At 46.5% G+C, this 144,179-nt stretch overlaps 2 protein-coding genes across 2 annotated transcripts; one reads left to right on the top strand and one right to left on the bottom strand.

Annotated features, from left to right (window-relative positions):
- The first annotated feature begins 33,931 nt into the window (after positions 1-33,931).
- On the top strand, positions 33,932-142,564 carry B9D2 (B9 domain containing 2). The gene is made up of 4 exons (XM_086938627.1): positions 33,932-34,222; positions 75,774-75,865; positions 84,253-84,378; positions 134,563-142,564. Exons 2-4 carry the CDS (start codon positions 75,778-75,780, stop codon positions 134,874-134,876), a joined length of 528 nt encoding a protein of 175 aa, XP_086794753.1. The 5' UTR covers positions 33,932-34,222; positions 75,774-75,777; the 3' UTR covers positions 134,877-142,564.
- On the bottom strand, positions 98,524-122,430 carry LOC147692418 (peptidyl-prolyl cis-trans isomerase FKBP1A-like). The gene is made up of 2 exons (XM_086937517.1): positions 122,383-122,430; positions 98,524-98,791 (listed from the first exon to the last, which is right to left on the bottom strand). The coding sequence occupies exons 1-2, from the start codon at positions 122,428-122,430 to the stop codon at positions 98,528-98,530; spliced, it is 312 nt and encodes a 103-aa protein (XP_086793643.1). The 3' UTR covers positions 98,524-98,527.
- Positions 142,565-144,179: the final 1,615 nt, after the last annotated feature.

Genomic DNA, 144,179 nt, shown 5'->3' with positions numbered 1-144,179 from the left:
CCCCTATGTGTGGGCCATCTCTATGGCATTATGTACTTTCCGTATATTATGGTGAGTGGCCCTATGGGGCATAAAGCCCGATTGGTCCGGGTGCAGTAGGTTTGTCACAAACGTCCAAAGACAGTCAGGCTGGACCTTTCCTAGTAACTTAGGCTCGAAGTTGATGAGAGAAATGGGACAATACGATGAAGGGTCTTCCAGGAGGCGCCCTGGTTTGAGGAACAGAACTATCTCCGCATGTCTCGAATCCTGGGGAAGGATACCCTGTTTGGGTGCATCTTGTATGGCAGCCAGTAGGTGGGCGCCTAGCATAGTCATATTTGGGCTTAAGAACTCCATAGGGAACATGTTGGGTCCAGGGGTCCGCCCTGGACGAAGAGCGTGTAAGGCCCCGGTCAGCTCATCTAGCGTGATAGGGGCAACTAAATGGTCTTGCACGTGGTCGGCGAGTCTACGTGGTGGGATGTCTGTAAGCAATTCAGTTATTTGGGCCTCTAAAACCTGCTTGTGATGATCATACAAGGAGGAGAAGTGCCGGGCAAACTCCTGTACCATCCGGTCTGGCGAGGAGCAAATATCTCCTTCCATATCACGAATGGTGGGACCACTACGGGGGATTTGTCGGCTTGGCATAACCTTTGGAGCATTTTTCTCAACTTGTCTCTCCATTGGAATATTCTGTGTTGCGATGCCACCTATTTTTCCCTGGCTTCCTCCAGTAGATATTGACTTAGTTCTGATGAAGCAGATTTTGCCGAATGGATGGGCTGAGTTGAGTTGTGCCGCCAGAGACGCCTGACACGCCTCATGTGGGCTTTATAGTCTCCCAGAGTATACATTTAGAAGGAGCGGAAGCGACGTTTGTGTTCAGATACTCTGCTATAGCTCTATGTCCCATGTCCTGATAGTCTGGGATCTAAGGTGCCATGGGGATATCCACCATCTAAAGGGGGGTCTACGGGAGGTGTTGTGTAATTTTAAAGATACTGGAGAATGATCTGAGAGCCCTCTAGGAAGGTGCATGGCCTGTGAAACCCTATGTAGATAAGGATGGGGAGTAAAAAATGATCGAGGCGGGATTGGGAGGCGTGCACAGCTGACAAGAATGTGAATCTGAGCTCAGTGGGTGGTAAGTCCACAACACGTCGGCCCAGCCTAAGGTAGAGGCCAAGATATTCAGCTTAGAGGGACTCCCTGGTGAAGGACGGTCCGTGCTACGCTGCCTGTCAGCGGGGCCCATGGTGTCGTTCCAGTCGCCGCATAGAAGGGTGAAGCCCCCCTTCAGATCCCCCATAGTCTGGTGACCCTGTCAACAACTGTGGCTCCTAATGGAGGAGGGGAATAAATACTGCCTAGGGTGATATGTTCCCCGTGGATTGTGCCCGTGATCAGGACAAACCTGCCCCCCGCATCTACCCAGGTGCGTGAGTGTTGGAAGGGGACTCTGCGGTGAATTAGGATGGTTGTGCCTCGTGATCCTCTGGTGACTCCTGCATGGTATACCTGGTGGAACCCGAACCTGGCAAGACAGGGGGTTTTGGTACCTAGGAGGTGAGTCTCCTGGAGGAGTAGAATGTCGTGCCTCAAAGCGTTTTGCCTGAAGTAGGACCGCGCTTCTTTTAATCTTATTGAGAAGTCCCCTGACATTTCACAAAATTACGGTAAGGTCCCCATAAGAGGGACTGTCAGATTGTGCCATCATCCTGTGTCTCTGTAAGCATAGTAAGGATACTGTCTGAGTCTAGAAAAAGGGTCTGCATATTCAACAACTTTATAACTTGGTTCCCCAACATACCCCCTCCCCCACCCTACACCCGAAAACTAGGAGCATCTGTCACTGGCTAGGGTGCACCGGGCCCCCAACAGGGGGGTGCCAGGCCCCTATGCCAACGATACCTAACCCACCCACAAAACATTAACAACGGGGATAGAAGTCTGGGGCACAGCCACTCAATGGCTAGGCGTCCACGCCTGTTCAGAGGATATTCACTTCAAAAGATAGTCTCAGTGAGAAGAGGTTTATAGTTAGCAGGTTTTGCCGCCCTGGAACAACTGAATGGCTTAGGTGATATGTTCTGGGCTTGAGGACCGCCTGTCGGAGCCGGATCTGTGGCGCCGTTTAGATTTGGTTCTTACGGGACCTGGTGTGCTGTGAGCTCTGGGAGGAGTTCGATTCCCTTGGTGGAGGCTTGTGTGGTCGGAGATGTGATTGTTCATCAGTCCATGCAAAGACCTCCTCCGGGGAGTCTAAGAAGAATGATTTAGAGTTGAAGATGACTCGCATCCTGGCAGGATACAGGAGCATGAACTGCAGGTTAAGGGCTCATAACATGCGCTTTGCGGCCACAAAGGACTAGGGTTGCTGTTGCACCAGGCGCGTAGTTTTAGAACTTTTCTTTATGAGACCTGGTGTAATGCCGGATAGCGTCCCGGTCAGCATAATTCAGAAGTTTGGCAATCACTGGTCTGGGGTTCGAGCTCGGGGTGGTTTCTTTGTCAGCGCCCAGTGGGCACCCTCAACAACAAAACAGGTAGATAGCAGGTCTGCTGGCATAAGATCTACCAACCATTGGGAAATGAAGCTGGACATAGAGGGTCCCTTGCACCCCTCCGGCAAGCCAACAAAGCACAGGTTATTGAGTCTTTCCCGCCCTTAAGCATCTTCCACCCTGGAGGCTAGTTCTCGGGAGACCACTGTCAGTTTGTTGACCTTTTCCTGGAGGGTTAATACCGAATCCTCCACCGTCGATACTCAGGCCTCCGCTTCAGTGATGTGTTCTACAGTTTGTCGCAGATCCTGGCGTAGGAACGAAACCTCCGACCCCACTGCACTTATTTTAGCATCCAGTTGGTCTCTGGCGTCATTGATCGCTGCTAGGAGGGCAGCATTGTCAGGCACCGCGCCCCCTCCGACACCACCAGTGGCTCCCTAGGCGGGGTTAGTGTACTGGTCCAGGGTGCCTCACTTGGGGCCAAAGCCGCCGGGTTTGTCTCTGCCTATTGTAGTTACACAGGTAAGCCGGTGCTGGGGTCTTTTGTAGGGTGGAACACCTGGTCCACGCCTGCACTGTCGCTGGTATGTATTGGTCCGGCCCAAGCGGCGGTGCTGCGCTCGCAGCAGTGGAGCACCGTCAGTGGGTCCTCATGGAATCAGGCAGTCCCTGGGCCACAAGCAGCATCGAGCCAAGCCCGGCCACTTCTGAAGTCCACGACCACCCGCCAATGAGGCCCCGTATGGGGACCAGACTCGCCGGACTGCCCGCCAACAGCAGCCCCTACCAGCCCTCTTGCTTCTGGTATGCGGTAGTGTGGTGGAGCCTCAAGGGGCGCATTCCTCCGTTGACAGTTAAAGGGGGAAAAAGGGGGGGCCCCATCCGTTGAGAGGTGCCATGTTTGGGAGGAACACCCCGCTCCACCCCTCCCACAGGCACGCTGTCAATGGAGGAGGATAGTAAATCAGCTTTAATGACCGTATGTGGAGGGAGGGGCAGGCGACCCCCCAACCAGCTGTGAGCCTCTTATAGACACTGCCCGTGAGGCTCCTCCTGCCGCGAATGCAGGGAAAGTCGTCCGTGTGTGATTCCCCAGGTACTGGGCCTCGGAGCACATATGTTTACAGGTGCTATTCAGGGATGGTAGGCCTCATTGAATCGAAGGCATTGTGGTATGGCGAAATGGCCTCACAACAATTGCGGTGAATGTTAGGGTCGTCCGAAGCACCGCTGCACTCCAGTGGCGGCCGCGACTCGCGGAGTCCCCAAGCCAGTAGGTAAAGTAGATCAGCTGCGGCTGTGTCCCTAGCCACCAGGGCTCTCCAGCACCTGCATGATGTAGGCGTGCCTTGGGTCTGTAGGTAAAAGGACCCGTGTCCCAGGGGAGAGGAGCAGCCCCACCACCGGCAGGCCCCGCTTAGTGTTGGGGAGTGGAGACGGACTGCACATGCCCCCTGCCCTTCGGCCCGCTCACCTCTAGGGCTTCGACTAAGCCCCATCCCTTGGTGCACTTCAGAGCATCTGACCCGTTTTCCGATGGAAGGCGCGCTCCAAGTCCCAGTCTACAATTCCCTTCAGCTCTCAGTCGGCGCAGTGCGTGTTACAAGACTCTGCGACCGCCGAGCTCCGGAAATGATGTGCCTGGCGGGTTCGGGAGTAGGAATCACCCGTTTGCAGGTCCTCTGGACAAGATAATTAGCGGATAATTGTCAGATTATGGCATGGACGTTCTGAGCCCAATCAGGCTGCGTACGCCATGTTTGCTTCCCAAGCCACGCCCCCCAGGGAGACCATTTGAAAAATGGCGGATCTACCAAATGACGGCAAGGGCAACAGGATCCAGGTCTTGAGCTTCTCTCTAACCTGAGGAAGCAACAGAGCCATATTAAGATCCCAGGAGAGGGCAGGGGCCGGCGAGACAAACCTTTCAAGATATTTAAACACCTCCAGTAGCCAAAGTCAATTCTGACGCCCACCCCATATAATCTGGCGAACCCCTTAGCAACAACAGTACAGACTTGGTAATATTCATGTAAAGTACTGAGGTCTCGCTAAATACCTGCACATCATTAGCAAATAAAGCAATTCTGTCTGATAACCCAGTAGACCACTTTAATCTCCTCACCAGGGCATCTACCCTGACCCAGGCATCCAATGGCTCCATAGCTAAGACAAATAATAATTGGGACAATGGGCAGCCTTGCCTATTGCCATGCCCAATAGGAAATGGGGCAGAAACTGTGCCAGCCCAGTGGACTGATGCGGTCAGATCAGTATATAACAATCGTATATATGAAAGAAGTTGAAACCCAAGTTTCAAGTGCCGAAGGAGCATAAAAAGATACTCCCAGCTCAAGGAACTGAAAGCTTTATCTATAACAGCCAGTATTAACGCCGCGGCCCGCCCCAAACGGTCCACCAAAGCCATGGCTTATGAGCCTGTCTAATGTTATCTCCAGTGGCGCATCGGGCATGAAACCAGCCTGGCCTAGGTTAACCAGGTGTGGCAAATATGTATTCAGTCTATTGGCTCGATGTTGAGGAGAGAAAAGGGAAGATTCAAGGAGTGGGCCTCAGGTGGGTGCCCCGGCTTCGAGAACACCACTATTTCTGTATTTCTCCAGTCTCGGATGGCAGCGTGAATCGCACTAAATAGATTTGTCCCCCAGCTGCAGCATTAACACCCACATGCATAAAACAGAATTGCATTTGCAAACGGTGCGAATCGCAAAATTTGGCCGTTTGCGAATGCAATTTCCTTTTTTGAGATGCATCATGTTGAAATACATTTTTCGCAAATTTAGAAATCGCAATTGGATTAGCGATTCCTTAAAAAATCGCAAATTTAAGGAATCGCTATATTTTATCAAAAACAGTGCATGCATCAAAAATCGCAAATTGCGATTCTCTAAAAAATCGCATTTAAGAATTCCTAAATTTAGAAGTACTGAGAGCAGGTGGTAATTTGTTTTTTTTTTGTAAAACATGTGAAACCAATTTGGAAGGTATGTAAGGGGTTCCATAGTTGAACAAGAACTCTTTGAGGATGGCAGCAGTCATTGTCCTGGCACGTAGGTGGAGGTTGAGAGCAGCAGAAAGGAGGAGAAGGATGCTTAATGAAAGAATATTCAGATTGAAATATATGATAAGTATAGGCTTAATGCTGACTCCATTTTAGATCTCATTGCTGAATTAGACCCTATTTTGCATAGACAAACACGTAGGAGCCTAGCCATACCCACCCATGTGCAGGTGTTATGTTCTCTACACCTTCTAGCCTCGGGGTCCCTCCAGGAAGTCGTAGCTGTTGCTGGGGGGGTTTCACAGAGTGCACTATCTAGATTATTTAATGATTTTCTAAATGCAATGCTGCAAAGGATACGGCATCACATTTTTTTCCAAAAACACAGCAGGAATTGCTGGAAACAAAGTTAGACTTCTATAACATGGCTAATTTTCCACATGTCATAGGCTGTGTAGATGGCACACATGTTCCCATTTGTCCCCATCTGTGAATGAGTAAATTTTTCGCAACAGAAAAAGTTATCATTCTTTAAACATCCAAGTAATTTGTAATTCAAAATCAATCATCACAGATTTAGTTGCAAGTTACCCTGAGAGTGCCCACGACTCCTACATTTTCAAACATAGTGCCATCCATGCTCGACTGCTTTCAGGAGAATTTGGAGATGGATATTTGCTTGGTAAATACTGTCATTTTTCCATTAATTTCATTTTGTAGCATGCAGTGGCATGATATGTTAACTGCATGTCTACCATTTTCCCACCCCATAGGTGATAGTGCATATGCTGTGAGGTCATATATACTCACACCATATCTTACTCCAGCAACCCGCAAAGAACCGCACTACAACCATGCCCATATATCCACCCGCAATCTGATAGAGACGACATTTGCTGTCATGAAGTCTAGGTTTCGCATACTGCATAAAACTGGTGGAGCATTGCAATATCGTCCTGAGGTGTGCTGTGAAATAGTTGCAACATGTGCCATGCTGCACAACATAGCCACTAGGAGAGGCTTAGAACTGGATTTTGAGGATATACTACCAAACATTGACAACCAGCCACAACAAACCCATGCAAGACTTCATGGACCAGATGCAGCAGAAGGAAGGAGAAGAAGGGCAGAAATTACTGAACATTACTTTTAAAAGAGGTAAGAAGCATGTAAATTTTGAGCAAATGTTAGTTACATTTATTTTGAAACATACAATGAAGAAAGGAGAAACACAGGTCACATTAATGCATGTCAAGTTTAAATGATAGAAATATTTTGCTTTGACTTTCTCCAGTCTCTGAGCAGTATTTTCATTTTGTCAATCCTTCAGAAGGCAGTCAATTTATTTAAAAAAACTTTATTTTCTTCCTCGCACACCTAAAGCTTTGCTTTGTACATTGCTCACACCCATAGATGAATTTCTTTTCAGTTCAAAATGTCTTGAGCTGCGGCGCTCAACTACTTGAGTAGGTTTTGAATTACAACTGGGTTTAGCACTCTCATCACTATTGCCCCCTTGTACTGACTGAAGCACACTTATGTCTGGTTGCATGACATCCTCAGTACTTTTGAGGGACATCATTCCTTCAGAAAGCTTACTACAACATTTAATTAATTCCTTCTGCATGCACACTGTATGTTTAATTATTTGAGCATTGCTACTGGTCAAACGATTTAATGCTCTGGTGTAAGTGTGCTGCTAGACATTAATTTCAAGTGCCTATTGCAATTGGCAATGTTCTGTGCCTGTATTGCTTCACACATGGTTTCCATGGCTGTTGCCATGCGGTCCAGTTTATTACATGACGCCATATGTGCAGTTTCAATTACCTTTGTCAATTGACTTAGGCTGTTACTCATGGCACTGATGTCTTGACTGATATGATTGAGTTTGCCCTTCATTACCCTTATATCTTTCCCTTGCAGCCTTTGGGCTTTGAGCAGCTTCATTTCTACTACACTGGCATGGCACTCATCTTGTGAGGATGATCTCTGGTTTGCAGAACGTGCCCTTCTTCTATAGAATTGTTGTATTCTAGAACACCGACTTATCTGTGTCTTTTGATTTGCAGTGATTTCAACAGTCTGCTGCTTATGTGCATGTGCATTGAGCTCTTCTTCAGTGTCTGAGTCTTGTAGTTGCTGCACTCTTTTCCTTGGTTTTTTCTTTGCACAGTGGGTGAGGAAGTCATATCATTTTGTGCTGCTGTGTTCTGCAATTCAATATTGATAGTGTTGTCCAGATCAATTGTTTCACCTTCCTTTTCATTTTCCATGAATAAAAAATGTATGTAATGTTTACTTTCCTATTTTTGAAAATGTGGGTCTATTGACAAAATGTACATTTGATTTCAAATAAACATCCATTATGCTTGCAAATGTACACTGACAATTGTGATGTTTAATTTTGCTTTCGGAAATCATATTTCTCAGAATGTACCTTTTCATATGGTGAAAAAACTACATCTCCCATAATGCATTGCTTCATTGCCATACAATGACTATTTGACCACCCTCTTTATGTGTACTTAAGGTTACATGCTGGGGATTGTTTGAATCCTTCCTTTGAGAAAAAATAGGCAGCTACACTTTAACACAAATTTAAAAAAAATTGATGAATATAACACACTTACCTTGTGATGTCCCAGCATGCTCAGAGGTGTCTATGTCAATCACTCCAATGACTGCTTCAGTGACAAGGGTCCCCTCAACCATGTCCTCCAGGGGGGTATTTGGTCTATCCTTTGGGGTGCCACCACCAGTTTTTTTTTGCACTTTTAATCCTGTTAGCAATTTTTTCTTTGGCACGACTGCGTAAATCATACCAGCGTTTCTGGAGATTGGTGATGTCTCGGTGGGCAACCCCCACATTATTAACTTTTGATTGTATTGCCAGCCACAGTCTTCTCTTCACTCCTTCAGGGACCTTAAGGGAATCTTTGCCAAAAAGCTGATCATGCCTCAAAGTGACCTCTTCTATTAAAATCTCCAGCTCCTGGTCACTAAACTTTATTTTCCTTTTTCTGGCATGCAGGTCTTCTACAGCACTTTCAGTAGCCATTTCTACTTCAAGAGCACACCAAAAACACTCCACCTCCTGCTGCAAGCAGAACTCCAACTGCCAAAAGCCACTCCTGCAGTTTGAACTAGGCTTCAGGTGTGTGTAATCAGTCTCCTGGCTTCCTGGGTGTGTCGTCATTGAAATGCATGGAATTGCGAATTCGCAATTTGCGAAATCGCAAATTGCGAATTCACACTTAAAAAATCGCATATTTCTTGCGATTCGGTAAAAATTGCGATTTTTACTGATTCGCTAAAAAATGCGAAAAAGATGATGCATTGCATTTTGTGATTCTTTATTTGCGAGTCGCTATTTTCCGCAAATAAAGAATCGCAAATTCTTACAATAATGCATGTGGGTGTAAGGCCTTAAGGAGTTCGCTAGGAAAACCATCGGATCCCAGAGTCTTTCCGGGCCACAGTTCAGTGAAGGCCATGGTTAATTCCTCCTCTGTGAGTGGCTCATCTAACCGTGCACTGGCAGACATCAACAAGGCCTTAGGGGGTAGTGCATCTATAAAGTCTACTATCTGATCCACATTCAAGACTTCCCTCTCTGTATATAGGTTTCTATAATAATCTGCAAAGCTCTGTGCCATGCCTTTGGGACCCGACAACAATGGGGCTAGTGGACAGCTGACATAGTCAGCTGTCCACTAGCGCCATTGGGGTATTTTACTGAGATGCTTGCCAGGCACTCTTGGCCTCGTCAAGAAGTTCCTGCTGATATTTCTGTTGGGTTAATTTGAGTGTGTGCCACGCTACCTCCCTGGCCATGACCACGTGTCTCAAGGTCCAATATCTGCACCTCTAGTTGGGACAACATTTGGTCCCTGCACCAATGCTCGCCTGCACAGTAGCTAATATCAACACCCTTAAGTGTGGGCTTCATGGCCTCAAATAATATTATTTTGGAGGAAGAGGTCTAGACATGAAGGGAGAAATAATCTGTCAAAGCGCGATATAGATGCGCCCTGTAAGACAGATTTTTCAAGTGCCAAGGCGAGAGCCGCCACCTAAATGGGTGACACCTCGGACCAACATAAAGCCATAGCGCCACCAGGGAGTGATCAGTCAGCCCTCTAGGCAGGACGTCAACCCAGATACTTGATGTATATGGCTAGTAGGCACAAACATGTGGGCTAGCCGAGAGAAGGAACTATGGGCTGTGGAGTAGTATGTGTAGCCGGTGATAAGCTCTCCATGTATCCACCAACCCCAGTGCTGCCACCAGAGTCCTCAATCTGGATCCTCGGGCACCACCTCCACCTCTATCTGCATATCACCTGTCTATCTCTGGGGACATTACGTCATTCCAATCACCGCCAACGACAGCCAGACCTTCTGGCAATTCTCCCTGCAAACCAAGGATACGATCAATGAATTATTGGCCAAGAGGAGGGGGCACAGACACTGTGAATGACAAAAGACTCTCTGTACATTGTGGCCACTATGATTCTATAACTGCCCTGACTGTCTACCCAGGTTCTGGTAAGCCCAAAGGGAACCCTGCGATGGACAAGGACAGCATTGCCATGTGATGCTCATGCAAACACAGAATTAAATATTTCTGAGTACCTAAATCAGGCCTGACATGGCACCCTGGACTCCAGTAGATGGGTGTCCTGCAGAAGGAGGATGTCAGCGTGCAGCCTTTTAGCCTGTGTAAGTACTGCACCAAGTTGATCTTATCGAAGACACCATGGACATTCCATGTTACAATACAAAGTTGCCCAATTGAGCCATCTGGATAATCTTCAGCCACCTGAGTTGGGGGCAGAGATTACAGGGACAGCATTGTAGGGATGAGGCTCAGGTTTGACCCTCAATGGAGGCCAGAGACTGGGCCCATCCAATGGATTCCCATATCCCTTTTACAACTAAGAGTCTGCTCTGCAGAACCTTAGTCCTCAGCAATCCAGAGGAGTGTGCCTGCAACATAATCGCTCAGGGCGTGGTATAGTTTGATCTGTGAGACTGTTCTCCCCCCCAATATGGGGGGGGGGGGAGAATAGCCTCAAAGATCAGTGGGGAGCATGCCTGAATGGTCATATCAAGGGAAATCTTTCAGTGTTCATCCTCCCGATTTTTAGTCCACCAGGACTAGCAGGACCGGATCCGACACCTCCCTGTCAGTTTAGTATGTTGTAAGTGCAAGTCACTAGAAGATGAGTTTGCGTCCAGGCGCGGTCTGGTGTGAGTTTTCATGAATACAGTCTCATCTGCCCCCGCAAATATCTCCTCCGGGGTGTCATAAAACAGGGTGCGAGAGATCAAAAACACACACATGTGAGCGGGAAAAAGGAGCATATATAATATTTTGAGATCATGCAGCCGTTGCTTTGCCACGACAAAGGACTGGTGTTGTTGCAGGACCCATTTTTGTATAGTCTGTAAATATCATAATATGGTGGGACCCAAAAAGAAGTGTATCTTGACTGCACTCCAATTGCAGGATAGCGCCTCTATCATGGAATTGAGGATTTTGACAATGACTGGAAGGGGCCAATCACCTGGGGGAGGTTTCTTTATGACAGCTCTGTGGGCCTGTTCTATTACAAAACAAAATGAAAGGTACTCCAGGTGAACAAGTGCATGGATCTATTGGGTGAGAAATTTGCCCATCCCCTCACCTTCACATTCCTCCGGAAATCCCACAAATCGTCAATCCGCACCGCCAACTCCTTGGTAATAGCTGTGAGTGTGGTGACTTTTTGCTGAAGAGATGTCAAGGCATACGTGATGCTGCACACCCTGGTCTCCCCCTCTGTGACCCTATCAACCACCTTTCGCAGGTCCTTATGCAGCAGATTCACATCCAAGCCAAATGCACCTATCTTGGCATTCAACATCTCTCGACTGGGTAATGGCTGCCAGGAGGGTGGCGTTGTCTGGTCCAGACCTGGAAGACCCCCCCAGAGTCCGCCATCGTGGCCACGACCTTAATAAAATGTATCTATGGTGCTCTGTTTAGCCGTGGAGCCAGGTAGCTTATCCTTGGTCATGAAAGAGCTGTCTCAGGTGCCCTGTGCTGGTGTGTGTGTGGCCCCAGCATCGTACCAGCCTCTGACCCCCCAGGTCCCCAGGGCACAGTCTTTCGGGAGTGGCACGAGCAGTTAAATGAAGGAAATGGGTCAAAATAAAGTCTCCAAACTTATAGGCTAATGGCGAGGTGTAGGAAAGCCCACCAGGGTGGCAGGACAGCACGCAGAGCCTCAGGAGCCATGGAGCCCCTAGCCACAAGCCGCACCAAGGCCTGGCTCAGCCGCCTCTGGGACCGGCGCCACCCTCAGCGCCAGCTGCTAATGAGGGAACTCACCAGCGGTAGGGTGGATGAGTGTAATATAGGGGTCCAGGACAGTGCTTCCCATGCAGGTAATAATAACATATACTTGCGATGGCCTGAACTACAAGTGGTTTCTTATTGTATGTCACTTCTCCTCTGCTCCGATGCAACCTCAGGTAATGTGAAATGTTGTGTAGTGGCTGGGGAGTTGGAGAAGTACCTGGGTGTCGCACGGCCAGCGAGACCCACCATGACACCCCACCACCTGGTCTAGGGCGCTGATTCTCTCCGGCCTTCCAGAGCGGGCTGCAGTGCCACAACCATCACCACAAGGGGGCCCAGGATGCCCAAAACACCAACCACTGTAGGCACTCGAGGTCCAGCCACAGCCAAAGGCACCCAGCTGTGCAGAGTCCACAGCCACAACACCAAAGCCGGCGGGCCAACTCCAATACCACTGGGGGCCGCCCCTCATCATGAGGTAGCCGCGGACTCCACGACCCAGCTAGAGCGCGGGATTCACTAGCCCCATGTGGCTCCAAGGGAACAATGGGCAGCACAATTACACCTTCAGTCACCACTGCGGCCCGGCCGCCGAGATCCCTGCCGTCAGCTGGCTCCTGACAAAGACCGGACGACCTGCCACCACCGTTCTGGGTGAACAAGTGTTGCCCCAGGGCCCACTTCGCCATGCACCCTACACCCCGGGCTGGCTGCTCCAGCAGTTCTGCTGCCCTTCAATACTAGCAGACTGCTCCATTGAGCACTCCATCACCCCTTGCACCAGTGAGGGGTGAACAGAAATTAAAATGCAGGCAGGATGGTGGAGGATAGTGATCGGCTGCCCTGAGATCGCCTAGTAGGAGTCTGCCATGATGGACCGCTAGGCCACGCCTACTTTGTAATGCTTTTTTAGGACTCTGGACTGAGTAGTGAGTCCTAAGAAGGCTGTCACCAATTCCTGGTTGATGTGGTGGCAGCAATCAGATCTCAGCAAGAGATCTGTTGGATCCGCGGAGGCTCCAATCCCTACATATACAAAGTTTTTTAGCATTAATTGTTCAAAAACTACTGAACACATGTATTCCAGATCACGGAAAGCACTCTTTCAAGACTTAGATCTAGCTTTCTGCTAACTTTGGTGTAAATTTGTTCAGCAGTTTGGGCTGTAGCTGTGTCTAAAGTTCCTATGAAAAAAAGAATGGAGAATAAGCATTTTAGGACACCCCCTTTTTTCTTGGCCCCCACTTAAAAAATCCCTTCGAAAACAATGTGTGCAAACTATTCAAAAATGTGCTCTATTTTATAACGTTTTGTAGAGATTTGTCAAACGACACCAAATTCATTAGCAGCACAACAAATACATTTCCTATGGACACATGATCCTAACTATAACTACCCAGTGGTGACTGATAGTACGTAATATATGCATATGCCTGGCTGATGAGCCCTTATAAGGGCAACAGTGACCCTTGGTTGCTTTTGTTCTGGTTTAGTGAGGACCAGGCTTTGCAGTGCGGGCTGGACTGTTACCATTCGAGCAGAGTCAAGACTGCTTAGCATATAGCTGAGTACAAACTGAGGTGCCATGGTGGGTGAAAAAACGATGGACAGGGATGCGGCCCAAACTCGAAATCTTCATGTCTGCCTCTTTATGGCAAACAAGTTATTCTCCATCGTCAATACACTATGGAAGCCACTCACAGGGATGGACACCGACTTGACCTTATTTTTTCGGTCCCCCAGGTAGTGTACTTGGGAGAAATTTTGCCCATGGATTGGACTGATCATTTCTTACTCAAATTTTATGTTAATAGCAGTGGGGTCCAAACCCAGGCACCAGGTGCTACTACAGAATTTTTGTGTAGGGACTGGAAAGCCCTTGGGCGGCTGGGATCCCCTGACTTGGTATTTAAGGTCGGGGACTGTTTCTCCCTAGATAATCAGGTTGATGAGAATTACGCTTCATTGTGTCTTAGGATCACCACGATGGTAGATTCTCTTGCCCCACCAAAAAAACATAGTTATAAGGGCAGAGCCTCGGCTCCTTGGTTTAATGAATCCTTAAGGGCCTTAAAACTAGCCTGTAAACAGGCTGAGAGGAAATGGAGGGAAGGTTATAAAGATTCTAGCAGACTGCTTTGGAAAGCTAAACTCGCCGAATATAAGACCCTGAATCACAGATCCAGAGCCGACTACTTCTACTCTACGATTTGCAGCGCCGCAAATAGCTCTTGGAGCATTTTTAATATCCTGAACAGTTTAACTAGCCCTGACTGCTCTAAGAAGTTGATTCCTCCCACGCAGGCACTCTGCGATAACTTGGCTTCGTTTTTTAAGGAAAAAATTGATGCCATCATTAACGATCTCAGTACAGCTACTGACTCAACTAGCTCCTTTGGTCTAGGGGATGGAGGCACAGAGGGTGGGGATAAGTGTCCTGGCTGGCAGCCTGCTGATTTACACTTGGAGTTTCCTCCCATTACGGAGGAGGACTTTGGCAGGTTGGCTCGGGGTATTTCATCTGGCTCACCCTTGGACCCAATCCCTCATAAGATCTGGAAAGACTACGGAGAGGAACTATTTCCTACCCCTTGCAGGATTTGTAATCAATCTTTGGCTAGTGGTATAGTTCCTACACACTGGAAACAGGCCTTGGTATCCCCGCTTTTGAAAAAACCATCCCTGGACCCGGAATGTTTAAAGAACTATAGACCAATCTCCCTGCAAAAATTGTTCAACGTTGGGTTAGCTCACTCCTTTCCAAACATCTGGAGCAGCACCAATTTTTGGAAGAAATACAATTTGGCTTTCATCCGCCCCATGGGACCGAGACGGCGCTGATTACCGCCGTGGATGATATTTGAAGGCGTGCAGACAGAGGTCAAGCAGCAGCTTTGATTCTGCTTGACCTGTCTGCAGCATTTGATACAGTAAACCACGAGATCCTCCTGAGAAGATTGAGTGAGGCCGGTTTGAGTGACGGTGCCTTGCGCTGCTTCCGCTCCTTTTTGCAGGATAGAAAGCAGGCGGTGTCCCTCCCCCCTTTTCAATCTGCGTTCTCTCCGGTGTCACAAGGGGTTCCTCAGGGGTCGGCAGTTAGCCCGATCTTGTTCAACCTTTACCTGAAACCCCTGATTGCACTGATCAAGTCCTATAAGATCAATGCAATCAATTACGCAGATGACACCCAACTAATTCTGTCTTGGGGGGGTGAGGAGTCGATCCCGCTGGGGATACTTCATGACTGTTTGCTAGACACTGCCGGTTGGTTACATAATAATTCCTTGCAGTTTAACGCTAGCAAGACTGAGGTGCTTTTCTGCGCTGGGAACCGGATTCCTCGCCCTTTTCCAGATAATTTATGGCCTCCCGAAACATCTATAAAAGTTCAACCGGTTAAAACTGTCCGTAATTTGGGCGTCATGATGGACAGCAAGTTGAGCATGGAGGCTCAGGTAGCGAAAACGGTGTCCTGCTGCTTTGCCCTTATCAGGTCCCTTCGAAAGTTCTTACCGCTACTTCCCTCGCAGGCCTGGGCTTTAGTGGTCAGGTGTACTATCTTGAGTAGACTCGATTACTGTAACGCCCTGTTGCTCGAGTCTCCGAGTCTGCTGATGGAGAGACTCCAAAGAATTCAGTCCGCTGCTGCCTCAGCGGCGATGGCTGAACTCCACTGGCTCCCTCTTAGGCCGAGAGTACAATTTAAATCCCTCTGCCTTGTTTTTAAAGCCCTTCATGGGTTTTGTCCTAGATCACTGCAAGCTATATTTGTCTGGTACACCCCAACCAGAGCACTCCGTTCAGCAATGGCACGTCTGGTGAGAGTACCCAGATTTAAGAAAGCTAGGGCAGGAGGCAGATAATTTGGAGTTGCTGCTGCTAAACTATAGAACAGTCTGCCCTTGGAGATCCGTCAAATTGAGGAACTTCTCCCTTTCAGGAAACGTGTGAAAACCTGGATGTTTCCTAAGGTTTAACCGGGTGGTATCCTGCCACTCCCTCTGCTTGCCACTCTCTGTTGGAGCCTCAGCGCCAGGATGCCTGTAAGGTGATAGTGCGCTTTATACATTTCTTAAATAAATAAATAAATACTATCAAAATAGCTAACTAAGCATTCTTGCACATGTCCTTGACCCTGTTCTTCACTGCCAGTATGTTAACGCAAAATGAATTTAATGAATAGTACACAATCCAAAATGAATAGTGTCTGAGTACTCTCAATAAGGGGGAATACTATTGGCCCAGGATCAAGGATTCAGCTACATGCTTGCTGTTGCTGAATCACTAGACCATCCATCCCACTTACCTCATCTTCATCACATGCTTTTATCTGATGAAGTCAAGAGAACTAACAAAAGCATTCAATAGATGTGTGTAACACAAGCGAATGTTAAAGCCTGCCCACCAATCAGTGTGAGAATGTAAAGTTATTTTTGGTATGTTTAGGACATATAGGGCCTCATTATGATGTTGGTTGGAGTTGCCTCTGACCGACATCTCTGTGGTTGCGGAACCGACCGACCTCCGGTTGGCGGTCCCAAAACCCCAATTAAAATGCAACTGTAAATCTCATTTCTATATGGGAGCTTGTGTGGCGGTCGAAAACCAGCTGCAGCACAAGCTCTCATAGAGAAATGGGGGTTTCTGTAAATCCCTGCACTGTGTGCACCTCACGGTGCCTGCCACATGGTTCAGGGATTTACAGGGGGCACCATAGGTGCCCCCCAGGCCCACAACCGGAGGGGCAGGGGAGAAGGGAACCCCCAAAGTCGCTCTCTGACAGCCTTTCCATGCCAGAAAGGCCGACAAGGAAAGGCTGTCAGAGACCGACATCATAATACCGACGGCAGAAACGCTGTCCTCAAGGGATTACGTGGAAGTTTACAACTGGCCGACGAGATCCTTGAGCCTGTCGGAAGCCAGTCGGATGGACCGGATGGTTTCTTTCTGACCGCCGACATTGTGATTCGGCGGTAAGATTGTAAACCTACCTTGTCTGTTGGTGAGCCTCCGACAAGTGGTCGGATGCTTACCAACCAACATCGTACTAGGCCCCATAATAGTCAAGTGTCCGTCTTCTCTGTAAGCAACAACCATTCGTCAGTCCTGGACTTTTAGACATGAGCACTTTGCATTCTGGGAAACATATTTCTAGGCTTCATGTCTCGTGACTTGCTGGTTAGGAGCTGTTTCACTGGAAGTGTTCACATTTTTTATTACTAGGAGGACATGCATGGTACTAAAGCCAAGTCATGCACTGTGCCATCTGTGCTGCAGCTTTTTCATCCCACTCTCCAAGTGAAGAAATGCAAATCAATGTCAGTTCTACGCAACTCAAGATCTCAGTATGAAGTTGTGCAATGACATCTCTTTCAGCTGCAATCAAATGTAATAGAATACCAAACATGCCATACCTCCCAATTCAGGTGGGAGATTACCAATTTCAAGGCTAGTCTCTCGCCTCCCAATTCCTGTATGGAAAAACCTAATTCCTCTGAGGGCTTCAGACTGCAGGGACCGGTCTTGCGTGACTTGGATTATGCACTGCCAGTAACCTGCTCCTGCTGGAGAGTGCACAGCATTTTGTCATGCTCTCTCTGTCTGCTATAGCAATTTCTCTGTGCTCCTGACAGTAAGGAAAAAACGTATATTTGCATTTCTGATTCCTGCTCCTGCAGCAGCACACTTGCTAGTTCCATACATGCCAACAGACCCGATGAAGGTCGTACAGACATTAATAGGAGAAATACATTCTCCCACTTTCCTCTTCCAAAATACTGGCATGTATGGAATACTGCCATCATGACTTGTATGTGGTTCATTATAGTACCAAAAATATTTCCAGGAGGCTCATAATCAAGGGGAAATAGCATATATGCCAACATTTTAGAAGAAGAAAGTGGGAGATTGGCTCAGCTCTCTCTGAGCTGGTAGCAATATAAACATTCGAAAACTCCTGCATTAGATTCAATTACGACATCACAAGAGTCCGCCGGGCCCCGGGGGAAGCACAGTCGCAGACTAGTCTTCCCCCGGGGTCATTCGCGCAAGATAGGACAGGCAGGGGAAGGGGAGGAGTTAGGGGGTGGGTATATAGGTGCAGGGGAGGAAGGGAACTTCCTCTTCCTGCGCCTGGCACCATCGGGAGGGAGGAAAAGAAAGGGAGTCTTAGGTAGAGCAAGTTTTCAAATAAGTTTAGCGCAGTCAGTGGTTCTGTTTAGTTTCATTCAGCGTCGGGGGCTGTTTGCACGGCGGCCGTTTTTCCTCACACGCCTGAAGCGTGATATTTGGCACGATGTCAGGCGTGACGTCCGAGGAGGTCCGGGCGGCCTTGTTGCTGCTCGCGCGGGCTGGTCGCGAGGATCTACTTCAGCCAGGTGTGTTGGGGCAGGCGTGGGTGGGGGCCACCAGGGGCACGCGCGCTGCCTCCGCCGGGGTTAAGGCTGCGGTTGTGACCTGTCAGGAGGACGAGCCAGACGCTCATGGGCATGGGAGCGATCGGAGGGGGGGGGGGGGCGGAGCGCCCAGGTACCCGGCGAGGGGCGGGAAGCATAAGAGCCTGCCCCCGCGGGCCTTCCCTCCGATCGAGTTTCTGCCTGGGGCCACAGGGGCTGTTGTGAGGGGCGCGGCCCCCACGCCTCAGCTTCTGGGACCTGTTCACGTGCCGGCCGGTGCAGTGGAGGGGGAGGGGCATGGGGACAGCCTTAATCGGCCCGCTTTCATATCGGAGGCAGCTGTGGGTGGGCACATGAACCCAGAGTTAGACGGGCAGTCTGCCCCACCCACCCTTGGGATGGACGTGACTGGGGACACTGTGAGGGTGGATGATGGGCAGAAGGAGGAGGCCCCTATCGACCTGCCCACTAGCTCCAGGGCGGGCACACCTGCCCCGGCGAGGCAGGAGGCGGTGGGGGACCCTGGGGATCGGGATGGGCCGTCCGCCCTGGTTTCCAGGGGAGGGGGGCCTGGGTGGGTACCTGGGATGCCCCAGGTGGGCTTCTTCTCCCCGGGGGCTGAATTTTACGTCTACTGCCCGCCCCCGCCCCCCCCGATTTGGGGCGCCATTTCCTGAGAGGATAGGGCCAGGGAGGAGAGGATCCTGGAACAGATCCAGGAGGTTAGGTGGGCAGAACAGACCAGGGCCAGAGTGGGTGCTGTTTGGGGCCATGAGGTTGAGGGCCCTCCCACCCCGAACTCTGAGGAGGAATGGTAGACGGAGCTGGAGGAAGAGCTGAGGAGAGTCAGGGCCAGAAAGTCTGTGGAGGACCCCCCACCCCAGAGAGTTATGGCGGGAGTAGGGACGGCCAGTACGGCTCTGAGGCCCGATGGTGCTGGGGCCCGCTCAGGCTGGAGCGACCTGAGGAGGGGAGGGGATCCAAGCCTGCGGCTGCCGGCAGAGCCCGGGGGTGCCTGGTGGGGCGCAAGACGGCTCCAAAACGCAGGACAGAAGCAGCAGGGCAGTCTGCGGCGGCTGTCCCTCCACCGAGGGCTCGGGCTCCTGCGGCGCGCGTGGAGGATGGCATGCATACGCATGGGGGCGTGCAGAAAGGTGTGAAGAGAGCTGTGAAAGAGGTGGAGAGCGTGAGGGTGGATCTGGAACCGGTGCTTGAGTTGGACTAGGGATTGGAGAGCGATGAGCTGGAGGACGGGGAGGTGCAGGATGACGCAGAAGGCTTAGGGGGCGCTGCGGACAACGGCGACATTGTTGTTTTGCAGGCCCCGGCGGTGACGAAGAACAAGGCCGGGATGGCGGCGGTCCAGGTGGCGGTGCCCAGAGGACGGCCCAGGGAACAGAATACGGCACTCACAGGTGAGGGTTCCTGGTGGGCAGCCTGGGATGAGGGTCCCTGGGAAAGGGATGGGCGTAAGAGGACTTGCAGGTCGGTGGGGGTTGGGGATGGTTCGGTCCGGGAGTTGGAGAAGTCATCGGGCAGTCCACTTGAGGATGGTGAGAAGGTAAGTCGGTGACGACAGGGGTGCAGACGGACAAAGGGGATGGCAAAGAGGAGAAGGGAGTGAAGGTACAGAAGAAACTGCCGTACATGGGTTTGGCTATGCCACTGGGCTCGCACCTCTCAGAGAAACTCAGGGCACAGATCTGGAGGCATGAATTTGTGGATGTATTTAAACTACTGCATAGAGAGGTGCAAGCTAAGGAGGGTTCCAAAGAGGAAGAGTGGGAGCTAACGAGGCGCCCTAGGGTGCCAGTGACGATGGAGAACTGGACTTCGGCATTTTTGATTTATGCCAGCATTTATTGCGAGAAGTATTTGGACAGGGCAATCGCGCTTTTCAAATACATGGACATCATTCGCAAGGCTCAGATGCAGTTCGGGGGTTTTGCCTGGCTGAGCTATGATGAGGAGTTTAGAGCTAGGGTCAGTGCGAATCCCGAGAAGAGTTGGGGGAAGTTGATCAGGAACTCTGGGTGCAGTGGATGGCGTCCACGCACTCCACTGCGTCCACACACACGGCCAGCGGCTTGCCGGTTCTGTATCGGTCTTTTCCGCCGCGTCCCGCCCAAGGCGGGGGGTGGAACAGTGCCCAACACCATCGTATCGGGTCAACAGTCCAAGCCAGGGGGATATGCCACAGGGGCCTGTTGGAGCTACAATAAGGGGTATTGTTCCAGATATCCCTGTAAGTTCAAGCATGAGTGCTCGAAATGCGGCGGGAAACATGCCCTTACCCAGTGCCTCACCCTCGCTACGCCCTCCGAACAGTGGAGGAACGCCAGAGGTCGGGCCATCCTGGATAGGAGGGCGCCTACACCGGTTAGGGTGGAGGCGATGGCCCCCTGGCTCTCGTGCTACCCGGATCAGGAGGCGGCGGCGCAGCTTTTCTGGGGCTTCACGGAGGATTTTAGAGTGGGCTACCAGGGTCCTAGGGAGTGCCGGTGGGCCAACAACTTGAGATCTGCTAAGAAGTTGCCTAGTGTGGTGGCTGCAAAATTGAAGAAGGAGGTTGAGGAAGGAAGGGTAGCTGGCCCATTTACTGACTGGCCTTTGGCGAACCTCATCATCTCTCCATTGGGGGTGGTGCCAAAGAAAGAGGAGGGTGAGTTCAGGATGATTCACCACCTGTCATGGCCAGAGGGCCAGTCTGTGAACGACTTTATTGCAGAGGAGGATTCTAGAGTGCTCTATTTATCGGTGGACGATGCGATCCGTCTGGTGAGGGTGTGTGGGGCTGGGGCTGAATTGGCGAAATGCGACATCAAGTCAGCCTTCCATTTACTGCCTATTCATCCTGCGGATTTTTCGCTCTTGGGAATGCAGTTTGGGGGGGCCATCTACGTGGACAAAGTTTTGCCCATGGGATGTGCCATCTCCTGCGCTCTTTTCGAACTATTCAGCACTTTCCTGCAGTGGGTCATGGTGCGAGTCAGTGGGTGCCGCGAGGTCACTCATTACTTGGATGATTTCCTCTTCCTGGGGAGGGCGGGTTCCGGGGATTGCGGCAGGGCCCTGTCGCGATTTCAGGAGATGGCCCTTCAGTTTGGTGTGCCTCTGGCACCGGAGAAGACGGCTGGTCCCAGCTGTTGTCTCACGTTCTTGGGGATCGAACTGGACTCGGTGCAGTGGCTGGCGCGCCTCCCTGCGGCCAAGGTGTCGGAGATACTGGCATGTCTGGACTGGATGGTTGGGGAGAAGAGGATTCCTTTGCTGCGGATCAGAAACTTCTGGGTTTCCTTAACTTTGTGTGTCAGGTGGTGCGTGCAGGGCGGACGTTCTGTAGGCGGCTCGGCATGGCCATGTCGGGGGCAGTGCTTCCACATCACAGAGTCAGGATTTCCAAGGGTGTGAGGGCAGATTTGAGGACCTGGATGACATTCTTGCAAGACTTTAACCGTGTGTCCCTGGACTTTGACGAGGAGAGGGCGGTCTGGCAATGCCAAATTTACTCTGACGCGGCTAGGTCAGCGGGGTTTGGTGTTTTCTGGGACGGCAGGTGGTGTGCGGAGAGCTGGCCGGCCTCCTGGCTCAAACAGGGGAGGAGCATTGCTTTCTTGGAATTCTTCCCTTTGCTGGTGGCACTGGAAGTGTGGGGGGAGGAATTTCGGAACAGGTCGGTGCTCTTCCATGTGGACAACAGGACGGTGGTGGACCTGGTGAATCATCAGAGGGCAAGGGACCTGAGAGTGCTGCAGCTGTTGCGGAGGTTCATGTTGGCTTGTCTGCGGTTGAATGTGGTGTTTCGGGCAAAGCATGTCCCTGGAGCGAATAATGACATTGCGGATGCTTTGTCTCGTTCGCAGTGGCAGCGGTTCCGGCACCTGGCACCGGGAGCGGGCACGCGCAAGACCGAGTTGCCGGCCGGCATCTGGGCCTTGGGGGAGTGAGGATGATTGGCCTGGTGGAAGGTTCAATTGCAGAGACCACGAGGAGGACGTATCGTTTGGCATGGTCTGAATTTAGTGCTTTCATGGGATGGAATCTGGATGGTGTAGTGGGTGTTGAGTCTGAAGTGGAACAAGGGCTGAGATGTTTTGTGCTGGATTGTATTGACAGGGGTTTGACTGTGGCTACGATTTCTGGTAAAATGGCAGGGATATCCTTTTACTGTGTTCTGTTTCTCAGTTTTGATCCGACCAAAGATGTGATCGTGAGCAGGATGTTGCAGGATTGGGGCAGGGAACGCGGGAGTGGGGGGGGGGCAGGCTGCGGGAAGCAGTTACTTTTGAGTAATTGGTTTGGCTGGTTGGGGTGTTGCCGGAATGTTGTTACGACCTGGTGGTGGTTGAACTTTTCCGTTTGTGTGTGGTGTGGATGTTTTTCGGGGCATTCAGGGTGTCTGAGTTGTTGGGTACGAGGAGAATGGCTGGTAGGTTGTTTGAGGAGATTCGGGTGGATGGAGGTCGCCTGGGTATTTGGTTGCGGTGCTCGAAGACTGATCAGTTGGGCAGGGGTAAGTGGGTGTGGCTGAATGAGACAGAGGGCGGGGCGGTATGCCCTGTGGTTGAATGGCGAACTTTCCTGGGGACGGCGAGTGTGGCACGTGGGGAGATTTTTTGTCACGCTTCTGGCGCGAGAATGACGGCAGGCCAACTATTGGCGGTATTTCGCAAGGCTTTGCGACGATTGGGCCTGGATGCGTCTGGTTTCAGGAGCCACTCCTTCAGAATTGGGGCGGCGACAGCTGCGGCCAGGTTGGGGTGGTCCTGGGATAGGATTAGGAGGATTGGGCGGTGGAAGTCACGCTGTTGTGAGAGGTATGTGAGGAAATGAGATGGTCCCAGGTAGGCTGTTGCTTGATTCATGGTTTTGCTGTTCTTGTTTCTAACATCTTTTTCTTCGTAGGTTGCGTGGGTAGACCTGGCAGTAAGACGGTGACATGGATTGTTGGGCACTCCTTCGTGCACTGGGCGTCCAAATATGCGGAGCAACAGGTTTACGGCCGTAACCTGGGACTGAAAGGACACTTGCACGAGGTACAATGGTGGGGCAAAGGTGGCATGCGATGGGGGGCACTACTGCCCTGGCTCGCGAAGATGATACCACAGATGCCCTGATTTGTTGATAATACATCTGGGGGAAAATGACCTGGTGCAGCTGTCCGGATTGGCGCTTTTACAGCTCATGCAACGGGACCTGGATGTGTTGAAAGCTAGGCTTGCAGGGACCTGCATTGTCTGGACAGAGTTGGTCCCCAGGAAAGTGTGGAGAGGGGCTATGAAGCATGGGGCGATCGAAAAGGCACGAAGGAAGCTCAACAGGGCAATGAGACTTTACTGTGGTAACAAGGACATCAAAGTGATTGCACATGGGGGGATTCGACTCGAGGAACCTTTAGTTTTTAGGGATGACGGAGTACACTTGTCACAGCTGGGCAATGCTTATTACATGATGGAGATGAGAGATGTGGTGGCCAAGTTATGGAATGAGGCTATCTGGTGTCGCAGGGAGTGAGTGCGAGTGTGCTTGGTGTGGGCTGGCGGACCTGAGAGGGGGGTGGGGCAGGGAACCACCCTACAGGGGGTTCCCTGGTTGGCGGTACTTGGAAGGGACAGGGGGGTCAAGAGCAGGCACACCCATCCCTTGGGGGGAGTTCGAATGGCGGATAGAGGCATGACTGGAAGGACGCAAGGAGTAGGCTGGATGACAAGTGATTGAGGGGCAGGAATAAAGTATGGTATGGAGCTTCTAGGGGTTTGTGATGAGGTGAAACGAGTGAAACGAATGAGAGGGGAGTGTGAGTGGGGGTTTGATGTTATTTACTGTTTTACGTTTCTTGTTATGTACAGATTACGCAGCCTGGTCTAATAAAATGGCCTTTTACGCTGACACTGCGTGGTCTGTTTACTGCGCGATGCCGGGCCCCGAGGGAAGCACAGCCGCAGACTAGTCTTCCCCGGGGTCTTTCGCGTGAGATAGGACAGGCAGGGGAAGGGGAGGAGTTAGGGGGTGGGTATATAGGCGCAGGGGAGGAAGGGAACTTCCTCTTCCTGCGCCTGGCACCATCGGGAGAGAGGAAAAGAAAGGCCACCCACCCACCCGGCAATTGGAGGTGTGGTTTTGGGTCGGTCTATAGCGTTGCCAGTTTAGGCAAGAGCTGCTCTAGGCGGTACTTGGAAGGGACAGGGGGGTCAAGAGCGGGCACATCCATCCCTTGGGGGGGAGTTCGAATGGCGAATAGAGGCATGACTGGAAGGACGCAAGGAGCGGGCTGGATGACAAGTCATTGAGGGGCAGGAATAAAGTATGGTATGGAGCTTCTAGGGGTTTGTGATGAGGTGAAACGAGTGAAACAAATGATAGGGGAGTGTGAGTGGGGGTTTGATGTTATTTACTGTTTTACGTTTCTTGTTATGTACAGATTACGCAGCCTGGTCTAATAAAATGGCCTTTTACGCTGACACTGCGTGGTCTGTTTATTGCGCGAAGTCTCATGATTTTCCAAATGGCTACTGCTGAAACAGCCAGGACAGACCCTGACTGTGTGATACACACATCTATAGGTGTGTCTGGCTGCCTGTGAGACACGTGAGCCGGGCACAGTTTAAGATTGGCAGCGAGTGTAGCCGGGAACCTGCTGCTACAGCTTGCACCATATTATGCTGCACGTCGGGGGCTGGCGGTGGCGTAATGATTCAGACCTGTGACCGACTCGGACCGAGGTGGATGCCGGAGTGGTGGTGCCTCAGCAGCCTGAACGCCTTGCACTGCAGTCCAGTTCAGCCATGAATGCCGCAAGAGTCAAGTCCTGTCCTGGACCGTGGTGCTGCCCCCTGGTGTCATGGCACTCGCTGACGCAGAGTGTCACACATCATCTTCTTCCTAATTTAATTTGCTTGTAGAGGCTCGTCTGTCATCATTCAGCCTGTAAGTAAAAAAATTGAGTCACTCCCCTAGTTATATGTCCACAATCAGTGTAGGCACCAGGCCTAAGAGGGAACAGTTGAGATTGTTCCTTTAGAGATTTGATATCTCCAGCTACTGGGATAGAGTAATCCCAGTAGAACACTTTCCATTTTGAGTATTTTCCGAATCATCGAGTGACAACAACGCACTAGTCTCGCTCCTAAGCATCTCACGTACCCTAAATAAAGCCACGCTAACCTAACACACACAACATAGGTTTCAGCAATGTCTGAGCCTAAAACATTAAGCATAGGAAAAGAAGATATTGAGGAACTACTCCAACGTCCCTCCACCCTCAATCCAGGCAATACTTTCATCAACCCTGGTAAGCAATCAGACCTGGGAAAAATTACTCGCCTTAAGAAAAAACAAATCGGAAGAGCCACCCATGGCGAAGTACTATTAGAACATTTAAGAGCAAGCACAATTCCAGCTGGCCTTCAAGTAAAAAACGTTCCTGTCATATTTATTGATCAACCTGAATATCTGGATGGTTTTAGGCATATAGGCACTAAGTTCGCAAGGGATTGGATGTTCCACTCTATTAAAACTGCAGAACGGTTAAGTCTGAAAGAACTTGAACTTATTAAAGAATTAAAAGATGCACTACTGAGCAATACAGCAGTAGAGAACGCTCAAGCTCTTCTAATCAAATTAGAGAAGGAATATGAGATCTTCATAAAAAACACAGAAAACTCTAAAAGACAAAATTACAGAAGGACATCCTTAGGTTCTCAGAAAGAAAAGACCTACCCGTATTTAGAGAAGGAATACTATAAACAACCACAAAATACAGGTGCACCAAGAACCTACAGAGGAAGAAGTAGGAGACAGTTTCTTACCTTCTCAGGCGCCTCATCCCTGTCAGACAGTTCAAGTGATGCAGAACCCTCGATGAGCAATAGAAGTAACCAACCACGACAATTTTATCAACCGGTGCCTTTTTTGGACAGAGGAACCGGCAAACCCAGGGGCCGCTCACGAGGCAACAGATGGGACAATCCTCAACCCAACCAATTTCAAGGCGAAATAACAACGAGAAGGAATGTTTACTGCTGGTAACGGAAGACAAAGACCCTATATACAACTTGTCAGATTACACTTTTTCTACAAGTGAAATTAGAGTTTTAGAAAAAGCCCTTTCCTTCATACTAACTGTAAAAACCAGACTTGACCCAAACAAAACTTATACAACTATTCAGAAAAATGCATCTAAAAATCTTTTTTCAAGAGCAGATGGATATGACTCCGCAGAACTATTCAGGCTTAAAAAATTCTTCAACATTCTTTCCTGGTACAAACAACTTGCCAATTGAATTACTGACATTTGAAAAGAACGTCCTACGTGATCTAGATATTTTTGACAAAAAGATAATCTTCACTAAATGGAATCTACCAAAGAATGAAAAGCTGGCCCTAGATCAACTTGCCGAAAACAAAAATCTGGTAGTTTAGCCCGCCGGTAAAGGTGGTGGAATAGTGTTACTACCATGCGACAAGTATGAAGCAGAGGTATCAAGACAATTATCAGAAGAAAGATAGTACCGAAAGACAAATGAAGACAGGAATAAGAAGATTAAGTCAAAATCGATGACCTTAACAAGTACCGGAGAACAAGAGAGATGGTTATCAAAGAAAGAAGCATTGCATCTAATAAATGAGAACCCCAGGACACCAATACCAAAGATACATATAGATCTAAGCAACCCCCCGGGAAGACCTATTATATCGGGGGTAAATTCAATACTAGAACGACCAGCTAAATATGTCGATGTTTTCTTGAAACCTCTGTTACGCAATACTGTAAGTTACATAAGAGACACCATGGAAGCAATTACTTTTTTGGAAGGTCAACCATTTGAAGAAGAAAATGAAATTCTGGTGACACTGGATATAGTGAGCTTTTGCTCGAACATACAGCAAGAGGCGGGCCTTCAGGCAATCAAAGTCTTCCTAGAAAAACGCGAAAGACCGCATAATGTACCTACTGAATTTCTGTTACAACTAGAAGAGATATGTCTGAAATATAATTTCTTTACCTTTAACGACACCCAATTTTTACAAGTTATGGGAACAGCGATGGGGGTCCTTTTGCACCGGAAATGGCCATAATGTTTATGGCACTCTTTGAAGACAAGTGGATATATAATAACAATCCATATGATGGACACATCAAAATATGGCGTTGATATATCAACGATGTCTTCATGCTCTGGAGAGGACAGGAGGAACAACTCAATGAATTTGTAATCTGGTTGAACAACAGGAACCCAGACATCCAGTTCACATTAAATACAAGCAAAATAGAAATGAATTTTCCAGACCTCCTCATAAAGCATGAAGAAGGACATCTCTATATCACCCTCTATACGAAAAAGACCGACAGGAATACTTTTTTACACTTCTCCAGTTTTCATCAGCGGAATCTTCGAGAAAATTTACCACTAAGTCAGTTCCTCAGGATAAGGAGAACTTGTACAAAGAAGGAAGATTATTTTGAGAACGCCACTGAACTAATAAAAAAAAACTGCTGGCGAGGAATTATCCAAAAAAGCTCCTCAAACAAGCAATGAAAATGGCGTGGTATACTCCCCGAGACTCACTGCTGACTCCCTGAACAAAGAAAGAAGATATGCCCCTCGTGTGTGTCACTACCTTCCCAGGAATAACCAGCAAGGTACAAAAAATTGTTCGAAAGAACTGGAACACAGAAAAAGGTTTAGCACCCTTTACAAAGACACCAATATTTGCATTAAAAAAGAACAGCAGTATAACCCCATCCATGCTCATGCCGAGCTCAGCTCGTCATTCAACACAGTGCTTATGTGCTTATGACGAGCTGAGCCTGTCATGACCACATCCGTTTCTATTGTGGTCCAGCACAGCAGAAAAAGAACTCAAGCAGCCAAGAGGATAAGAGACAAATTGGTAAGGGCAAACACTACAATTAAAAAACAGGATATCTCCCTTAGAACAATGCTGGCTTTACCACCAATTAAAGGACACAGGAAGTGTGGCAAATGTGTCTCCTGTGAAAGCACACTGGAAGGAACAATTTTCACATATGGTAGGAAATATCTAAAACATGAAGATTTCACGAATTGTAATACCCATAATGTCATCTATTGTGTCATCTGTCCATGCGCTAAAGCGTATGTTGGGAAAATAAGTCAACCCATTAAAAAACGCATCTCACATCACCGCTCTCACATTAAATGTAAGACCCCCAATGCACCAATGGTGGCACATTGTGTAGAAAAAGGACATGGCCCCAGTGAAATGAAATGGACTGTGCTACGACATATAACTGGCAACAACATTGACAGTGTGCTCTTCAAAATAGAGGCAAAAACCATTATATTTCTAGGTACAACTGAAAATGGCCTGAATGAAATGTCAGAATTGACAAACTGCGGATAAAAGAACTATGAAACCACATTTCTACCAGCCAGATCCACCCAGATAATTCTGGAATACAGTATAGAGCTGGAGGATCCCTTAAAAACTCACTGGCATTAACTATAAAGATAGGCGGCGGAAAGGAATACCCCTTTATAGTTAACAATTGCTGGACAAAATACCAGAGCAACAGATGTTAAGAAAATAAAGATCAAGTAATATGCCATAAAGCCTTCCGGGTTCTCATAAAGAAGCGGACACCATCGCTCCCATGACATGTCTAATAAGAAAAGGCCGCTATGAAGCACTTTGGCAATGCACACATACAAGCAAAGGAGGACAGTACGCTCCGAGTTATCAACATCATATTGCGTTCCATTCAAGCAACTGGCAATAAAGTTTCTTTGCCCATAAAACAAAATAAGAAGGGGAAATTGCCGTACCCCAGACATGTCCAATAAGAATAGGCCACATCACCCTGGTATCTATCACCATGACAACGTATAAACAAAGGACGTACCTCGTCGTCCCTGCCGTACGTTGAAACTAAGAAGTGTACCGCTTCACTACTAGAAATCAACATAAAGTTCGATATTTTATTGAACTGCATCGTAGTTGAAGAAAATGAAATAATAAATTTCTGCATGGATGGATAATGTATAACAAAACAGACGAAGCTGTTCCAACAATCACGACCAATTAGAAAAAGACCACGTCAGACCGCTACGTAGCACTATGGCAACAAATAAATACAAGCAATGGAGGGAGGGAAGTATTACGTCATCTCCCCCGCCCGAGGAATCGTTGGTTTGCGAAGACGCTGAGGAACTCAAGCAACATGTAGGAGTGAACGAAAGAGCTTCTAGTCAACGTTGGAGAAAAGGTACGAGCGTTTTTGAACACCCGCATTTACTGCAAGCGGAACTTAGATAGCACGCTTTTCAAAATACACGCATGAAACGTAGTATTCAGACAATCTCCCACGGTGAAGCAAGCACGTACGGGGACTTGCCCATAAGTTATATTTGCGATCACGATCCACACAAACGACACCCTATGAAGAAGACAAACAAGGTTTTGTCAGGAAAACGTCTAAAAGATGAAATACACCACTGTGTAAATAATGTCAGGAAACACAAGTAAAGGAGAAAGTACTGTATGGTCCTCCTAGATGGAAACCAACTAAACAATGTTTACTCTTTCACTAGGAAATATACCTCAGATTTTTAGAAGTACGAGTACCGGAAGGATTTTACCTACATCAACCTACAGCAACCGGGTAGGCTCCTGGACTTTTGACCAGTTACTGAAAATGCCTATATGATATGAGACCAATGGAACTGAGACAATATTTTAATTTTACCCGAAACAGGCTGGAAGCCATTGCACCTGCGCATAGCAGTACTAACCGGGTACGTGAGTACACCATTATGTATAAGCTTGTATAGTTAAATCAATGTAATAACACACACTAAAATAAACCATATTACCACCCCCACAGGTGAAAAAGATGTCCTATCTGAAATAAAGTCCAGCCCTGAAGAAGACCTTAACGTAAACAGAGTATCTGGTCCCACCCACATAAGGTCGAAACGCGTTGGCACTGACCATATAGCGGACAGGAGCGAACTAGGAAAAGGAGAGACTGATCTTTCTGGACAACCTAGTGGAAACCATTTATTGTTTCCCTACACTAGCTTGCGAAAATAGCCTCCGACCCTATACAGAACCTCTAATTCAGGATATTCTGAGGACCAAGATATATTTAGTCCCAGGATAGTATGTTTTCAAGCGTATAGGACAAAAAAAGAGAAAAGGCAATTTAATTTGTGAACCAAAAATTCCCTTCAACTCCAATTGTGGAATTGCTTGTTTGGTGTGAAGTGTTAAATATTGTGTATATATATTTTTTGTCCACTTAATTTTGAGTGTACTTAAAAACAATACAACTGTGTATATGTCTTGTATATAAGTGTTTTTGTATATAAATGTTTTTATGTGCTGATACAAAAATAGGAGATGTGTAAATAGATTCAATGAAGGAAATTCTTAAATGAAAATAGTTTATGAAGTAAAATAACAAATATGAGTTGATGCCCCAAGTCAATAAAAAGGACTTTTGTGGCTAAAAAGAAACAGTGTGATCAATGGTACCAGAGGTATTTTGTTTATGAACTTGTAAGTAAACTTACAGTGCCTGAGTTGAGCTCTGCTTTGCAGTCAGTGTCTGCAGTCTGTACAAAGTTGTTTTCAGCATCAGTGAAGCTGCCCCAGACTCCGCTCTGGGGCCTCTCTCACCATACATGCCAACCCTCCCGTTTCAGATGGGAGACTACCAGTTTTAAACCTAATCTTCCGCTTCCTGATTCTTGCATGAAAAAACCTGATTCCTCAGCGGACTTCTGCCGACAGAATGCATCTTGTGTATGCACACTGTGCCAGTATCCTGCTCCTGCAGGCTATAGTGCACAACATTTTGTCATGCTCTCTCTACCTGCCATATAGCTTTCTCCGTGCTCCTGACAGTTAAGGGGGAAAAAACGGTACATTTGCAATTCTGATATCTGATCCTGCAGCAGTGCACTTCCAAGTCCCATACATGACATTAGACCCAATCGATTCAGGTCAATGGGAGAAAAATATTCTCCTGGATATTTTTTAGGTCTTGCCTGCCAATGCGCTTGCGCATTGCTGGCGAGATTATAGTAAGGGCAAAAGAACAGTCTACCAACGGCAGATTAGACACAGTTCATGTGAGACAGGCGCATGCACGAGCCCAGCCGCGTCACACCCCCATTTGTCTGTGCCTCGCATCAGACTTCAAAGGCTGCCGCTCCCCCCATCACACTTCAAAGGCTGCCGTTCCCCTGCGTGCACATCGCACACAACCACTCTCCTACTTCCCCTCCCACGGCCGCTCTTCCCATTCACGCGCTCTGCAGGTCACCATTTGCCAGCATGCGGCCTCTAGCGCTTTCATCCCTATCACTCCCCCCTCTCTTACTTCCCCTCCCACCTCCCAAACAGCATTGAGCCGCAGACTTGTTTTTAATCTTGCCTCCCCCTGGGATCCTCATGCACCCTTGGATCTTAATGAATGCAATCAGGCGCCGTGCTGCCTATAGCACAGCGCCTGGTTTCATGGTATTTTTTTTTTAATTAATGTGCTCGGGTGCCGTGCTCCCTAGCATGGCGCCAGGTTTTATGTCTTTTTTCGAAATTAATGTGCTCGGGCGCTGCACCTCCTAGCACGGCGCCCGGTTTCATGTTTATTTTTTAATTTAATGTGCTCAGACACCGCACTGCCTAGCACTGTGCCCGGTTTCATAGTTTTTTTAATTCTTTTGCTCTGGCGACACGCTGCCTACCACAGTGCCCGGTTTCATTAAAAAAAATAAAAAATAAACTTTCCTGCCTTTCGAGCCTTTTTGCCAGTTTGCCTTTTCCATCTGACTCAGTAGTTTTTTTCTACCAGCTAATGCTTTGTCAGCCTCTTTATTTTCTAGCCCCTTCAATAACCTGCATGCCTCCCTGATGATCTGCTTCCCCTGCCGACGCATCCTCTTCCTCACTGGTGCCATTGTATCTGCCCGACCTATCCCCCCTTTTAGCATGTTCTCTCCTCTCTTCTCTCTCTCCAGTCCTCTCTTGTCTCCAGCTCTCACCTCAACCCTTAATAACTCTTGTCCTTCCACCCTTAGACACTGTCATCTTTCTCCCAGTTTGCTCCCCCTCTCTACCTCCGCCACCCTTCAGTGTCCTCAATGCTTTTCACACTTGGCGGAGCCCTTTGACTCCCTCAGCGCAGAGTTACTTTTTTGATTGCATCGCTGCCTTTAAAGGTTGCAAATTCCCAGGTTTCACCGCCACTTTCCTTTTCACCATCACATCTCTACAACAGTCCAGTTCACAATCATCACCACATCTCACCAGGGCCTTTCATTGCAAGTACATCAGTCAAATCCCAGGAGGGCTTTCCTTTACAACACCATTCCTAATCTGACCTCAGCATGCCTTGCCTTTTTATTATCACTCATCTATTTTTCGCCCTCGCTCACTCTATCTATCGCCCTCCCTCTATCTATCTATCACCCTCCCTCTATCTATCGCACTCACTCTATCTATCGCATCACCACAGCATCACTCAGGGGCACCACAACATCACTATGCGCTACCACAGCATCATTCTGTGCAACCATTCAACACAACTCGTTCAAATATGTTCTCTCAATGTTTCAAGCTTTATTACAAATGTCACAAAAAGATGTTAATATTTCACTTCTGTTCTTGGATTTTCGTCACAATAAAATACACTGAACATAATCTTCACAAAAGTTATTTACAAAAGTTTAAGCTATTGCCATTATAAATTACAATAACTTTTATTTAAGTATTAATTATTAAAAATAAATAAAAGCCATTGTAATATCAATACATCTAAATCATGTACATACAACACATATTGCATTACAAATGCTATAGGTGTCACATTTGCCAAAGCTAAAACTATTGGCATTGTAAATGACAACGCTATTAATTTAGCTATTTTCAAAACCAACACATAAATACAAAATTTGTCATTTACAATACCAATAGCTCAAACTTTCCTAATGAGAGACCTATTGCATTGCAAATGCTTGTTTTAATCTCCCATTTGCCTCGTCTAAAATGTTGACATATATGTCGATCACTTCCTAGTGCCCTTCCATTTCTTATGTTTTTGCAGAGAAGTTTGAAGATCTTAAGAGTTTCTATAGTTGCTCAAATGGGTGTAATTTCTTATATTTATACGTTTCCTGGGCTTCATTGCTTGATTTTTGCTTGCGAGAAAGAATTTCTCATAGTCCTTGAATGGCACTCATAATTACACTGAAATTATCACACATAAAAAATCTGAAAACTTGGCAGCCTATGAAGAGGGAAGTGGGAGCTTTTAAAAACTATAATCGTGTTAAAAGTATTCTCCCGGCCCCCCGTTAACTTCTATTGACGCAGAGGCAATTTCAGGCGGATAACGGACAAATTACATCCTTTTTGGGGTGATGAAAAAATCGTGAGACTTCTGCCGAAATCGGGTGTATTGGCATGGATGGCAATAACACTGCAGTAACGATGAAATCCGCAGCATATTAAACAGAAAACGCATTGCACGGCGCTTCTTCCACCAACATGGCGCCACAGCGGTCCCACGTAATGCTTAAATGCACGTCACTCTAGTCTTGCTGCTTTAAATGCTCTGTGTGCCGCCTTAAACCAATAGAAAACGCTAAGACGTAGATCGCCTCGCGTTGCTGGGCACCCGATTATTGTAGTCATAAAGCCTAGCCCGCTCGAAAAGGGGTGGGACCTTAGGGTTAGAGTCGCTGAGCGAAGTAAGAAGTCAGACTATTGCGAGGCTTCGGCCTCCGTTGTGTGCACCCTCAACAAAACTGTTGTTCGGCTGGAGTTATCTAAGTAGAACGGGAGCCAAACAAAGGAGGAGGACGGCTGAGGATCTATGGTGTGGTGCATTGGAAAAGCTGCGAGACGTTCTCAGAGAAGTTATATGAGAGACAGCAAAGAGGAGAGAAGCTGCGGGTGGCCTGGGGGAAATCCGTTGGTAAGAGTTTCTAAAGACTGGCAATGTAGTGGGGAGGTATATCTAGGGGTCACTAGAAGATGCCAATACACTCAAGTGATTAATAGGGTCCATGGGAGGGGTACTTTGGTTACTTTTCTGTGACATTGAGATTGCTTACTTGGAACCACCATTTTACGTCTGATACATCTTCGGCAGTCATACCTTTTTGACCAACTGCACTTTATTGGAATTTTTGAAAGAGGTGTAGACAGTCGGTAAACTACACCTACCACAGTGCAACGTTTCACGAATCATAAAGCTGGTAGTTGCTTTAATGTGTCCTACATAACATTGCTCAAAGGATTTAGCTTTTCCCTGTGCGAGTCCAATTTTTTTTCTTTACATTCTAGGATTTATAGACATGTGATTCCAATACAAAATTAGGACTGTTATGTGGGCAAAACCGTGGGTGACTGCAGGCCCGGCTATCGCTAGGGTGGATAGCGCGGGGGCAGATCGCTCGGCAGCAGCAGGACAAGTCTCTCAGCCCAGGCGTAAATGCTAGCCGGAAGTGACGCCTCGAGCGGTCTGCGGATGTAGGAATGCGTGCGTGCGTAAAAACCACTACAATGCAAACATTACATCTCTATCCAACTCAGTTCTTTTGAATGTCTTTTCTGTCCGGACCTCAGTAGCGCCTCCTGGCGTATGGGTCTCACTCGCAGACAAAGTCTCTCAATCTCTGGCTTGGACGAGGGTTTGGCCTCAGATGATCTCGCTGTGAGCCAATGCGCCCATCTTTGGTGGATTGACCCGGGCTCCCTGGGTCAGCCTCTCCAGATGGAGACGGAGAGGGGTCCGGGGTTTCCCTGGATGGGCTGAGGGTCGGCGCTCCGGTATCCTCTTCGACTGGGTCCTCGGGTTGCGACATCGGGCGTGGGACAATAGTCTCCGAGCGGTCGTCTGGCGAGACTTCTTTAAACCACAATGCGTTCCGGGACACCTCCTCCGCTCCTCTGCGATCGGTTATCATTGAGCCACGAGTTGCAGTGACGGTCCAGGTCCCTGGTTCGTACCTCGTCAGGAATTTTCCTCCTTGACGTCGGTTCAGTAGGATGACAGTCGCTCCGGGTATGAGTCTCCGAGGGGTGGCCCGCCGGTTGACCTCTTGATTCTGCCTCCTTCGCCGTTCTTGTGTCCTCTCGGCATTGAGGGGAGAAGGCGTCCACCCCGGCGTGGCAGGGAGGAGGTCCCGCCTTGGTCCTTGCAGCATCAGGGCCCAGGGGCTCCTTTGGGTGGTGCAGTGCGGGGTACTCCAGTATTCCCTCAGGAACTCATATAGTCGGTGCTCAGGATCCGCTTGTTCGACGGTGGAGATTCGGAACACCTTGTTTAAGGTTCGCATGAATCTCTCGGGCCATTGGGGGGTGATGCGTTGATGGGCGATCCCTCGTTGCTGAAGGAACGTTGCCAACTCAGTCCCTTGGAATGGGGGTCCATTGTCGCTGCGGACCTCTTGCGGGAACCCGAACATTGCACACGTTTTCTCAAGGACGGGACCTACGTGGCTGAAGGCTGTTGACGCCATGGGGCCCACTATGGGGTTCTACGAGTAGGCGTCAACGATGACCAGGGTATGCCGACCTCCTGGGAAGCTGGCGAAATCCATGCTGATTTTTGACCACGGAGCGGTGCAGGCTTCTTCGGTGAGGATGGGTAGTGGCTTCTCTGGACCACCCGTCATGTGGCATGGCAGGCATTGCTTGACCCATTCCTCCACCATTTCTTCCAACTCCGGGAACCATACCTTTTCCCTCATGCACGACTTCATCTTGACAACACCTTGATGCCCTCCATGAGCCAGTTGGACTGCTCGTTGCTTGAGGCTTTGCGGGATCACCAGCCAGTGCCCTCTCATGAGGATGCCTTCCTCGGTGGCGCTCAGCTCGTGGCGGACTCGCCACATCTTGGTGAGCAGTTCCCTCTCGCCAGGTGCCCACCTGTTTGCTTCCCGCAGGTAGTCGGTCCAGGAACCCCCTTGTACCTCGTGGGTGGTCTTGCGGTACACAGCGTCGGTGACGGCGGCCTCCTTTACTTCCTCCAGGGACATGCGTTGGGGGCTTCGCAGTCGTCGTCTCCCTCGGGTTGAACTACTGGAGCTGGGTGTCTGGCAGGAAGTCAGCGGGGTTCTTGGATCCAGGGCGGTACAAGACTTCCATCTCATAGGGTTGCAGCTTGACCGCCCACCGCTCGATCCTTGGTGGGGGATGGGGAGCTGTCCCCTTGAAGAGAGGTACTAGCGACTGGTGGTCAGTCACCATGGTGAAGGGTTGTCCGCGGAGATAGAGGTGAAAGTGCTTGCAGGCCCATTTCATGGCGAGCGCCTCTTGTTCTATCTGGGTGTACCTGGCTTTGGTCGGGGTGAGGGCCTTGCTGGCAAAGGCTAGTGCGGCCCACTGGCTGGGCGTCTGCTCTTGGGTGAGCACTGCTCCAAGTCCTAACGGGCTCGCGTCCACCAGTACTTCCGTCGGCTTGGCTGGATCGAAGTATGCAAGGGTGTCCTTCTCCAAGAGGGCGTCTTTTATGCCTTGGAATGCTTCTTCGGTCGGGCCCCATTGCCAGCTGGCATCCGTCTTGGTGAGGGCTCGGAGCGGCTCGCTCCTGGTCGCGAGGCCGGGTATGAATCGCCCGCAGTAGGTGGCCATACCCAGGAAGCTCCTCACCTCCGTCGGCGTGGTCGGGGCCGGGGCGTTCTTGATGGCCTGGGATATCCTTGGGTCGACTTGGATGCCTTCCTGGTTGAACAAATACCCGAAGAATTCCAGCGAGGGCTGAAAGAATTGGCATTTCTCCCGATGAAGGTTCGCTCCGTATGCACTTAGACGCTTCAGGGTCTTGCAGAGATGTTTGTGGTGATCCGCGGCGGTGGCAGAATGGATCAGTATATCATCGCTCACATTGAGCACCCCTGGTAATCCCGACAGTAGCTCCCTGATGGTGTTCTGGAACACTTCTGCCGCGGAGGATATGCCGAAATTTAGTATCCTATATCTCCGGAGGCCCAGGTGGGTGCTGAACGTCGTGATGAACCGGCTCTCTTCCGCCAGGGGTAGTTGATGGTACCCCGCATTTAGGTCGATCTTGGAGAACCATTTGAACCCGTTGACATCAGCAATGATATCGTCCATCGTGGGCGTAATATGGCGTTCTCTCTTTGTCGCCCGGTTGGGCAGCCGCATGTTTATGCAGAGGCGGATAGCCCCGGGTTGTTTGGGCTTCTCCGCGATGACCATCGGTGACACCCACGGGGTAGGTCCGGACACTTTTTCGATGACCCCTTGCTTCTCTGGTTCCAGTTTGACCAGCGACCATAGGTGGAACGGGACTCGTCGATGCCGCAGGGCGACGGGGGTGACCGTTTTGTCTATGTGCAGCTTGACATGCTCGCACTTGATGCAGCCTAGCTCTTGGAACAGCCCCAGAAACGGTGCTAGAAGCTCTTCGACTTGGTACGTTCTGATTCGTCTGGCGAACGCAATCAGTTTCAGGTCTTCGTCCGTGTTGCTACTCAGGAGATTGTCGGCTTCCCTGTCAATGATGTGGACAGTGGCGGTCACTTCCTGGTTGTTCCCTCCTTTATGGGCACCACCATTTTCCCTTTTAGCGGCAGCGGCGTGTCTGACACGTAGGCGAATATTCTGGTCTTGGACGGGACCACTGGCGGCCGAGGGCGTAGCCTTCGGTACTGCTGGAGGCCCATGACGTTGACTGTGGCCCCCGTGTCAATGACGGCTTGCACATCCTTTCCTGCTACCTGGACGACACAGGTTGGCTGAGGTCTTCGTCGTTGTTTGAGTTCTTTGGCAAACAATACCACGTAGGCCTCCGCGTCGTCATCATCTGAGGAGTCTTTTACGGTTGGCAAGTACCTCACCGGTTTCATCGGCGCTTCGCTTGGTGTCTCCTCATCTGTGATCGCTAGCTGTCGGACGGCTCTGGCCGATGGTCTCTGTCCTCTGAAGTTCCTGGTGCTGTTACGCCACCGGCATACTGCCGCAAAGTGGTTCGGGATACCACAGTTTGTGCACGTCTTGCCCTGAGCCGGGCAGTCTTTGGCGGCATGAGGTTCATGGCCGCAGTATCCGCACTTGGTCCGGAGTGCTTCTGTTCTGGGCTTTCGGAACTGGTCGCTCCTTTGTTTCGGCCTCACCGTGTCGGCCCCTTTTGTTTTGATGGTTTCCATTTTTCCTTGGGGCTTGGTCAGCGCCTGATCCATGGCCGTGGCTCGAGCATCCGATAAGACATGTGACCTCGCGAGTATCAGGATGTCTTCAAGAGTGATGCCGGGTTTCCTGAGTATGATTCCGCGTAGCGTCTTGTCACGACACCCTTATATGAGCTGCCTTCGGATGGCTTGTTGCTGGTTGATGTCGGTGCATGTGCTGGCGAGCTCTCGGACGCGGGAATAGAACGTGTCCATGGTCTCGCCTTCTCTCTGGCGTGCTTGGCCTAATTTGAACACCTCGAAATCTGGGTTCAGTTGCGGGTCGAAGTGGTTGATGAGCGCATTGACAGCACCAATGTAGTCATCAACCGTCCCGGTGTTGGGGAGGTGTTAAAATAACTTGAATATTTAGTCTCCGGCATAATGGAGGAGGAGGGACCTCTTGACTGTCGTGTCCTTTTCTCGAGTCGCGCTGAACTAATTATCTAGCCGTTCTATCCAGATCTTCCATCTTGGGGCTGCTGTCGCTGGGTTTTCTAACTCGCTGAAGGGTGGTAGGACCCCAGACGCGGCATGTTGAAAGGGAATGCGAACTGTTGTGGCCTCCTCCTAGTCTACCATGGCTGCCAGCTGAGGTAGGGCCTCTGGCTGTTGTGCTTTCTCTCTGGGCCGGCCACGTGGTGCGGGACGCGGCGTCGGCGTTCGCCCGTTGGGGGGGGTTAAGGTGACCGTTTCTTGCGCCCCCACTCCTTACTGTCTGGTTCTTGCCGTCGCGGTTCGTCCTCTCCTTTTCCTCGCTCTCCTTGTCCTCTTCGCCGGTGAGCAGGGCCTCTGTGGCTACTCTTGCGCCGTCTGTGGAACCGCTAGGCCACTCCAGTGGTGTCAGGCCGGTGTTATCTGCTGAGCAGGGCGGATGGGCACCTCCAGCAGCGTGCCCGACGTCTGCAGGCTGTCTTGTGCGCTTCTGGAGCACAAATTCTGAATCTCGCGCGAGATGCGTGAGGTTCGGAACCCCTTCTTTCTCCGCGCACGCAAGATGCGTGGGGAATGGCACAGCGTCGCACACCGGCCGAGCAGCGTGTGCAGGGAGGCGGGAGGCTGCACCGGGAGAGCAGCAGAGGCAGTGCAGGTGAGGTCTGGGTGGCGGGAGGTGGCAGGCAGGTCCACAGCAGATCCCCACTTAGCTCCAGGCAGGGGTAGCAGGCCACACCACGAGGAGGCACCGGCAGCACGGTGAGGCGGGGCGGAGCCGCGCAAGGGAGAGGAGCGCTCCGGTGGCCATGGTAAGGCACGGGCGAGGGTTGGGCCCCCTCCGCTCGTCGCCAGTGTTATGTGGGCAAAACCGTGGGTGACTGCAGGCCCAGCTATCGCTAGGGTGGATAGCGCGGTGGCAGATCGCTCGGCAGCAGCAGGACAAGTAACTCAGCCCAGGCGTAGATGCTAGCCGGAAGTGACGCCTCGAGCGGTCGTCTTTCCATTTATTGACTCCCCGCAGGCCACGCCTGGCCTGCGGATGTAGGAATGCGTGCGTGCGTGCGTAAAAACAACTACAATGCAAACATTACAAGGACTACAAGCCCCAAAATCCAAATGAAAGCCCAGGACTGAATGCATTGCTCACAGTTGTACCTCGGAAATGTAAGAGCTCCACATTTGGCCACTTTTCAGCCGTGCACAATGGAAGCTCTCTGTTAAAAAATCACAATACACCGATTAAGTCAGACGATTTGTTTGTTTCCTGGGTCCTGCCTCTAACTCCTCTTGCCTCTGGCTCCTGTCGGATGCCTCCACTTGCCAACTTTCTATCGTGCCCTCTCAGAACGGGGCTGAACCATAAGGATAGGAGCAAAGGGGGAACAGAGGAAAAGGTATCAAGGGGAAGAAAGAGTGGAAAGAAATGGGAAAAAAACACCAAGATTATAACGCATCTTCCTTTCCATAGAAATTTACCAAAAAGAACAGATTTAATACAGCTTATTTCATTACATAGCCTTTTGCCATTACAGGAGACCTTATAGCTCTTTTACTCCTCTTACGTTTGGCACACTTCTAGTCTTGTCACTCGTGGCTTGAATAGAAAATGGACCAGTCTGTCCATGCTCCACTTCCTACCATCTGCCATGGTGACTATGTTTCTACCAACATCACTTATCTCTTCAGGATCATAATATTTGTTGTATCTACTTGTGCTGGAGGTAGGCTTCTTGACCAGTGCTCGCTGTCCAACTTTCCACTTGAATGGCTTTGTTCTCCATCTATGATCATACTCCTGTTTGTATCTATTCTGATGGCTGAGGATCCTCTCTTGAGTATTTTTCTTGTCACACATAAAGGTATTGTCTTCAAACAACCAATTAGGCGTAAGTTTGGATCCTGGTTTATGCCCTTTTAAGAAACAAAATGGGGAATAGCTGGTTACACTGTTAGGGGTTATAGCCTGCAACCAAATCATGTATTTGATGTATTGGATAATAGGTTTGTGAGAAGCTATGGCCAGCTGTAAAGCGTCTTTTATCATTCTGTTGCAGCGTTCTACCAACCCATTAGCATGGGGGCAATACAACAGTGTAGATGTGTTTTATTGCTAAGCTGACCAAAAACTCTTTCATCTCTTCTGAAAGAACTGAACCCCATTGTCAGTAATGAGAGTATGTGGTATACCTTCATTGAAAAATATGTTTGATAGGAACATTTTGATGGCCTTGGGTCTACCTTGTTGACAAACTAGATGGAAATCCATTTGGAATAATAATCAACTAACACTAGAATTAATTTTTCTTGCAACCCCATTATTTGTAAAGGCCCTATGATATCTAAACCCAGTTTTCCGAGGCCTTGATGGGAACTTGTACAGGTTCAAGGGGAGTTCTTCTGGTGCATTCAGTCTTATCACTGATTCCACATGCATAACAACCCTTGCCTAAATCTTATAACCATAGCGTAACTTGCTTATCATAAGGCTCCTCACCAAATGGCCTTCATGAGCCAAATCACATATGCGTTTTCTGAGGTTCTTAGGAGGTATTATTTTATCAGATTTAAAAATGTTGGAACCTACAATGGACAATTCCTCTCTAACATTCCATAAGGAAGGTTCCCACACTTAGTGGGCCAACCATTCTGGATTTTTTCTCTTACTGCTGCAAGCGTAGTATCATCTTTATATGATGACTTCCATTCATTCTCCAGAATAGCAGGAATCGAAACCTGAAGAACCTCAAACTCTTCCATGTTGTCATCATTGGGCATGTCAACGGGAAGCCGTGAAAGAAAATCGGCAACCTGATTTTTGTTGCCTGGTACATACTCTATGGTATAATTGTAACTTTGTAGAGAAACCAACCATTTGCCAATTCTAGGTGAAATCTTTTCAATGTCTTTAGAAGTAAACAAAGAAACTAAAGGCTTGTGGTCTGTTTTTAATTTGAATGGTAGTCCCCACAGAAAATATTTGAAGTGATTAGTAGCCCAGACGCACAAAAGAGCTTCTTTCTCAATGGTTGAATAGTTAATCTCTGCCTCTTTTAGAGTTCTAGAGGCAAAGGCTATTACCTTTTCTTTGCCATTACGAAACTGAGAAAGTGTGGCAACAATACCTCTATTACTGGCATCTGTGGTAAGGACCGTGTCTTTGGTGCAGTCAAAATTCCCTGTGCAGGGTGCAGTGGCTATTGCTCTTTTAAGATTAGAAAAGGCTTGATCATGGACTGGTAACCAGACATATTTACTTTCTTTTTTTCAATAAATCTCTAATGGATTGTACCAAATCTGAAGATTTTTAAATAAATTTAGACATGTAATCTGCTAGACCTAGGAATGATTTGATTTCTTCTTTATTTTCTGGTATGGGGCTTTGACCACTGACTCTATCAAGTCCATTTTAGGTTTAATCCCTTCACTGGAGAGAGTATATCCCAGGAAATCTACTGAAGCCACTCCAATCTTGCATTTCCCTCTTTTTATGGTTAGACCTGCTTCTGAGTTTGTCACATACCCTTCTCAAATTGAAATCATGTTCCGTCTCACTGGACCCATAGATAAGAATATTGTCCTGGAAGCAGAAAGACGTTTCCACATATGCCAGGATATGTTGCATTATCCTTTTTAAGGCGGATGCGGCAGAAACCAGTCCAAATGGCATTCTCAGAAATGTATATGTTCCAAACGGTGTGGTAAACGAAGTTAGTGCTTGTGATTCTGGGTGTAAAGGTACCTGATTATAAGCTGATGTAAGATCTAACGCCAAAAAGAACTTGGCTCCATTAATGACGGACAACATCTCATTGATCTTGGGGAGTGGGTACCTGGCAACTCACGTACTTGCATTTAAACTTCTAAGGTCTACACAAACGCGAATGTCTGCACTGGTCTTTTTAGAAGTAATCACAATGGGGGCTACCCATTCAGAGTTTTCCACTGCTTGTATGATTCCCTGATTCACCAATTTCTTAAGTTCTTTTTACTAAGGTTCTCGCAATAGCAATGGTACTGATCTGGTTTTATGCGCTACAGGAACAGCATCTTTTTTCAGCTTTATTTTGTGTTCATATTTTTTAATACTCCTATCTGATCAGAAAAAACTTCTGGAAATTCCTCACATATACCCCCACCAGTTAAGGATCTGTCTACCAATAAAACGTGTTCTTTGTTGTTGGGGTCTAGAGTGATCAAAACAAAGAAGGCCTGTCCCACCAAACACTTCTATTATTTAGTTAGGCTGCAGGTACTCAAAGGGTGTGTTTATAACCTTATCACTACCCCTACCCTTCTAAATCAAGGCTCTTTAGTTCCTGCACAAGTGTCACTTTTTGTCGCAGTACAAACAAGGTAAGGTAAAAAATACCACAATACCATCACCAAAACACAAAAAATTGTGAGGAAAGAGAGTGAGCACCTCACGGTAGAACCACCAATGGGGTTATCTGGCTAGCAGATGCCAGTGTACCCACGTATCATCATCGGTTGCTCACTCTCATAGAAGTGGAAAGGAAAAGACAAAAACGGACACGTGGAGGGAAAGGACACACAACATGTACTAATCCTTTTCTTCCTGAACAGATAAATGAAGCTCGATTCCGTGCCCCAGCGAATAATAGATTGCAATCGCTGTTTCAAGTGTACCTCATCACCATAACCCCTGTGAGACAAAGAAAAAGTGCATCTCACACATTAAAATTGCAGAACTCACTGACCACTCCTGTATTTATTCTGGGTTGTGAGTGCTCCAAATTAAAACGCCCCACATTGAACCAACTTTCATGTGAGACTATATCGCCAACATGTTTCGTTGCTATACTCTAAGCAACTTCAGTGGGCAAAGAGGGGTCTAGCGCTTTTAAAATTCCACTTATATTTAGTTAGACCTGAGGGTTGCATATCAACTGCATACCTGCTACCTTACTCAGATGGATAACCGTGTCACCAAGATCACGTATCTTAGCCGAAACCCGCCACTGGTCAAGGTTTCCCAGCTGGCAACACACACTCCGTCACTCAGCCACAGTTAGTCGGGTTAAGGCCCCATATTTGGCATCCATATGTGGCCACGGCCAAACACTTTGCTTTATAAACCTTAATAATGGCTTCAACTGGTCTACCTCCCAGTTTTTTGGCAAACCCCATAAGGCCCGAAACACTCCTACTAAAAGCCACACTACAGCTTGTGTTTTGAGGGCGCCATGTGCCCTTTTCGTTGAATACTACCCCAAGATAGGGAAACGAGGAGACCCTACATACCACTTCATTATTACAATAAAAGCTTTTTGATTTCTCCTTATTTTTTCCCCTCCCTGCAATTAGCACCTGGGACTTTTTTGCATTTACCTTGAGGTCAAAGTTGCTCATGAAGGTACCAAAGGCATTCAACAGTTTTTGGAGGGCCACCCCGGTACGAGCCATAAGTACAGCGTCATCCGCGTATAGGAGAACTGGTATAACCTGTTCCCCCATACGCGGAATGTCCGGGGAAACCTCTCCCAGCTCAGTCTCAAGGGCGTTTATGTAGAGGGTAAACAACAGGGGTGCCAAAATGCACCCCTGCCTTACCCCTCTTTCAGATCTAAATGGCCTAGTGCATCGCCCCTCAGTATTCACTCTAATTTTTGCGGAGAGATTCGTGTGTAGGTTTGCCAAGAAATGTACTAAGGGGGATCAAGACCCAGGGGTGGGGAATTTATATCGCCCGACGCCCGGAACATGTGGATTTTAGTCAGAGACAAGAAGTTTTAAACTCTATTTTGTCCGATGGGCAAGCAGACATTCTTTCTACACTGCTACGGACTGTCAATTATTTTTAACGAGCAGCCTAAAATTCCTTGTCTGTAACTGTTTTTTTTAACCCGTAAATACGGTAAACAGAACCAGCACTGAGGCGATTCTGAATACAATCTATGAGAAACGTGGAGGCAAATCTCGCCAGTGGAAGGAAATGTTTTACACTCTCTGATTTGCTGGAAACCAGAGTCTGTTCTCGAGGCTGAGATCAGCTGTTGAGTTTAGTAAACGTGTGGACTTTTAGCCCCTCTCTTCGATGGTGTACTCGGTTAGGAACTTATAATATGTTCTTTTTTTCTTTGGCGTGCAGTTGTCCTATTTGGTTTAAAAATGAAAGGGGCCTAGAATTAAACACCACCAAAACGAAATTCATGTTCCTCAATCAGCAGTCCTCTTTTAAGGGTGTAATAAAATACAAAGGAACACCCCTAGAAAGAGTGGACTCTTTTTCATACCTAGGTATCACTCTGCAAGAAAACATGAGCTGGAAGCATCACATAACCACATCCCTACTAAAATTTAGACAGCTAGCAGGTGCCATCTCGCTAAAACACCGAACCTCACTGACAAAGCCTGTGAATTGTGTTATGGAAATTTATTCTATGAAAGTCCTGGGGGCTTGTTTATATGGTTCTGAATTATGGGGCTTCTCAAACTTGAGCGAACTGGGTCGAGCTGAAAATAGGTTCCTAAGAGGAGTCGTAATGGTCCCCCAAAGCACACCAACAATTCCGTTAAAACTAGACCTGGGTAGGAAATCAGTTGTGGATATAGCGAGGCTTCGGCCCCTCCTATATTGGAGGCGAATTATGGTGACCCCAGAACTAGGCCACTATGCAGCAGCATTGATGGATGTCATCAAATTCGATCGTTTCCATACTATCCCATGGTTAAGGGAGTTGCGGGGACTACTCACAAAATTGAAATTGGACTACCTATGGGACAACAAAGACCCAACTTGCTTCCCTTCTAAGGAAAAGCTAAAAGATTTATATTGGGAAATGATATATCTTGCAATGTTTAGTGACAGTATAAGCGCAAATCTAACATCTCGCTTTTTAAATTTAAAAATGTACCCCTCATATGAACCTTTTTGGGACCTAATTGAAAAACCATATGATAGAAAACTTTATTTTCAATTCCGCATTGGCACATTACCTTTAAATGCGTTTAAGAAGCATTGGTCCCAGACATGGGATGAACATTGTCACCATTGTAATGAGGAAATTGAACACATCTCCCATTTCTTGTTTTGTTGTCCACTGTATCTGACCCCCAGACGTAAGTGGTTAAAACCGGTGTGCTTAAAGTTGGGAACCCGAAGCCAATCTGAAGCCCTTAGGATACTTGAATCAGACTGTACAACATTATATGTGGTTGGTGTAGCAAAATATTTGGCGTGGTCGTGGCTAATTCGTACCCGATCACTAATGGCTACTGTATTATAATGAAATTATGTACATCCTTAAATTGTATTCTTGCGACATAGATCATGTTCTTTATTTTTTAACTTATGGTATGTGTCCTTTTAAACTGTAATAATGTGTTGTAATTTTATGAACTTTTATTATGTATTATTCGACATTTAATGTTTAATATGTATTTTTAGAAGTATTTTTATAAGTAGTATTTATTGTATAGGGTTAGGTGAATGCTTTTATGACAAAATGTCGAATAAAGCTTATAAATTTAATTGTTTAAAAATGTTGCTCCATGTTAGTGTCTACGAGCCCAGGGCGCTAAGGGCATACAAGTGCAATGGAGAAATGCATGAACGTTACACAGGACACAGTCGACTCTGCTCAGAATCAAAGCCCCAAACACATCTGATAATTTTGAATTCCCACTGAGCCAGCGTAAAGCAGATCTTTACTTGACTGTGCTGTTAGGAGTCTGCAAGCCTTCTGCAGGTCGTGAAGCACTTTAGGAAGAGCCCAAGAAAGAACTTATTTGAAAAAAATTCAACATTGGAGCGAGAAAAAATGTAAGTACTTTAGGCAGTATGAAAGATTTGTTTATGTAATACGGAGCTGATGGGAACGTAGTGTCAGTCTTCAAGTGCCACCGTCACTACTTAGTCATTAGGTAACCAAGTCTGCCATGGAAAACCCACACGTCTGCCTTGCGATTGTTTGCAGCATTGCAGATCAAGTTTCCATATGGACTACAGCCCCGACCCCCCTCTTGCCTTACACTGTAAACACAGAGGATGCAAGAAGCAATGACTCAACACATCCTCACATGCAGGGTGAATTCTAGATCGACCTGTGGAATCGTAACTAAAAAGGAAGTATTTGTCTTTACAGGTCCATTTAAAAGAGTATGCCAATTCATTTTACAGTTAAATGTGCACACAAAAAAATCTAATGCACGGTTTCCAACTTCTAATCTGCCTCAGAGTGAAGTGTTCTTTCTCAGTGGTTAATCTACATTAATGTGTCATGACTGATGGCGGGGGTTGTGCTATCAGAACATTTTATAGCCGCAACATCTGCCTGCCCTTTACATTTCCAAATGAAGTCAGGATAACAGGACCTGTATTTTGTTAGGAAAAGAAAATTCTGCACCTACAGCTTCATCCACCTTTGTGTTTGAACTGCATCAGCAACTAACATGGACCACTTTTCTTAACACTGTAGTCTGAAAACCATTAAGGACCGTCTGGTATATGTTTATCAAGTCCCAGAAAACAAAGCACAGCCCCCTTAGTTCCCACTTATGCTAGTGCCAAAAAACATAACAATTATTTCTTTTGCATTATCATAGTGGCTATTGCCACTTGAACTGACTATTAAATACATTTGTTTTGTCTGTCTTTCCAGTGCAATAATAGATGGTTGGATGCACAGGTTTTCCCCTCTGACTTCATTTTCATTTAGTGAAGAAGTTTTACCACTAGCAAGCACAGCTCAATTCACATATTGAAAATGGAGTTCTAAGAAGCCTAAGGTCTGTGAGTAGGTGTAAAGTGAGAAGGAGCAGTTGCCACAAAACAAACGGGGATTTCAAGCCAGTGTGCTGGAGAATGAATGGGAACGGGCCTCTGGTAGGATGTGGAAATGAAATGGAGTCTGCAATGACAGGGATTAGGTGAAGTGGAATGGAGATTTTGTTAAAATAGTAGAGGAAAATGAAACATGTAGAGTATGGTAGAAGAGTAGCTGTGCAGACAGAACAGCCTGCATATGGTTAGAAATTTGATGAAAAAAAGGTATGCAGCTTAAGGTGGGTGGCTGATATAGCAAGACTTCTGGAGTCAGCCTGTGGTGAAAGATTGGAAGCAAAAGGGAATGGTGTTGCTGGCAACAGAGTGGATACTATAAGGTAAGCTTGGACCTGTGATGAGAAAATGGCAATGAAAGAAATTGAGGAAATAGTGAAACATAATGGAAGACTGCATTGTGAGAAAATATATGAAAGGGAACACGTAGGCTGTGGTGGGAGAGCACCCCCTGCTCTCCCACCACAACACACTAAGCATGGAAAGTTCAAGAAATAGAGGGTGAAGGGAATTTATGCTATACTCTAAGAGTTGAGAGAAGGAACTCATAACTCTGTGTCGTGTATGGGGATATGCAAGCCTATGGTGTGTGCGAGAATAAAACCCGTAGACCATCAGATCCATTTAGGCAACAGCTAGGACAAGTTGATCTCTTTACAGGACAAGTAGATTTCTGTTTCCTTTAGTCCCCTGGACAAGTAGACTATTTTAAAAATTCCACACCCCTGAAGACCTAACTCAAGGAGTCCCATCCAAAGCTTTGACCTATTAACTAGGTCAAACGCCGAGGATAAGTCCATGAAACCCATGTATAGGTTACCCTCCTTGGCCACCGTATACTTGCTAACTAAAAGATGCAGGTTTAGACATTGGTCAATGGTACCTCTATTTGGCCTAAAACCATATTGCACATTAGACAGGACCCCTTTCTCCCTCAACCATTCACTCAGTCTATGCAGGACCACCCGGCCTAAGACCTTTACAGAAGAGTCAATCAAGGAGATTGGTCTATAGCAAGAGGGATCCTGCCTAGAACCTATTTTATAGTCCGGGATGATGGTTGAGGTTAACCATGATGAAGGAATGCTGTCTTGGCTAATGGAGTTAAAAATGTTTGCTAAGATTTTTGACCACATACCAGGGGCAGCTTTAAACAAATCGGCGGGGACCCCGTCAGGTCCTGGCGCCTTATTTTCCGACATTTCCTCAATGGCTTTTGCAACCTCTGAGGTTTCAAATTTCAATTGTGGCAAAGTGTTTTCGGGTAAGTGGGCCTCAGCGTTTGGGCATTTGGAAGGCAGGCTATAGATCTCTTCGAAGTGTGCAATCCAGACCTTATCTGTAATATTACAATCCAGAGACGCACTGTCTGTATTTGCAAAGAGAGGTTGATTTACTGTAGCCCAAAATTTGCATCTGTCTTTCAAAACTTCGGGTGACAGTAGTTTGCACCAAACTTCGTCCATTAATTCCCGCTTCCTATCAGTTATCGCTAGCTTATATGCCAATCTATGCTTGGTTACTTATCCCTTGTCCCTAAGGGTAACTTTAAGGGCTTTGAGAAGTGCAGCATGCGCATTTGAGCATTTTTTGTCAAACCACCTCTCTCCATGCCCAGTTTTTGGCTTTCCTTCGATGGGTAAATTATCGTTTACATATGAGCAAATAACATTATAAGCATTTACAATGTCGGAACCAATTGCCTCATTATCTAGACATGTAGTTATCTCTGCCCTTGTCGATGCCAACAAGTCCTCTATGAAAGTATCAGGTACCACTTTCGTCCACTTCAATCTTCTGCCTCGATCTTTCTTTTAAGGCAATATCACTTTGTACCCTTAGTTGAGAATTTCTGAAAGACCGAGATCCCCCCGTTACCAAATCCATTAACACAGGGTTGTGGTCACTAAAGGTCGAGACCTCCACACACTATTTTAAAACAGAACATAACAAATAAGATGTGACAAAAACATAATCAATGATTGTACCCCTGTCCTTTCCCTTAAACGTGGGGTTCCTGAGTTCTCCCATCCCACAACATGATTCATAGAGGTTCCAGTTAGCTAGGAATAATTCCAGGTTCTCCCCCTCTTTTGTGTGTTCAAAATGGGATGGCGCAGAGAACTGTGGACCCTCGTGATCCTTGCTCCCACATTGGTTCACACAAGGGTGGATATTTAGGTCCCCCATAAACAAAATCTCAAAATAATATGACTGCCTGCTATAACTATAGACAAATTGGTCTAATAGATCAAGATTGTTTTCTGTTTCCACAGCATTATAAAAGTTTAAAAATAATAACTTGTTTGTGTCAGACATAGAGAGTTCTACCGCTAGGCAGTTCTGACTACCTGTGTCTAGCTGCTTAAGGGATCCTTTGAGCTCCAGAGAGAACAATGACAATAGTCCACCCTTAGCTCTACCTGCAATACTTTGCCTAGCGGGAGTGTAAAAATGACAAAACCCATCCAATGAGAAGGAATTGTGGAGGTCCCAGGTTTCTTGCAGGGATATGATGTCAAATTTAGAGATATATTCCCTCCATATCTGATCCCCCATTTTGGCCCTTAGACCAGCTATATTCCAACTTATCATTTTGCATACGGGATGCAGTGTCACGGGATCAATTATCAGTGGGCACGACTTATTTAGTCAGTTGTTCTCAGAGAGGTTCGAAAGTGGTGCAAAACGATTGGTCAGGGTGCAACCCAGGGGGTTAGATGTCTCCATACTGGAGGTGCCCTCCCCCAGCAGTGTCCTCTCTCTTAGATCCGGCTGGGTATCCATTGGGGTGTGTGCTTTGGGTGCTTTTACCCCACTCACTAGGCGGGCCACAGCTAATTGATGCCTCCTTAATCTGTAGTGAGGGGGTGGGTAGAAATAGCCAAGGAGGAGAGGTCTGATACCCGGGTGTAATAAGTCAGACCCATCCCAAAAAAGCCGATCCACCATACAACGTGTTTTAAAATTAATCACTACACAATCCCCTTTTGTGGTTTTCTCCCTGGGTCCAACCCAGCCCACTCTTCTCGCAGTAATTATGTCTACTGCGATGTCCTCATCCCCGCTTCAATACTACACGGTGTTGTCCCTGTAGCTGTATTGGGAGCTAAAGCGTCTATCTTACTAGCTGCGCTAGGTGTAGATCCATCTTTAGTGGCATTTTTGTCTAGTGGGCGTACCCTTGTGGACTTATCACGTGCTGTCCCTTTTTCCTCCCTTGTGCCTGATGATAGACAGCGATTTTCCCTTGGAGCATCACTGGCGATGGCTACAGTAGAACCCCCCTCCGGCAGAAGTGTCACTGCTAGGTTACTCTTTAAAAGGTCCCGCTGCTGCTGCATAAAGGATTCAATATGATTACATTTCTTTAACAGCCCTGACACACATGTATTAAGGACATCGACGATATCCTTGGCTATATTAGTAAGTATTGGTTCCATGTGAAGATTTATAAGCCCTTCAATTCTGTTGCTGAGTCTTGCTACCAAGTCCTCTTCCATCGACTCAGTTATGTTGGCTAAGTGTTTAGTCTTTTTGGTACACTTTTTTGGTAGTTTGGCCCCATTAGTCTGTTTGGTAGATGGATCGTGTGTTGCTACCTGTACCGATGGAATACCCAGCACACTTCCAGTCATCCCTGTATTAGAAATTTCTCCTGGGTCTCCTTCAGGCAAAGATACAGGGAAATTGTCATGCAATATATCAGGTGGTGTTAAAACATTGTCTTGTGTATCCTCTATTAATACAGGAACATGCAGCTGTGGAGCAGTGGCTGTAAATCCCAGTTGTATTTCCGCTTGGGCAATCTCTTTAGTGATGACCCCTAAGGCTGATGTCAGATATGAAATGATTGTGTCAGCCTTTCGTGAGATCTTTGCCTTCTGAGACTGCAGGGACCCATTGCACACGTTTTTGCGCTTACCCATATCGATGTCTTAGGGGGGATGCCCGTCCCGTCCCCTGTCGTCCCCGGATGGCCACAGATGGCCCCGCCCTTGTCCCGGGCTTCTCCCGGCGCTGCCCGCGCTCGTCCCGCGAGGCGGGAGGCGCTCCTTGCTTTTAATCCGCCTCTGGGCGCATCGGGAGTGTCTGCAGCTGAGCCGGACCCTGGGCAGCTGGGAATTGTAGTTTTTACCGCTCCTACCGGGACCTGTGTGGTGACCCTGCAGCTGTTTCCCTCACGGCGCGAAGAAGGGTGAAGATGCCGTTGCCCTCACGGCAGGAAGCAGGTATGATGAGCCGTTGCCCTCACGGCTTGGAAAGAATCTCTTTCTGTGTTCCCCAATTCAGGAGGAGCAGCTTTGTGATTATGTGGCCTCCTCATTGTAGTTCATTACTGATACTTGTAGTCCTGAACTTTTCAGCTAGAAATAAATGATTTCAGATGTTAGTCAAATTAGTTTAGTAGAAGCAAAAAAAGACTACACCACCCGAATACATCAGTATTGGGGGAGTAAATGATGAAAGTGCACATTTTCTGTTACTTGTTATGAGGTTTATTGAGGAAATGAGTAGCAAAATAGTGGAGCCCACCTACTCACATAAAGTGTCTTCCCAGTCCAGATGAGCAGCTGCCACCCACCACAATCTGGTACGGGAACATACTTACTACAAGTGGAGTTCATGAGGCACCAACCAAACAAGTTTAAGGAAAAGACACCCCTAAATAAAGAAAAATATATACATGGCGAAGGAAGAATATCAATAGCCTTACAATATATCCTGCCCTCTATAGCCATACAAATAATTCAGCCTTTACATAAGAAAGTCTTCCAGGTACCTAGGTTTCTTAGACATACGTCTAGTTCTAGTTGCCACATCAATGTCAACAAAACTTTTTTCGAATCCTTCACACATCCCACAGGAGAATCCACATTCTAGTCACATGAGAATCACTCGAAGTTGAAGCATCATTTTGATCCCTATGAAAATCATTGGTGTTCTGATCCAAATGAGAATCATTGGAATTACCATGAACATTTTAGCCCATCATTCTTTTGAACAAAGTAGTCTCATGATCCCTCTGAGAGTCATTGAAATTAGCACAATTTGACTTCATTTTGTTTCCCTTTACCTTAGGGAAAGTGGAATCAAAATACAAATCTCGGGGGAAAAAAGAAGTGTCCCTTATCGGGTCACCCAGGTCACTTGCAACCACCTTTCTACCTTCCACGAAAGAAGATTTGGGGAGACAGTAGAGAATACAAACCATGTTATTTATTAGTAAATGCGCTGCAGCAGAGTCCAGTCTGACCAGCCTCATGGTATAGCTGCCAAACGACTGACTTTCACAAGCATAAAGGTAACAATTATAGGTTTCAGCATAAGTACAAAACGCATCCATCCCGTAACTTTCCACAGACCGCAACAAAGAACAAAGGGGCACAGTAAGATGAGCTAAAAGTCTGAGACCGGGCACACACTATCTCTCTGGCAAGGTCATTCAGTCTGTGCCTGCAGCTGGATTAGTGGAAGCGAACCTCTATCTGAAGGGAAAGGTATGCGTTAACAAGCGACTTTCTCATACTTCAGTGAGGCCTAACCTTGGAGATGGAAATGCATCCCAGTAGCTTTCTGCTGAAGCAAGCAGCATGAGACAGAAGCTTAGTTTCAATCATAAAGCTAAATGGCGGCTACTAATAAAATGGTGCCATGAATGATAACTTAACACAGTGTAAAGCTTGAGCAAGGAGGCAATGACATTTTCAATTCCAACAGGAACATATAATTTTCTTTCTCTAATTTTTTTCTTTAAACTCCTCCAATGGAATTAAATTCCTCAAAGGTCACCATGAATTGTCCACACGTTTTTCAGAAGTCTTCCCAACTTGGGTCTCGAGTTGGCAGAGGTATGCACCCTGCCCAATTAGGGACCACAATCCTAGTCAAGGTAAGCTGGATACGCACTAAAAGAAAGCTTGTGCTCACCCACTGGTAGCTTGGCACAGAGTAGTCTGGCTTATCCAAAGAGGTAATGTAAGTATTGTGCAAAGCGCACACACATGGTAACACAATGAAAACCCTATTAAAATGCTCCATTCAAGTTTAGAAAAAGAGAATAATTTTATGAGTAAAACATGGCCAAAACAACAAAAATCCAATAAGTAGAATCAGAGTTATGAATTTTTAAAGATTAAATCAGAGAGTAGTGCTTAGAAGTTAATAGAGCTAAGGGGTTACATGAAGTTGCGCTGTACCGGTGCAGATCTAAAGCTCAGGCCGACTGCCATGGAGGGCAGGCCGGCTACAGAGCTCATGCAGGTCCTGCTGAGAGAGTACCTCGGATGGAGCAAAGCGTTGAAGTCTTGATGCACTGTGCCGATCTACGCAGGTGATGACGAACCCCTTTGCAACACACGCACTGTGTCGACTTCAAACACGACCCTAGAAGTGCACAGGTTAAATTTTCATTCCAACCCTGTCTGCCAGGCTATCTGTAGGGGGTTATCAGCCCTTTGTGTGGGACACAGGACCTGCCTATCCAGGTGTGTCAGCTTCAGCTCTCCCCTCCCTCTTCCTACACTGGAAGAGCTATTGGAATGTAGATGAATACAGATGAATTCTCTGTTACACCCACCCTTCCGGTGTTTATGGCTGTCTAGAGGGAATTCACCAAGTGTAGCTGTCACCCATCCCAGACGTGTATTGAAGACAGGCTGCAAGGCACATACAGCAGTAAGAGCAGAGAAATGTCCACTTTCTAAAAGTGACCTTTCTAAAACAGTAATTTGTAGTAAGTAAATGCAAAAGACGAAGAAGGTAAGTGAATAGGATTTATTTATAATCAGTTCCCCAACTGTGACCCCTCCAGTTTATCGGGAGGAAAAAAAAACGAAAATTCTATTGTTCACTCTAGGAACATTCTCAGGAGGAGCCAAGGCGGGTGAAGGGAAGGGGGAGGTAGGAACATACCAAGGAAAGTTAAAAAGGAAGGAAGGAGAGAGGGAGATAAATAACACCAAGATTATAACACCTCTTCCTTTCCATAGAAAACAGCAATAATGTACATTGGTGATAAAAACGTATTTCATGACAGTCTTTCTGCCACTCCGGAGGCTTTACAGTTATGTTACTACGTTTAGTGTCCAACATGTTAGACATTTCCTTTGATACATTGTTCGGCTTGCTGCAAGTGGATTGCACAGAATATGGAACAAATCTGTCCATGCTCCACATCCTGCCATCTGCCATAATGACCACATTTCTACTGACATCACTTATCCTTACAGGACCATAAAATGTGTTGTACCTATTAGAGCTCGTATCAGGTTTCTTGACCAGGACTTGTTGGTCTACATTCCATTCATGTGGCTTGGTTCCCCATCTGTGATCATACTCATGTTTATATTTCTCTTGGCGGCGCAGGATCCTTTCTTGAGTTTTTTTCCTTATCACACAACCAAAGGATTTGTCCTCAAATAACCAATTTGGCGTGAGTTTAGACCCAGTTTTGTGCCCTCATAAGAGACATAAAGGGGAATAACCCGTTACACTGTCAGGGGTTATTGCATATGACCAAATCATGACCTTGATAGACTGGGCAATGGGTGTATGGGCAACTATTGCTAGCTGTAACACGTCTTTTATCATACTGTTGCAGCGATCTACCAACCCATTTGTACGAGGACAGTACAAAGGGGTAGAGATGTGTTTTATGGCCAGGCTGACCAGGAACTCATTCATCTCCTCCGAAACCAACTGAACCGCGTTGTCTGTAATGAGAGTATGCGGTATACCTTCATTAGCAAATGTGTCTGACAAAGATTTTAATAGCCTTGGTATCTACTTTATTGACAAACTTAAGGGTAATCCAATTTGAGAAATAATCGACTAATACAAGAATGAATCTTTCCTGCAACCCAGTTATTTGTAAGGGCCCAATGATGTCTAAGCATAGTTTTTCTTAGGGCTTAATAGGAACCTGTACTGGTTCTAGGGTTAATCTTCTAGTGCATTTAGTTTTGTCACTGATTCCACATGCATGCACCCTTTGACAAGAAGTTCGATATGGGTGTCCATACCTGGAAACCAATAACCTGACCAGTAACTTACTTTTGGTAAGATTTCTTTCCAAATGGCCTTCGTGAGCCAAATCACATACGCGTTTTCTGAGGCTCTCAGGAGGAATTATTTTGACTGACTTATAAATATTGGAACCTACAATAGACAACTCTTCTCTTGCATTCCAATATGGCTGCAACTCATTCAGAAGGTCCCCACACTTCTTCGGCTAACCATTCTTGATTTTTTTTCAGCAACAGCGTTCAATGTGGCATCCTCCATAGATACTTTCTTCTATTCGTCCTCTAGGATGGCAGGGATGGAAACCTGTAGTACATTGAACTCTTCTATGGTTTCCTCACTAGGCTTGTCCATGGGAAGATGAGAAAGAAAATCGGCAACGTGATTCTTGTTGCCTGGAACGTACTCTATTTTAAAAATGAAACTTTGCAAAGAAACAATCCATTTGCCAATCGTAGGTGTGATCTTTTCAATGTCCTTAGATGAAAATGTAGAAACTAGGGGTTTGTGGTCTGTTCTTAATTTGAACTGTATGCCCCACAAAAAGTATTTGAAGTGATTAGTTGCCCAAAATCAAGATAAAGCTTCTTACTCTGTGGTTGAGTAGTTGATTTCTGCCTCTTTAAGTGTTCTGGAGGCAAAATCAATAATCTTTTCCTTGCCGTCTTGGATCTGAGAGAGTGTGGCGCCAATGCCTCTATTGCTGGCATCAGTGGTTTGGAAAGTATCTTTCGTACAATCAAAGTTACCAATGCAGGGTGCCGAAGCAATTGCTCTTTTGAGGTTTATGAATGCACGCTCAAGGTCAGGTAACCAAACATATTTAACATCCTTCTTCGAATGGTCTCTTATGGGTTGTACCAATTCAGAGAATTACTTGATAAATTTTGACATATATTCAGCTAAACCTAGGAACGATTTGATTTTGTCTTTATTCACAGGTATTGGAGCTTTTACCACTGACTCTATAAGGTCCATTTTGGGTTTAATTCCTTCACTGGAGAGTGTGTGACCCAGAAAATCTACTGATGCCACTCCAATCTTGCATTTCCATCTTTTGATAGTGAGGCCTGCTTATCTGAGTTTGGTACACACCTTTCTCAAATTGAAATCATGTTCTTTTTCATTAGGCCATAAATAATAATGTTTTCTTGGAAACATATGGATTTGTCTACCTCCGCCAGAACATGTTGCCATATTCTTTGGAGGGAAAAAGCCAAGCCAAATGGCATCCTCAGAAATGTATATGTGCCAAATGGTGTGGTAAAAGATGTTAACTATTGTGAATCTGGGTGTAGGGGTACCTGATAGTATGCCGATGTAAGATCTAAAACAGAGAAGAACCTTGCACCATTAATCACAGATAACACTTCATTAATCTTGGGGAGCTTTTACCTGTCGACCCATATATTTGCATCCAAACTTCTAAGGCCCACATACACGCGGATGTCTACACTGTTTTTTTTAGTTTTTTTTAGATATGATCACAAGTTTTGTTTTAGATGTGATCACAATGGGGGCCAACCATTCAGAGTTTTCTACAGCTTGTATGATTCCTTGTCGTTCTAATTTCTCAAGTTCTCTTTTCAAAGGTTCATGCATTAGCAAAGGAATGGATTTGGTCTTGTGTGCAACAGGGATGGCATCATTTTTCAATTTTATCTTGTGCTCGTAGTTTTTCAACACGCCCACCTTGTCAGAAAAAACTTCAGGTAATTCCTTGCATACACCTACCCCCGTCAAGGATCTGTCTACCAGTAAAACCTGTTCTTTGTTATTGGGGTCTAGAGTGATGCCTAAATCCTTTTGGGGTTTCCAACCTAGTAGGTTGCTTCCCTTCTCGCTAATATACACCTAGCCGTACGTATGTCTATCCTTGAAAGTGATACGCATTTTCACCATTCCTTTTAAAGGAATGGGTTCTTTATTATATCTCCCAGGGTTTATGTCCGACTTTTCTAGCTTGTATTCATTTTCATGAAACAACCTATTAAACTTTTCTTCATCTACGAGGGTGTATCGAGAACATGAGTCTTTAAATGCATTAACTTTCTTTCCATCTAAATGTATCTCACATACAGGGTAATTAATTTTCTCTTCCAACTCTTGGTCACATACTTGAAATATAAACCTGCTGTCTCTAGACACCGAAACTTGTTCATCATGCACCATATGTGCCTCACTCTTCACCTCTTTGGAATTGCACATCTTGGAGAAATGACCAATTCTACGGCACCTCCTACAACTTACCCCTCTAGCAGGGCACCTGGGTAAATTAGCAAGGTGAGTACTGTTCCCACAACAATAGCACTTAAAGTTCTCTTTCTTAGTTTTAGGTTTTGCTACAGTGTGCGCATCTGTAACCTTTAGAACTTCCTCATCTCCTTTGATCTCATTTACTTGTTTTTCTTCTTGAGAGAATTCTTTGCTAGTTTTCTTCTCTTTAACACAGTATGCTGTGTGTTCTATGCTTTTAGCTATACTTACAGCTTCTTCCAAATCAGGATTTTGGGTTAGTAGTCTCGCTTGCACCTTATGGTCATTGGTGCAACAAAATAATTGATTGCTAATAAGAGGCTCAGTAAGTGCACCACATTCACAAGTAGCTGAAAGTCCTCTCAAGGCGTAAATGTAGGAGGTAGCTTTCTCATTTTTGCCTTGTACCATTTTAAAGAACTGATGTCTTTCTAAGACTACATTGATCTTGTCTTTGAAATGGGAACCCTATGTCCTTAACATAGTGTACACATCATCCCCTTCACCCCCTTCTTCTCCACCATCTGCAAGGTCCTCATAGACTTTTCTCCCTTGAGTAACCAAATTGTGTAAGAGAATATGTTGTTTTCTTACTGAAGAAAACTTCTCACCTCCAATTGCGATAAATTATGAATGCAACATCTTAACCCATCTGTCCCAGGGAATGTCTGGTTCCCCTTCATCATTTAAAAATGGAGGGGGTTGACTCATATTTGCAACTGACATGTTTGAAAAAGATACCTTACCGTGTTGAAAGAACGTATGCCAGGTGATAACAAGAAGAAACCAATTATAAATGCTTCCTTAAAAGAGATACAACCATAGATTCATAAACAATAGAGCATGAGCATGAATATAGTTTTACTGTAGTCAAAATGGCTACAGGCAAAGAGGCTGTGCCTGTCAGCGTGGACGAGGTGCAAAGAAACTATACATTAAAAGCTGTGAGCGTGGAATGCTGTGCCCGTCAGCGTGAATATACGATTAAAAAGCTTACTAAAACCGGAATGACCGATGTTGGACCTTTTTCTCTTTATTCACAAACTGTAAGTGTATGATCAAAAACATTCAACTTGACAGAGTACCCTTGAAAGAGTTTGCTGGAAGCTGCAGGCAAAAGTATGCTGTGCCTGTCAGCGTGAAACATAAGCAGTAAACTTACTAGACACGTCCTAGTCCAAGATTGTGAGATGAGAGTTCCAGGAACAGAAGTGCCCCTTGAGAGGAGAACAAAACTAAACCACTGCCAATACTGCTACATCACTTAAACTCTCATTTATAGGAGAACCTACAGAAGATTCAACAACATGTACCTTAGACTTCTTTTTCTGTCGGGAAATAATCTTTTTTTCTTTTCTTTTCTTTTTCACATAACAAAATTAAAAATTTTCCTACAATACCATCACATTATTAACATTGTACCGCGTAACAAAATCTTATTTCATAAAAACGTATCATCACATTCTGCATTCATACTCTTCATGCTCTTTTTCTTTCATTCAACACACACACACCCTATAAATTTAAATTTCTGAAAACACTTTTTAGTTCTTATTTGAAACACCAGCCATGGTATATGATATAACAACACATGGGTTAACCATTCAAAACAATTAGACTCTGTTTTAAATTCCTAAAGCTGGAAAACAAACTGGTCTACGCATTTCAAACTCATGCTCGATATAGAGTTCTCATCAAGGCCGTTCGAACCTGGCCCCTATTGGGACCAAAATATTTCCCAAAATGTTACTATACGTCTTGAGTGCTATAGTTTCTAAAATTTTGAACTCAAGATCTGTATTCTGATAGACTAAGTAGTGGTTCTTTAGAATTACTTTAAACTTTCCTACAAGTGATCTAGATTTGTTAAAGGAATACAGATTCTGGGACACTGTACTCATCTGGTTCTGGTCCAGCCTTCAGTACCACACTGGTAAAATCAGTGGGGCGAAGAGTGAACTCCTGTACTTACAGTTCCCAAAATAAATAAGTTGTGCCACAGAAGTTATCATTTCCTAAAAACGTACCACCCAAACATCAAGGGTCCCTAACCCCTTGAGGGAATTGGTCCTTCTAATAATCCTGGTGCCTATAATGGTCTGGACATAAAGTTTTATTGGTGACCTTGGGTATGACCATCATGGTTTTTTAGGGGAACAGCATAAGATATCTGAAATCCCAGAAGTAGTTAAGGATCTAACTTGTTGTAATCTCTTTTAGCAAAACTCGTATAGTATATCTCCAGTTCCTGAATGGAGATCCAGTGCTCCACAAATAGAACTATTGGTAGCTGTCTATATTTTCCTTAAGTGTGACCCAGTAGACGAGGGACACCTCATCTTGTCACTAGCTTCACTTCCTGATAGAATTTTGACTTTATGGTGAGGACTTTACTTTCAATTTAAAGAAAAATATTTCCAGAGCTGTATGGAGTAGACAAATGTAAAAGCGCTCTGCAACCACGGAAACCTTTTCCCCCCAAACAGAACTGAGTCCCGTGCATGGGGTGTGGAGCTATGAAGGCGGGCTACCCTGCGGGCTGGGATGCCGGGATTGTCACCTAATAGGCTTAAGGTGGGTCTCTCTTAGGGTAAAGGCTTATCTGCTCTTTAGGTGATGATTGATGCCACAGCTCATTGACCCAATGATTAGCTTATGCTGGCCAACTGTACTGCGGAATATTGTATCTGCTGGGAAGCCTTAGTTAACAAAACCTTCTCATGAAAGATTTCTCAGCCATCTAACCCTTGAGCAGGTCTTCCTGAGGTCTGGCCAGCTTTTACTGGCTGGCGCAAACTACTTCATTGGGCAGTTTCCACTTGATCTCCACAGCGCAGAGCAGCAAAGCTTCACAGAGACTGCAAAGACTTTATCCCAGTCTGGATTGACAGTACTAACCCAGCCGTTATTCTTATACTTCTCAGTTATCGCCATCTTACATACGTGTGCGAACATCCTTGTTGGAAAACCCACAAATAATTTGCAAATGAAATTAGTCCCATTACATTTGCGGTAAAGAACGCCGCTGATAAAGAGCTTGTAGATTTAATGTTGCAATTTGCAAATTGAATACAAATAATGCCTCAAACGAGTTCCATCCAGCAAACCGGAGTAGCACATTTCAGGACTTAGATTGGTTATTTTTTGTCCTTGCGATTGGTAGTCGATGCCTCAAACTCAGGGGATTTTTAAGTCTTGTGTTTCTTTGTTGACTGTTGTAATTCTGCAGTAAAGAAGGTTAAGCATAATCTTGCCTCCATGCCCTTACTAGACTTGCAACTTTATTACCTGTGAACTAGGAAATTTTGCAATTCTGCCTACTTGCCAGAGGTAATTAGAAAGAGGTGGTCCTTGCTCTGCCTGAAAGTCAGCTTCCAGCATTTTGTTTTATAAAAAAAAAATCCACTGGAGAAAATGGGGCAATTTGCCTGTTCCTCCATTCTCATCGGTAGTGTTGGTTTCTGCACATACTATCTCCAGGCCCTAAAAATGGCTGGATGGTAGAAAGATTTAAATATTCGTGTCAACAGTCTGCCCTATTCCAAGAAGCCTAGAGTGGGACACCCAATTGAGACCAGAATGCCAATAGGGAGTTCAGTTCTAGAAGCTATCTTGAAATAGAAATTTCTCCATTACCTGAACACTGACTTGCCACCAAAGCGCTCCAGTCTGCATGGGCCTTGCTAGTCATGATTTGATTATTACTCACTCACTGCAAAGGAAAGACGTCTGTTTGTTCGAAGTGCCACTAGCCTACCTATGACAGTATCTATTACAAGAACACCATGACAGATGCACAAATGGTATCTGGTCCTCCACGGGGCTCAAAGTATCATTCAAATGTTACTAGAAATGCAGGTCCAGTAACTAATAATCTACTCAATCTAACTGTAATGTACTTGACCCGTGAACTGGTCTCAAATTGTGTGATCCTAGGAAAATATTTTGTCTTATGGAGCTGCCTTTTTCTTTATTATCACATAAGAGAGGACCTTCAAATATGGAAGTTCACTATTTCTGCTGTACAAAATAACTATTTTTATTTACTAGACTAAATGTTTGCTCCATATATAACAGGAATTCAGACCATATTTTGGGTACATATGGTTCCTGGTTTGCCTCTTAGTTCGCTAATAGCATTGTCATCTGAGCAGGAGCAGTAATAATTCCCAGTTCCTGTTTAAAAGCTCATTTTTCAAAAATATATTACCAAAGCATGATGTGGTAGTGCATTGTCATTTACAGCATATTTTCCATTGAAATGGCCCAAAACCTTCCCACTAACATGTAGTTTTACTGATAATGGCGCATAAACAATTTTTGGAAATTGGGTTTCTACAAAAATACTTAAAATTTGCAAATGTCCACGTAAACTGTTATTTGTTTTGATCCTATAAAAATATTTTTTCACCTCCGAATTTCAGAAATGGGTCTTCATAACTAGTGAAATTGATTTGAAATGTTTGAACAGTTCACTTAGCTATTTCAGTGTTGTGTTAGAAAAAAGCCTGACATCTTACAGCCTTTAATTTAACATGCTTTGCACAGTTCAGTTGTCACAAAGTTCACTTTACAAAATCCTCTATCTTAAGTCACAGAAAGAAAAATAAATATAATAAGATAAGCTGACTTTTGATGCTGTCTCTGAAAGCCAGCAAATGAGACAAGATAACAAGATTTAATGGCATTTTTATTGCTCTTTCACTTTATGAGCAATAAAGATGCCTTTAAATCTTGTTATCTTGTCACATTTGCTCTGCTTTCAGAGGGATCCCAAAAGTCAGTTAGAATTCCCTGAAGTTGGAGGATTTTCAACTTGCCAGAAAGGGTGAGTAGTCCCTAAAAATAGCTTGTCATTACATGACAATGTGATTTGATTTTTCTAGCCTTACTCCTATTAATAGGTCAAAAAAGGTTCTAAGTACCTCATGGCTAGGGAGGCTTACAAACACTCAAGCTCCATTAAGAGCTCCAGAGAATGCCTACTGTGACTACCTTTCAAAAACTACAGTGAGGACCCCTTTTATGAAGCATACAGCTTTAGTGGGTGAGGGCTATAGTCCTTTTAAGGGAGCACCTCCATAAGGTTTAGTAAGCATAGTAAAAGACCTACTTCCGTACCACGTCTTCTCTCCATTTAATATCCTCAGATTCCATGAATTCTGTATGTCAATCCTGCCAGACTGAGAATAACCACTAACCTTAACTACACTATATTGTTCAGATCTGCCGACCTCTCAGCCACCCAGGCATTCTTCCCATACTGAACTGAAACAAAAAATAGGTAAACTTATTGGAATCATGAAGCCAGATCGCCATTTCCGCTCTCCCTCCTTACAAACTTATTCCAGGACTGTCCCAATACTTGCAGATTATGCCATCAACACTAAAACCAGAATATTCAAACTAAACTTAAGTCCTGACAACTGAATAACTGTAATAGTAGTTCAGAATTGAAGTGCTTTTACCATGACAAGAGACTGAAACCTATCAATACTATTATACAACCATACGTGGGAACCAAATAACTTCAGGTAACCCAAACTGCACACAACCTGACCGAGGAAAAAGATGGAGACCTATCTACTGGAGGGGACGTAGCAATAATTCATCAAAAAATGTTGTTCTAAATCAAATCATTTGCTTTGATAGAATGTGTAAAAATTACTTGGAACTCTTCCTTAACCTAAGCTATTTTCCTGCACATTCTCTTCCACCACCAAGAAAGGAGAAAAAACGTCCTTGACTAATTCACAGAATACCTGAGAGAAGATCAGATGTCAGACAAATCTTGAAGATTTCAGCCTTATATGTTAGCAATCTAACAGAGTTGACTGTTTTCTCATTCCTAAATGTGTGTAATTGATGGTCTGTATTATAGGAAATTTCCGCACATATTCGAGGCAAAATCCTAGATCTATTTTTTTTACAGACCTTGGCAAATTTAAATATTGCAAGGCAAATGGATATCTTTTACCAGATTTCATTAGTCTGTTACAAACTCTCAATCCTATCAATTCAGTATGGTGAAAATCTCCAAAGTATCATTTGAACATGTATTGTGTGATACATTACCACTAATGATAGCTATAGTGACATATCACTATTAAACTGAGAAAAATTGAGTTTGACCATGGAAAGGTCTGTGGTAATAGGAAAGGAACATACAATGAAAAAAATGATAATACAAAGTCCTAAATGTGAAATCTCTTTATGTTCCAGACAAAATTCAGTTCCATCAACAAACTAAAGGAGTTGTTTAAAATAGTGAAAACTGACATGAAACCTCATTCTGTACACTACCCAGTCTAATCCAATTCAAAATGTGACAAATTCTTCAAATTATTTGCCTACGAAACCAATTTATTGATAAATGTCTTTGGGGAAATCCCTGAAATGAAAAATAAAATGCATTCACACTCCTTGAAAGACTGAACTAAATCTGATCTTCTGCAGAATACATGTATAATAAAATTACACATTTAATGCAGGCCTTCTACCACAGTGACAACACTATTCTAGCCGAATACATTAAAAAGATATTCTGTCTTTTTGAAAGTGTGAGGTGCCAACTCAGAAATGTACCCTTAAGGGAATGTATCTTCTCGGGTTTAGTAAACAGGTCAAATCATCCACTTGGAAAAAAATGGACAAAGTCAACAATCTCTTGAGCATCGGGTAAGTCACAAACCTCACTGGAAAGGTTAAGCCACAGAGCAATGCATGGTTGAACCATCACATATCAACAAGAATGATCATTTACAAGACTACCAATGTGGTTTCCATAAGGGCAACAAAAAAATGTTTGTCATCCATGAGATATTAGACCAGGGCAATGCCAGCACTGATTAACTGTGGTCTTTCAAGCCTATAATATTCTGCGGTCTCACTCTTCTATTTTAGAATGCACTTTCTTTGGGAAAGAGTATTTAGTTAGTTCACTTCATTCAACTCCAATCGCAATCAGTGGGTCCAAATGGATAATTCCTCCTCAAATTCAACCCTAATGGCCTAATAAGTTCCACAAGGCACAATGCTTGCCTCTATAATATCCATCTCCTCCGCCTATACCATTTATTCTCCTGCTTTCTATCCCTTGCTTCCATCTTCACCATGTATCCTCACCTCTAATTCCACCCTGGGTAGGAAATATTGTTTACTCTCCCCAGGCTCTGTTTTACATGCCTCCCCGGCACCAACCCAGCTCATTACTGGCCCTCTCTCCTATCCGAGCTGAGCTTTTTGGCTGTAAGTGCAACACTACCAGGGGGACACCAGATTAGTGCTGACCTTGTGGAGCCCAGCTGCTGCCTTCAGATTTGTGACACTGGATATTTGATCTGACAAAATTAAATTTGAGTCGGTGTGTGAGAGAATCTTTTTTGGGATGAAAAGCCAACATGTATTAGATCACAATCACTAATGGGTGACTCCCTGTGTCCCGAGACCCCTTTTAAGTGCAAAGCATGGAACATATTTCATTCCGGTGCTGTCCTATGGGACTGCTTTTCTTTTCTTAATAATTGATTATTCCCACTTCGGATTTGTTTCTATCTTTGTGCCTTTATCTTTTTTTATGTTTTATTTTTTATTTTCTTGATGATTGGCTTTGGCCTTTTTAGAATCAAACAATTTTTATTCAGCAGACATACAGCAGTGAACACAGCTAGGCTGCCTACATCCACCGGCCGGCAGAGCGTGGGAAAACAGCGCAGAAACACAGCCATAAGGTCTACAACCCGGAGGGCGACCCGGCGAGGATGGACTGTCAGCCAAGTGGTGCAACCAAGTCGGGCGTCGATGCTGCTTTTTTATAAAAACAGAGAGAAAAACACCAAAAAGGAAGCAAAAGCCTACCCACCCACCCCACCCCCCCCTTACCCAGGACCCCCCTCCCAATCCCACCCACTCCGCATCAGCCTTACCCGTACTTCTAACTGAGCCCTCACTCCCGGGAACCCTACCACGTCCAAAGGGTGAACCCTGGGCCTTCAGGAGCTCGCCCCTGACAGTTCTAACGTGATAAGCTGTAATACCTGTAGAAATTTGGGGCAGGTAACCTCTCGTAAGTCCCGAGATAGCAAATGTATAAAAGGAGCCCAAAGCTTCGCATACGTGTCCCCTCTACCCTCCACACACAGGGAGAGTCTCTCCATGCCCAACAGCTACCAAAGTCGTCTGATCCAGTCCCTCGGGTCAGGGGCGTCTGGTGAGCGCCACTGTGCAAGGATGACTAGGCGTGCTGCCAGGAGAGCCAGGGCTATTTGTCTACCCCGCGGGGAGCGCAGGGGAAACGCCTTAGGATGAGGTAGACCCAATAGCACATGCTCCGGGGCTCTGGGAAAGGTGATACCAAAAGCATTATCTATGTCATCCAGAACCTCCCTCCAGTAGCGCACTAGCTTGGGACAGTGCCAAAGCAGATGTGTCAAGGTACCTGTCGCACCACATCCCCTCCAACAAAGACTCGAACACTTAGGGTCCCACCCGTGGATCCTCGCCGGCGTGTGATACCAGTATGCCACTATTTTGAAAGCCGCCTCAGCCCCAGCAACATTAGCTGCAGTGTGGTGTGCGCGATAGTGTACCCTGTCCCATTCCTTGCGTGTCAACGGGCGGCCCAACTCCGTCTCCCATCTAACCTGCGCCTTGGTGCGCTGTGTGTGCTGGTGCTTCATGATGAAAGCATAGAGTTCAGAGATAAGTCTGCGGTCATCCTTCTTAAAGACTACCCAGCGCTCCAAGGTTGTCATAGGACGTGACATGTCTGCAATGTTAGTAGGAAGCGTAACCCAGTGTGCAACCTGCGAGTAAGGGAAGGCATCCGAGTCGCTCAGCTCAAAGTATTCCCGGCGGAGAGTGGAGAACGATATCAACCCCTCAGGTTGAAAGAGGTGACCCACTCTCTTACAGCCCAGTTCCCTCCAGCGCTGAAATACCGGCGAGGCGCATCCCCGGGGAAACTCCGGATTGTCTACTATAGGCGTCAGTGGCGACGGAAAGGTGGTCCAGCCACGCTTGTACGCCGGCCGGTCCCACACCGCTAGTGTCGGTGAGGTCACCGGCGACGAATAAAGGCCCCAGGCCCGATGTTTACGCAGGAGCCAGAGTTCGCGCCAGATGTTACGGCCCGCCACCGTCTGGTCCATAAAGAGCCAGTGCTTGCTGGACAAGGGCCTGTTCCACTCAAGGATAAAGCGCAAGCACGACGCTTGGTAGTACGCTTCCACACAAGGGAAATTCAGGCCACCCTCATCTCGGGGCGCTGTTATCCGGGCGAACGCAACCCGGGGGCGTTTATGGTTCCACAGGAATGTGGTAAGCAATCTCTGTACCTTCCTCAGGGCACCCGGAGGGGGGCGCAGGGGCAGCATCTGGAAAAGATAGAGGATACGAGGGAGGATCGTCATCTTTATCGCAGCCAGGCGGCCAAACCAGGCCAATTGCAGCAGAGACCAGTCCGAAACAGACTTGGCAGTTTGGTCCAGAAGGAGCCTGTAGTTGAGGGCAACCGTTTGGGTAATCGTGGCTGCCAACTGGATCCCTAGGTACGGGATGTCTGTGTGGACCCACTGAAATGCGAAGTCCTTCCGAAGATCCTGGACCTCCTCCTCCGGCACCGAGAGATTTAGAATTTGGGATTTCGAGTAGTTGACTTTAAAGCCGGCCACCGCTCCAAACTCCAGCAGCTCCTGGGAGAGATATCTCAAAGAGGAGCGCGGTGGGTGAGGGACAGAATCACGTCATCGGCGTAGAGGCTCACTTTGTGTTCCTCCGCACCAAAGCAAATCCCCTGCACAGCTGCATTGTCCCGAAGACGTTGCGCGAACGGCTCCATGTAGAGCGCGAAAAGCAGGGGCGACAGAGGGCAACCCTGCCGTGTCCCGCGTGTGATAGGAAAGAATTCAGACCTGCAGCCATTCACTCGCACCGTGGCCCGGGGGGGAAGCATAGAGGCAGCGGACCCAGTTGACATAGGTGTCCCCCAGCCCGAATGTCTTCAGGACCGCAAACATGTACGACCAGTCGACCCGGTCGAATGCCTTCTCGGCGTCTATAGAGAGGAAGCAGGCCTGCGTACGGGACCGGTGCACTAAGTCCATCAGGTGGAGGAGCCTCTTGGTGTTCTCACCACCTTGTCACGTCGGCACAAAGCCTACCTGGTCAGGTTCGATGATGCCGTCCTAAACGGGCTGAGGCGGGCGGCTAGGATGCCGGAGAACAATTTCATATTAATGTTAAGGAGCGAGATGGGGCGGTACGAGCCGCATTCCTTCGCGCCCTTACCGGCTTTGGGGATGACTGTGACTACCGCCTCGGCCATGGAGGAATCACATTCCCGGATTCCCTGAAGGAATTAAAGAGACGCGTCAGGAAGGGGGCCAGGACACCGCAGTACTTCTTATAGAAGGAGGCCGAGAAGCCATCCGGTCCCGGTGACTTAGCTACTTTCAAGCGCGATATCGCCGAGATAACCTCCTCGATGCGTATCTCTGGGTCGAGAGACGCTGCCGAGCTCTGGGAGAGGGGCGTAATGCCGCAGGTTGCCAGGTAGGCCTGGACCCGTTCGGGATCAGGGGGGTCGCACGTATAGAGCGTGCGGTAGAAGTGTTGAAAGCTATCTGCGATGCGCGCGTCTGCTGCCTGTTCCACTGCGTGTGCGTCCCTGATAACCGAAACCGTCGCCTGCTGCGTCCGGGCCCTCAAGCGGTGCGCCAGCATTCTGCCCCCTTTATCGCCGCTAAGGTAAAATTTGTGGCGTAAGCGTAAAAGCGCGTATTCGGCCCGGTCAAGGTCCAAATGCTTCAGCATGCGCCTCTTCGTCTCCAGCTCTCTCCAGACCCGCTGTGCCCCAGTCCGCCTGTGGATTGCCTCCAGCCCGCGCACATCGCGCTCAAGCTCCTCGCGCTTTTCCCTGCGCAGCTTCGCTAGTGAGGCCGAGATCGCAATACATTCGCCCCGCACTACCAGTTTAAGCGCTTCCCATACTGAGCTGAAGGACATGCCGTCTACATCATTGGTGGCGAGGTAGTGCGTGATCGTGCCTTGTAAGCGGTCCACTACTGAGGCGGAGTTAAGAAGAGAATCGCGTAAGCGCCAGCCCCTGGGAGCCCGTCCGCCACCACCCCCGGACACCGTCACGGAAATGAGCGCATGGTCAGACAGAGAGCGCGGAGCAATCTCCGCCGAGGAAAGCTGGGGCAGTAGGGAGGTGGAGGCGAGAAAGTGGTCTGAGCGCACGTAGGTCTTGTGGGCCGCAGAATAGTAGGTGTAGTCGCGCTCTAGTGGGTGCAGGGAACGCCACCCATCATGAAGCCCCCCTTCTTGTTGCCACAGCAGGCCCCACTTGGAGATGGCCCCGGTCGGATGGGAGCGCGCCTCAGACCTATCAAGGGCCGGGTCCATCACCATATTCAGGTCACCTCCCACCAGCACCCAGGGATCAGGGGAGGCTAGACCGTCCGCAAGCGCTGAGGTTAGGAAGGGCTCTTGCTGCACATTGGGGGCGTATAGGAAGCCTACAGTGAGGCGGGAGTCGCCCCATTGAATCCTGACAGCGAGGAATCTGCCCTTGACTTCCACCACCTGGGACAGCACTTTACAGTGCGCTTTCGCGCTGATCAGTATCGCCACCCCCTGCTTCTTAGCGTTACAAGAGGACCATAACTGGGTGGGAAAGCGCCTGTCTCTCATCCTTTTAGTATCCTTGGCAAGGAGATGCGTCTCCTGCAATAGACAGATGTCACTTTCCGCCCCCTCCAACAGTGATAGAATCGCTGCACGCTTGACGGGGTTGTTGAGGCCCCGGACATTCAAACTAACAATTTTCAGTTCCTTCCCCATCGCGAGGGTGAGACAGGGACATTGCTAGCGGGATCAAACGGCTGATGCGGAGTGCCCTCTCCCTCCCAAAACCCCCCCCCTCAACCCACCACCCCGACCCCTGCCCACCCGGAACCCCCCCAAAAACAGAACCCACAACAACAGTCTGACAGAGCCCTCCCATGTAAAGGACAACAGGAGGAAACGAGAGTTCGTCAAAAAAGTCCCAAGGGCTGGGGGCATGGACTTAACCCCACCAGCCACCCAGATCCTGATACAGGACAATATACACGGGGAACGTGGCAGTTCCGTTGTCAACGCCGTCTCCTCGTCGTGCTTCAACATCCTGCGCATGCTACGGAAGATCTTCCGGTGGATCCCCACCGAGACCAGGAAGACGGTCACCCAGGCCCTCGTCATCAGCCGACTGGACTACGGCAACGCCCTCTACGCCGGAACCACCGCCAAGCTCCAGAAGAGACTCCAGCGGATCCAGAACACCTCAGCCAGACTCATCCTCGACATCCCACGACACAGCCACATCTCCGGACATCTGAGAGACCTGCATTGGCTCCCCGTCAACAAAAGAATCACCTTCCGTCTCCTCACCCACGCACACAAAGCCCTACACGATCAAGGCCCGAGCTACCTCAACAACCGCATCAACTTCTACGCTCCCAACCGCCACCTCAGATCAGCCAGTCACGCCCTCGCCGCCGTCCCCCGCTTCCGAAGAACGACAACAGGAGGAAGGTCCTTCTCCTACCTGGCCGCCAAGACCTGAAACTCCCTCCCTCCCGACCTGCGCCTGACCCAAGACCACCTCTCCTTCAGGAAGAAGCTCAAGACCTGGCTGTTCGAGCAGTAGCAGCACCCCCCCCCCCCCCCTAGCGCCTTGAGACCCTCCGGGTAAGTAGAGCGCTCTATAAATGTCTTTGATTGATTGCTGGACTCTGATGGGTAATGTATCAATCAATCGGGTCCCTCCGCCGCCAGCAGTAATCTTGCAGAGGGGAAGTGTTCAGGTACAGAGTTCAGGACCCCTCGGCGGGCGTCTCTGTCGCCTTTGCTACAGACGCCACCGCCGCATCCCTCTCCTGCAGACTGACAGACAAATCCGGACCTGAAGGCTTCGATGGCTTACCCACGGTTTGCCAATCTGTGGAGCGTCGGCGACTCCTCAGAGGGGGGGACGAGGACTCAGCACCGGGATCCGCACTCTCCATCCCCAACAGCTCACGGGCCACCTCTACGTATCGCACCTGGACCAGCTTACCCTTCCATCGAAAGACCAGTCTGAATGGGTGCCCCCAGGAGTAGGAGACCCCCTGTTCCCGCAGGAAGGCAGTGACCGGACGGAAGCCTCTCCGTTTGGCCAGGGTGGAGGCCGCCAAATCCTGGTAGAGCACCGGGTGATGGTCACGGAACACTAGGGGGTTGTGCTCACGCGCCTTCTTCAGGATTCTTTCTTTGAGCTGGAAATCGTGGACACATACCAGGATATCCGGCGGGGGTGCATTGGCTCCACGTGGAAGGCCGACCCTGTGGGCTCTGTCCAGCTGAATCTCACGGAGGTCATCGTCCTGCAAGATGTGGCGGAAGAGGCCATCGATGTAGTCTCGCAAGTCCGACCCCTCACCCTTCCACGGGACCGCTCGGATACGAATGTTATTGCGCCGGGATCTGTTCTCCAAGTCCTTCCCGTGGGTCTGCAGGTCGAGATTCTGCTCGGTGAGGCAGAGGACATCTTGTTGGAGCCGGTGTATGTCCCCGGCGGTCTCCAAGTCGTGGTCTTCGAGGGTCGCAACTCTGTCACCAATGGCGTCGACGTCCCTCCTCGCCTCCCTGAGATCCGAGGCCAGCTGCGACCGCAGCTCCTGCATGTCCTCCTTTATGGCCGTGAAGAGCTCCCGCATGAAAGCTTTGGTGGCCGGGGCTTCGTTGTCGTCCGGTGCCGAGGGCTTATCCGTCGCCGCTGTTGCTCGCAACGGCGAGCTTTTCTGCGTGCCCTCCTTCAAGGCCTTCTCCTTCTTCTTCGTCCTGTTGGCCGCCATGATGTTGCTGCTCCCCTCGCACACCAGGGGCAAAGCACTCCTGTCATCGCTAGCACCAAGAGGGCTGCACTCATGGGCTATGTTGCGCGGGGCCCCCACCGCACACCCACCTCGGGGCCCCCGTAAGGCACGGGCCGTGCTGCCCCACTGTCTCCTCCGAATCGAGGGCCTCTCGTTGTAGACCCCCGGGGCGGGTTCCTCCGGGTGGGCTCCTCAGTGTTCAGTAGTGCCCAGACCCGGACCGGGGGGGGGGGGGGGGGAGGCGTAGTGGTGGGCCCGAGCGCAGGCCCAGAGGGAGCGCCGCTGTACCTCCAGTCCGCCTGCGGCTCCCGCGTTCCCCACTGCTCCACGGCAGGCCCGGGTAAGGGGGGAGGGAGGCCCAACTCCGCAGCGTAGTAGGCCGTCAAGATCGTTGCGGGTCCAGGCCGAGGACACTCCCAGCCGGTCCGCCGTCACAATGCCCACTGCCTCCGAGCCTCCCGAAGGCTTCCGCGGCAGACCGTGCGCTGCAGGCCCCGCCAGGCCCGACTCCAGTGCGATCAATCACTGGTGATACAGGGGGCAGCGCGGGAGCCGTCCTCGCTGCCGCAACCGCTCCTCCTGCAGATGGGTGCACCCCAATGCCCAGCCCGGGTCCCCGCACAGCCGAAGCTCTCCTGGGTCTCGCCCGCTGGTTGCGTGGGACGCGTCAGCAATGGCATCCGGCGTGAAGCGCCACGGTGCTAGGCCTCGGCGCCGGGGCCCCCAGTAACCGCCCGCCGGCGGAGAGGTCCAGACGCTCCGGGCTCAGCTCCCGGTCTCGCCGCCGTGAGGCACCACGTCCGGCCCTGTGGACCTATCACCGCCAAACTGCACCAGCACCTTCCAGGCAGTGTCCGGATGGCCCGTAGCTGCCTCCGGGTGCAGGTAGGGACCTCTGCAAAGCTGTAGGGAAAGTGGCGACGGAGGGACCGAAAAAGACATCTCAATCCGCCGCCATCTTGGCCACGTGGCCACGTCCGCTTTGGCCTTTTTAAATTCTTAATTTATTGAAGGTAATTATTGTATACTTACTACTCTGAGGAAGGTCTTGCTGTTTGAGCCACACTATTAAGGGTGCACCTCAGATTATTATCAGAAATTGCTTTACTTTTTTGGGTTAGATTGAGTGGGTCTTTTGCATGCTCAGACGCAGCACTCCTTGAGACTGCCAACACCCATAGCTAGGCTATCCTGTTTTAGGTTTAAAACCATAATGACTGATAAAACCACATCGGAATCAAATGACTCACATCAGTTTAAATATATAAATCCTGACCTGATAACTAACTAACCGTTCTCAATTAGTCTCCCTGCAGCCTTTTGTCTCCAGTGAGAAGCCGCTGAACTGCGGTGTCCCACAGGGCTCCGCACTTAGCCCTCTACTTTTTAATGTTTATCTATCCCCCCTAGCTGAAGTAGTTGAAGCCTGCGGAGCGCGTTGGATCTCCTACGCTGACGACACCCAGTCAGGGACCACTCTGAAGCTAATTTCTCTAATTTTCGTTGCTGCCTGCGCAACATCTCTTCCTGGATAGCCCTCAACACCCTCAAACTTAATTTGGATAGAACAGAGGTGCTATTCTTTAACCAACCTAGCCCTCTCCTTCTTCCCTTTTGGTTGTCTCTAGAACTGTCCCCACCTCTTGAACCTGTGACGTTGGCTAGGAACCTTGGGGTCAGATTCAACAGCGAACTTTCATGTAAAAATCAAATTGACCAAGTATTTGCAGCCTGTTTTGGAAAATCCACATGATCCAAAAAATATTCCCCTTCCTTCCTCAGGACTCACGCCGGACCATTATTCACCCACTTATCACCTCCCATTTAGACTACGCAAATAGCATGTATGCATGGGCTCCTGCCTACCTGATCAGATGCTCACAGGCGGTCCAGACACGGCAGTCAGGTTGTTGTACAATATCGCTTACCGACACTCCATCTCCCCCTACCTGAAGAAGCTACACTGGCTCCCAGTGGCTAAACGCATCCAATTTAAATCAATGATCTTAGTCTTTAGAGCAACACTGAATACAGGCCCTGCCTATCTTAGAGCTCGACCCATCCTGGCCCAATCTAACCGATCTCCACCTACGACTCCTCTCCCCCCCCGCCCCCTTTCGACATGCTAGAATGGGTAGAATTGGCGGCAGAGCCTTTGCGGTGGTTGCCGCCAAAATCTGGAATAGCCAGCCCCAGGCTTTACGACTGACTAACTCAGAATCCATTTTCTGCCGAGACCTCAAGACTTGGCTCTTCTCCAGCGACTAAATCCACTGAGTCCACTCCTTCCTTTGCTTGTCCAAGCGCCGGGACACCTCCGTTGGGGCTAGCTGCGCACTATATAAGCTCCTAAAATAAATAAATAAACAAACACACCAACATCCACAAATTAAAATGGCATTCAAAGAAAGGAAACTGAGGCAGAATGAGCCATTTTTTTTATTATTGCTGAAGTACCCTACACAATGTAAGTTTTTAAAAAATGTTTTAAACAAGATAGCAGCAGCAACGACTGTTATAATATTGTGCTTGAGTTTTGTTGTTGAGGGATGCCACTAAAATATTGTTGTTTCTTATTTTATGTCCTCCAAGTTTGTGTGCAGGGTTTAGAAGCATGTTTTATGTCTCATCTAATTATTTAATACACTGTAGAGAATCTGGGACTACTTAAATCATAATTGATTTTTGACACTGTTTAATCCTTTCACTGGTTGGTGAAATGGCTGGCTCACAAGAGTTTTGGCCAGTATGTACTATCATGTTTGCCAACAGATAGAGAATGGGTAAAACCCTTTGATACACTAGCTCCCATTTGTAAAAGCCAGTATTGATATCAGATCAACTTGCAAACACCCCAGGATTTATACATTGAATGCAAGGTATAGTGATTTGTACCCCTACACATGGGGTAGTGATGAAACTTTCCACATACAAAGACCATTCATAACTTCAAGGTGCTCCATTGTTATGTGTAATACCTTTAGCTAATCCTGGCTTTTTATACTACTTCACTTTACCACTGGCATTTTGAGTATATAGTTACAATCTTAACAGCAAAATTTCAAGTCCTACAATATAATGTGATGTCTTTTAAAATGTCAGGAGATACTCAAAGTGAGACATTTGCTATGGGGACACTTGGCAGCTATGAATGTCCACTCAACAGCAGCCCCGACTTAATGTATTCCAGAAAGGGTGCAGAAAAGCAGTGGCGAGCATGCTGAAAGCTTCAAGTTTAGGGTGCTTTAGAATGCAGGGCTACGGATTGGTGTAATTCAGAATTGTAAAGGTTTCACAAGATATTATGCTTTTGGCAGAAGTTGACCACCCCTACATTGTAATAATATTCAGTAATGAGTAGATGAATAATTTCCACCCCAACAGTGTCCAGGGAATTGTCTTTTAAAACAGTATAGCACTCTTTTTAAATCCATAATAGTCACGTAAATCAGGCAGACTCCTGACCGAGTGATTGTGAGAGGTAATACGATGAGAGTGCAATAAACATACTTTCTATGTTAAAATAATAAAACAGAAGTCCGATGGGAAGACACTACATACCCTGTATTACTCCTTCTTTCAATTAAATGTGTGCGTTTTCAGCATTCACTGCAAAAAAACATGTTTTGTAAACACTGGAAAAAACACAGGATTAGGCAGCTGAATAACCATTGATTTTAAAAAATTGTAAAAAGCACCGCTGAAATCCACCAAAAATAAACAATGAAAACAGGACTCCCTTGCAATCTGATTACCTGTACCAGTCTGATCAGATATTGCTTGGATCTTTTTACTGTTCCTGAAAATTCTTTAAATTCCATGGACTAGTTAATCCAAACAAATCTGCATTGAGTACTGTTAATGCTGTGAGCATCGTTAGTAATGTCATTTTCTCTCCTAAATCTCTTTCAGAAAAATGGCAGAAGTTCACATCATTGGGCAGATAGTTGGAGCCAGTGGTTTCCCCCAGCACAGTTTGTTCTGTAAATGGGGCATTCACACAGGTCAGTCCAGTTTGGTTTCTTTTTTAAAATATTTAAAGCATCATTGGTGTTACTTTTCAAATATATTTGCTGGTTTATTTTTAAATCGTTATTGTTAGAACTGTCAATCTTAAGGTGGTCTTCCTCAAAACTTTTTGCCTACTTACCTCCTCTTTTTGCTGTTTGTTTTTGTTAGCCTTAGGACTCTGAGCACTTTACCACTGCTGATCAGTGCTTAAGTGCATGTGCTTCTCTCCTAAACATGGTGACATTGGTGTACACATGATTGACATTTTAGTTTACTTATAAGTCCCTTGGTAAGTGGTATACCATATTCCTAGGACCTCTAATCTATATGCTACTATTGGGCCTGCAGCACTGGTTGTGTCACCCACATAAGTAGCCTTTCAAACCTGTCTCAGGCCTGCCATTGCAAGGCCTGTGTGCAGTATTCTGCCAGTTCGACTTGACATCTAATACCACTTTCCAAGCCTTAAACATACCTTTTTATTGCACACGAGTCACCCCTGAGGTAGGCCCTAAGTAACACTAAGGGCAGAGTACTGTGTAAGTAAAAGGTAGAACATGTACTTGTTAGTTTTACCTGTCCTGTTAGAGTCAAACAGCTAGATTCGTTTTTCAATACTGTGAGGCCTACTCCTCTCATAAGCTAGCATTTGGAATTCCTTAATACACTTTTAAGCTGTAATTCCCGATTAGAAAGAAGTAGTTGCATCATGTCTTTGCAATGGTCTATGTGCCTTGCAGTCTGTCTCCAGTACACGTCTGGAATGGGTGACAGCTACACTTTGTGCATTCCCTCTAGACAGCCACGAACACAGAAAGGCGTGTGTGACTGAGAACTCATCTACATTGTGATATCTCCCCCTCCCTCTTCCTGCCCAGGAAGAGCTAACACACCTGAATAGGCAGTGTCCTGTGTCCCACACAAAGGTCGGATTTAACTCCCCCCCCCCCCCCCCCCCCCCCACCCCTTACAGATATCCTGGTAGACAGGAATGGAATGAAAACGGACCTGTGCACTTCAAGGGCCTGCTTTAAAGTCATCCCGGATTCAAAGGCACAACTGGGTATAAGTGTTGGGGCTCTGACCCTACCAAGACAGTACACTACTGAACCTGTGAAGAACTCTGCCAGGAGGAAAGACTGCTGTGCCACAAGGATTGCCACCTTGACTGACTGCTGCTCTGAAGCAACTGCTTTCTGCTTTGTGGGGCTACCCTGCGCCTGCTGATCTCTCCCGAGCTGAGGACAAAGACTGGGCCCATCTCACTTTAACCCAGAGAGACTCCAAAGGCTTGGTGGCCTGCCTCCTGTTTCTATAGTCTCAAGGCCATCAAATACTTCCTACACCTCTGCTGATGCTGTTGGACTCTGCCATCTGTGAGTCCTACCCTGCCCGAGGCGCTAATCCGGTCCTGGGCCTTGAGGGTAGGTTCTGCAGCTGTTTTGCTTTAGAATTGAAGCAGTGATGATCAGAACCCATACAGTGCCCTTCAATGCCAACACCGTGCCGATCTAAGGACATCCTTGCATGACTTGACACCTACGCGGGACTCGACTGTTTGTCGACGTAGCGCCTGTATCGTAAGGTATTCGACACAGAACCAGACTGAGAGGCTGGACATCGAAACATTTCCCCACTTAGTGAGTCTGAACGGACTCATCGACTCTTTGATGCCAATACTTGCTCCATCCAAGGTACTTTTTCAGCGGGCCCTGTGTGGGGTCTTGAAGCTGGCCTGCCCTCCATGACGGTCGGCCTAGACTTTGAATTTTCCCCAGCCCATCGTGACCTCAAGAAACCTCTAAGCGCTATTTAACTATAAGCACTACTGATTTATTCTTCAAAAAGTCATACCGCCGGTTATACTTAGTGTGTGTGTGTGTGGGTGTGCGTTGCGTTGCAAATTGCCCCTTTAGATAAACCTGACAATCTGTGCTCACCCACTGGGAGCTTGTCACAAAGCAATCTTTTTAGTGTGTCTAGCATACCCTGACTAGGTTTGTGGTCCCTACTTTGGCAGGGGGCATACATCTGCCAACTAGAGAAGCGGGCAGGGAGCAAGATTTTCTAGTTTTTATATTTAGATTTTTTCCCAATGATCTCTTGATGCAAGGATTACCTATGGCAATTTGTCTGAACCTCAGTACATACAGTAACCATCTGTCTGAGTTGAGCTATAATTTGTATTGTTAATCCCTTGGCCATTTGTGGGGTGAAGTCTTCTGTATTTTGTCCCTTCCTTTCAGGCTTCCGTTGGGAATCTCTGTTTGCTAAAACCAAGCCTGTTTGTCTTTGTTCTGATCGATCTGTAGAGGTTTACCCAGAATGTGCCCCTTTTCACTGGATGTAAAAGACTACCTATTTATAAAGTATGGCAAATGTCTTTTTAACTGCGGCATTATGAACTCAAGCTTTGATATTGTTGCCGCTTGAGTATACTAAACGTTGTTGCCTCTCACTGGGAGGTAGCTAGCTGAGCCTATCGTAAAATACCTGCAATTGCCTTTTTTTCTGTAACTCCACGATGTAGGGCTATGGTTCCTTGCCTACCTCAACTAGACCTAGACATTGACAGGTCATGCCCATTAAGTTTATGATGCATCTTATCATGTCTTTCTTGGACATTGTCTTTATGGTTTGCTTCAGGCTTTATTATATCAATTTTCCCTGATGATATTCCAGATTATAGAAATGAATAATGCCTACCACGCTTTTCAAAGTCTCTGATAAATGCTGTTTCTTGCTGACTGTATTTTTACTTTATTTCCTTCCAGTGTCTGTCACTGAGATTAGATTAGCGATAAACCTGATCTAGTTCTTTGCTGGGCGAGACCACAGATGCTTGCTTTATTTGTGACTCCAGTCTTTGGTAGTCCATACATGTTTCCAGGTTGGCTAATGCTGTACAGTTCTGTATGTTCTATATACCCTTTCAGAAGAGTCTTTAATGTTAGGAAGATTTCCTGTTGAGGTGTCCTAGGATAAGATTTCAGCCCCAAACAGATGATTACCAACTTGGCCTGACAGATATATTCTAGCTATTGGACTATATTTCCAGATTGAGATAAGAATCCAATGATTTCCTTTGCTGCTGTTTTGGCCTTCTCTGAAATTTTACACTGCACCTGGGTGGAATTATTGGTATTATCCATGCTTTAAGTTAATAGGAGCTCTTCAATACCTTTGTTGGATGAGACCGCTGATCTTTTTGCACAGGAGACATAATGGGGATTGAAAGCATTGTGAGAGGTAAGTGAGAAGAGTAGAAAACTCTTTTGCTTAGTATAATAAAGAGAAACAAGGCATATTCAAAAATAAGATATGGGAAAAGGCTTTCTATTGGTTAGTAATCAGGTGGACTGGATTACTTTAAGGAATGGATCTATCTCTGTGTATGGTAAGTTAATCAAAGTTTGTCCTTTTTTGTTTGGTGTTTGGAAGTCGGAAAAATAAAATTGCAACTCACTAAAAGCAAAATAACAGCACTTATGTCAGAAAGGAAGCAGATTCCAAAACAGAAATGGCCAATATTGCTATAAAAAGACTCCCAGAGATCCAGGCTAAAACCAGTTTGGATAAAAAGCCTTGCTCCCAGTGATTTTCTTCTGTGCGGTTAGACAGGCTAGGGGTCAAAAAAACGAACGTTAGTTGGCGCTGGTTTGCAGTTGGCTCCCTCTTACCTGGATTTGAATCTGATCTTGTCCCCCTGATAGATGTTGGAGGAGAAGGTCATGCATTCTATTGATGTGCCAAAACCTCCTGCTGGTTTGTTACCAGTTTGTAAAGTTAAGGCAAATGCTTAGTTTTTTTGACAGTCATAGAAAAAAGGTGATGAAGAGGTATTTGACAAAATTTTCATCTATTTGACTTCCCAGGCTTGGAAAGCTCCATTCAGGGCATCCTCTTAAGAGGCCATCTTGCCTTCATGGAGCCATAAAATGGTTGACACTTAGGAGCCTATTCCGATGTGGCCCGGAAAGGATCAGACCGATCATCTGAGCCTTCTGTGCCACATCATAATCTGCCCCTGGGTTTACTTTCCGACCTCCGCATTACAATGCTGGCAGTCGGAAACGTAACTGGACGGTCATTCCAGCTGGCTTCCGATGGGCTCAAGAAACCCGTGGGCCAGTTGAAATTGGCTCGTAATCCCAAAGGGCACACCTTTCCACCCTTGGGATTACGATGCACGGTTTCCGGCATGGTTTACCATGCTGGCCTGCCCGACATGGAAATCATGACGAAAAGCATGTTTGGGAGCCCGAGCAAGGCTCCCTTGTGTGTGTGGCCTCTGGTTGGGTGGCAATAGGTGCCCCCCGTGCATATTAATACATGTATGTTTTTGCACCCAGTTAAAGTATTTACTCTAGGAAGCGGCCAACGATTGAATGTGCCATTAAATTCCTTTCCTTTCCATCAAAATAATTTTTCTTCCTTTTACTGTAGTTGCTAAAAATTAAGGCTCTTGTTTAGAATTTGCTGGAGCATGACATGGTCCAAAAAGTGATGCCATAGAGTGCCATTATTAATGCATCTGTAATATAACCAACTGGACATCTTCCACTCCAGCCCTCCTTATGAGTGGCTCGATAAATGGGCCATTTTGACACCACCTCTGTAGATGGCGATAACTGGGGTACTGATAACTTTTGGCGGAGTGGTGAGGAAAATTGACCCACTACAAGTTGGACCCTGAGTGTCCATTTAGTAATGTGGATTTACCAGTAAGTTGGTAATACGGGCTCTGATTCCTTTAGTAATTCCTTATTTTGGGCCGGACCTTCACCTGGTGACTTTAGCTGCTAAAATCTTGGCGTGAAAGTTCAGAGATTTGTTGTGTTTCCAGAGAACTCATCATTCCATTGGAGTTGATCATTGTGGTTACTGCCCCCATCGGACTTTACAGGCCACTTGTGGCATATGTCTCAAATCCACAAAATTGCTAAGGCCTTCATTTTACGTCCCCGGCACAATTTATGTATCTGTCCACTTGTCCAGCATGTATTTACCGGTTAGTCAATCATTCCTTTGCAGGGGCGGCCTTAGGCATGTGCAAGCTCTGCACCTGCACAGGACCGCCACGCCAATATATATCCTTCATATAGTAAATGTTAGATCTGAGGGTCTCTAGTTGGCAGAGGTAGGTACCGCTGTCCAAATAGGGACCCTTGCTTCTAGTCAGGGCAAGGAGGAAACCGTCTGAGATAACCCCTGCTCACCCTCTAGGTAGCTTGGCATGAGCAGTCAAGGCTAATCAGAAGGCAAGGTGTAAAGTATTTGTATCAACCCTCACAGTAACACAGTGAAAACACCCCAAACTGACTCCACAACAGTTTAGAAAAATAAAGGTATTTAATCTAAACTACACAAGACCAAAACGACAAAAATCCAACATACACAGTTCAAGAATATGGTTTCAAAAGAGTTCTTAAGGTTGCGATAAAAGTTCTTTAGGTTGCGATAAAATAATCCACAGTTGCGTCACGTTTCAGACATAGTACCTTTAGTTGCGACAACGTTCCAAAAGCAGAAGCTGGTCCGGTAGAATACAAGCGATGCGTTGCTCCTGAGACCCCGGGGAGACATTTGCGACAGCCCCGCTGCAGCAGCAGGCGTGTTGCGACGAATCCGGTCTGTATGGAGAGGAAGGCCACTTGTATGGATTCCGGTGCATAGGTTCCGTAGGAAGTTTGTTCTCGCAAAGGCACGATGCGACGATCTTTGGAGTTGCGACGATCTCCGGTGTGACGATGCGCGGACCAGCGGTGATCTTCTCTCTCGCAGCTCCTCGATGCGATGACTTCGGCGATGACTCTCGCAGCGACGTGATGCGGTCCGCAAGCAGGCGGTTCGGCGATCTCCCCCAGCAACAACTGGCTCTGCGTTGACACTCGCAGCGATGTTAGACTTCCCGCACCGATCGGGTGCGTCCCGCAAACGAAGGATGCAACGGCTCTGACAGCGGCAACAGGCGCTGCGACGATCTCGACCTTCGTAGCGGCGGGAATTTCCTCGCACTGTCGGGGATGCGCTCCGCAGCGAGCGATGCGATAACTTTTCTGTAGCAAAGTCTCTCAAGCTTAGTTTCCAGCTTCCCAACACAGGTACGACTTCCAGAGGCACCACACATGGGCCAAGCACTCCAGGAAGGACAGAACTCTCTCTGTGGAGCTCAGGGGAAGCTGGGGATGAAGTCCTTTTGTTCCTGGGACTTCAGGGAGCCAGCTCTTCTCGGGCTCTTGGAGATTCCTTCAAGCAAGGGGACACAGCACAAAGCAAAGTCCTTCCACTCTCCTTGGCAGCAAAGCAACAGCAGGGCAATCCAGCAGAGCAACAGCTGGACAATCTTCCTTCTTCAGTTTCAGCTTTCTCCTTGGCAGAGGTTCTTTCTTGATTCAAGGATGATTTAGTTTTCTGTTGTCAGGGGTCCTGTACTTATACCCCTAAATGTTTTTGTTCTCTTTGTGCAAGTGGGCCCTGAGCTTGGTATGAACCAGTTCTGGGTGTTTCTTGAGCACTTTGTTTTCCTGGCTTCTTCTTTCCTTTCAGAGTGAGGGGCAGGGTCGTCAGCCGCCCAGCAGGAGGTGGAGCCAGCATTGTGGAAGGCAGGCACAGCCCTATTCAGGCCCAGGTTCTATCTCCTCCCACCACTCAAGTTGCAAATGCAGTCATTCAGCCTAGGGCTGACTCAGCCAGCCTCCTGGGGAATCCCCAGCCCCTGTCACTCTCAAACCAGACAGTCAATACACAAACAGGACAAGGCACACAGAAGGGTCAGACAAGAGAACAGCAACTTTCTAAAAGTGCTGTTCTCAAACACAGGATTTAAAAACAACCTTTCCTGAAAGATGTGTTAGTAAATTCTGAGTTAAGGGATACTAGACTCTTATGTCCTATCTTGTTCCTATGGGAAGAAATGCTGGTAGCCACTGTAGCCAGCATCCCCCATGTTAACCTATGGAGCAAGATAGCCTTACAATGGTGAAAAACGAAAATGGCTGTAATTCACTACCAGAGCATGTCACCTGCACCAGTACGTGCTCTACCTTTCGCATACACTGCACCCTGCCAAGGGAGGTACCTTGGGCCTTCCATAGGGGTGACCAATGTGCACAAAAAGGGAAGGGTTAGGCCTGGTCAGTGGGGACACTGACCAGGAGGACATGGCAGTTCACAGACTGCACACAGGCATTGCGGTGGCAGGCCTGAGACACCATTTTAGGGCTACTCATGTGGGTGGCACAATCAGTGTTGCAGGCCCACTAGTAGCATTTGTCATCACCAGCCCTGGCACACCCAGTGCACTTTACCAGGGACTTCTTGGTGATACAAATATGCCAGTCATGTTTATCCAATCATAATAACAATTTACACCGGGAGCACTTACACTCTGGCACTGATCAGCAGTGGCAGAGTGTCCAAAGCATCTAAACCAGCAAAGACGAAATCCAGCACAGCATCAAAAATACAGGAGGTAGAGGCCAAAAAGACAGGGGAAACCACGCCAAAGATGCTAGGTCTAACAATAATCCTCTGAGGATGGATACATATTTGCGTGGCAGCCCCTGGCAGGGATTTGGCGGCCTCCGGCTCTGTTCCACTTCCAAAAGCCCTGACCCTCCCCCCCCCCCCCCCCCCCACCCCCCTTCCGAGGCCCCCTACCTGCGCTCCCTGCCCAGGGCCGCCATGAGCCTAAAGCCACCCCTGTCCTTTGTCATCCAGTCATCAATGCATGTAGGTCTGTTGGCCTATGTGCAGATTTGTATGTCTTTTCATTTTTGCAAAAGACTCAGTTTGGATGTTGATCTGAGCACATGAGGGTGTTGGTGTGGTTGATCTGAGCACATGAGGATGTTGGTGTGGTTGATCTGAGCACATGAGGGTGTTGGTGTGCGTGTGTGCGCAAATGCCCTATGTCATGTGTCCTGATGTGTTTCAGGCCTGCATGTCAGTTGTTGAGGTTGCCTAGCATGCCCTCGTCCGCTTATGCACAATCTAAATGTATGAATGGTTTACCTCTGCATGTGCCATATAAAATATAGGCACGCGTTTTGACAGTGTATCATGCATGCTAACATTTTAAGGCGGAAAGTAGGACATTATACAAAGAAAATTGGGGGAATGTAATTTCCCCATGACGTGTAATGAAGCAGGTGCAATTTTAGGCGGGAGATCGCTCAAATAAAAGCATATTTTTGCTTCAAAAATCGCGAATCTCCCTTCTGAATCGGGTCTGTTGGCATGTATGATGTATGTTTGCTTTTGGCGCGAAGGTGATATTTCCTGCTCTCGCCTCAGGTGGCGTTGAATCGGGTCTGTTGGCATGTATGATGTATGTTAGCTTCTAGCGAGCTGGTGATGTTTCCTGTTCTCTCCTCAGGTGGCGCATGGAAGCTGTTATCCGGCATGGGAGAAGGGCAGACCCAGGTGGATAACCCCCAGAACCAGGAGATGGCGTTCTGGTCGCATCCCATCGATATTCACTACGCAACCAAAGGCCTCCAGGGTAAGAAGTGAAGGAGTGGGCCTGTCAGTACTGCTTAGGAACACGTCTCGGGAGGCGGAAGGTGGCATTTGTTTCTGCAAACGTAACGAAACAAAACAAGCCATTTCTTCTCTCTACACTGGCGCTTGTGAATGAGATTTATGCGCGCGGTGCATTGGGACCTGCACGCTGTTGCAATAGCTCATTCTGCCGTCGAGGGTAGGAGATATTTTTTATAAGGGAAAACTCGGGCGCGTTTTGGGTTTTAGCCACCTTGACGCCATTTTGTGATATCATTGTCCACACAGGTGTTTTTATTTTGAAAAAAGTGTCCCAACTTCCCAGTCACCCTATTTCCAATAATACAAAGCAATATAATACACACTGGTGTACTTGTCTGGTGCACAGGGATTGCATGGTTTAAGTTCCAGCCCCAACATTAAGACTGAATATGCCGAAACAAATATTGTTTGTTGAAATGTGATTTCCCTTTGGATTTTTGACTTTAATGTGGTTTTCTGGCTAAACGTGATAATGCAACCGGATGGGGATAACAAGAAACATCATTCAATGAAATTACGAATGTACTAGAGAAATAGAGAGACTGTGCTATTGCATTATTAGTTATTACACAGGCTTATTGGGTTCCTGAAGTAGGCCCTGTGAATAACAAACGTTTGAAATTCAGTCCATAAAATAGTAATTCGACATGGAATTTCTCGTTTCCACGCGGAACATTTATAATAGGAGGCATTTGTCAAATTTGGTAATTACCTGCCTATCTTGCCTGCTGATATACTTGTAATCTGAGCCATAGTATTGAGAACATTTGCGCTGAAGAGGCAGTTCTTTCGTTAAAAGTAGTGCTAATGTTCCATTTTTCATTCTCACTGCACTATACTATACTAAGACATCCAAAAACTCACTATTGCTTATTTTGTCGTTCAGCTACATTGGTGCATCAGTAGTGGCTATTTATGTAATTTAGCATGGCCAAACCATGTGATAAGTTTAGAGCCAGGACACGCATTGTGCAACTCTGGGCAAATTACATTTATGCGGTCTTGTCTACAAATCCTATTTACGCATGCTCTCACTGAAGACTTGCTATGTCCATGGTGCTCCCATCTGCCTTCTACTCTCTCCAATTGTAAAGCCTGGCTTCTCGCTGGAGGTGACCTTTAATCCTCCAAAATTGTTTTTGGAGGAGGTGGGAGACTTGGGAAATACACAAATGTGCTGTCGAGCATTCTGTTGAACTTTGAACCACCCACGCTCACAATGATTTTTACTGGTTTTTCGTCTTCAACCCTCTGCTCAGTACACTTTTGCCTGTGTACTGTACCTGCCTCACTTTTTGGACAAATCGCTACTCTCTACCCCTCATGCTCGTATAATCCAGAGCGACCCGTTAATTCCCCCCTTCACCCTGCCTCACCGCTCTTACTTGCGCGGGCGGCTCCTGCATATACTCAATCAAGCCGTCCATCCAAATCTTATTCAATATCTTCTAGTGGCATTTGTTCATCTGTCATTAATGTTTTATACTTCACATCATAGTTTGCCATTTGGGAGAAGCACACAGCGGCATACAGAATATCGCTATGATCCTTTGAATAAACGAGGTACTGTATGTTCTTTGTAATGAAGACCTCTATTTTATTGCTCCAATGTAGTGCTGCAAGACTCTGTAAATGTTTTTATTTATTACCATGGTAGTAGTATAAAGAGCTTTCCGAGACCTATAGGCCACCCCCAGAGCACTGTTTTGGCAGAATATATTTACTTCATATTTTATTTAAGTTTGAGTGCAACGGGGGAATGAGTGTCCTCATCTCACATTCTTCAGCAGTCACTCCCATTTTGTGGAGTTCAGTTGTGGGTAATCCAGAACACTTCAGTTTTAAGGCTTTTTCTGAAGCACCCAGTAATTTGAGTCTACCTTTTAGATTTTGGTTCAGTTCATACCACAGGTTGAAGACTTAGACTTCCTGGGCCCTACCACCTTGCTTCATTTGTTCAAATGCTAATTGATTAGTCAGATGTGCTTTAGCGGCGCACAGCTTGCATTGTGGCCCATAATGGCCTGTTAGTTTCTTTAGGTGGTGTTGCACTTTGCTCCAGCAGCCCTTTTATGTGGCACATATCACTTTTAACTTCATACCTTCATCCACAAGAAGAAAACCGAGGACTTTTAGTGCTCCGTCTGTTTTCATGTTTTCTGTACATCAATTCCCATTCTGATCTGATCTTGAGGCTTTACATTCTCTTGTGGAGTTATTTATATGTCTTGTGCCAATATTACAACAGTTAAATCATACTATTACCAGGATTCTTACCAGTTCTACCCTGTGGTCCGTTTTTTGGAGAGGTTAAACTGAGTTGGGATAGTTGCAGATCTAGTTGGGTTTACTTTCAGATAAGGTGTCTTATACCACACCCAACTTGGGAAGCCTGTCGAGGACAAATTCGCCTGGTTTTCTGCTCTAATTGACTGGAACTGTTGTGACTCTATTCATTCCCTACATTTTTCTGTGCCGTTTTAGACAAAGATCACAGCTAGTTTGTTTTCTCTTTCAACCAACGAAACCTATGATCCAGGCATTGGTGATGTTGACCTGTTTTTATTTGCTGTTTTCTAAGTGGATGTGGCCTTGGGTCTGGTCTGAATCAATGTTTTGTTTTTTCTTGTATAGGTCTAAGACCTATGTTAAGGGCTCACATAGAAGTTGAACAACAGAATGGAGAGGCGTGACCCCTGTGACACTCCATGTCTAAATGCATGATGATGATTCCAAAAATCATTCCTGCACTTGCTGAGTGCAGTCAGAGAGGAATAATCTGATTTACTTCATGTCAGATCAATTGACTCCCAAGCCATTAAATAAGTGTCCTACGGAATTTGTGTAGAGGCGGCTCAGTGGTCAAGGATTGGAATACCTTCTTTCCATAGACAAGAACCGGAAATCAGAATTTCCCCTCTGATAAATTAGCCAGGATTGATTCAGTGCTACTTAGACCAGAACGTTAATTAATGGTCATTCAGTGTATAATTCAGTGCCTCTTATTCTTGGAGTTGGCTTGAGGCCTTATTTCTGAGGTTTTACAGAGGTAGTTAAGGTCGGTTTTTGACCAGAGGTTAGCAAGTACCTTAGGATAACCTTTTCTTTTCAACTGTGTCAAGCTTTTGCTGCTGTTTTGAGGAGTGAAGCGTAGTTGAACAATTTATTTCAATTGCTGAAACCCAAGTTTAGTCATGTTGGAAAATTCTGTTTTTTGTGCCATTGACAACATCTCTTACGTCGTCATTTGAGAAGTTGCTGTGAAAAAGGAATGAAGCAGTGGTGCATTAGCAGGTGGGTAAGTAGAAGGTAATGCGTTACTGTGGGTTTGGATTTTTTAGGGGCTTTAAAATCATAAGGAGTGTTTTCTAATCGTGTCTTGAGATGAAATTGTTTTTTTCAGACATCTAGCGTCTTTATCTCCTGATACATGTTCACTTTCTAGTCTTACAATAGATGTTTCTCTGTCTTCCATGTTTTTGTACCGTTGCCTTCTAAGGTTACAGTTAGTGCCTTTCATTTAGTTAACTCCATATTGTACCAATTGCTTCTGTATTATATTCCTATGTTAATTTTTTTCAATGTCGTAGCAGGGCAAGACGATCCACTGTGGTTGATGGTTGATATTTGAGGTTTCCTAGTAGCAGGGCTTCTTTAGACTACTCAACACTTAGGGGCCGATTACGATGAGGGCCGGAAAGGCTCCGACTGTCGGACTGAGCCTTTCCGGGCCGCATCTGTTTAATTTCTGACCACCGCATTACAATGCTGGAGGTCAGAAATGTAACCAGCTGGATTCTGACGGGCTCAAGGAGCCCATCGGCCAGTTGGAGGCTGGCCTGTAATCCCGAAGGGTGGCCTTTCCGTCCTTGGGATTATGATACTCGTTCTCATGCAGGCTTTCCATGTCAGGCTTTCCAACATGGAAAGTCTGTTGGAAAGCGAGTATGGGGGTCCCTAGCAGGTCCCCCTTACCTTGGCGGCCTTCAGTTGGATGCCGAGGGGGCACCTATGGTGCCCACCTGTCAATCCCTCCACCCTGTGGCAGGCACCTTGAAGTGCCTGCCATGGGGTGCAGGGATTTACACCACCTCCTATTTCCCTTTGGGAGCATGTATTACGGTCGTAACACATGCTCCCATAGGGAAATGTCGGAATGCGACCGCGCAGTGTTTGGAGCTTCCTAATCAGGTAGTCCGAATCGCCGATCGGAACAGCATCCGCCTGACATTGTAATAGACCATTTACTGTTTACAATGCTTGACAAACGTGGGTTGAAGTGACTGGTTTTCTGCTTTAGGCTTGGTTATTAGGTTTTGAGAGGTAGAGATGAACTGAGCAAGTGGTCTAACTAGGACTATGGTTGAATAATAACTAAAGGGGAGTTAGAGGATGGATAACCTGGTGAACGTCATCCAAGATCCAGATAAAAGAATCATTAATAAACTGTACTCTAGACAGAGGGAACGTTGGAAACCATAAACCTTATCCATTTCTTGGTGTTCTATTTATTTATTAAGACAGTGTGTTTGCATACACAATTATATGCATAATGCTTTCTCTAAAAGGAGAATGGACCAGGACCCTCTCTGGGGTGACCAGCTTCATCATCTGGCCCACTTCTCCCCTTCAAGAGATTTACATGTAATGTAGGTTGTCTTCATGACAGAATTTGTGCTCTTAAAATGCAGTACCTTGTTACTGGTAATTAAGTTTTTTGTTTTTTTTTAAAAAAATTTTTTTTAAGTGAGGGCTCTAGCACTATGCCCAGAGTTCCTTAAACATATAGGAGGTTAGGGGAACTAAACCGAAATGGACCAAATTATCTCATGGTTATTTTACTCCATTCTGTCATGGGACTTTTGTCACTTAAGGTATGGGTCGGTGTCTGTGTGAAGTGCCTTCTTGCCTGATAGAGCCTGACTTTACCATGAATTGAAATGCAAAAGCATGGAGCACCTCCATTGGTGTTGCAGATTTCTGGGTCCAATAAGTGAATAGAGTGAGGGGCTGAGCACATCAAGAGTGCTCACAAACCAGCTGCAACTGTTTTTTCCCCTCACCCTGAAGCCAGACAAAGGGTTTCACTGTATAAGAAGGGGCTGTGTCCCCTTACAATTTGTTCTCTTCTTGATCCTATCTAGAGGGGGGCTGCTGCTGTGGCTGGGCGCCAGGAGGACCGCCACTTGGACTGCTTCCCTGCCTGGAGGCCCAGTGAGCTGGCTCTGGGCGCAGCCTTGCCCCCCCACCTCTTGGAGGACTTTTGCTGTACTTGTGGGCGTCTAAGCGCCTGGGAGCACTTTATTTGCTATTCTAGCGCCTGGGAGTGCTTTTCTTTGCACCTATAGCGCCTGGAAGCGCAGCATCGTCTCTAAGCGCCTGGGAGCGCTTTACCCTTGCAGCCGGTGCCCACCCGGCATTTTCCCCCGCAAGTTGGTCGGTGCCAAGCGGCGCGGGTGCCACCCTGCTCATTGCCGCACTTTCCACAGCCGGTGCCAACCCGGCATTGCTCCAGAGATTGCCACGACCTGGACGGGAGCTCACCCCGTTTATTGTCCACTCGAGGGAGCCTACCCCTCGGTTCATTTATCCCCCAGCCTACTGTGCCTAGAAGAGCTGCTGCGCTGCCCGCGGCGACCCGGACGTATTGTCTCCCAAACCGGAAGCGGACGGGAGCCCACCCCGCGCTCCGGTGGAAGGAAGAGGACGTCGGACCAGGAAGCAGGAGCAGCGAGAGCCTACACCACGCTCCTGCGTGGACAGAGAAGTGCCGCCGTCCGCCTGGCTCCCAGAGTGCCGAGAGAGCCCTGCGGGAGGAAGCAGAAGACCGGCGGGAGCACAGAGGAGCAGCCGGTGAGTGGAGGCGTGGGTCCGTTCCCTGAGAGGAGGGCGTCTGGGCACATTGCCGGTGCCCGCCCCTCCCCTCTAATGCGTGGGGCGCTGGTGGTCATAGAGGTCCCGGGAGGGCCCGGGCAGAGTCCTCGAGCGGCCCCAAGAGACAGCGGGCCGCTCCCACGGTGTCTCCGCTCCCCCAGCGAGGCCGCATTCTTGTTTGGCCCACGAGGGCCCCGGGGGCACTTTTGTTGGTTTCCGAGCCCTGAGGGGCTCAGTGGCATTTCTTTGAGCCCCGAGGCTCTGAAGGGCAATTCCACCTTTAGAGTCTCCCGAGCGGGACTCCAACGATACCTGGGGCATTGTTGATTTTGAGCCCAGAGAGGCTCAAGGGGGCATATTTGTTTTACGAGCCCTGGAAGGCTCTGGAGTGCCATTTTGTGATTGAGAGCCCAGAGAGGCTCCAGGCATTCCTTAAGTTGCAAGCCCAGAGAGGCTCGTGGGGGCATTTCTTTGTTTAGAGCCCAGAGAGGCTCTTGTGGGCCATATTCATTTCTTGAGCCCAGCGAGGCTCCAAGGGGGCCAGTCCTTTGTTTAGGGTCCAGAGGGGCTCAGGGGACAGTCAGTGGCGCAGAGCCTGCGAGGCTCCAACGTGTGGCCCCCATCCTTGCTCTACAGCTGCCCAGCACTTAGTGGGCAGCTGCTACGTTTAGGCCCCCCTGACATTGGGACACAGGGCGTCCTAGCCCCAACCAGGCCAGAGGGCTTAGGGACAGTCACAGATGGTGACTTATGTGAGTTTGGCGCAATTGTTCTTTCTACACCTCTGAATGTGTTGGTTATACATCATGTGTTCTCCTGTGCTGCACCTCTGAATGTGTTGATTATGCGTCATGTGCCTTGTTCTTACACCGCTGAATGTATGTTTATGCATCATGTGTTTCCTTCCCTACACCTCTGAATGTGTTGTGATGCATCATGTGTAATGTGCCTATACCCCTACATGTATTGTGATACTTGGGTGGTTGTTCTTGCTATTACAGGTGGTGCTAGTGAGGTCCTGGTTCCCAGCGTAATATTCTCCTAAGGTGGTTATGGTTGCGTAGGTGGTACTTACCTGTTACCAGTGATTACTGGGTGTGTGCTTTATGTTCTATTTTGTGCTACAGTGATTTATTTTCTATGTTCGAAGTGCTAATTCTACCCAGTACTAAGTTCGAAAAGTGCCTATTCCTGACAGTGGTCCATGTGGCCCTGTCTTGTACATATCCCCTGTAAATTTTGCCCGTGCCTGTTGGCACATTGTAAAGTGTGTGTTCTTATCTAATGTGTTTTGGTATAATACAAAGGCTATTTTTATATATAACCTTGTGTGGAGTTTCCTTTGTGGTGGGCCTTGGGTTTTGTTGCTGGGTGTGCGCGCAAACACTTAACCTACATAGCCTCCAAGTTTAGCCTTGCTGCTCGCGCCACGTTACCTAGAGGGTGAGCAGGGGTTATCTTGGCCTGTAACTCCCTTGCCCTGACTTAGGAGTGGTGGTCTCTAACTGACTTTGGCGCAAGCCCTGGCCAGCCAGGGATCCCATTTCTAACACTGGGTTATTCTACAGACTTCTTTTAGGGTCTTTTTTTCCCATAACTGAATTTGTGACTTAGGTTTAAATAATACAGATATGTGTATTCCTTTGCCAAGAATATCCTGGAAAATATTAGCTGCACTGTGGGGACCATTCTTGTTCCTGTACTCCGAAAAGGGACTGTTGCTTGGTTTTGTCTCAAAATGTAGTCTAACCATGGCAGGGCTTTCATTGGGGCATGTGTGCCTAACAATGAATTGGGGAGGTTGTAAAGATATTTTGATACAGAAATGTGACCATGAATCTAGAATCAACCTCCCTGAATTCCCTCCGTATCCCCTCATTTTATGTCAAATGTTATAACTTTTTGTAATCTGCGTTCTCGTGTAGCCAAGTCACCTGTAGTAAATGTCCCAGTCTGGCATTCCTAGCAGACTGCTACACGGATGTAGACATTCTTTGGGCTATCTCCGAGCGACACAGTGCAGTACCTGGGTTAAAGAAACCAATCACACCGGATATTTAGTAAGAGTCAATGAAGACCATTAGGCCTGAGTTTTTGTGTTCTCTGTAGGATGACAGGCAGCTCTGCTGTCTATGGTCTTGCACATTACAGCTATATAACCTGAGCGATAGTTCAGCTGTCACATCTGACCTTTTAAGTTCTATGTAGAAAGCTGGATAGAAAGCACTGCTCACTTCTGTGCTGTTACATGATGTGCAAACTCTTCTGGGACTGTTGTGCCACCTAAACCTTGAACTCGTACGATCTATGTAAACTTAGCAGATAGTGGTGCTACTAAGGCCACTTAAAGGATAACTCTGGTGTGTGCTTGTGAGGAGTGCGAATCCACCAAATGCTTTCTGTAGTCTAATTCCTAGCAGACTTGTCTAAGCCGAGGGGCATTTCTTTATGGTGAATTCAAGTCCTAAATCAGCTGCTAAACCCTGGAATGAGGGTTCTATAGGGGTACCTTCGCTGTCTAAAGCCATAGCTTGCATGTTTATCTAACCTCCGAGGTGATTTTGCGTAGACATTCTGGGTCTGTAATTTCAGTTTATTCCATTTTGGGCTAGGGGTACATTTCTAACGCCCCGGCTCCACCCGGCGACCCCATTCCTCTTTCCCTCATTGCGTCCTGTCAACCCTTCCCTACTTCAAACAATGGCACTTGCTAAATCTCTAAAATATAAAAATTTTCAGGACACGCTGGAATATTACAAACCGCATCATGGACTGTTTGTCACGGATGAGTAGCCACGTGTCTAAGTGAGCACGCACACTGTCTCAGACTGCCGGAGTGGCAGCAGCCTCCCCTGATTGCGCACTCTGAGTAATTTGTATTATTATTACACGGACTGTCACACACTCGGGATGGGCGGCAACAAATAGCTGGAAAACAACAACGCTTACTGTTCTTGAGTTTTGAATGATCCGACTCAGCCAGATATCGCTGTATGACTAGCACATCGGCGGTGACTCTTCTCGTGGCATCTGGCTCACCTCAGGCCACGAGAGAAGTTCGAGCCACTCCAGGGCAATCCTATCAATCTAGGCTGCAGTGGCGGCTGTCATCCGCCGGGATTTCTAATCTGCTGGTGTCGCGGCCGCTGCAACCCAGTGACTGTCAGACTTGACTCCTCACCGATTACCTGCGCCTTCCAATACCTGTACAGCACTCTCCCTCTTAAACGGCACCAATGAATTCACCGGCTGGCGGCCATTATTGGGCTCCCTACTGCAGAGAGAGTGGGCACGCTAGTGCGAGCAGCAGCGCTGCAAACCAAGCATGGCCGCGTGCCGCAAACACTCAAGACGCAAACTCCATGCTCTCTGGCACAGGACGTGACGTCTCCCGTAGCGCCACAGCCACGTTTTTTTTGTGTCATACAGACAATCCTGTCTGACTGGACCCCAGCTGTGACGTCGGCAGGTGGTCTGATTGACTCAGCGCCCCGGGAAATGAATGAAAAAGATACATTGTATCTAAATCCAATGTGCAGGCTGCCAGCCTTTTATCACCTGCGAGTGCCCCAAGTGCCGGCTAGGTTAGCGCGCACCGGCAGTGCACTGCCAGAGCTGCCACACACACTTTGCAGCTTTTCAGTGACAGCTGAGACATGCATTAACTATGCGTGACAATGTATTTCAGTGCGGTGATGCGGTGCACCACACGGAAATGCGTTAGTATCACGCCTGATGCGTGATACTTGGCAGGATTGAACGGGGCTCCCTTCGTTGGTCTTGAGGTTCCCTAGCACAAATATTACCTGGTTACCAAAGGGGCTAGTAACTAGATGTGACCGAAGATAAATCATTCTCCCCCAGTTACTTGCCTGTTTTGCATATTATGGAAATGCGTGTTTGAGAGTCTGTTTTGTATGTGTTAGAAGAAGACTTTTAAAGTAGCAACTTCTGTCCTTTGTGGATAGTGTATATGTGCTTCTTTGTCTCCAAAGGAAAAGCCTGCATTTTAAGGAGATATGTTAAATAATTCCTTGCGCTGAGCAGAGGATCTTGGGTAAGTCTGCCAGTCCCTGCTCCTTTCAGTTCATTATGCGAGTTAGAGGAGTGGATGGAGGCCTTTTGTAGCTGAACGGGAAAATGTGTTTCATTTTTTTCTACTGATCAGGAGCGTAGTTGAGATTAATGATTGGAATTTGGCTGGTGCGGTGGCCCTTGTGGTTTCAGAGACTGATCATATCAGACAATTGGAAGCAATTCTTGTCTGCAGCTTGAGGGAAGAACTATGTTTAAATGTGTTCTATTCAGGGAGGAAATGAAGAGCAAAGTGCAAGCATTACAGAAGGGCTAAGAACAAGAAATAACCTTTCCATGTAAGAAGATGGTATATATTTTTTAATTATTAAAGTCTTATTGTTCAGTTCGCCATTAAAACAATATAGTGTTCTATATATTGTATCAGTATGTTGGTGCAGACTACGAAAAAATTCTTTGTGACATTATAGTTGAAATATATAAACCACTAGCAGCCCGTCCCGACGTTGTCCGGGTATGAATTGCTGCCGGCCAGTAGTATATTGTTTTGTAGGATTTCGTTTTGATAGCATTTCTTATCTGTGACAGGCCTGTGAAAGGCTCCGATTCACAGTGCACTGCTGATGCACTTAAGAGTGCGTGTTCAGTAGTGTGTGAACTCGAGTTTCCCTACTTTATTATTCCTTGCAATATTATATAGCCCAAACTCGACAACATGGCATAAGCACAATTTACATTACAGAAGAACACATTCATTTGTGGTAGGCACGGGGAGGCAAAACTATTTGCCTGGAATCACAGGATGTTGAGCTGATGCCGAGATTCGAACGGAGCTCCCCAGCTGTAAAGTTCGCAATTCTAGAACTTGTGGCCGGAGGTGTGTCTAAAAGTGTATGTCGGTGCTGGCCATCAATGAGAGAGGCATGTGCATTTTTCAAATGGGTGGTGAAAAAATATGAGTATGTTGCTGGAGATGTGGGCCGCTGTGCCACCAATGTACTTACCGGGGGAGGGTAAACACCCATTATTCCGCAACTTTCTTTCCGCATACCATCACTCCGCATACTTTCATTACGAAAGTACCATGACTCCGCAATGCCATTATAACGCATTGCATTACATTTTATATGCTTTTACCACGCATACATTTACAACCAAATTCGTTGTAAATGCATGAATGGTAAAAGCATGTTTTTTAAAATGTTTGGATAAGGTAAGTATGGGTATAGGGGTATATGTTTTGGGGTACTGAGGTATATGTTTTGGGGTGTTTGGGTATTTTAAGGGCTGAGATATAGTTTTGGGTTATGGGATACAGGGGTAGTTTTAGGGTTAGGTATGGGTTTTGGGGTACAGGGGTATTTTTAGGGTTCAGGGCTAGGTTTGGGTTTTAGGGTATAGGGGTATTCTTAGGGTTATGGGGTAGGTTTGGGTTTTGGGGTACAGGGGTATTTTAAGGGTTCAGGGCTAGGTTTGGGTTTTGTGGTACAGGGGTATTTTAGGGTTCAGGGGTAGGTTTGGGTTTTGGGGTACAAGGATATTTTTAGGGTTCAGGGCTAGGTTTGGGTTTTGGGGTACAGGGGTATTAGGGTTCAGGGGTAGGTTTGGGTTTTGGGGTACCGGGGTATTTTAAGGGTTCAGGGCTAGGTTTGGGTTTTGGGGTACAGGGGTATTTTAAGGGTTCAGGGCTAGGTTTGGGTTTTGGGGTACAGGGGTATTTTTAGGGTTCAGGGCTAGGTTTGGGTTTTGGGGTACAGTGGTATTTTTAGGGTTCAGGGCTAGGTTTGGGGGTACAGGGGAATTTTTTAGGGTTCAGGGGTAGGTTTGGGTTTTAAGGTACAGGGGTATTTATAGGGTTCAGGGCTAGGTTTGGGTTTTGAGGTACAGGGGTATTTTTAGGGTTTAGGGATAGGTTAGGGTTTTGGGGTACAGGGTATATTTATAGGGTTAAGATGGGTTAGTGTTTAAGGGTGTTGGGGTATTTTAAGGAGTAAGGGTGTGTTGTGATTATGGGTTGCAGTGGTATTTAAAGGGAGCAGGGTGGGATTAGCACACAATATGAGACATGGCATGTAGGGCGGAACGTACCACACGCCCCCAGCGTTTGTCACGCCCCCAGCACACGCCCACAACGCAGACACGACCACAAGGGACTACTTTGCTGGCACGGTTCTTTTAGCTTTTAAATGTATATGGTGGGCGTCTGCATAGCCTATGTCCTTCTGCTGCAACTGCCCTTTCCAACGCTGTATTGGTTGTTGTGATTGGTGCTGTGGTTCCTGAGATTACCCGCCTCAAAGGTTTGGGCTCTCTCTTTATTATATTAGTATGGACTTGGCGTTATCTTCACCACTATAGTCCACCACAAATCCTAGCTTAATTTCCTTGTTTGATTGAGGATGCCTTATCAATCCAGTTCCAGTGGTAAACTCTGCATATTTCAGCTTTTATTTAAATTTTTTAAGTTTTAGTTTTTAATTTTTTTTTAAATCTTGTAACGTAAAAAAATATATTCATCTTCACATAACCTTCACAACCACCATTGTGGTGAAACTGCTCAATCCTTTTTTTTTTTTCTTCCCCCCCTAAAATAATCTGCAGAGTGACGAGTAACCGCCAACACTTTTGACTGTTGAAATATTGAATTATTTTAATATTGTTTCCTTACACAAGAGTGACCGCCAACACATGTTTTTCACTCCTTGAGTCGCGCAGGCCTGGGGCTTTTTCGAGGGTGTAGAAGTGTTTCCATATTCGAAATTGCAAACTTAAATAAAAAAATACAGATATTATAAAATAAAATGTCGCTATTTCTTTACCAAGTCCGTTAAAATGTACTTTTCGTGTACTTTCTTGACGCAGTTTTAGCTCAAGCAAGATAGGTCAGCCGTGTGCACCTCTAACTGCAAACGTGAAAACAGAAATCATACAGGAAAGAAAACTGCACTGTAGTCTTTGGAGTGGGAAGCTCAGCACATGAATTCACACTTGCAAGAGATAGATATAGTGGTAGGCCCATGTAATTCATTTAAAGTATATGTGCATAAGCTCAGATTGTTGTCAGGAATGTGGGAATAGAATGTGTATATATTTACCCTTAAAGTGGATATGTGGAAGGTATAATATTATCATAGGTCGTCAATATGTGTGGGGTGACCATAGGTCCAGAGAAAAGGAAATAGTGGATTATTATGTTAGTCATGGCAAAACAAAGGTCGTTGTAAAGAGAGCAAGAGTTAATAATGGAGTAACTGAGGTGAGTGGGAAGCGAGTAGCAGATCCGAAGGAACATGATCGAATTAGCAGGTGGGTTGGAGTCGCCAGATAATGGCGAGTCATGTGAGAACCGGTGGGGTGACATCTGTCTCCATGCGGTGGAAAAGGTCCAATCTGAACTTAAATAATTGTTAGAAAAACAGAACAAGAGCTTTGCATGGCATGCAAAAATTGTACATGTGGTTGTTGTACACGGGTTATATTCAGGGCTTTAAGAAATCTGGAGAGGAGAGCACAATAAGTTACACAGTTGTGTTTGCTAGTAAGGGGCGTGAAAGGGTAATAAGGGGGTTGTAGGTCTATAAATATATCTCGAGGTAGTACCTTAATTGCTTCTTCTCTCAGGGGAGCTCTCCAGTTAGGAAGTTAAGATGATTCATAAAGTCTTGTCCAGTCTGTTCAGTGATGCTAGAGCATATCACTCACTTATTCAGGCGCCCGGTTAGGTGTATCTGGAAGAAGTGCATTAGACAGGGACCCAAAAGCTGCCTAAAATACTCTGACCATATTAGACCATGACATAGTGTGATGGTAAATATGGTGACCAAGGAGCATAGAGTATAGTGAGTTATTGCCTTGACTAGTGATGGTCTATACTGGTGCTAAATGAACCGTACGTAAAGTGGCTAAAAATAGTGGCTAAAACATTGTGCTAGATTGCTCATTGTTGCACAGTAGTAAAGGTGATCAGTATGTGGCCGTAATTTTAGATGTAGGTGTTTGTCCCGGTGAGCTCTGAAGTGCTATCCTCGTGGTCCTTTGATTAGGTGATAATGTGTACATAAATTACCTCAAAGTATATTCATAAATATAGAAGTAAAAGTGGACCTTGGGTGCGCAGATTATATCACAGAGTATATCCATATTTAAATTGATTCGTTTGGGTACACCTCAATGCAAGCAAGATGGAGTAAAGACTGCTTCTATTCAAGCCCAAGGAGTTCCACATCGAAAATTAGTAATGAATTAGGGGGAATGATCCCTGGATGTCCAGCTTTCCCATAAGCATAGTCGGGAGTGCATGTCAATCTAGCCCTCTGACCAACGCTCATCTGAGCCACTCCTTCGTCCCAGCCGCGGATGACCTCCTGTTGGCCGACCTTGAACTTGAATGCTTTGTTTCTGTCCCGGGATGAATCGAACTTCTTTCCATCTTCAAGGCGACCCTCGTAATGCACTATCGCGGTCTAGAGAGAAGCTGAGAATACCCCAAATCCAGAGCACACATGAACTTGTTGATTTTCCTGGAGACCAACATCAATCACTCAACCTCTCCCTCACAGCTGGATGTTTTACTCGCATGGTTGCGCCTCTTGCTCCCAGCTATGGTTTTTGTTTTAAACTACACACCTCAAGCCTCATTTGATCATGCTTTGTGTACTTTGTTTTCAATCCTTCATTGGAATATTGATCATCTGTGATCAGCACACGATCAGTATAGAGTCAAAGTAAGATAGGAATGCTTCCCATATGTGACATTGTAGTTAGTAGTTGATTATGAGTATTTGCCGTTCTTTGATCTTGATTTTTAAAGTGGAGCTGTTTCGCTGCTGTCTTGTCTGAGCAGAGAGGGAACTGTCCTGGGATTCTATGGGGATGGTTTTCTGCAGTGAAGGTCCTTGTGGTTTGAAAGCTAGGATCTAACCCACCAGGTCCTACATTGCACATGGTAGCCTAGGTTGTGGGGACACTGGGGATTAAGAACAATCTCCATTTCACAATTTATTCATGCCATTATCTTTTATGGTTATGAGCAGTTCTTTTAAAATTGTTAGCCATACAATCTGCAGGAACTACCTACAGCCCCACGAACTGGTTTCGAATGTTGGCTTGAACTGGTGCTGTTATTAAAAAAGAAAGATTGAGAATCCTTTGTTTTGGTATTTTAAAATAAGAGTATTGGCAGAAAAGAACTGATGCTGGATCATCACAGCTTCCGTATTGTTGTCTGTGCTCCTCCAGGCTTCCTCTCATCACCTGGTTTGATGGCGACACCACTAATCCTAAATGCCTTCCTCCCCACATCCAAGTCTCACCTTTGATTGCAATAAATGCTCAAAGCTTTTCTCAGTTAACAAAAAAAAAAAAAGCATATTTAAATTGAACAAATGATACAGTTAAGAGTATGCGTTGCACACACCATGTTCAGGACCACAATGAAAGGTGTTATGCTACCAGTTATAAGTAGAAGTTAAATAAATGCACGAGAACGGTTGTATGAAAATATTGACCTTTTTGTGCATGGGGAACATTGTCCAGAATAATATGTCAATGATGTTCTTCTAGTTCTCTTAATAGTACCTTGCTGGTTATTAGTCATAGTGTTTACAAATTTGATACAGATAGACCTATTCAGGTGATACAGGATAAAATTATGAAAAATAAATCTTGTATATACGTTTGACATAGAGTAATGGTATGCAGATAAATGTATACAGATACATGTAAATGCATACTACAAATGAACATAGTCCGTCTTGGGTTCATAAAGATGCCGAAATTGGATTCTGGTTGAAATAATTCCTACAAGCGGGGTCTCAAGTCTGAAATGAAACTGAAAGCTTGACCATTCCCACACACATACAAAGATCAAACTATCCCCCTCCTCCTCCGGCAATCTGACTTAAAAAATTAAGGTAACAATTTACAAATCATATGTGATACAGGCAAGATTGGAAACACAATTCTTGATTTAAAGGACAACTGCATAAGTAGCACTATTGAAAGTATGTCTTTAGCTTATCATAAGCATGGGTACAGTAGGAAAGAAATCAAAGTTAGTTGAGTCACATTTCTAATTTCTTGTTGGTCTGGTTTCCAGTGAGGATATTTCCCAATGCTATTGTAATGTTAAAGTTGCATAGGTAAAGCAACCTGGAACTGGGATTTCCTTTACTTAAGGTTTGTATGACTACAATGGAGAAATTTGTTGTTGAACAGTACAGATTCATCGTTGTGAACTCTGCTTCCTATTAGATGATCATTCTAGATTTGTAAATTGTTGCTTTAATGTTTTAAAGTTAGATTGCCGGAGGAGGGGGGGAACATGGTAGTTTAATCTTTGTGTGTGTGTGTGTGGGAATGGTCAAGCTTTCAGTTTCATTTCAGACTTGGGACCCCGCTTGTATTAATTATCTCAACCAGAAGCCAATTTCGGGATCTTTATTGAACCCAAGACGGACTGTATTTATTTGTAGTATGCATTTACATGTATTGTCCCCCAAAGTTATTTTCCTTTGTAACCTCTGAACCCTATGTCCAATCTGCATCAATTTAGGAATATACAACCAGAATAAAGCAAGCCAGGGTAGATCCAGTGTCCAGAGCCTGCTTCCCAAGGCCAGAAATTGAGTATTGGTGATAGCCATGTCTTGCGCCCAGGAGGATATGTGGGTCAGGAGAAGTGAACAACTGCAGTGATATCATTGATGATATTATAACCCTGATGTTGTCTTAACTTTCTGGCATTTGTACTGTCATCGTCATGTGTAGAAATGGGCAGTGCTTTGGGGAGGTAGTTGTAATAGCATATCGTACCAGAACTCACTAATTTCAGATGATTAAAAAAAACAAGCATTTACAATGCAATGGTTTCGCCTTTTGAAAAGTTTGAACTATTGGCATTGTAAATGACAACATTTGTATTTTTGTGTTGGTTTTGAAAACAGATACATAAATGGCATTGTCATTTACAATGCCAATAATTTAATCTCTGGCAAATGCCACACAAAAACACACAGACCCCCTCCACACACACAGACCCACACACACCAACAGAGCCGCCCCCCCACACACACACACACACACAGAGCCACACACACACACACACACACACACAGAGCCACACACACACAGACCCACACACACAAACACCCACACAGACCCACACACACAAACACCCACACAGACCCACACACACAGACCCACACACACAGAGAGAGCCACACACAGAGCCACACCCAGAGCCACACACACACACACACACCCAGAGCCCCTCACACACCCACCCAGAGCCACACACGCACCCACCCAGAGCCACACACGCACCCACCCAGAGCCACACACGCACCCACCCAGAGACACACACCCACCCACCCAGAGACACACACACACCCACCCAGAGACACACACACACCCGCCAAAAGCCACACACACACTCAGGAGAGCAAGCACAGCGAGGGGGCAGGGAAGGAAGCACAGCGAGGGGGCAGGGAAGCAAGCACAGCCAGGGGGCAGGGAAGCAAGCACAGCCAGGGGGCAGGGAAGCAAGCACAGCTCCTTAGTGAGTTTAGTGTGCAGGGAAATAAAAGATGAACCCCTGGGGTCTTGTTTTTGTGACTCTCCAGCTGACAGCAAGGAGCACCCAATGTCCTTATAAGTGCAAATATTTTGCGATGCATTGGACGGTGCCAGATCCTGCGGCCACGGAAAGTTTGTCTCCAGACACAGTCGGAAAAGGTGGCTTTTATCCAAAGCCAAGGACGTAGCTTCCAATTGTGTACCATGTGCAGTGGCACCTGGACTGGGGGGTGGGTGGGGGGAGAGGGTGCATTCAACCCTGATTAACCCTATCTTTCACCGTTGAAACTGCTGCCAGCGAGGTCCATTCCTTCCTTGCACTAGGGCCCACGACACACTTGGTACTATGCCATTTTCCAAAACTTTTAAAAAACTGTGCCCTTAAATTGTCTGTTGTCTTGCACAAGTCACCTGGTGACTGAATTTCCACAACAAAATTAACCTGACTACCAAGCATCTTGTCCTGTTTATTTTCGTAAGTATTGTGTGCTACCTCAACTTTCACAGTGAAACATAATACATTTGGAACAAAGTGTCAGTCTTGTCAGAAATATCAACTTAAATAATGGACTCGAGTTATGGATCTGGTAATAAGACACAACGCGTAACCCGAACCAGCTCTGCATTTGAATTGACTGCACATTTTTGCTCAGTGGACGACCGTGGTGCCATTGCTGCCATATGCTACTCACCCGATGTGCTTCTTCCTCAGGGCCAGGGTTTCATTCTTGCCCATGGGCTCACACATGGCGGCACCTGTGATGCTGGGGGCCGACGGTGAAGTTTGCTGATGTATTCTCGCGGACGGAGAGAACCGGGCTGGGAGATGGGCGGGGTCGGGGAGCTGAGCTTGGCTCTTGCCGGGTGTCTGTCTTTCTCTGGGGACAATTGCCTCCTCATCCCTCACCCATCTCTGCTGGAGCGCCTGCGCGAACGCTGCTGCGCAGCGGATCGCCAGGCGAAACCTAAAAAATTTTGGTAACGGCCCATTTAAAGCACTAGCTTTATCAGTGTTTGAGGATTGGTCCAGGGGGCAAAATGCAAGCCCGCAACACTTAGATAAATACACAGCTCAGCATTCCTCTAGAGGTGTGTGCTTGAACCCCATCCACCCTTAGACATGCTTTCTTAGAGGGGGGAGGAGCGGGCTGCAATACTTGGCCCCCTCCACTCAGTAGAGACATTGGACGACGTGGCCAGTGGACTGCGGGGTCAAAAGGCGTCTCAGGGACCGGGAAAGCGGTGCGCTCTAAGAGAGTCTGCAAGCCAGCGGGCTAGAGACTCCTTTTGGATCATTGCAACTACCGCCCGCTTGCGCCCACAGAATTTCTAAAGCAGTTTTTAGCGCGCGCATTTTGCTATTGACAGAAAGAAGGAACTCTTTACAGCACGAATAACCCCCTTTTTCGACCCGGAGTGGGGATTAAACAGCATTCAATGTGTGTGTGTGTGTATCTATAGCTCTTTATTGCCCAGAGCATATGGCCGCTGCCTATCAGTGGAAGTGAGACGTGCACATTTTAGATTCTTTGGTATTCGAGGTGACCTTTGTCACGGCAGAGACACCCGTCTGGCACATGGACGAATACAGGATGGCAGCTCTGTTTATAATCTCTGCTGCATCGAGAAACGAGAGGGAGGCGGCGCGTGCACCGTTCATATATAATCCTTTACCAATCCACAGTCAACAAAGCAGCCGATGATTTACATCCGCTAAAGCACTGCCATGGATTGGGTGTGTAATTACTTCAGTGGCGGTGGTACCACCCATCAGTAGCAGTGCAATCGCTGCGTGCATGGAGAGTGTCTGCAGGCGCTATACAGGCGCACCACTCGGGTCTTCAGAGGCGCTATGAACGCTCTAGTCCTGCAACATCAGAGTTGTACAAATGTTTTCTGCTTCCAGAATAGCTCCTTGAGCCATTGCACCCTATCTGTAGCACAATAAAACCAATGACGCACAGGACCTTCAGAGAAAATTATTTTAAATACCAGCCTATTGCATTTATAGTTTACAGCAATCACGCTGCTAGGTGATGCGCCCCAAAACAATATAGGAATACATCTTGGTCACGCACAATACCCAAAAACTTCCCATATAGGATCATAATATATCAAGTTCTCTGCCAGCCATACATTCCCCATGGGGTAGTGCGCTACCCATCCGAAAATGTGCTTCAACACACCACTGCAGGGTGTGAAGCCCCTTATAAATAGGACTCACGTGTGTGAACCGCCATGTCACTTATGGCAACCCTCAGAAAAACAAAGAGTGATGCATGCGGGAGGGGGGACGGGCACACGGACAGCGGGAGGGGGGACGGGCTCACGGACAGCGGGAGGGGGACGGGCTTACAGACAGCGGGAGGGGGGACAGGCACACGGACAGCGGGAGGGGGGACGGGCTCACGGACAGCGGGAGGGGGGACGGGCTCACAGACAGCGGGAGGGGGGGCGGGGACGGGCACACGGACAGCGGGAGGGGGGCGGGAACGGGCTCATGGACAGCGGGAGGGGGGGGCGGGAACGCGATTTAAAAAAAAGTATTAAGATATGCCGCTTACCTGCTAGTAACTCTTGGAAAGTGAAATCGCGCAGCCCACCCCTGCAAAGCACCCGTTGGTAATGAAACCAACTTGCCGATACAAAAAAAAAAACGCCCACCCGCCGCATGATGCACGAAAATGGGCGGGATGAGTAAAAATCGCCGGACGCCCACGAATCTGCTCGGGGAATGAGTGACTCATCTCTGTTCCAATGGCTAGCCTCCATTTATGGAGCTAGCCAATGGAACAAAGAGGCGGAACAAAGCCCCATACTTGTAAACAAAAGTGTTCGCCTGCGCGAAACGCTGCTGCGCAGCTGTTCGCCAGGCGAAACCTAAAAAACACATCATCCCTTCAAGTAAAATATTTTGAGGATTTACAGTTTTGACTTTTGCAGCGAACAACTTTTCCTGTGGGACCTGCAGTAGGAAATGGTACTTTGGTCTTGATCCACATTACATTTTCTTTGTCTCTCCTCCAACCAGCTTGCCCAAAAATTGAAACCAAGCAACAGGTGCACAGACAAAGTGTTTTGTAAATTTCGCCCTGATCCATTAAGCAGAATAGAAGTTAATAGAAATCAAAAATTTCATTTCCTTCGGAATAGCAATGCCAAGTTGATAACTACTGTGTTACTATTTCCTGATTTCATTCTCTGTGTGCATTCACACATGTATGTTTATATGTACACGTAGAGAAAGGTAGCACAAGCAACATTAACATATAATGCAGTATTAAATTGTAGCATACACAAATGTTCATCTTTGCCTTTCACTTGTACGCATGCAGTCAACAAAATTCACCCAGTGTAGCATGGGCTTTGCTTTGCCTGGAAAGGATTCAGCATATGTTATGAGCCTTTGAATATGCCCCAAGGACTAGTAGGCAAATGTTCTTTGGCGAATTAATCATGCTTCCCAAAAATTCCTGACTGGACCGTGAAGAAATGGTTCATTTTTGGAATACCCTTATTCGTTTTACGCCCTGGAACAATATGTATTTTACGTTCCAAGATCCAACTTGAAAAGTTGCCTGAATATTCATTTAATTGGTGCCACGTTGATAAGCGGTTCATAACCTGATGTTTGTATGTGAACTGCACTACATAGGGCTGCCAGTACCTACTGGTACTGAGTCAGAGATACCCTGTGTGGGTAGTTGTCAAAGCGTCGCCGAAATGTGATAGAAGATGAAAAATGTGAATATGCGTTTTCAGACTTATAATTGGGTTGATTACCTCGATGACCAAATGTAGCGGTGTGAGAAGGTGGCCTGATATGCAGTGCTCACTATTCTAGTGAACACTATGCATCAGTCCAGCAACCCTTATTGATGATTGGTTGTAAGTCAACCTTATAGACCAGCTATCCTAGTAGCGTGGATACGAGCAGTCTAAGGCTAAAGACTCGAGAGGGCGTGTTAAGCCAGCTGTTTACCACACATATACCCCTTGAACACCAAGTGAAAGGACACCACACAAGTGTTATGAAAATAAACAGTTATTTATTAAAGATCACAACAGCCCTGTACTCTTTATGAGGACAAGGTACTAAGCACAAACCAAAACTCTTACAAAAATACTTAAGTTAGCACAGTATATACAAATGCCCGAGGGGCACGGAAAACCATATACTCTGAAAGTGGAATGCGAAATTACTAGCAGGTAAGTACAGTACTAATAGCTTTTGGAATCGCTAGGACTTGACTAGGGAATCGTTAGATTACTTCTAGGAGGCCTAGGGGACTCGGGTGCAGTGTGTGCACTCTCACGCGAGATGCGGACAAAAGTCTATGGTAGCTAGGAATTAGAAAGTTAGTGTTCTCGGGCGAGCCCGACCTGGTAGGGAGAAAACAAAAGTAGATTCTGACCCTTGGATAGTGAGGCTATGCTGGGGCACCGAAATGCCGAAGTTACCTAGCCCAGGGGCTGCAGCTGCATAGGTCTGAAAAGACGTCGGGAATCCTCGTAGACGGACCAGGAGCCGGAAGAAAAGATGCTGGCCGGTGACCAGTGAAGAAAGTTCAGTTGGATCCAAGCCTGGATCTCGAAGATAGATGACACCTGAAAGCAGAGGGGACCAAGTTCGAGACTACTAGCCAGTAGTCAGTGGGCACCAGGAGGGCACCGGATGGTAGCCACCTCGACAAGGTGAGTGGGTGACGCTGGAGCTCGAAGATCTCACGGACCAGGAGGCGTTGTCGGCGACCAGGATGGAGGATCGAGCTGTCCCACGAAGATAGAAGCTGTCGGCGTCGCTGGACCCAGGATTGGGCAACAAAGCCTTGGCAAATTCAAGCCCACGCGGTGGACTCAAAATGGCGTCTGGAGTGGACCAGGAGGGTCCGGGGTGCCTCTCTTCAAGAAGGAAGCAAGGGCCAGTCTGGAGCAACCAGACCAGCAGTCGTGAAGTCGTTGGGCGTCGTTAAGAAGGCCACAAGCCAGCCGGCTAGTAGCCAAACAACGCGGTGCACAGCAAACAGCAGAAGGGCCCCACGCAGATCGTGGAGATGCAGGGAGGCTGACCTTGGGTGCTGGAGCTGCGCAGGGTCGGGGCTTCTCGGACCCCAAAGCACTCACCAGTGGAGGACACGGTGGGCTTGCAGTAAAGATGTCGTGCAGTCTTGGCGATCGTCGGTCCCTCGAGGTCTCGTTGCACTCACGGTTCTCAGCTTTGCTGTAGAGGTGAGTAGAGGTCAGAGGTGCCAGGGAAGCCGGGTCTCGTCGAGCTGGGTCGTCGGATTCGTGATGAAGGACTTGCAGCAGGCCGCAGTGTTCTTTAGGATGGTGCCCGCTTGATGCAGGGTGACTACTCCTTAGCCACAAGGGAGAATCTTGAAGAAGAAATCGTGAAGTCCTTTCGAAGAAAGTGGTATCTTGATTCCAAAGATGATCTAATTTGAACAGGGGGCCCGCTCCTATCTTTATACTAAAAAAAGGGGCTGACCCGGTGACTAGGTCCTGCCTATGGGTGGGACCAGGAGGGGGGTGGTTACACCCCTCTCCCCTGCCGGACTTCCCCAGGCCAGGGGCTGGTGTGCCCCTGGAACTGGTTCTGACTGGCCTATGCGTAGTGAGCACCGGGGTGCCACTCAGCAGTCACCTTCCTGAAAAGCCCTGCCTACCCAGGATACACAAAACCATGTCTGGGACGGTGCTAGCACCGCCCCGGACAGGAAACCCTTTGTCCAGGCCTCCCTCGCTGGAAGGACTCCCAGCAGCAGGAGGTCAGACTCGTGTCTGTGGTGGCAGCATCCATTTTGTGGAGCTGAGGCTTCAGTTAACTTTAACCGGGGTTCACAGTTACATACATGTCGTGTCCCTCTAGAAGGGTGGAATGCTAACCCCGTCGCCAGAATTGGCGAGGGGTTAGTATTCCAATTCGTATGACACCTTACTCGACATGTTTTGATAAAGCAATACCAAAGATAGCATTTAACCGCGAGGATTATAATGCACTTAAGAGTATATGGTATGCGATATCATGGAACAGCTATTAGGACTTGGTTCCGCAAGCTGCAGACAGGCTCAGCTCATGCCAGAGCACCATCTCACACGATTCCAAGCACTCTGCCTTCAGGATTGTTAAGGCCTGCCATAGGAGTGACTGATAGGAATCTGTGTGTCCATTTTAGGGTTAGGTATAGGTATACTACACCTACAGCAAAGGGTGATTACACGACTTTGCCCCAGCTGTCATGCAGCCAGTTGTGTCAAATTTAGGAGGCCAGCCAGGGGTGGCATAATACATGCTGCAGCCCCTGGCAGCCCTGGGTACACCTATGCCCTGAGTTACAGGGTCTGATAAGGTGGCCCAGTACCAATTGGTAGATGCACCTAGGGTACATGAGGTAATTTAGAAAGAGAACAGCCAGGCTGTGGGTCTGATTGGCAGGCCCACAGCCAGAGAAAGTTGTAAACCAGTGAAACAAAAGCAAAAAATCTGGGTGATCATAGGATTGCAGACCCTACTCTCCTACATGACCCCCCCCAAACTTTGGGACAATAAGCTAACCTTGACCAGGTGAGTCTTCTTGTTCTAAGTGGAAATATCTGGAGAGCCCATCGGCATTGCCATGATCAGTACCAGGTCTATGTTCCACTGTAAAGTCCATCCCCTGTAGGGAAATGGACCACCTAAGCAGTTTGGGGTTTTCACCCTTCATCTGATTTAGCCACAAGAGGGGCTTATGGTCGGTCTGAATCTTGAAGTGAGTGCCAAACAAGTATGGCCTCAGCTTCTTCAGGGCCCAAACCACAGCAAAGGCCTCCCTCTCAATAGCTGACCAATTCTTCTCTCTGGGGGTCAGCCTTCTGCTTATAAAAGCAATGGGCTGATCCTGACCATCAAAATTCAGTTGAGAAAGAACAGCTCCCACACCCAACTCAGAAGCATCTGTTTGGACAATGAATGGTTTGGAGTAGTCTGGACTCTTAAGGATAGGTGCTGTGCACATGGCCTGCTTTAGGTCATCGAATGCTTTTTGACAGCCTGCTGTCCACTGAACCTTTTTTGGCATTTTCTTACTTGTCAGTTCATTTAATGGTGTCACAATGGAACCATAGTTCCTGACAAACTTTCTGTAGTATCCAGTCAGGCCCAAGAAAGCTCGAACCTGAGTCTGGGTGGTTGGAGGAGCCCAGTCCCTGATTGACTGTATTTTGCTCTCCAGTGGCTGAACCTGGCCTCCACCTACAAGGTGGCCCAGGTATACAACCTGTGTCTGCCCTATCTGGCACTTGGTGGCCTTGATAGTGAGGCCTGCCGCTTGCAGAGCCTCTAACACTTTCCTCAGGTGGACCAGGTGATCCTCCAAGGTGGAGCTAAAGACAGCAATATCATCTAGATATGCTGCACAGAAGTCATCCAGCCCAGTAAGGACTTGATTCACCAACCTTTGGAAGGTGGCAGGTGCATTTTTCAGACCAAAGGGCATTACCACAAATTGATAATGCCCACCAGGGGTTGAAAATGCTGTCTTGGGCTTGGCATCCTCAGCTAACCTGATTTGCCAATACCCAGCTGTTAAGTCAAATGTACTTAAGTAGTTGGCAGAAGCCAATCTATCTATAAGTTCATCTGCCCTTGGTATTGGATGGGCATCAGTCTTAGTGACTGCATTGAGACCCCTGTAGTCTACGCAAAACCTCATCTCTCTCTTACCATCTTGGGTGTGAGGCTTTGGCACTAGAACTACTGGACTAGCCCAAGGGCTATCTGAGGGTTCAATGACTCCCAATTCCAACATTTTCTGCACTTCAGTTTTTATGCAGTCTCTAACATGATCAGGCTGCCTGTAGATTTTACTCTTGACTGGCAGGCTGTCACCAGTGTCAACCTCATGGGTGCACCAATTGGTCTGACTGGGTGTCAGAGAGAACATATGTCTGAAAGACTGAAGAACCTGTTTACAGTCTTTCTGCTGATGTTCAGAGAGGCTGCCACAAAAGACAACACCATCTACTGACCCATCATCAGGATTCTGAGTGAGCAGGTCTGGGAGAGGGTCACTCTCTTCCTCCTGTCCCTCATCTATGGCCATGAGCAAGCTCATGTCCTTCCTGTCGACATATGCTTTGAGCCTGTTGACATGGAGTACCCTGTGGGGGCTCCTGGGAGTTCCAAGGTCCACCAGGTAGGTGACCTCTCCCTTTTGCTCAAGAATTGTGTGGGGCCCAGACCATTTGTCTTTGAGTGCTGCTGGGGCCACTGGCTCCAACACCCACACCTTCTGTCCAGGCTGGTAAACAGTCAGGACAGCCTTTTGGTCATGCCAAGCTTTTTGAAGTTCTTGACTGGCCTTAAGGTTTTCAGATGCCTTCTCCATATACTCAGCCATCCTGGAGCGGAGACCAAGTACATAGTCCATTATGTTGGTTGCAGGCTTTTTGAGAGGTCTCTCCCATCCTTCCTTCACCAAACACAAGGGGCCTCTCACAGGATGCCCATACAAAAGTTCAAAAGGGCTGTAGCCAACCCCCTTTTGTGGGACCTCTCTGTAAGCAAACAGAAGGCAGGGCATCAGGACATCCCATCTACGCCTGAGTGTTTCAGGTAGTCCATGAATCATCCCTTTTAGGGTCCTGTTGAACCTTTCAACAAGCCCATTGCATTGTGGGTGATAGGGTGTAGTGAATTTGTAATTGACACCACACTCCTTCCACATAGCAGTTAAGTAGCTTGACATGAAGTTTGCACCTCTGTCAGAGACAACCTCCTTAGGGAAGCCCACTCTGGAGAACACTCCAACTAGGGCCCTTGCCACCACAGGTGCTGTGGTGGTCCTAAGTGGAATAGCTTCAGGATACCTGGTGGCATGATCCACTACCACCAGTATAAACTTGTGCCCTGATGCTGTCTGGGGTTCCATTGGACCAACAATGTCAATCCCCACTCTTTCAAAGGGCACCCCCACCACAGGCATTGGTATAAGGGGGGCCTTTGTTGTGCCACCTGACTTACCACTGGCTTGGCAAGTGACACAGGAGCGACAAAACTCCTTGGTATCCTCATTCATGTGAGGCCAGTGAAAGTGTGAGACAAGCCTGTCCCAAGTCTTTGTCTGGCCTAAGTGACCTGCTAAGGGAATCTCATGGGCCAAGGTAAGTAGGAAACCTCTCTGAGACAAGGGTACAACCAGCCTCCTGGTCATGCCAGGCTTGGGGTCTCTTGACTCAGTGTACAGGAGTCCATCTTCCCAGTATACCTTGTGGGTACCTGTGGCGTTCCCAGCAGCCTCAGCAGCAGCCTGCTGTCTGAGGGGTTCAAGAGAAGGGCAGTCTAACTGGTCCTTCCCCAGGTCTTCCCTTGAGGGTCCCCCTGAACCCAAGAATTCAACTTGATCAAGTTCAAACTCTCTAGGCTCAGTTTCCCTCAATTCCTGTAGGCCAGCCTCCTCTGAGACTTGATCCACAACCTGGGGCAAGGGGGAAGGCACAGCCTTAACCCTACTGCTCTTTTTCTTGGAAGGTGTCTGGTCCATTGTTCCAGGATCCAGCACCTGTTCAGTGGGGCATTTCCTGGCCTGTGACCTGGTCACAGCAAACACATGTGCTGGCAAGCCTAACATTTCCAGGTGAGTCCTCTGCTCCACTTCTGACCATTGTGATGACTCCAAATCATTGCCCAACAAACAATCCACTGGGAGGTCTGAACTAACTACAACCTTCTTTTGGCCAGTTACCCCTCCCCAGGAGAAAGCTACAATTGCCATACTGTGATTGGTAGTGACATTGCTTGCATTGGTCACCAGGAATTCTGTACCTGGCATGATCTGTCCAGGGTCCACAAAGCTAGGTGTCACCATTGTGACACTGGCACAAGTGTCCCTATAGGCCTGAGCCATTTTTCCATTTATGAAAGGTGTCTGTCTGTATTTTCCCAAGGTATTGGGACTTATGTCAGGGGATATATCCATATCCCCTGTACTGACAAGGACAGCCTGAGTGAGTGTACCAACAAAGTTGTCACACCCCTCAGAACCCAGGGTTAACCCTACTAAACCCTTGGGAGGTGCACTACCACTGCTGACTGTACTAGGGGGCACAGGTGCCTTAGGGGCTGCAGTGGTAGGAGTCTGCCCTCCTCCTTTCTTGGTGCACTCACTAAACCAGTGAGTTTTACTTTTGCAGTATTGGCACCACCTTTTAGATTGGCCTTCTTTCTTCTTTTGGGGAGCCTGACCCCCACCCTCTTTGGGTTGTTGGGGACCTGTCGAAGACTTCTGGTCATTTTGTTCCCCCTTAGAATCTTTATTTATTTATTTTTATTTATAGGCTTGTTACGCGCCGGCATCACACCCGAAGGTGTATCTCCGCGCGGTGCTGTGAGATAAACAGGTCGGAAGGCTCCTCCTAGAATAGTACAGTCTTTAGACGTTTCCTGAAAGCAGTGTGGCTCTGGCATTCCCTGAGGGAAAGGGGGAGACTGTTCCATAGACGAGGACCCATGATGGATAGGGCACGGCCTCCCTGTCTGGTCTTATAATGTCTAGGAACCTGAAGCAGCTGTTGATTAGAGATCAATTGATTAGAGTTGATGTAGATTGAGAGCCATTGGTATGAAGGGATCTGCCAGAGTCTCTGGATAGAGACCTAGCTCGTCCATTTACCCTTCTGGTCTGCTTTCTTCTGACCACCTTGATTCTGGCCCTGGTTCTGTTTAACTCTTGTTCTAACCCATCTGTCTGCCTTCTTTCCCAATTCTTGGGGAGAGGTCAGATCTGAGTCAACAAGATGCTGATGCAACAACTGGTTCTGACAATTGTTTAAAATTTGTTCTCTCATCATCAAATTGTACAATCCTTTATAATCAGTAACCTTACTGCCCAGCAACCAGCCCTCAAAAACCTTAGTGGCACAATCTACAAAGTCAGCCCAATCTTGAGACTGAGTTTTCTGGGTATCCCTGAACAGCACCCTGTACTGCTCAGTGGTTAGGCCAAACCCATCAACCAGTGCACTTTTCAAGACTTGGTAATCATTAGCATCCTCTACCCTTGTGGTGAGGAGCTTGTCTCTTCCTTTGCCTTCAAAGGAGAGCCACAAGATAGCTGCCCACTGACTTGGGGGAACACCTTGCACAGTGCAGGCCCTCTCCAAAGCAGTAATCCATTTGTGGATGTCATCCCCTTGTTTAAAGGGGGGCACTATCTTACCAAGGTGTTTTGTATCAAAACTCCTTTCCCTATTGCTAGGTACTATGCTGCCACCAGTGGGGACTGCCCCACTCAATTGTTGCTCTCTAGCAAAGGCAAGCCTCTCTTTGGCCAGGGCAAGTTCTTCCCTTTCAATCCTCAGATTGGCTGCCTTTTCCTTAGCTACATACATTCTCCTCTGGGGAGATGTCATTCCCCTCTGAGAGGAACGTTGAGAGCCATTGGTATGAAGGGATCTGCCAGAGTCTCTGGATAGAGACCTAGCTCGTCCATTCCCAATGTTAAGCTGACCTGAGAGGGGCCCCAGGGCTCCCCTAGAATCCATCTCATGTCTGCTTAAGTTGGTCCTGGTTAGTCTACCGACTTCTACCTGTCCCTGATCTGCCTCACCCCCAGACACCAAGTCATCATCCTCATCATCAGCATCATCTGCTTCCTGAAGAGGATGGTCCTGGCTATCAAAGGGTCCCTGTAGGGAGGGCATATTGCCTTCTGAAGTAGAAGGGTCTGGGTTACCAGCCCTCCTTGCATCATAAGTCTCTAAGAGACCAATCAGAAAAGCAGTTGTGGGGTTAGACCCCTGCTTAATCTTCCTAGAGGTACATACTTGTCGTAACTCATGGAAGCTAAGCGCAGTATATCTTGAAGGTATGACCTGTGGAGGGTCAACTGACACAAGGGGAGACTCAGTGTTTCCTCCTTTGTCCGACATACTGTTTCTAGTGTGGTGTAAGTGATGCACCTACCTACACTATGTGTTACCTACTGATCCCTTGCTAGAGTTGCAGCCAAGGTGTGCTAAGCCTTGAGGAGCTACAACAGCTGGTTCAGTAGAACTCAGAGTATTCTAAGCTTTAGTTATATGTACCTAACAGTACTTTATGTGATCTTTCAACAAGATATTCTTAGGATACGTGTGGTAAAACAACAGCAAGCTCAAATCCCAACCGCTGCTCACCAATGTGAGAAGGTGGCCTGATATGCAGTGCTCACTATTCTAGTGAACACTATGCATCAGTCCAGCAACCCTTATTGATGATTGGTTGTAAGTCAACCTTATAGACCAGCTATCCTAGTAGCGTGGATACGAGCAGTCTAAGGCTAAAGACTCGAGAGGGCGTGTTAAGCCAGCTGTTTACCACACATATACCCCTTGAACACCAAGTGAAAGGACACCACACAAGTGTTATGAAAATAAACAGTTATTTATTAAAGATCACAACAGCCCTGTACTCTTTATGAGGACAGGGTACTAAGCACAAACCAAAACTCTTACAAAAATACTTAAGTTAGCACAGTATATACAAATGCCCGAGGGGCACGGAAAACCATATACTCTGAAAGTGGAATGCGAAATTACTAGCAGGTAAGTACAGTACTAATAGCTTTTGGAATCGCTAGGACTTGACTAGGGAATCGTTAGATTACTTCTAGGAGGCCTAGGGGACTCGGGTGCAGTGTGTGCACTCTCACGCGAGATGCGGACAAAAGTCTATGGTAGCTAGGAATTAGAAAGTTAGTGTTCTCGGGCGAGCCCGACCTGGTAGGGAGAAAACGAAAGTAGATTCTGACCCTTGGATAGTGAGGCTATGCTGGGGCACCGAAATGCCGAAGTTACCTAGCCCAGGGGCTGCAGCTGCATAGGTCTGAAAAGACGTCGGGAATCCTCGTAGACGGACCAGGAGCCGGAAGAAAAGATGCTGGCCGGTGACCAGTGAAGAAAGTTCAGTTGGATCCAAGCCTGGATCTCGAAGATAGATGACACCTGAAAGCAGAGGGGACCAAGTTCGAGACTACTAGCCAGTAGTCAGTGGGCACCAGGAGGGCACCGGATGGTAGCCACCTCGACAAGGTGAGTGGGTGACGCTGGAGCTCGAAGATCTCACGGACCAGGAGGCGTTGTCGGCGACCAGGATGGAGGATCGAGCTGTCCCACGAAGATAGAAGCTGTCGGCGTCGCTGGACCCAGGATTGGGCAACAAAGCCTTGGCAAATTCAAGCCCACGCAGTGGACTCAAAATGGCGTCTGGAGTGGACCAGGAGGGTCCGGGGTGCCTCTCTTCAAGAAGGAAGCAAGGGCCAGTCTGGAGCAACCAGACCAGCAGTCGTGAAGTCGTTGGGCGTCGTTAAGAAGGCCACAAGCCAGCCGGCTAGTAGCCAAACAACGCGGTGCACAGCAAACAGCAGAAGGGCCCCACGCAGATCGTGGAGATGCAGGGAGGCTGACCTTGGGTGCTGGAGCTGCGCAGGGTCGGGGCTTCTCGGACCCCAAAGCACTCACCAGTGGAGGACACGGTGGGCTTGCAGTAAAGATGTCGTGCAGTCTTGGCGATCGTCGGTCCCTCGAGGTCTCGTTGCACTCACGGTTCTCAGCTTTGCTGTAGAGGTGAGTAGAGGTCAGAGGTGCCAGGGAAGCCGGGTCTCGTCGAGCTGGGTCGTCGGATTCGTGATGAAGGACTTGCAGCAGGCCGCAGTGTTCTTTAGGATGGTGCCCGCTTGATGCAGGGTGACTACTCCTTAGCCACAAGGGAGAATCTTGAAGAAGAAATCGTGAAGTCCTTTCGAAGAAAGTGGTATCTTGATTCCAAAGATGATCTAATTTGAACAGGGGGCCCGCTCCTATCTTTATACTAAAAAAAGGGGCTGACCCGGTGACTAGGTCCTGCCTATGGGTGGGACCAGGAGGGGGGTGGTTACACCCCTCTCCCCTGCCGGACTTCCCCAGGCCAGGGGCTGGTGTGCCCCTGGAACTGGTTCTGACTGGCCTATGCGTAGTGAGCACCGGGGTGCCACTCAGCAGTCACCTTCCTGAAAAGCCCTGCCTACCCAGGATACACAAAACCATGTCTGGGACGGTGCTAGCACCGCCCCGGACAGGAAACCCTTTGTCCAGGCCTCCCTCGCTGGAAGGACTCCCAGCAGCAGGAGGTCAGACTCGTGTCTGTGGTGGCAGCATCCATTTTGTGGAGCTGAGGCTTCAGTTAACTTTAACCGGGGTTCACGGTTACATACATGTCGTGTCCCTCTAGAAGGGTGGAATGCTAACCCCGTCGCCAGAATTGGCGAGGGGTTAGTATTCCAATTCGTATGACACCTTACTCGACATGTTTTGATAAAGCAATACCAAAGATAGCATTTAACCGCGAGGATTATAATGCACTTAAGAGTATATGGTATGCGATATCATGGAACAGCTATTAGGACTTGGTTCCGCAAGCTGCAGACAGGCTCAGCTCATGCCAGAGCACCATCTCACACGATTCCAAGCACTCTGCCTTCAGGATTGTTAAGGCCTGCCATAGGAGTGACTGATAGGAATCTGTGTGTCCATTTTAGGGTTAGGTATAGGTATACTACACCTACAGCAAAGGGTGATTACACGACTTTGCCCCAGCTGTCATGCAGCCAGTTGTGTCAAATTTAGGAGGCCAGCCAGGGGTGGCATAATACATGCTGCAGCCCCTGGCAGCCCTGGGTACACCTATGCCCTGAGTTACAGGGTCTGATAAGGTGGCCCAGTACCAATTGGTAGATGCACCTAGGGTACATGAGGTAATTTAGAAAGAGAACAGCCAGGCTGTGGGTCTGATTGGCAGGCCCACAGCCAGAGAAAGTCGTAAACCAGTGAAACAAAAGCAAAAAATCTGGGTGATCATAGGATTGCAGACCCTACTCTCCTACAAGCGGTGTTTTTTTTAGGTGAACAGAGGGATTTGTCAAAGCTCTGAGGATTGCCACTGTCGTCCTTGTGCATCACTCGGACTTCATTCCCCATGGAGCAAGCAAACTTTATCCAGATCCATAGAGCAAGAGACTTCCAGAACTAATATTAGGAGATGGCACAGTGGCAAGCTAGATTCTAATAAAGAGGAGGAGCTGAGGTTTAAAATCACCTTTCCTCTTCATTCTACTTCTCTGCACCAACTAATCGTAAAATTGCAAAGAGCCAGGTCTGCATGACTTCTGCCTCTTTTCGTTAGTTCTGAGATAAAAGAAAGTAATTGACTCACTGAAGAGGATTATGTGAAGGTGTATGTCCATCGAAGCAACAACAGACACATTAACAGATTGAAACTTGGAAACCAGCACAAAACAAGGGCTTGATTACGACAAATGGATGCAACCTCAACTTAATCAGCATAGATGTCAACATGCAGAGAGAGAACTGGTCTCGGCACGATGAGGTCACTAGGATAGACCAGATGGGAAAGAAGATGTAATGAAAAACAGTCAGACTGAATACTAATGCAAACCAATCTGGTAAAAGAGGCCATCGCTCTGGAAGATACTGAAAAGAATAAAGGTGTATTCCAGTAAAGTGCATAACTGCATTGAAAAAATTTATATGAAAGTCAAAGGAATGAAAGGCTTGGAGACGCTTTCTGTGCTTTGAGGGTGGAGACGTTTTCTGTGCTTTGAGGAAGGAGAACCCTTGTGTGCTGCTTTTCCCCCGCTGGACTGCCTTTCTTTGCTGGGAGACCTCGCGGAACCCGCTGCGCGGGTCCCGCTTCACCTGTGTGTCAGGGCGCTTCCCTGAGGATTTTACCATCGGACACCGTGGGCAGGAGGAGGAAGCACAGGGTTGCGAGCGCCAGGCGAGGGGCAGGGACTCCATTGACCAGGAGTCCCTGCGCTGTAATCACCTCCATCTGGTCGCTCTCCCTGTTTGCCCCGCCCTTGAGCACCGAGTGAAAGGTACCTGCAAGCTGCTGCTTTGGTGGAGACGCTTTCTGTGCTTTGAGGAAGGAGAACCCTTGTGTGCTGCTTTTCCCCCGCTGGACTGCCTTTCTTTGCTGGGAGACCTCGCGGAACCCGCTGCGCGGGTCCCGCTTCGCCTGTGTGTCAGGGCGCTTCCCTGAGGATTTTACCATCGGACACCGTGGGCAGGAGGAGGAAGTACAGGGCTGCGAGCGCCAAGCGAGGGACAGGGACTCCATTGCCCAGGAGTCCCTGCGCTGTAATCACCTCCACCTGGTCGCTCTCCCTGTTTGCCCCGCCCTTGAACACCTCCCCTACATATAAGGAGTAGTCCTTGCCGCTGCGCGGGAGCGCGCCGGGAGAAGCCCGGGACAAGGGCGGGACCGCCTGTGGCAGTCAGGGGCCGAAGGAGGCCGGGCTGGGCCACCTCATTGACGAGTAGTACCAATATTTTTCTTGCTACTTTGGTGGACTACACTGACTCATTTAAATTTGTGCCCTATTGTGATCAAATATTTGTAGTTTTGTTGTGGGGGGCTTTAAGTAATGTCTCTTACGCAAAATAGCACCACCTTGGCACCCTCTCAGGCTGAGGGTGGACCAACCATCCTTGGCCCTTTAGACAAATTTTTTAATCGTGTTGTCCAAGATATTGATAAGGAGATCTCCTTAGCAGAAAAACGAGCTGAGCGTAGGCTGTCTATTGAGCTCCTTAAAAATTCTACAGAAAAACGCCTGCCGCAAGCCTTCCCGGCATTGGTTACCCCTTTGTCCTCCATAAGCCTGTCTGCTGTGTTTGAAATACCCAATGTTTCCCCTTTAATTATGGAGTCTGAGGGTGGTTCGCCACCGAGATTGGATATTACCACCCTGTCCACAACTCCATCTGTAAATCCCATAGACTCCCCATCTAGTATAGTTGAAGCTAGTGTGTCTGATTCAAAACCATGCGCAAAAAGAAAAAGGAGTACTGCTCTGAGGAAATGTTACTCCTCAAAACCCCCTAACAAGGTTAGGAGAGTCGCAAAAAAACCCTTACCTACCCAAAAGGAGAATAGTGGGGTTAGCGAAAGTGGTGACCTATCAAATGAGGGGGGAAATGTGGACTTGGCAAGCTTAAACCCTTCTTCTAATGACTCCCAGGGGAAGGGGTTGGCTGTGAATGCCCCTTCGACAGATCTACTGATACCCGAGTTGGAAAAGCTATTAAGGTCGCTTTTGACACCCATAGACGTTCAAGTTAACAAGTTAGTTAACCGTTTGGATCACTTTGAGCAGGCCACCTTAGACAATTTTTTCCACATAAAGTCATTAATCAAAGCACAACCTAGATTAATTGAGACTAGCAAGGTTCAGGAAACCACGGGAAAGACAAAAAACCTGCCTATTCTAGAATCAAACCCCCCGTCAGGTAGAACTACAAACGTGTCTCAGAAAAAGGGACCAAGTCAATCGCCCAACCCTGTAGTGCTAGCCCGTACGGGTACTAGTACAGGAGAAAAAGTAACTAAGGTCCCAGACCCGGTGCCAAAGGGCAATAATAAAGAGTGCCCGCAAAGTAGTACCACTGTTCCAAATAACCCCCAGCCCCCACCAAGCATTCTTAAACCCCACCCTAATGTTGGAGCGGGGGGTATCAACGGTTCCAGGCCAAGCAATGCTGTACCCACTAACTCCCAGCGAACATCAAATATCCCTATACCCTGTCCCAATGTCCCAGCAACCAGACATTCACCAACTTATCCAGCGAAGCCACCTCAAAGGATACCTCCTGTGAATCTTACCCCAGACTCCCATCCCTACGTCGCGGTCCTCACCAATGTACCACCTCTTTTGGTTGGACAAAGAGAAACCTTCCAAATGCTCAAAAATAAAGTAATGCACTGGTTAAGGGTAAATAGACCATTACCGGGGGAAGTGGATGGGTTGATAATAGGGGTAAGGAGGATTGACTGGATTGGCTACACTCTTAAAAATCTGGGGGGGGACTGTATTGTTATTAATTTTCAAGACCCCAGGGTGGCTGGTTGGATAACGAGGCAGGGTTGGGGTACAAGTAGTGGTGGAATTGGCATTGTTGACCTCACCTTTTTTTTACCCAAGGCAAATATGTGCCAAAGTAGGAGGGCCTAGGAACCCAAACAGCTCTAACAACCCCCCGATGGTAAGGGTTGCTCCACCATCCATTACCCCATTGCAATGGCAAACCCACAGTAATGGTCTAAACTACAACTATCTGGAAGGCATGCAATGTTTGAATTGGGGTTGTTGACCAAAGTTTGACTATTGGAACAATAGGGGAGGTACATCTTGTTGGAAGTCTTGTTGGAATCCTGATGTCCCTGCATTGAATACTGATGTTGTGTCAAATGAAACAAATGATGGTGAAAGGACTGTATTTGAGGAGGAAGCAGTGGAGGTGGGTTAATGCAAAACTCGGGGAGTGGGGAACCATTTGTTTTAAGAACTACTGTTTCTCAAGGATTTGAACAAAACACCACGGGTAACGACCAAAACTGGGGAGAGCAGGGTGGTAGTCCAATGAACTCCCCTAGATTGCCCATTACAAGAACAGTATGCAGGGATGGATCTGCTCCAGGGAGTTTTATATCTTGGAATATTGCAGGACTGGGGAGTAAGCTGATGTCGCAATCATGGATTGATTTTATTAATGGGTTTGAACTATGCCTTCTACAGGAAACATGGGCTTGTGATCCTGTTTATCTCCCAGGTTATTTAAATTTTTCGATTCCAGCAAGTAGAGGTGTCAGGGGTAGACCTATGGGAGGCCTCACAGTCTGGATTAGGCAGAACTTTGATACCACTGTGAAAATGTGGGATCTAGGTTGTAGAGACATTTTAATGTTGTGATTTTCATCAGCAAAGTGGGGTGTGATAGATCTGTATAATGTCTATGCCAGAGGGTCCAATACTGGGAGTTCCCCCACTTTAGAGGCCTTATCTAATTCTCTGCAAACCAAGTCCCTTGGAAATCGAATAATAATAGCCGGGGACCTAAATAGGACCTTCGAACCCTTAGATAGTACTGAAGATCCATTGGGGCAGGAGGAGGACAATCTATGGGGATTCCCTTATCTGAATCTAGCTCCTGTTAAACGCTGGACAAAGAATATACTTCTCCTAAATACTATGTGCTTGGAACATGGGATGAGAGCCCTCAATGGAAGAACAAAGGGAGACAAGGAGGGTGTGTGTACATATGATAATGGTCACAACAGAAGTAGGATAGACTACGTTATATGTAGTCTTAACCTCTGGCAGGGGGTTTGTGACATGGAAATCAAGGGCAGGATAGAAAGTGATCACAACCCCCTTTGTGTGACCCATACCTGGTGGAAGTTACCACAGCCCAATCTCCAAGCAAGTGATGGGTTGCTCCCAGACATGGCAAATGATATGCGCAGACTTAAATGGCCATGTGTGTTGGCGAATGCAGTATCTATGGACTCTATCGCTTCCGAGGTGGATAACGCAATTGTCTCCATGGAACTAGCAAGCTCTACAGTCCCAGGATCTAGTACAATTACTGATATTCATAACAATCTCTTCTCCCTTTTAAAACCCCATTTTGTGAGAGCATGTAAGGGAAATCGTACAGTACCCACCAAACCATCTAGGTGGTTCAATCGAGAGTGTAGGGCAGCCAGATTAACCTTGGGAAATGCTATTAGAAATGGGGACAGGGCAGCAATTATAGCAGCAAGGAAGCAATATAATACAAGCATTTCCATGACAAAAAAAACGTGGGATGAGAAGTATTGGGATGAACTAAAAGAGGCCTCTAGAGCCAAGGATTCCAGGCTTTTCTGGAAGATAGTGAAGTGGGGCAGAGGCGCTACCCCAAACAAACCAGATAATAATGTTGCAGAGTCCGCTTGGGGGAACTATTTCAGGCCCCAATATGCAGAGACAAAGGAGATGGTGGGAGGGGATGCAATTTTAGTTGTATTTCCCAAAGACAATTTGTTTTCCGCCAAAGAAGTTGAACTTGCAATAAGTTCCACACAAGGGGGTAGGGCCCCCGGTTTAGATGGGATACCCTCGGATGTTTTTAAAAATGACAAAAACAGGTGGGTTAGGTATGTGTTTTTATTGGGGAATGCCATCGCAAAAGGTGCGCTAGTCCCAGAACAATGGAAGGGAGCTATTATTATACCGATCCATAAAAAAGGAGACCGATCCCTTCCGGCTAATTATAGGCCAATAAGTTTGATTGCCACTATCCAAAAAGTAATTGGGAAGATGGTGGTAAACAAACTTATGGAATGGGTGGACGAAAATGACTCCCTTTCCCCCTTCCAGGCAGGCTTCCGGAGGGCCACTAGCACCATTGACCAGGTGTTTTGTTTTACTATGCTGCGGTGGGGGACGGTACTTCTTGGCAAGGGCAGCCTGTATGTCGCTTTTGTCGACTTGCGGGCTGCCTTTGATTTAGTTCCAAGAAGTAAGCTCTGGACAGTTTTAAATAGGATAGGCATTCCAGCGGAATTGCTCACTCTAATTATGAGGTTGCATGAGAGCAATTTATCTAAAGTCCAGTGGGGGATGAATGGCCAAACCTCCATCGACTTTCCAGTGGAAAGAGGGGTTCGCCAAGGCTGCGCCATGGCACCCTTGCTTTTTACATTATATATTAATGGGATAGTTGGCAGGATGCTGGACGCTAGTGTGGATGCACCTTCGTTAGCGGGCATCAGGGTTCCAATCCTGATGTTCGCCGACGATACGTTAATAATGTCCAAGACCCCGGTTGGGCTACAGCGTGCCTTGTATATTTTTGATAAGTTCTGTCTGGAGCATGGCCTTGAAGTAAACATAGGTAAGACTAAGCTGATGGCTTTTTCCCGAGGATGTAAACCTCGCCCTAGGATATACATGAATAACATCGGGCTGGAGGTAGTAAGGGAGTTTACCTACCTGGGGGTACAAATAGCAGATAACCACGGCTGGTCCCACCACATAGAAAAAGCTGTTTTGAAACATCAGCAAATTTCGGGGGCACTACGGGTGGAGCACAAAAGATCAAAAACAAAGCCCATAAAACCTGTCCTTGCTGTATATGATGCAAGGGCAATAAGGTCGGCCCTCTATGGGGCCGAGCTGTGGGGTTTTGATAAGTTTACTTCCCTACAGATAGCAGAGAACAGGTTCCTTAGGGGAATTACGGGACTCCCCCAGAGCACCCCACTAATACCTCTTAGTCTTGACCTGGGGAGAAGATCTGTCAGCGATCGAGCTAGATTGTGTCCTATTTTATATTGGAGACGACTTTGGTCCACTCCAGAGATTAAGCACTATGCAGATGGGTTTCTGGCAATAATTAAAATGGACACCTTCCATAAAATACCATGGTTGAAAAACTTAAGGGTAATGTTAGGTGAACTGGGTCTTTCCAACCTCTATGATAATCCCGCGGGGGAAGTTTTCCCAAGCAAAAACACACTCAAAACTCTATACTGGGAGTGGATAGATGGTAGGCTTTGGAGGGGGGTAAAATCTGATTCGATGGGTGGTCGTTTCTTGGAAAGCAAAATGTGTCCCGTATTAGAACAGTATTGGGACAGCATAACTGTCCCTATGGACAGGAAGTTGTTTTTCCAGCTAAGATCTGGCTCCCTCCCCCTGAGACATTTAACAGGCAGGTGGAAGAGTCTGAATAACCTGTGCTGCCCAGCATGTGGCGCAATTAATGAAAGTGTGGGTCACTTCCTATTTGCTTGTAACGCCTATGCCACCCCAAGAAGGGTATGGTTAGCCCCAGTTTGTAAGAACCTTGGGACATCTAGTGCTGTTGAGGCTCAGAGAATTATCTGTACTACCACGGAGGAGCCTATTGTCATGGGAATAGCTAAGTATTTGGGGTGGGCCTGGTCCATTAGGCGGAGAGCCCTCTCTTCAAATGTGTTTTGATTGTTTTAAATCTGTGTTAATTTTTATATTGATCAAACTTGCACAACTGATTTATAAATAAGTATCTGACTAAATGTTTTATTATCAATTGTGAAGTTTTAAAATATATGTTGTGCTTTTATGAGTATGCAACTCGAATAAAGCTTTCCTATCTATATCGGAATGAAAGGCAGAACCAAATGCTGTTCAGAGCAATAAAGAGAGATGGGCACTTGTGAAAGAATATCTGCTGCCTTCTCCGTACTAACATTTAGATTTCTACCTATTTGTATTGTACAGAATGACAATAAGACATAGCTTGTATGCACACTCATAGTCTCTACAAAACCGGCCTGACGTAATGCCTTCTTGCTTCGAAATAAAAAGATGTGAAGGATTAGGCATTTAATACGTCGACTGCCTTTAAACTGTCAGCATTGCCACAGGCTTTGGATGCCTTACACACCTTTCTGTATGCACCCCAGACCTGGATATATTCATGTCTGCCTTCTCCGTGAAATATCCCAGCCATCAGGATGGAGTTGAGGGAAGAGGCAGTTTTGTGGTGATTTCTGAATTGTATAAGGAGCCTGGAGGGAGATTTGGGAATTGGAGTAGAAGTTCTGTTTTCGTTTTTTTTTCTGGCTACTATCGACCCAGTGGTTGGAACAAGTTGAGAAATATGGCATAAACTTCAAAACAAGCAATGTTGGCCTTCATTTTGGCGAAGACCATCTGTCAGAGATCAGGATGTCTAACATTACGGCCCTTTTGATGGAAGTGAGACATATAAGCAAAGTAAGCTTAGCGATTTGTTGATTGGGTTAAATTTTTGTTTTAAAATGGCAACAAGAATGTGCTAAAACGACCTAACCCCCCCCCCCCCCCCTTCAGTTTAATATATACTAGCGTTAAGGAGAGTGTATAGATGAACTCCTTTTGATAAGCCTGCAGACCACAGTATGATGGCAAAAGAATCTTGAAGTAGATGATCTCATGAGTTGGATAAGTGGTAAACTTTGATTGTGCAGCAGGAGAAGCCCCCGACGTGCCCGACAAACAAATTTGCTACTTGAACTCGAAGGAAGCTCTAGAGACCCAGACCGCTTTTCAGGAACCTGTGTATTCAGGCTGCCTAATGGGTTCTCATTTACATGTGCTGAAAACTCCTCAATAAAATTAGAAGCAGCAATTGTTGCTTACCCTCTCCACCCCCTTTGAACTGAGACAAGCCACAAGTGAACATTGCCATTTGAGGATTAGATCATCACAGGTAAACAATAGGAGGGCAATAGGCAACTAAGCCAGGATAAAGGCATTCCTCACTTGTGACCAGGTGCCAGATCATAAATGTCTCTAGCTGTTGCTCAGTCAAGAGTTGAGCAGATCCACTTCTAATGGGGCCCAAAGAAACTTGAGCCAGACGAATACACCTACTGAGACAGGATTGAATTGCCTACAGCTTTCGGATTCTTTGTGGCAACTACATTGGAGGGCTCTGGAAGGAATGTTGCATAGATGGCGAGGTTTGTTTCCAGATGGCAAGTCCCAGTGGCAGTTTGCTAGAATAGAGCTCTCCTGATTGTTCATACAGCGGACCGCTAAGATGTTGTCTATATGAACCAAGATACTACAGTGAGATTTGTCCCTTGCAAAGCTCTTAATTGTAAAGTTTCTGACCAGACGATATTGGTGCCTGATATGTAGGGACACCCCTGCCTTCATGGGAGGCTGGATACATAAACATCCTCGCTCTATCTCTGTATAGTAATTTAGAAGTATATTTTGGTATGACTTGCCCCAAAACCAATTAATGGATTTATACCAAACAATAATAAAGTAAACTGAAGACTATGGCCTCTGTCTTCGTGTATAGTTTGCTGTTAATCTGTCTTTTCCCCCTTTCAGGTCTCGGCTAAGCGCGCGGAAGCGCGTTCTCGCCGAGAACCTATTGTCGGCGGGTGTGCTTCCCAAGAGACAGACACTCCTGGCCGCGCGCATCGCTTGGAGGCGATTCCAAACTGACACGCGCACAAGTACGAGCGCTGTTGCCAGTTTCTTGCAATGCGCGCTGCTCCAATACAACACACGCATGCACAGAAACACACACACAAGGGCACACGCATGCACATACATACAGACACCCCCCCACACATACACACACGTGCGCACACACACACACAAGTGCACCAAGCCCACCGTCGCACACATACATACACACGCATACACACACACACACACACACACACACACACACACACACCCACACACACACACACACACACACACACACACACACACACACACACACACGTGCACCAAGTCCCCCCAGCCCTTTGGAACTTACCGGGCCAATGTCGCGCAACCTCCTGCTGGCGGCTCCGGGGCTCTCCACCGCTCACAGGAGCCCCGGGCCGCGAGACGCATTGACTTCGCCTGCCTCCTTTTCCGGTCCGGACCAGGCCCCGCCCCCGTCACAGGCGACCTTGCCTGACTTCCGGTGCGGCCGCGGCGGGATTCCGGGGGCATTTTCTGCACAAACCTTGTTTTCCTGCCTGCTCCAACCCAGGTTTATGTTTATTTAATCCTTCCCACCCACCAGCTCCTCTGTTGCTATGCTTCCCCATCCCTCGTGGTCATATAATATATATTTTTTTAGATTTTTGCAGGGCCCGGCGGTTGCTATTTGCTGCAAGGTGCCTCAAATACCTTTGTGTTTTTAAACTGCAGTGCTTTAGAATGTTGGTTATGCACTTGTGCGTGCTCAGTGTTTATTTATAAGATTTTGTTTAATCACTGGGCTTGCCCATTCCCCTGTATGCTTCAGCACCAACTCCCCAGGTCTGTCTTTCTTCTCATGCCATTATTGGAGCACACATAAATGCAAAGTGAGACAGGGACATACGAAGTTATAGTGAATCGGGGCAACCAAACAACTTAATTGTGCCACTGACCTATTCACAGCAAGTCCGTAGGCTGAACTTAAATCTCGGTCTTGCTTTGTTCTCAAACCAAGACACAATTTAAAAAGTAATGCTGACAGAGGAACGAATGCACTCCCTCCCCCCATCATTTAGCGCAAGTGGAACACATTGTGTTAAATGTGTTATGAGCGAATTTCTGTGCATTTCATGCAACTTTTCAGTTAACCTTAAGTAGTGTTGCGGCATAAAAACAAGCATTGGCAAAACCAATAGGTCCCGCCTTTAGGACCTATTGGATTTATCAATGGTTTTAGCCATGTGGCCCAGCATACCAATGCGGTACGGCATGCCTAGAGAATTTTAAAGAAAACATTAACAAAAACTTTTCACACCTCACATATTTGTGCTCCTACAAACTTATGAACCACTTTTTTTTCTTTGTACTTATATCAGAGTTGGATTGTGAACTAGAAATAACAAATTTTAAAGCATATTTTCTTCTTAAAGTGGATGGGAAAAACATGGTGGCGTAGGTAGAGGCGGAAGTGACATATGGCGCAGGTGGTGTTTTTTTGCAGTGGGTGGAGGAAACAACATGAGCAAAGCAGTAGCACAATAGTGATGTGTGAAGGGTGGTAGCAACATGGGTGGGTGAAAGAAATACGTGAGTTAAAGGGAAACAGGGAGCTGGAGGGGAGAAAGCTCATTGACTAGAAGGCAACGCGGGTAAGCTTTTGAGAAGCACACAGATGAGAGACCTGAACACTGGGCGTGGCGGGGGTGGGAGGAGGGTAAAAGAATAGGAAAACACCAGCACTGTTGTAAAGTGCCTAATCCCCCCAAAAATAGTAGCACCTCAAAAAGAGCAGTGGAAGAACACAGTAATGCATCCATACTCCAGGGGCGGGATAAACACAAGTAGAGGAAGGAAAGACCACGCGGCTAACGAATAGGCAAGCAAATGAGAGTGACAAAGTCAACCAATTCTGAGCCCTCCCCTTCCCTTCATATTCAAGGGATTTTTTTGTAATATAATGCACTAATAACTGGCCTCTCTAGCAAGGATTAAAACATTTAAGAAGCTAAAACTGGGAGGGAGTGAGGAATTTTCCCAGAATCACACATTCATTTGCAATGCAATAGACATACACCTCACAGTCATTGCCTAGTGTTGCATCCCTTGGCCAGACCACTGCTCTCGACGTGGGACCTTCAGCCATGACACCGCCACTCAGCATTGGGCAGTAAGAATCAGTAGTGTGTGTTTTGTGACTGGAAGATATGCAACATATCTTATGGGCATCGCCAGTGGCACTGGGACAATGATGGTGTGCATAAGAGTTGAAATAGTATCTGCAGCTGTGTTCAAGAAATTTGCTATGGCTGATTAGTACTAAGTCAAGTGTGTAAATGCCACTTATCGATGAGAACACCCACGTCAAGCTGGGTTGTATGTTACATTGAATTTGTATCATCCAACAGATGTAACAAGAGTTATTGTACCGTCTGGGGGAAGCGAGGGATTCCGATCATGCCAGCCAGTTGGCATCCTCTTCCACTTGGGCTACAAGTAAAAAAAGAGCGACACACTATCATGATTAATCAGCTGCCATCCACCATTAGTCAAAACAAGGGCTGGACACAGGGATGAGAATGATCGATTTTTAAAAGGCGGCCCTCATCCCCCTTAAGTAGCACACCTGCCTGGTATCTCTTGTTGTTCATGCGACTATAATCGTTGATAAAACCATGTTTTCATAAAACCGCAATCTGTCTAGACTTTGTCTTAAATAATAATATGTCTTTGCTATCGGCTGCGCCCTTAGTTGGAGATGGTTGGCATTGTGGCTTGATTGGTGGTTGTGGCAATGGTTGGAGGTGAAACATTCAGTATATGGTTTTGTGTTTGGGTACTGATTGATATGTAGATAGTTGGTTTGCTATATCCCTGGAGGCCATGTCCGTTTTGAATAAAACAATTACAGTTAATTTGCTTTTGTGCCTGGGTGTTAATGGATTTTATTGTCTTTGGCCTGGCAGCCCCTTTCCTAGAAGGAGATGGTGAATGGTCTTTTCTTTTTGCACGTTATTTATAGTCAGGTGGACGTGGTACAGGTAGTTTTTTTTAAATGTATTTATTAGTTTTCACTTTCATATGGCGCAAACTTTACCCGCAGCTATCAGAGTGCTTTAAATCAGCATGCTTATAACAAGCAAGCCTAGCACTCTATATTACTGCCAACTTTGCTTAGCATAAGCAACTGCTAACCATTCACAAACCATGTTTATATACCAATTGCAAATTAAAGAAAAAAAATTAATGCAAAGCATTGTCATTTACAATGCCAGTAACTCAAACTTTAATGCTGGTGCCAAGTCCAAATGGGGATGGAAAAAGGACTTACTAGTGCAATCCCGACCCCAAATGGCCTTAGGCAAGGATGTCTCCTCGCTCCTTTACTCTTTTCCCTTTATCTCAGTGACTTGCCTCAACGTTTTCAACAGATATGTAATTTTCCACCAAAAATTGCTTCTCATAAAATACATACTTTATTATATGCGGATGATGTCATTATTTTAGATCAAACTCCATTCGGTTTGCAAAGAAGCCTTGAGGCCCTCCACAATTATACAGAGGAAAATTATTTAATACTAAACATCTCGAAAACTAAAATAGTACCGTTCTCTGGAAGAAAAAAGAGTACTAAATTTATCTGGTCACTGTGGAAGTGGTAAAAGAATACACTTACTTAGGAAGAATATTTACCAAGTCCTTACAAAAGAAGTCCCATACTTTGCATTTAACCCGGAAATCCGATGTCCATGTGGGAGCACTGTTACGGCTATACGCTGCATCTGGACAAAGACATCTCTCTGCAATGCTTAAGGTATACAGTGCCAAAATTCCACCAGTACTGTCGTACGCACTCGAGCACATACCAATTAGCCAATGGTCCTTTCTAGACTTAAAAGAAGGGAAGATCCTGCGAAAAATTATGAAGTTATATCAATCGGTTCCAGTGCAAGCGCTCCGCCTCGAGCTGTCACTGACTAGCTCCTATGCCCGAGGAATCGCAAATATCATCAGGTGGGCATATAATCTCCTACATGCTGAAGAAGGAACGCTTCGATACCTGTTAAAAACGGAGACATTCGAACGTGAACCTTCGAACTATGTATTTTCTAAAAATGTCCTATCTGCTTTTAAGCTATCAAAGGTTAACATCGAGCTGTTACTGTCTTGGTCTCCTGCCCAGTTGAAACTCTTTCTAAAGCACTTTACTACAAGACTAAGTTTTGACCTCGATTCTCAACATTGTCTTAAACTGTCATTATATAAAAATATCTCTGAAATTATAGAGTATAAGAAACCTCAACAATATATAAACTTTAACCTGTACCACGGGGTCAGGAGATCGATTGTTTTACTCCGATTCGGAATACTTCCTGTAATAACTATCACATCTAGGTGGTATTCAAAAGAAAACCCTATTTGTAATTTATGTAATAGTTAGGAGCAGGACTTGGAACATCTATTATCTATTTGCACAAATGCGTTAGTGGTAGAAGCAAGGAAAAGATTTTTACGACCAGTTTATTCACAATGTAGAATTAACTCAGTACAGGAATTGATTATTTTATGTAGAGTTCCGCCAAGCGAATTTGTATTCACAATTTTTACAAATTTTTAAAACCATTTTTAAACTTATATTAGAATGAAATTTTTTAACAAAAGTGTGTAAATTTGAATATTGTGTATTTAATATTTGTGGTTCTCAGTAGAGATCCAAATCAAATACAATAAATAAACTTGAAACTTGAAACTTAATGCTGCGAGACCTATTGCATTGCAAATGCTTGTTTTGTAATTGCAATCTGTGGCCCTACTGGGATTCCCTCAAAATAAAATCACTTCTTCCAGCACTCCTTGACTAGTCCATATCATTCCAGGAGAAACTTTAAGTGGACACTTCATTTTTTTGAGAATGTTTTGTGATGAATAGATCAACAGTGTTAAGGTTATTAGCAAAACAACAAAATCCGACTGACAAATGGACGGAACCATTAACACTGGATTGTTCTTGCGGATTCTATAATCCATATTTACACACAGTTGCCAAGCACTTATAGTAAGGGACAAATGCAAATATAAATTCCTTTAGTTTAACAAGTATACATTTTTTTGCCTGGAGCAGAAATCTCAAATGACATCCTAATAGATTGGCAATTTACACAAGACTTTGGACTTCTCTTCTGTACTACGTGCATCATTGGGCTGTCTACAGATGTATAACTTAGTACTTCAAAAACATTAAAGATTAAAGGGAAATAAATGGCTATATCTCATATAGTGCAGTTGGGTCAGTGAGTTGTCCTGCTTATGGTGATACACTTTTTAGCAACCACGGACTTTAAAAAAACAAAAAAAACTGTCTGTGTGTATGTATATGTGTATAATATATATTTGCATAAACAGCACCAGCGAGCGGTAAATAGGAATTGCCTTTTACAAAATAAGGTTTACTGCACTATCCAAAATTGTTTCAACATAGGGAGCGACCAAAACAGTTGTTTAATATCTAGAAAACTATGAGCATCTCTGACACTTTATATCTTACTCAGATTAATATTTTATTATCCTAACCAATCTGTAGTAAACCCCTTTTGATCTTGCATTCCAAGAGACTGGTGGTGTGGGGATAAGAAGCGGTCCAAACATCCGGTAATTGCTACTTTTAATCTTGCCTCTTGTAGAAATTCATATGTTTGTCACCATACAAGACAAGTTCTACCAGCCAGTGAGTAACAACAGATTAGGGAGGTGGAAAGGCTTTAGGAAACCCATTGATTAGGGTTTCCAGTTGTAAGTTAAAACAGGTTAACTGATAAAACACCCTGGTAGCGAATATTTGCTTTTCCGTAGAAATCTGGGAGCACTAGATTTAGCTGCACTTTGGCATCCTCTGGGTTTGTATAGTATAAATGTAGGTCCAACGGTGAAGCTCGTTTCTCTGCTGGATGCTCCTGCTGTGACCAACTCTACCCATGGTATGCCACTTAATTTGCCTAGGTGACTGAGGTCGCTTGACATATATCACTTCCATTTTGGGAGCCTGGCTCACTTCATGTGGCTTCATCTCCCTGTTCACACTGCATTTTGGTATGTCATGGCTAGCAGGTTTGCAGCTGAACTCAGAGCAGTGTCTTAGTCCAGCATAAGAAGCAGCTCCATGACGTCATCCTCCTTCACTGAGGATGTAATTGAATTTTGCTTTGAAAAACTCTAGTATCAGGATTGTGACAACAAAGATCACTGTCCACCTGGATGCCTACAGAATACACACATAGCACAAACTGTAAAGTTCATGGTGCTATTCTCACGCATGCCCGGCAGGAACATAGTCCCACATTCCTTCTAGATAAACAAAGGCCCACATAAATGGCCTAAATCAATGTTAAAATGTCTTTGTGGTGGCTTCAAATAAACAAATTATCCCATAGTCACATCCCAACAACGTAAAATAAATGACAGAAGGCATCCTGCAGTTATAATTTTTCTTTACTACCTCAGCTGCTTCTTCACACAGCAGCACAGTTTGCTGTCATAAATGTCCCTGTAGCTAACCGTATGCATATTAATTGCTTAGCAGGCTTCTCCCCTGTGACCATGAATATACCCAGATCAAACATTAATAATATATTTCTTAATGCAGGTCTTTCTCTGTATCTCAAGACAAAGAACCGAGCAGTGTGATACTGGCTTGCTGTGATAAAGTGAATTATTAGATGTTGTAGGTGTTGGTGACTAATATTTGTGGTGGACTATCTTGTTTGGCCTAGTCAATGTTTTCAGTAATTTAAACCTGAGCTCAACCCCTTGTAGCTATGGCACAAAGCAGACCGACTTAATTTAAGGAAAATATGTACACTATTTAGAAATGCCAAAACAGTTGGCCTCACAACTCAGATGCAGCTTATCGCCATTCTGTAGACCTATGCTTTGAATTCAGTTTGTAGTGCTGTTGCAGTGTGCCAAGGTGACTCTCCCATTCTAGGGACAGGTTATTGGTCTTGATGTGATTTGCACTGTGACCATGGCATTCTTTGATGTGGTTGGTAGGCCTTCATTCGTACAGCAGAGCCACTCTGTGTCAATGCCCCTTCTCCCAACTGCCCAGTGGCCGTTAATCAGATTTCAGGCCTCTTGTTCCCCACACAATGGCAGACTTTGACTAGTTGGTCACTACAACATATTTGAAACTCTGCGTCACAGGCATTGTGGGTGTTGCAACAAGCACTACCTCTCTCTCTCAACTAACCTCATTCCCCCACCAGCACTGGAATCACCTCCACTACATCTGTAAGCACTTGTATTTCAACCAAAACATTGCAGCACCTTTTCGTTATCAAAAGCTGTGACCTGTTAGACCAGTTCTTGGAGCATCTGTTGACCGCTGAGCTGTTTCTGGTCAGTCCCACAGTTGAGAAAGTCACAGGTTGTCATAGCTCAGTTTCCTAAGAGCAAATATGCCATTTTGCTCAATTTCTCACTATCCTAGGGGATACATCACAGAGCGACCCTAATGTAGATTGGCCTATTTCGTTTGCATGCCTTGATGTCAAGTGTGATTTGCAGTTTTCGTGATTTTTTTTTTTTTTTTTTTAAATCCAATACAAAACTATTGTTAAAAGTAATTGGGTAATGACTTTTATACGCATTACAAAGAGAAGAAAAATGTATTGTCGTAAAAAAGATATTTTTATTGCAAGAATGTTCTTTACTAATCAGCTCATTCTATCTCGCTAAGTGGGAAGATGATAAAGCTGCTGTCTTCAAGATGTATCTGTCAACACATCCTGCTTGCTATTAGGATTTTCAGATTTTTTACCAGTCATGAAGAGGGTGCAGCTTAAAGAAAGGGTAGTAGTTAAAATCGGTTCGGCTTGAGGCACTGTCCTGTTTAGAGATTAAATATCTGGAGGAAATACTATCTGAAACAGTAAGGCTCCAATTGAATAGAATCCGTAATTGACCAGACTTGTATCATTGCTCCGAATTATGGAAAGTAATTCACAGGTATGACATCATCCCTAAGAAATGTGGTTTCATAGGAATGTGAACAAGCTGCAGCCAAATATGTAATAGATTAATAATTCATATAGTTTATGTTTTGGATGACCATTCTTAGCTTTTTAGGGTTTTGGTTGGTAAAGCCTTCAGTGCTAAGGGGGCATTCTCAAATATGCACCAACTGACTATGAAGCACCTTTAATTATAGCTTTATAGTTTTCTTTTCTTCTAAATATCAGACTCAATTATGCATATTTTTTCACGTAAAACTGCCAAATCATTGCCAACTCAAATGGGAGTGGTCCACTGTCTGCCTGACTAGGTTCTTTTATATTGGACCATCATACCCACTTGCATCTTAAGTTTTATTAACAATTCAAACTGTAGGAATCAAAAACTTAATGTTAAAAGGACAACTTAAAAATTGTGAAGTCTACCTCAAGCGCTAATATCGTAGGACGGTTTGTGTGATCAAGCTTATTTCAGTCGTCCACAATATGATATGACTATTTAGGTGGATGGGCATTTCTACTATGTGCAAAAAAGTGAATTAGGACTTTAAGCAAACCCTTGTAGCACAGACCGTTTTACCCTGAAGAAGAACCAATTTGTTGAATAAGTTTGTGAAAAGTGTTGTCAGATTTGTCATTTGTAGGTGTGGAAAACATATAAAGTCTGATATTTTGAATATAAATAAATAATACAACTATTTGAAGGAGCTGCAGTTAGTATTTTGTTACCAGTAAGTGGCAGTGCTCCAAATGACTGATTGTTAAGAAAAACATTCTTAGTAGTTGCATTCAAGAATATGTTCTTATTTAAAAAATGATTTTTTTCTCCATTTTATCTTACAGGGTGGCCGAAGCTCCATCTGCAGGTGTGGCACCAGGATTCTTTCGGCAGAAATGAACTGTACGGCTATGGCTTCTGCCATGTGCCCTCCAGCCCCGGCTGCCATGATGTGGAGTGTGTGACCTGGCGTCCGCTGGGCTCCTGGCAGGAACAGATCTCTCAGCTCTTTGTGGGAGGTGGACCTCAACTCAAAACAAGTGACCTGATCTACAGTGGGGCTGACCGTTTCCGGCTGCAAACCACTGCTATGGGCAAGGTGCACCTCCAGCTAGGCGTCATTCTGCGCAATTTTGATCGATATGGAGTGGAATGCTAAAGACAAGATATCATGCTTACGCTGTGAAGGCTCAACTATATGCCAACTTGGCTCTTATCAAGAGGCCAAATTATTCTCTAACACACAATTCCTGTCAATCAGGAGAATATGAAGTGGGCATGAGAGGAAGTGCAGCTTCTGCATACTTCTAGGTTTGTTGTCTCTTACCAGCTACTGCTGCAGTTTTTATCATCCCACAACTTACTCAATAAGGGGGCCACATCATGTTTATGAACTTTAAAAAGCATCTGTCTCCGAAAGCCTTAAGGGGGAGGGGAAATATCACTACAAAGTTCCCTCTAGTGAGTGCTTATTCACAAGCCAAGTATCTAACATGGATAGCCTGCCCTGACACTGAAAGTTGATCTTGTAGATCTGTTGCCAAGCTAACCTGTATGACTGAACGTTTTACAGTGGACTTTTTCCATAATTCAGCCTTGCGCTATACCCTGTAACTAGATTTCTGCTATAATTAAGTCTCTCCAGTAGCTGTTCAAACAAAAAAAAATAAGTAGCAGCCTAATGGGTTCTGCTTTCTCCCAGGTCCCTAGGTTGTCTAGCGACTTTTACAGAAGATTATTGAAAAGGTATACCTGTCCCTTTTCTGAGGAATTCCCTATTTTAAACTTATAGTGTTATAAATATATGAGTGAGAACAGTTGGACAATCAGCCTAATTCATTGAGGAGCCCAGAACTCTTAATTAATTTAGCAGATAAAGTACATACTTTAGTTGTTTGACTCAGCACCCACCTGCAAAGAAACTAAGTAAGGTATTGCATAGACGTCATGGTGACCACCCTCCTTTCTCCAATTTTTCGACAACTAAGGTGTCATAATAAAACTGTAGATTGGTAGTACAACATGGTTCACTACTTGATTGCGCTGCTAAAAGAAATTCAGAAAGTAACTTTGGCTACTGTGTAAGAACTTCCTACACATTCAGCGTAAGCACTACTGAAAATAGTGAAACTTGACGTTACACACTGATAGATTTGGTTTTCTAAACCAAGCGAAATGCACACGAGATAAAGGATATTCTTGGAACTCCATCTGATTCTAAAGGCTGGGGTGTGACAAGTGCAAAATTCAGACCTTGAAAACAATATTTGAAAATAGGTCAGCGACGATCATGCTACAGCATTCAGTATGGAAAAAATAGCCTTACTCCTATTGCCTACCTGTTTCACATTCTCAACATTTTGGGTACTCTCCAAATAGCGGTGAGTCTCATTACACACACATGTACCATATGCGGCACATCCCTTTTTCATGGGCATATGCCAGCTTTTGCCAGGTTGTTTTTCCGCTGAAGTTTATAATTCTTTTTTGCTCAGCAGTTTATTCCAGCCACCCCTTCCTCCCCCCTGCATTGGGCCCCTTTCCCATACAGTTTTGGATCTTTTGTTCCGTAACACCACAGCTTTAAGGCATGCATAACAGTAATCAAGAGCTGCATCTCTTGTTTGAAGACAATTCAATGCCTGCATTGTGTGTGCTACCACCAGTATGATGTCCCTCCAGAGTAGCTTGACTTGTGTGCAGCTTAAGTGTGGATAAATCTTAGTGCCTATGCCTCTAGACATAGTTTCTCTCACCCTTCCTACCAGTGATTAGTAAGTCAGTCTGCCCTGGACCATCTCCTTCTCCCACTAGCAAGGTGGAAGCACTGAATGATATGAACGTCTTTTATCCTAAGGTAACAGTATGTCTGTTTCAGCTAGATCTAGTGAAGGTCCAGGAGCCAACAGCCCACCAAAGACCAAATCCTTTTATTCCTGAGAGATTCCTCTGCATGGTCAGTGGATCCCAGCCTCTTGTCTGGGCTTGGAGGTCCCAAGCGCATTTGCACTACAAGATTAAACCTTTTTCTCAGAGTGTAGTGCTTTGTGCTTGTTGCACCAACATATCCAGCATATATTCCTGCCTGGATGCCTGCTGGCATACCAAGTTTCACTTCTTTACCTGGTGCAAATTTCTGCAGTCATTGTTTCAGTTCTGACCTGATCAAAGAGGTTTATCACCTCCAGTCCACCTCCTGCGCTCCGCATGCCCCTTGCCTCCTGACCTCCCCAAATATAGTTCCAAAAAGAAGCACAGGCACTATATTGTGTGTCAAACTCTCCGTTCAGTCAGCCACAACAGCAGACTTGTTGAGTGGCAATCTCAACACTATTGGTACATCAGACCCAAGAGTACATAATAATGGTACCGTCTATGCTGATCCACGTTTTGGAAAAGCAGATCTTGCAATTCACCTCTTTGGAGCAATCCTAGGACCTGGGCTCATGGTCTCTGGTACTAGTGGTCCATCTCCTCCAGACTCAGTCTTCTGAGGATTCATCTCTAGTTGTCTTCCTATCACCTTTCACTCCCCCACCACTTAGGAAAAGTGGATCTCATGGTGGACAAGTTACTAGTTTCACACTTATAACTGCGAGCAGCAGGTTAAAGCACCCGTCTCTCCCAGGTGTCCCATTAGACCCCACTGCAGACTCTATCTCTTTGCTGCCCTCCAGGCTGAACTTGTACTCTTTCTTCATTTCTCTTGAATGTGAATAGTGAAAATGTCATTGCAGTCTCTTCTCCTTCTATGGTAATGCACCTCCCACCAACACTGGTATAGCTTTCACCTACCATGGTGCAGGTATCGCTAACCTCAGTGAACTTCCCTGCAGAAAAGAATGAGCGCAGCTAAGGCTTTCTGTCCCTCCCAGATAAGGCATCAGCCAGACCGTGATCTACTTATATCTCAGACTGTAAGTCTGGTTCCAAAGGCTGCTAGTAAATCGGGCTTCTGATGGATACCTCCCAGTGCAGATTGCTCACCTTTAGAGCAACCCCAGGGATCACATTGTATCCAAAGAATTTCTACAGCAGTATTTCTGCCAGTTAGCATGCAGCATAAATAAGCCACCCTGGCGTACTGATTTTAGTTCTTTTCTTACTGGATGTGCTATGGAAACATTTCTCCTCCCAAAACAACAGTCTTTAAGGCATTCCCAGACTACTGAGAGCATATTTCTGTCATGGATCACCCCGAGGTGTGCAATGCAACTAAAGGCAATTCAAAACTGGGAGGCAAACATGTACATCACAAAGCATGAAAAGCCATTGTGGTCTTCATAAAATTCCTGCTCCCAAGTCAGGCCCAGGCCAGTTCATGAGAAAGTTCCCATGACGGCTCATAATCTTAGGGTAAATTGAAGTCCAAGTACAAATACAAGCATGAAAAGGCAAATTGGAACCTGCCCTCATTTCCACACTCTGGTTCCAAAGAGAGTAGCTACTCTAGTAGTTAGCTTAGAGGCAATGGTAACCTTCCAGCTAGTGATTCCACAGACATCTCAGTCCTTTTGAGACCAATGATGCCTCACCAGCAGTCATTGCACCGGCCAGCAGAGGCTCAGCCTTCCAACTTCTTTTTCCCTGCTACAGCAGTCACTAGGCCATGTTAGTTTGCCCACTGTGGTTCACACCCAACCAATGGGAGGCAGTGTTCAGTATTTCTTCTCTGGTTGGTGATCCGTCACATCTGACATTGGTCCTACTGGTTGTCCGAAAGGGCTTCACCCTGCCTTTATTCCCACTTGCACATTCTTCCTGTGTCAAAATGTGTTTCGGATGAGCATCTTTCTATCCAGCTGTAGGAGGTATACCACTTACCCCCAAGGGTGCCATTGAAAGGATACCACACTGAGAGATGCAAGGTTTGTTATTCATGCTGCTTCCTTGTTCTGAAAAAGTCGGAATCCTCAAGTCCACCGTGGACTACAGGTGCCTGAACGCCTTCCTGCAGAAGACCAAATTCATAGCGCACACATTGGCTTAGATCCGGTCAACTGTTAATGCTGTACTTCGACTTCCAGGATATGAATTTTCTTATATCTGTCCTGTAGTTACACAGGCATAACTTGTGATTCAATGTGTGCCAGGGAAATATGCTGTGTTCATCTTTGGCCCCACCTCGGGTGTTCATGTGTAGGTAGGAGGTTTCCCTATTCCTATACTTTGACGACTGGCTGCTGGCAAGGGGCTTGCCACAGTCAGTCATACATCACCTCTGGACACGACCAAACTCATAACATCATAAGGTTTCACCATAAGTGACCAGAAGTTCCATCTGGTTCCATTAGAGGCTTTAAATCAATTGGAGCAATTCTGGACATGGTTCAATTCAAGTCTGTTCCCCCATCACAGTGAGTGTGGGTCATTTGTGCTATTATCCAGATATTTTGTGATCCGTTTTGGATCCAGGTGTGGGGCTTCTTGGGTTTATAGCCTTCTGCATCTATCTTGTCAACAGCATGAGGTGGCGCATGCTAGTTCTGCAATGAAACCTAAAATCCCAGTGTCCAAGCATCAAGGCCGCCTTACTTACCACTCCGGGTCTTGAAAAGACAGCCCAAGATATGCATTGGTAACAGTCCAGTTCTAATTTGTCCTGCGGCAGACTGCTCTCCCTTCCCCTGCAAGAGCTGACTGTTGACAGGTGGGGGTTATCTTGCGAAGGAGAAGATCAGAGGCCACTGGTATCAGTGAAGAGACCTTCCCCCTCAACCTTCTTGAGCTGCAGACCATTCATTTGGCCCTGAAAGCTTTCCTGTGGTCCATCAAGGGGAAACTGCTGCAGGTGGTACTCCAACAAGCTTGGCGGAGCGGCTCCGGGCCTTGTGGCAAGGGCTTTTGTTTCTCTGGAGTAGCAGAACATCTTTCAAGTCACCTCCCAACTGGCAGACTCTCAGAATGCAAGAGACAGATTTGAGTAGACATCGCCTGGCAGATCATGAGTGGTGCTGCATCCCAAGGTGGCACAGTGTGTATTTGATTATTAAGGAGAGCCCTGCTAAGATATTCATCACCACTGAGAATGCGCATTGTCAACCATTTTGCGTGCTGGAGTTTCTGCAAAAGTACTCTCTAAGAGATGCATTGCAGATTAAATGGAAAAAGACTCCTGAAAGCCTTCCTGCCACCCTCTTTCCTGTCCTGAGATCTTCAGAAGTTCAGGAATGACTGTGCCAAAATGATCCTAATTGTCCTAGATTGGGCCAGGACAGTATGGTATCAGGAACTCCTGAGCATGAGCTTCTGGCTGCGATCAAACTATCACTCACATTTCCCCTCCTGCCTCAGCAATAGTGCAAGGTCTTTCATTCAGATCTCCAGAACTTGCATGGCCATACTTGGAAGATGAATTGCAAGAGCTGACTGTTTGAATTGCCATCTGAGGTTGCAGTTGTCATCTTTGTTGTCAGATATAATTCCACAAAAACTGTGTATGCTGGGTGCTAGGATAAATTCACCACCTGGGGCCAGATGTAGGTAATCTCGATTTACCTACTCTTAAATACCGAATCATACCGATTCGTTATTTAAGAGTAGGTAAATGGGATGTAGGTGATTTCTCTTTTTCAATTACCGAATCGGTAAGATTCGGTAATTACCGAATCGGTATTTACCGATTCGGTAATTGCCATTCATTCCTATGGGCCTGTAGGCCCATAGGAATGAATGTCAATTACCGAATCGGTAAATACCGATTTGGTAATTGGGGGGAAACATTGAAGGGTGGCAGGGTGTCACTTTGACACCTGTGCACCCCTCAATCGTGTATGGGTGTACATGTTGCAGACATACATGCCCTAAGGGCATATATGTCTGCAACATGGCAGCGTTTTGAAAAGCAAAAAAAATGCTTTTTCAAGGCTTTTCATTATTTATCACCAACTTCTAGTTGGTGGTAAATAACGAATATTTAAAGCCCTGTAGCACTGATTACAGTGCTACCTACATCGCAAAATACAGATTCGGTAATTTTACCGATTCTGTATTTTAGGTGGCCCTACATCTCCGTATCCAAATACCGGTCGTAACGGCCGAAAAGCGGTATTTGGATACCACATCTGGCCCTTAGTGTGGTGCCTGGGACACTGACCCTTTACAATCAAAACTGTCAGATGTTCTCCTGTTTGTCTGTTTCTAGCACAGAGAGGCCTTACATTGGACTATGTAAAAAGTTATTTATTGGTCGTCTTGGTTTTCTATGTTTGCCAGACCAACTGTCCTTGCTGTATTCACCAGTTGTGATGCTGTTCTTTAATGGTTTGACACACATGCCTCCTAAACGGTTTGTGGTGCCCAACTGGAACCTTAACTTGATCTTGATCTTATGTGTACTTCTTTCAAACCTATACATAGTGGCTTGTTGCATCTCTAGAACAGGTTTTTCCCCTTGCAATTATGTCAGCCTTCGCGCAAGCAAACTGCAAGCCCTTTCAGCGCAGCCACCGTACTCCATCTTCTTCCCAGACCAAGTAGTGCTAAGGGCTCTGGCAGCCTTTTTACCTATGGTTGTAACTTCCTTCCACAATGGGCAGTCAGTTACTCTAAAAGCATTCTTTGCTGCACATCAACCCTCGAAAAAAGAAGAGAGACTCCACTGGTTGGACCTTAGTCCCTTTGAGTGGAAGATTTTTTGGAGCAAAGTAAGGAATGCTGTCGGGCAGAGGACTCTGCAGAGTTGATTAGTCCTTTGTATCAACATATGCTAGACACTGGCCAAAAAACAGTGCCACAAGGGTTTTTCAGCCCATCCCAGCAAGGCTGTTACAACAGTATTGTCATGAGTGGTGCCTGTTCTTGACATTGCCAGGCTGCATTATTGGTGTCAATACATATGCTAACAAAGCAGTGCTACCTTGTCAGACAGGTCCTGAAAGAAGCCTATTTGCTCCCTCAGTCCTGCACGACATTTTGGTCTGAGTGCACTCACAAGTCTTTCCACCTTTGGAAAGGCCAGCTTTGGTATATATTCTAAAGGGAAGGAATATGTGGTTAGAAGTATCCATCAGAAGAACAAGTTACTTACCTTTTGTATCTATCTTTCTGGTGGATACTCCAACTGAAGATTGCTCCCTGCCTCCAACCTCCCAGTTCTTCGGAGGGCTCTCTTTGGCATTTAAATAGGTCCCAAGTTAGAGACTGGCACTCTGTTACCAGCATTTGTTCCTCGTCGGATGATGTAGAAAGCAAAAGAGACAAGACGCGGAAATCCATGCACAGGTGTGGTGCTTACAAGCTGCACCGTTCTGACACTTCTGTGGCAGTATGGAGTGAATGTGCAGCCAAAACACCCACAGGTGTGCCGGAGCCCTGCTGTTGAAATTCTCCCGATCCAGACTCGTATTTGGGGATATTCTAAAGATGAAGAGTCTGTGCGTTGCTAAAAGTGGTGATATTCCGAGTGGTGAGGATTTTCACAGATTACACCATGGTTCTCATACTCTTAAGAAAGCAAGTACTAAGCTCCCTGCATCTGTACTCACTGGCGGTAAATCTGTGACAATGGGTTAATTTTCCACACTAAGATTGTTAACACCCATGTCCAAATCCCCACCTCCTGGAAGGGTGACACCCAATAGGAAGTCTGTCATGTCATCTTCAAGACCTCTGGTCACCAGTCAATAGACCTCCCTTTGTCTGCCTCTTGAAATCCTGTAGTGACCTGCTCTCCTAGAAGGGTATCTCCAAGAACTACCCATAAACCTATGAGGCCTGGGTGTTAACGCTAAATTGAAAGAATAGCCCGCATATGTATCGCTTAAACTATTAAAAATAATTTAGATGGGCAAATAGCCAACCGCAATTAATGCTGTTGCCATATGCTCATATTCAAGCCCAATAAAATGATTTTAAAAAAATGTATCATACACAAACATGGGAGGTAACATATAAAAACATTTCACAAACAGTAAATTAAATCAAATCAAGTGCATAGCGTCGCTACTAACCACAGAACAATATAAGAAGAAAAGAATATTTTAAACAAATTCTTGTGTTTCTCATAAGAACCAACAGAGTTCTCAGAAATATTCCATATGCCTGATCACTGCATCATGTTGGTATGTTTGTTATGTTTTTCGATGATGCTTTGACTTAGCAAGGAATAACCATTTCTCATCAGGACATAAATGTTAAGGGAACTATCTGGAAAAAGAAGTGAGTGAAGATTAGTAAAAAAACAATACAGTGGGCGGATTCACTAAAGAGACCAAAAGGGCAATAAATACTGCCTTGCAACCTTAGTGGTGAAGACTCTGCACTACATGCAAGTTACCTTTGTGAATCGGGCGCCTGTTTTAACCTTTTTTGACACGTGTTCAAGTCGCAGCATTTGGTAAATCTGTGCAAATAAAGTCGGTAATTGGGACCATCGTATTAACTGAAAATAGCAGAGACCCCATTAAGGTAACTTTGTCATACTTCACTTTTCTGTTGAATTTGAATTTAAAATATTTATTAAGCGCAGCATTCACCAGCGGTTTCTTGGCGCTATGGAGGGCAGGGTACCAATGGGGGAGAGTGACCACCGTACCAAGGACTGGTGGACCTAGGGAGTAGTGAGAGCATATCACAAAGGAAAGGCCTGTTTAAAAAGAAAGGTTTTGAGGTCTTTCCGAAAAGGAAGATAATGTGTTGCCAGTCTTAGGTGGTCCGGTAAAGAGTTCCAAAAGGTGGGTGCCAACGTAGAAAAGTTCGCCCCACCCCACTTCTTGCGCTTAAATCGGGGGACCACCAACAAAGACTGGGAAGAAGAGCGAAGCTCTTGGGTGGGGGTATACTCCCTGATCATGGAAGAAATGAAGGCGGGAGCCGAGCCCCCCCCCGTGAGTGAAAAACCATGCAACCCAACTTAAACAAGGCCCTCTCTTTAACAGGCAACCAATGGAGTGCCTAAAGAATAGGAGTGCAGTGATGCGAACGAGAAAGGCCATGAATAAGTCGGGCTGCCTGGTTTTGAACCAACTGAAGTTTCCGTAGACTATACGCTGGAATGCCATTATACAGGGCATTTGCGTAGTCCAGCCGGGAGACGACAAGAGCGGACATAATCAACTTAAGTGCCAAAGGAGAAAAAAAAGAGAAACAGTGCGAATTGTGCGAAGAGTGAGAAAGCAAGAAGAAACAACATGACTAACTTGTGAGTGAAGAGTGAGTTGATTATTGAGTTTAACACCTAATGTCTTGACTGAAGCAGAAGGAGAAGGAGAGGGCCCAAAAGAAGAAGGCCAAAATAGAGAGTTCCAGGGTCTGGAGAAACCACCCGTGAGGACCAACTCGGTCTTGTCCGGGTTCAACTTTAGGTGGTTGTGGTTCATCCAGTCCCTGATGAAAACCATAACTGACTGAAAATTAGAAATAGAATGAGGAGAGGAAGAAAGATTAAAGATAAGCTGGAGGTCATCCGCATAGTTGAGAACGGTGACCTCCAGCTGCTGAAGAGCAAAAATCAAAGAACAGA

This window comes from Lissotriton vulgaris, chromosome 9 (assembly GCF_964263255.1).
Source record: "Lissotriton vulgaris chromosome 9, aLisVul1.2, whole genome shotgun sequence".
NCBI lineage: Eukaryota > Metazoa > Chordata > Amphibia > Caudata > Salamandridae > Lissotriton > Lissotriton vulgaris.
This window is presented reverse-complemented; position numbering and strand designations above follow the sequence as displayed.

Excerpts from the sequence above, each read along its gene's own strand:
- LOC147692418 (XM_086937517.1), bottom strand. The coding sequence starts at position 122,430 with ATGGCGCAGCCTTGGCGAACCCCTCTTTCCACTGGAAAGTCGATGGAG. Across the intron at positions 98,792-122,382 it reads CCACTGGAAAGTCGATGGAG|ACCGCGATAGTGCATTACGA; the intron begins GTTTGGCCATTC and ends GCTTCTCTCTAG.
- B9D2 (XM_086938627.1), top strand. The coding sequence starts at position 75,778 with ATGGCAGAAGTTCACATCATTGGGCAGATAGTTGGAGCCAGTGGTTTC. Across the intron at positions 75,866-84,252 it reads TAAATGGGGCATTCACACAG|GTGGCGCATGGAAGCTGTTA; the intron begins GTCAGTCCAGTT and ends TTCTCTCCTCAG. Across the intron at positions 84,379-134,562 it reads CGCAACCAAAGGCCTCCAGG|GGTGGCCGAAGCTCCATCTG; the intron begins GTAAGAAGTGAA and ends TTTATCTTACAG.